General features: G+C 39.4%; 1 protein-coding gene across 4 annotated transcripts; it reads right to left on the bottom strand.

Annotated features, from left to right (window-relative positions):
• Window positions 1–42,329: 42,329 nt before the first annotated feature.
• TAPT1 (transmembrane anterior posterior transformation 1) lies at window positions 42,330–133,165 on the bottom strand. Of its 4 annotated transcripts, none has more exons than XM_067530352.1 (15): window positions 132,890–133,165; window positions 120,675–120,805; window positions 102,049–102,167; window positions 96,641–96,664; window positions 82,284–82,446; window positions 77,471–77,606; window positions 75,409–75,506; window positions 75,038–75,107; window positions 63,133–63,213; window positions 62,051–62,160; window positions 58,745–58,804; window positions 57,302–57,370; window positions 54,733–54,809; window positions 47,388–47,548; window positions 42,330–44,532 (listed from the first exon to the last, which is right to left on the bottom strand). In XM_067530352.1, exons 1-15 carry the CDS (start codon window positions 133,128–133,130, stop codon window positions 44,303–44,305), a joined length of 1,770 nt encoding a protein of 589 aa, XP_067386453.1. In that variant the 5' UTR covers window positions 133,131–133,165; the 3' UTR covers window positions 42,330–44,302. The 4 variants fall into 4 exon arrangements, with proteins under 4 accessions (XP_067386453.1, XP_067386456.1, XP_067386454.1 ...); XM_067530355.1 differs by lacking the exon at window positions 132,890–133,165 and adding an exon at window positions 122,539–122,562; XM_067530353.1 differs by lacking the exon at window positions 96,641–96,664.
• Window positions 133,166–133,827: the final 662 nt, after the last annotated feature.

Here is a 133,827-nt window from a genome sequence, read left to right as displayed (position 1 = left end):
AAAAATCAGGTTTTCACTAGGCTTACCAAATATATGGTTTACTGCAAGTTAATGGTGGGCTACCACTATGTATTATATGAAAAATGACAGTAGTTTGCATAAACCTGTAGGTGGGTTGCTTCTGAACAACTTAAATGGAATTATAGGCAGATGTGTTGGTTTTCACAGAATAGAGCATGTTTTTGCAAAAATAAATTTGTCCATGGGTCTATTTTGCTGATGTTAGGCAAGTCCATGCCTTCTGTTCAAAATGAACAATACATAACACCTTTCCCATCTTTTTGTGTATAGGGTGGTGAATGAAAGAAAGTACAACTTTCCAGTTATGTTTGAGTTTCCTTATGCTAGAGGTGTCCAGCCCTGATGAACTTGAAAGTGACGGTCAAGTTAATTTGTATTAGACGATCAGTTGAAAATGTGGTCGTTGAGTGACACACTGATTTTTAAGTGAAAGTCTTTGAATTAGCCTTATCACCATGAGATGGTGGATGTGGACCTGACCTCCCAACTGTCTCTTACCCGCTTTGCCTGCAACGCCAGGAGCAGCTTGGGTGTGATCTAAGAGCACTCTGAACCGCTGCTGACCTTTCCCTGCTGCAGCCGCTCCGCAGCTCCCCTACTGATTCCTGCTGCAGCTCAGGGGAGGGAGGAGAGAGCAATTCTGATTACTCTGTTCCTGTTGAATAAGGAATAGCAGGGTGGGAGCTCAGCCACTGGTTCTGCTTGAGCCTCCAATGGCTCCCTTACTCTGGGTAGCCCCCCCAAATGCAACCCCAAAGAGTGGGAAAAAGAGAAAAAAGCTGAGAACTGACAGAAGTAATTGTTGCAGACAGGTAAAGGAATCCCCAGATTACCAAGCACCACGCTGAGAAAACAGTTTCTTAACTATTTACAAGTTTATTTGGGGCAAAAGGGATGTGGGGTTTTACGAGGGAAAAAGGAACAATACATATAACAGAACTATCTACTTTCCTTAACAGGGGGACTTAAGCAGATTAGAAGAACAAGACACAGAGTACACTAGGTAACAATTATATGAGTTTCAAAAGTATAATCAAATTAATGTTACTTATACCTGAAAACTATAACAAGAATACTATTTAAAATCTTACCACCATGAGGAACAGGGTCATGACGCCTGACCAATGGGGGACACGAGAAAAGCTCGGATTCAAAACTTGGACCGGTTACACTCGACACGACTCTCGCCCAGCAGAGGACTCGGGGGCGGGAAGAGGTAGCAGCTCCAGGTGATCAGTCTGGCAGGCCGACAGCTCTTCAGCCAGACCCGCCGAAATGCAGCAGATATTATGCACTTGGAGGGGTGTGCAATATTCGTAACAGCTGATGGCTGCCTCTGTTCATGAGAGGGGTGCAGTATTCATAACAGCCGATGGCTGCCCTGGGCTTTTTGCAACATCCCATTGTTTGCCATTTAAGACGTGCTATCTTAGGTGTGTCAGTAAAGGTCCCGATAAGGTCAGGTCTCAGGTCTACTGTAATTGCCGAGCGGGAGGTGGTGAGCGGGGGCGAGTGCCGGTCACTAGATATTATACTGTCGCCACAGTAATGACCCCCTGATTGTCTGATCTGGAAAAGGCTCAGATCCACAAAAGGACTTATGTGCTTAACTCCCATGTTAGGCAGTGAAGTCCAATATTTAGGTGGCACTGTGATCCTCAGAACCCCTGCTCCACAAGTCTGGAGGCACCTAAAATCCCTCAGCGTCTACATTTGCTCTGTGCATGTGCCTTAGGCCACAATGCCTGTGTGTCCCCTTCTGGGAATACACATTGCTGGCACCTGGGCACCTATCTCTCACCTGAGTCCCAACACAATCCTCAAGCCAGGTGAAGTTTCCCTGTTTCCCTGTCCATCTTGCCTCTGAGGCTCAGTCAGCACACCTAACACCATACGGAAGGGGAAAGATGAAGGTACCCCTAATAAACATTAGCCCAATGGCGAGAGTACTCATTCACAATGTGGGAGACCCCCGTTCAATTCCCCTCTCTGCTCAATAAGGAGAAATGATTTGAACAGGGATCTCTCACTAGGGTGCTTTACCCACTGGACTGTAGAGTCATTCTCATGCTTACTGGCCCAATGCATGTTTAATTATTTATACAAACCGGAATGGCTTCAACAGGAGAGACTGAGGAAGACCTACCTCAGCATATCTTATTGTCCAGTGGTTAAGAGCTCTCACCTGAGAGGTGGCAAATCCCTGTTCAGATCACATCTCCTCATCAGCCAGAGGGGAAATTGAACTGGAGTCTTCCACATCTTGGGTGAGGGCCTTAGCCACTGGGCTTAAGGTTATAAGGAAAGCCACATCCTCTGTTCAGATCTGAGTTGAAGCATGTTCAGGGTAGATGGAATCTTTGAAGACTTTTGCTGCCAGACTCTAACAAACCTCTGAGTATGTGCAAATGGTGATTTTCAGAGTCTTATAAAGCAGACAAATTTGAGTGAATCGTCACAAGGACAACAAGAAGGCATGTCTCTGACTCCAGGGTGGACTCCCATGCCAAATTTCAAGTCCTGTTTCAAACGAAGGAGGGGCTAGAGCTCAATTAAATGGATGCAAGATTATTTTAACATTGAAAAAATTATGTATTTTTTCTACCTTTGGTCTCAGACATAGATGAAGCATTTTGGTTGAAATTTAAAAAAAAAAAAAAAAAAAAAGCCAACCTGGCAGAGACCTGGCATGAAAAATTCCAACCCAGACAGTTAAAGTATGGCAAAATTATAAACAACAGGGATTTATGATGGAAAGTGTTAGGCCGCCTTACCTATGGATGTCTCTGCAAGCTCCAACTATAATAGATAGTCATGATTAGCAGAAAAGGGCATGTTACTAGGAGTTAGGAAACATGAAGTCTATTCCTGTCTTTGGCCATAGGCTTTGTCTGTGACCTTAGGCAAATCACTTACCTCTCTGTTTCTGTTTCTCCAATTAAAAATAATGGCACTGTAGTGAGTGGGTGTGGCCTCCCTCCAAAACCGACACGGAGAAACAGGCCGGGCCTGTGGGGCCGGAGCCAGATACTGCCTGTCTGCCTGCCCAGAAGCAAGGGGGCAGGATAGGAAGTATAAAAGAGAGGCCCAGGAGCTCAGTTGGTGGCCAGCTCCTGGAGGGAAATGACATCCCTCCCCGTTCACCAGAGCTGCCTGCGGCCTGGTACCCAGGCAAGCGGATGAGGACTGGGGTCTGGGCTCCGGCGAATGAGCGGCGGGTGGCCTGGGGCCCAGAGGTACCCCCGGAGCGGAACACCTCGCTGGAACCAGTAATCCAGAGGGGCCAGAACCTGGAGGAGTTGCCGGATGCGGACAAGGAAGAGGTGGCCATACCGGGGTCAGACTTGGAGGAGTTGCCCTTGGAGTTGCCAGAGGTCGATGACGAGGTGCGGGCCCTGACAGGGCTGGACCTGGAGGAACTGCCCCTCGCCGACCTCCCTGATGAGCTGCCCGACCTACCACCCCCAACGACATCAAGGGGTTCTGGAACCTGCCCCTGGGCAACAACCCCGACGAGGTCGACTGGACGGTGGCACACCAGGTACCCAAGGGAAAGGGGGGAAAGAAGTAGCCCAGGGGAAGGGTCACCCGGTCTGGGAACTGGGGGGCCGGACAGTGAGTCAGTATGTTGCGGTTGGAACACTGCTGGCTCCGTGGCAAGGGATCTGGGCTGGGACGCAGTGGAGTCAGGTAGGCCTGCGTCCCCCACCCCCTTCCCTGACCATCCCAGGAGCCTCTGGACTGTTTGCTGCCCCGCCTGGGGCCTCTGGACTGTTTGCTGCCCATTGAAGCTCAGGCTATTGCCTTTGGGCTGCCCCACCCGAGCCCGGAGACTGTTTCCCTGCCCCGAGCTGGGCCAACTTCTGCCAGAGCAGGGTAGGGAGTGGGTGTGGCCTCGCTCCTAAACTGACAAGGAGGGACGGTCACCCGCCCTACAGGTACCAATGCATCTTCATAAAGTGTTTTCAGGCCTGTGGTTTAAATAACACTCTTCAGTGCTCAGCAAACTACCACTAGTATATTAAATAGTATTTCCTCACTCTTTTGAAATATTTGTTCAGGTATTAAAGTGCAGATCTCATCAGAAAAGGGACTTTGCCAAAATGGCACTGTGAGGGTCCATGTTTATTTTATTCTCTAGGGTGCTCAGTTTGCAAGTAAAATGTGTTTTTTCTATCAGTTTTGTGAACTCAGCCTGGTCTCTGAGAGCCAAATTGGCTCTTATTTCCATCTTGCACACCATCACCATCACCATCACCAGAAGGTCAATTTTGGCCTTCACTTTACACCAGTGCAACTCCATGTTCTTCAGATTATGCCCACAATGACATCTGTGCAAGCACATGGTCTTCAGGGGCTTACACCAATGTAACTGTTAGCTAAATTCCAGTCACTCCTGTAGCTTAAGCCTGCTCTCCCTCTCCCTCTCTCTCTCAGCAATATTGGCACTGCAGAGCTAACAAGAATGAAAAACAGTAAGTACTTATTTTTGTCACTATAGTCGGCAGATAAGTGACAGAATCAACAGGGAGCAGATGTGGTGAGTAAGAAGGTGTCATTTTTAGATAATCACTTTTCAGAGTAAAACCACACTTTAAATCATTGAATTTTTCCATAGCCCCAGGACTTTTCTTACCTGTTGTTAATGAATGTCATGGGGGAAAGAAAAACAACAGTCCATTGTGAGCCCTCACATGAAAAATGCAGGTAATGTTTGAGTAAGTCAGATGAATAGGGCTATGTATTAATCTTCAAACTAAGCCACAATAGGAAGCACTGAAAAGTGTTCAGTGGTGAAGAAAGTGACAGTAATATTAGCAGAAGGGAAAATGCTCATTCAGAAGTCTCTATTATACAATACTATACACAAAGCATATCTTTACACCCAAGATAAAGACTGATATTAGGGGACAGAAATTGTGTGATTTGTAGTAAAATGCATATTATAAAGGAGAGGTGAACAAACTGATTGCGCTGTAGCTTACATTCTTTGTGATTAACCCACATATCTTTCTTATTATGTCTTAAAAGCAAACCGTGATCTCTTTGTGCAGTGTGATTATGCACACCCAAAAGGAGTGTGCATAGCCACACATTTGCCTGTTCAACATCTGGGCACTGCAAACATAATTATGTGATTTACATGCACAAAAAGAAATGCAACCACATAAGAAAATTTAAGTGCACAAGTCCTTCATTTGTATTGAGGGGAACATCAACAGAAGAGAAATAGAGTGGCACACTCAAAATACTCCACTATTTGGAAAACTACCATTTCCAGCTATATTCCCTATATCTATGATGGGGAATTCTGACAGAAATGACAGGACATTTCAAAATGGAACAGAATTTTAAGTGCAAGGTAATATAATTGAACCAGTTATTTCCTTACTCCTGAGGAGAAAAAAAGGTAAGCTATCAAAGATCTTATCCCCACTCATTCCTTAAACTTAGAAACTAACATGACATTAAGTTGTAAACATTTGATTTGTGCCAGTTTATAGCCTAATTTTAGCAAGGATTATCTTCATTTGGACTGAGGATTTATCCAACTATATATCACTTCACAGTTTCTTCAGGGCGCCAGTTTTTTTGTCATCTACACATCTTGTTGATATATTGTGCTATGCTCCTCTTGCAACTGTGATAAATCTACATGACAACGCACCAAGGAGGTTTAAAATGATATTCATCCCCTTTTATCTGAGAAAGCCACTACAAGTTCCTATAGCAGAGTTCACAGCTAAACAAAGATGCAAAATGACAAGGGATAATATGATACATGTACTCCATGCTAGTAGCTTTTCTAGTGAGCTTTCCTGTCATGATTTTCTATAATCTCTGGGGGAGAGGGGGGTTTCTGCCTCCAAGCTTTGACATTTGACATTCTGACAAGTTAGGACACGAGGAATGGAGAAATTAAAATGGGAAGAGCATTCAGGTGTTGGCACCAAAATGGAAGTAGAGTTTCCTCCATCAGTTGTGATTTTGTTTGATGGGAGACCGAGGAAGAATGGCTATGAGTAAATAGTGCATCAGATCCCTTTGTACCACTCTGTCAGAAGAAAGTGGCTGGAAAGCTAGTTTGGGATTGTCCCTATATGGGAGAATCCCCCAGTGGTGTAAAACCAGATGCTTGAAGTAGGAAGCATGAAGTGGTCAGTATATGGCATAGTCAGAGCATCTGGGGGACCATTACCAGTCATCATAAGTTAGAACCACATTCAATTGCACCAGGGGCTGAAGCTAACTCTGTCAGTCCCAGGTTTGGGGGGGACATAAAAGTGACATACAACCACCTTCATGCCCCCTTCCTCTGGACCTGTGTCTTGTATAGCTTGGCTCGACTTGAGGACTGAACACATTATAAATTATTCATGGTAGATGAGAGGAGGGGCTGCTATCCCTTCAAAAGCACCAGACTAGTAGAGAAAGTAAATATTGCTACTATGAGTCAACAGGGTAATGGTGTTGCAAAAAAAGCTAACATGATTCTGGGATGTATTAGCAGGAGTGTTGTAAGACAGACATGAGTAGTAATTTTTCCACTCTACTCTGTGCTGATTAAGCCTCAACTGGAGCATTGTGTCCAGTTCTGGGTACCACATTTCAGGAAAGATGTGGACAAACAGGAGAAAGTCCAGAGAAGAGCAATAAAAACAATTAAAGGTCTAGAAAACATGACCTCTGAGGCAAGACTGAAGGAATTGGGTTTGTTTAGCCTGGAGAAGAGAAGACTGAGAGGGGACATGATAACAGCTTTCAAGTACATAAAAGGCAGTTACAAGGAGGACGGAGAAAAATGGTTGTTCTTAACCTCTGAGGACAGGACAAGAAACAATGGACTTAAACTGCAGCAAGGGAGGTTAAGGTTGGACATTAGGAAAAACCTCCCTAACTGTCAGGGTGGTTAATCACTGGAATAAATTGCCGAAGGAGGTTGTGGAATCTCCATCATTGGAGATTTTTAAAAACAGGTTAGACAAACACCTGTCAGGGATGGTCTAGATATTACTTAGTCCTGCCATGAGTGCAGAGGACTGGAGCAGATGACCTCTCGAGGTCCTTTCCAGCCCTCTGAGTCTATGATTCTATATATATTACAAGATACCTATTTTATTATTCAGGACATTTGAAATTCAAGTTTGAATAAATGGGCCAGATATTTTATTGCATCCATCATACCTCAAAACATAGGTACGATGGATTATGACAAATCCGCCCTTTGTGATGGAACACACCATTATGGATTTTGAGGTGAAGATATATATTTTTTTTACTATTTGGTTGTTTTGGGGTGGGATTCTCTGAAATTCAACTTTTCTTTTCCTGTTCGTTTGCTCCCTTTAGCTTTACCTTGCATCAACCTTTCCTGTAGTTTCTTTCAAACCTCTTTCAAGTAGTTGTTTTTCACCAGCTTTTTTAATTCCTCAAGGAGTAATTTATGGATCCAGAATATTTAAATTGCAATCAAGCCTTTAAGCCAAAATTTCTTCACAGGAGTGAATTTCACACTGTATGGAAAATGTTTGCACTAAAACCAAACAATTTTGTTTACATTATTTATATAGTGTTAGTACCTGGAGGCCTCAACAAGGTTGGGGCCTGTCATAGGACATGGTTGCTCCATAGTACCCCCTGCTGGCAGAGCATGGCATAGCTGGCACTCCCTTCCTCAGTTTCCCTCCCAGCGGCTGGTCTCCTCAGCTTTCCAGGCACCAGTCTATGTTGGAGATGTGGCTTAGCCCAGCATCCAGTGGATAAACTTAACCCCTTCCAAGGTAGCAGAAGTCCAACTAAAGAGTCCCAAGCAACAAAAAGGACCCTCTGCCTTTTTCTTTAGCTCACTGTCTAGGCCCTGTTTCTAGTCCCTGCTGGGCTGCCTTTGACTGTCTTTCTCCTGCTGTGGCATAGAAAAGTTGGCCCCCAGGTTGGTTTCCCCCACCCTTTCTCAGCTCCCTCCCTACTGTGATATCAAGCCCTAGGTCTCCAGTCTTGGAGTGTGCACACAGACACTAAGACCTTTTTGCTCCCTACAGTTCCACACCAGGCCTGAACTCTGGCCTCTTATAAGGCCCAGGTATCCATTAAGCTATCACCTGATCCTTCTTAGTCCTGCCCCCTAATTAATTATTGCACAGGTGTGGCTGGCCCCCCGTCTCGCCTTAAAGGGGCCAGTCACCATGTGACAGGGCACCATTACATTAGGCGCTATCACAAGATTCACTCCTAGCTGAATGTGTTGCTTTTGTGTGTGGAAGTGTTCACAAACTCACTGGAGTGCAGCAATGGGCCTCAGCCTCCCTTGAGCTCATGCCCTGTGTACCTGTGGATTAGGGTTGATGTAATCATCACCACTAGATATCTCTTGAGGATAATTTTTTTTAATTACCCCAAATTTATTTACCACATCAGAAAGTTAGTTCCAATGCAACCAATGCAACCCACAGAGGAGAGACTGTAACATGGATTTAAATAAATAAATCATTTAACAGGGTACCTAAGCATTGAATAATAAAAAATAAAGAAAATACATTTAAAAAACCCCACAAAACAATGACGAACCATTCAAATCAAATGCATGGCCTGACAGAATCTAGAACCTAGCACAGGAGACTACTCTGTGATTCCCATCACCAACCATCTCTTTGGAAAAGGGGATCAATTCCCATCACTGTTTGTGATTCTGTTCTCTTGATAGGATAAGTGAAATTCACTCTGATGTAGAGTGACCACCCCATGCACTACACACAAGGTACTCCTACTTTATAAGATTAACTGTTGCAAAGGCCTTCAATCGGCTGCGTGCCCTGGAGTGAAGTATGCCTGATGTGAGTAAAGACGACTAAGAGAAAGGTGGGTTTTTTTTTTAATATGGATATGGAATACATTCAGCAAAATAAATAATGAAATTAATTCATTCACTGTGTTTTCAGGGAGTATGATAAACCACGAGCAAATTCCTGTAGGGAGCACACACACAACAGGGGATTAACCTGACAGGGGCCCTCCGCTCCAGTTTCTATGATTAACTTTAAGAGCAGTGTCATTCTCCCCCAAGGAGCTGTACGAGAGATGCCTAAGACTTGATACAGATCAGAACTCAGATAGTCGAAAATTTACAATCTAGGTAAGAAGGGGGGCTGGGTTCTGAAATGCTTCTTACAAAAAATGTTAACTCAGCTTGCTCCTCCCATTGCGGGCCCTGGCTGCTGAAGTTCTAATGGCTCAGGATGGGTAGAGAGGAATTTTTATTTGAAAATGTCTGCATTGTGATTTAGATGGTGAGTTCCCTTCTACCTGTCAGGTTGCCACAAACAATGGATTTCTGCACCCGCCTGGATGCCACTATAAAGGAAACCTACAAAGAAGCTGCAAGCTGCTAATGTATTTTCTATCAGATGTACAGAGCAGAAGCACAGTTTACCCCTCTGCCTCACAGCTTCTTCCCTCCTCTAGTCAGGTTCAGCACAGGAATGCACATGATGAGTATTGAACAAGAGAAAGTTGCAGCAAGGATGGTCAAGTGCTTCAGACTTTAAATGACATTCGCCTTTCAGTACTTTTAGTGACAATTTAACAGCAACACTTTTCCATGAGAAGGGTGAGTGACTTATCAATGTTTTATGTGGAGGATTAGCCATGCATTTTCCAATGATTTTTTTAAAAAATGTACTCGGTCCTTTATTATTTGCTGCATTCTTACTCCAACACAGTTAGAATTTGGAGATTAAGACATGGAAAAACGTGCAGTCATAGTGTGCAAAGCCCACAGAACTCAGTCCATAACTATGCTAATTTGCATATGTACATGCCCAAATTCAGAATCCTTTTCAACTCAGTAGCTGTGTCATAGCAGGGCTACAAGTCATTTAAAGCTTTTGAGCATACCTCAGGTTTGCTGTCTTTTGCTGGATTGTAACCTTACCCTAGGAGCACAATAAGAATCAGACTGTGATGCCAAGTAAGCTGCACCAGCAAAAGGTACAGGTTACTCTCCTAGAGCAGCAGTGAACCACAAGCAGATTATGACTCTATCTGCCCCCAGTTCACCGATGCTCCAGGGAGTAATAACCTGTACCTTTTGCTGGTGCAGTTTACTTACCCCATTGCTCTGGTTCAGCTATGCTGGCTCACACATCAGGTGAGGAAGAGCCAAAACTCCCATCCTGCACACCTACTTCTTAACCACCTGTACAGGAGGTGGAGTAGCAGCCCATTGGGGCTGCTTCTGTCCTTGGCAGGGTCTGGCAATATGGGCACTGGTAAATAAATGGACACTAGCTCTTTCATAGATTTGAAACAATGAAAGGACCATTAGGACCATCTTGTCTGGCCCTCTGCAGACTTTCCCCCCAGTAGTTTCTGCATCAATCCCATAACTCTTGTCTGAGTGGTAGCATATCTTTCAGAAAAGCATTCCAGTCTTGATCTGAAGACTCTGGGTGATGGAGAACCCAAGACGTCCTTATGTAAGTTGTCCAAGCGGTTAAGTACTGTCACTGTTAAAAATTTGCACCTTCCCTTTAATCTGAGAGTGTCCAGCTTCCATTTCCAGCCATAGAAGCTTGATTTGTTTTTTTGTTGATTTGCTAAACCGAAGAGCCATACAATCTCAGAAATCTCTTCCCTACATGGGTACATGTAGACTGTGATCATCGCCTCTTAACCTTCTCTTGGATAAAATAAATAGATTCAACTTCTTACATCTCTCATTATAAGACATGTTTTCCAAATGTCAAGTCATTCTTTTCAATGTCAAGTCATACCTTTCCAATTTGCCAACCTCCTTTTTGTAGTGTGGACACCAGAACTGGACAGTCTCACTAAGGCTGTCTACAACGCCTTCCTGCTCATACTTGATAGTTCCCTGCTTATGCAGCCAAAGAGTGTGTTTGCTCTCCTAGATACAGCATCACACTGGGAGTTCATATTCAACTGGTCATTTACCATGCCTCCTAAGGCTTTTCCTTTAAACCCACTGAAGCTAGATTCTTAGTGTAGCAGTGTTCTTGCAGAGACCGCTCATGAGCAGAATTCAGTGGCACCTTCCCTTCTTTTTTGTGAAATGCATGTTACTGTAACACATTAAAAATAACAATATTAAGGAAGAATGTGTATCAATATCCAATAACATTATTGCCATTGGTTATTTATTGTATTACTGTAGCTCCTAGAGACCCAACTGATATTGGGGCCCCTGTGTTAAGCACTATACAACAAATCCCATAGTCAGAGACAGTCCCTGCTTCAAAGAGCTTACAATCTAAATAGACAAGACAGATAAAGGGTGGTAGAAAGGGAGTATTGGTATTAATAGGCTATAAGAATCCTAATTGAAATATTAGCCACTGGACTCTATTCAGCATGTGAAATCTGCAAGCCCTGTGCCTTTCTCTCTATTGTTGATGTAGAAGAGGTCTTTGACAAAGCTTCTTGAAGATATTGTTTATTTTTTCATTCTGATATTTTGTTCTATAAGTTTGAATCTTGGTAACCCTTCTGCTTCTTAATTACTGGTGGGCTAATTATAGAGATTTGGAGAGGGTATGGGGTTTAAAGGAGAGAGCCAAGACTGCTGGAGTCTATTCTCAGATTCTGCCACTGACTCTCTGTGGGACCTTGGAAAAGTTACTTAATTCCTCTGTGCCTCACTTTACCTATCTGTTTAAAAAAAAAAGCCACAGGAGTCAGAGATGAGAAAGTCCTATCAGGTCATCTAGTCCATTTATCTGCCAGCAGGATTGTTTCTGATAATGTATCTTCTAGTGTTTTGTCCAGTCTACTTTTAAATGCTCAAAGTGATGGGGTTTTCACCCCATTTTTGGGAGGTTGTTCTATAGACCTCAGTGTCTCAGTTTCATCCTGTTACTCCCATTACATGCCTTTCTATGACACTAAATAGTTCCTCTCACACCTTAGTATTTACACTCTGCAATTTTGTTTTGGAAAGTAGTGAAGATGTAAATTCATATGTCATGTCTTAAGTATACAAGCATCCTTCCCATAAAAAGTCATTCATAGTAAACAGTAGTGATACATGTTAGTGTGCTTCTGTGTATTATTTGTTAAGGCAGATAAAATGAAAGCATCTAGTAATAAAGTACTTTAAAAAAAAACCCCAAAAAAACACAACCTTGACATATATTTCATATTACCAAATGTGCATATTGCTGTCTGTTTTATTGTTGGGGGTTAAATAGCTTGCAGAATATCTTAATACACTCAGCAAAACCCACAAAACATTATGAAAAGACATGCAAATCAATTCCATGTAAGGAATGTGTGACTGAATGGCAAGAATATGTGACAAAAACTCCCTGAGCAAACAAAATCTTTGGAAACTCACCAGACACTAGGGAATGTCCTCTGCCCTCCAATGGGTATGCAGTTCACACTGAAACCAACAGGAGATGCACATACATCTGAGAGCCAAATTTGGCTTCTGATGCACAACAAATGATGATAGTTCATAGTTAATAGCATAGTTGGTCACATACATACCTTTTATGACCCTCTAGCCAAGTTTTCAGGACTCAGTTTGTATATGATAGAGCTAGTCATATATATACTTATTTTCAGTTGTTCAAATTTGGGCATCTGAAACACAGCATAAATAGGCAAAATGTGTTGTCTACTAACTCTTGACTGTGAAACCTAATCTCTGTTAATACTGAGGCTCTCTTGATGGATGGTCAGGAGGGTAAGTCAGGTAACATTTTTATAATTGGGTGCTTACAAGTTTTAAATCTGTATTTTCTCACCAATGTGTATCCTCATCAAAGAGCGAAAAATCTCCCGCAACATTTCTGCTGTCAAAGCAGGATTTGAAATACTAGCGGGGCTTGCTGTTATCATTGTGAGCTAAGATTACGCTCATTGAAATGAATCAAATCCCTAAGGCTCTCAAATTTTTTTCAGTCCTTTTGTCAAATATATGTCAGTCTCATGTACAGGTATTCCATGAGCAGAAATAAAACAGGAGGGGGTTGGCGTCTTCTCTACATATGTGCTGGAGAGCACTATATATCACTCACCGCTTAGCCAAAGGTAGGGTCTCTGATAGCTAGTGTGGGACTGGGAGTCAGCATTCAGCAATCTAAACCCTGCTCTGCCTCTGTCTCTCTGTGCAACCCTGGGAAAATCACTTTACTTGCTATGATGCGGTTTACCAATCTATAAAATGAGTATTATAATAATACATGCCTACATAGATGCAGATGCAGACTTTAAGGCCAGAAGGGACCATCATGGTCATCTAGTGTGACCTCCTGCACATTATACAAACTTGTAACATGGGCCCCCTCTCACACACATACCACAATCCCTCATCCCATACATACAATCTCATGAGCCATGAAAAATTTTACATTCTGAAATTACTGTTATATATTCTACATTTCTGAAAAATGCCCCCCTTTGTTATTTTTGTTTAACATAACACCCAACCTGAAAGTCCTACAAGTTTGCTGACTATTTTGTAACTTTTTGGTCATTATAAAGGTGTTATATTCTGTCAATGTCTTGATTTTTTTATTCTAATGGATCAATGTGCCTGCAAACATTTTATAATTTGATCGATTAACATTAAAGCTTTATTTTTCTGGCCTTTTTCATGGCAAAATTATGAATTAGCCCCCCAACGCTATAATCTCAATAGTTCTAAGAAAGTTACCATTGTGTGGGTCACCTATCAGATTATCTCCTTGGAATGCTAAATTTTATGAAGCAAGAAATAAGGTAACATCCAATAATCTTTCCAATATTTCTTTCCATGTTGTAGCTTCTGTTAATATTTGTTTTTGAATCTCACTGTCCACCTGACAGTGACTGCTGTAATTGTTTACACTGGCAGGTGCAAGTTTTATGTTATACGCTCTTTTCATGTTCAGGAAGTTTAGTATAGAGTTTACGTCATTTTTTCACAATTGGTGAATACCCTTCATTTTTTGCCAGCATACTGCATTGTTTAAGTCTCCCTTCAGGAAACAGCCGACATGGAAAACAATACAGTGCTTGGTTGGTAGCCAAACAAGCCAGTCTCTTGGTATCTTTTCTCTCTTGTTGGAAGTCTTACATTTGAGAAAAAATTCAGAAAAATTATGCCCATCAACATCTCTTGGCATTGACCTTGCTAGGTTCCGCATTTCTTCAAAAGTCAGGACACCAGATAGAACAATTTTTTGACGGATAGAATCTATTATGTTTTCAGGCCACAAGCCTGGACTGGATCTTTGAAAAGACAAGAATCAGTGTAGTACTACTCTCTGCTGCTTCTTGTAAACCTTCTGAATGTGGTGGTGCTAATGGTGATACTACCTGACTATCTTCAAGCATTAGATTGGAGTCATATGATGCATGTTCTGGCAGCTTTTCTTTGTCATCAATTGCCAGTGCCACAGACACAGTCTCTATATTGAAATCATTTTCCTCTTGATTTTGTTCATCTGCTTCCCTAGTTAGTATATTGTCTGACTGCAGAAAGGCCTTGTTTGATTTGAAAAACTGGAGGATAGATTGGTGTTCTTTAGCTTCTTTTAGTTCCCTTTCTTTTACCGCCTTACGTTTCTGGCTGCCTGATTTGCATTTATAGCCACCACCAGACGTGGCAGTATGGGATGTGTGTGTGTGTGTGTTTTTGACTGTGAATGAATTAGATACTTACTCACATATGTTTTGCATCTGCAAATCCTACCAGAAGCAGCACTGGCTCTCACTGTCTTATGGGGCTTTGCCCCTCCCACCAGCTGTCCCTCCCTCCTGCACAAGGAACTCTGGGACTGGTAGTTCTTGATATGATAGACCATGTCACAGAGAGGAGCACAAATCTCTCTGTCTCAAATTACAAGTCCTAGTTTAACTGCACAAGCACACACTCTCTATTCTAGAGAAAGGCCTGGGCTATGTCAGTAGGCCCAGCAATTCACTGTTCAGAATGTTGCTTGAGACTGCTCTAACACTGCTTCTGATTGGCTCCAGCAAATCTCACAAGATCTGGACAATGAATACATAGATACAGGGAAATAAGTTTCTATAAATATCCTCAGGCATGATCTATAATTTAGCCTCAATTTTTTCCTCATGGTAATGGGGATTACCGCTTCCGGGCCCCAGTAAAGTGTACCCTTCCTCCCCCCTATGTGGGGGCCCTGCACCCACCCACTTCTGTGGTAGACCCATAACCTCTGGCTGAGTTTTGACAGTGCTTTTGTGAACACTATTTAAAATTTGTGAAGGACGCGTAGGGATCCACATCTGAAAAGTGCTATAAAATACAAAATACTTTCTTAGAAAGCTGGGTGGATACATGCACTGTTTGGGAAATGTTTGTTTTAATGAAGGAAATTATGTAATCAGCTAAATTGGCCGGCAATCAAAGACTTTTTGCTTCTCATAGTAGATAAACAGCCTTTTTCCGTCAAGTATGACTCATCTTCCTACATCAGTTCCTGAAACCCTGTAATGTCAGTCACTATTAGCATTTGGAATAGCATTAAGAGGTTTATGGAAGCTCATATTAATCTGCCTATGTTAACCTTTATATTCAAGCTGCCTCAGTTGTTGTATTTCAGGTTTGCAAACTATCAGTCCTCCTCATTGGGCAGAAGGAGTTTAGTCTGGATTTAACTCCACTTTGATCATGGTGTTATGATAGAATTTTGAGCTAATTTGTGACCAAAAAGGAATTTCTCATGAGCCATTTGTGTCCTTAACAAAGTTGCTTAACCAGTTGAGGAAAACTCTTAGACTTTTCACTCCTAGAAGCTGAACTGGAGAGAAGATGCCAGTCAGAAAAGATTATTATATTGTATCAGGATATTATTATTTGGGAACTGAGAATAATTTAATATATTAGATAATGATGCACATAGAATTTTAAGAATTCTACTTCATTGGGTTAAAAGAAGGGAGGAAGGAGGGTTTTGTGGTTAAGGCATAGCATATGAGATGATGTGGATTTTATTCTTGATTCTGTTGCTAACTTTCTGTGTGATCTGGGCAAATCAACTTCTCTGTGCCTCAGTTTCCTCATCTGTAAAATAGGGACAATGATCCCAACCCAGTGTTTCTCAAGTGTACCCCTGTGAGTATGCAGAGATCTTCTAGGGGGTACATCAACTCATCTAGAGATTTGCCTACTTTTATAACAGGCTACATAAAAAGCACTAGCAAAGTCAGTACAAACTAAAATTTCATAAAGACAATGACTTGTTTATATTGCTCTATATACTATACACTGAGATGTAAGTTACAATATTTATATTCCAGTTGATCTACTTTATAATTATATGGTAAAAATGAGAAACTAAGCAATTTTTCAGTAATAATGGGTGATGACACTTTTGAATTTTTATGTCTGATTTTGTAAGCAAGCAGTTTAAGTGAGGTGAAATTTGGGGGTATGCAAGACAAATCAGACTCCTGAAAGGGGTACAATAGTCTGGAATGGTTGAGAGCCACTGCCCTAACCTACTAAACAGGGCTGTATGGAGATCCCCAGAGGGAAGGTGCTATAGAATTGCAAAGTATTATTATTAATTTGTGTGGGTCTGATCCTGTATCGGTTAAGTAATGGGGTGACGCCATTTGTTCATGTCTGAATACTGGTGACATCATAACAGAATTTTCAGAAGCCGTCATGATCCCTGTACTTAACGCTGAGCACTCAGGAACTGATCCGCTAGTGATCATCCACCCATCTCTTTACTGGTCATCTGCTACTATGGCCTTTCGCCATTCCTTCTGTTAGAGCTTTCTCATGGCTAGGTCCATTGCCATACCTAATGTGACCAAAGTTCATAAGGCTGAGTCTGATTTCTAATATCAGCATCTGCTTCTCTTCAGTAATATTTCTAACATAAGCATTTGTTGTCTTTTCCATTCAGGAGATATACAAGACCCTCACCAGCACCACATCTCAAAATCTTCAGTTTTCTTCTCATGAGCCGCATTGACATCCCATGATTCACATCCATGGAACAAATAAGGCTTTTCATCACATGCACCTTAGTACATTTTGAGATGTCACACTTTTTCCACACTTTCTAAAGGGAGTCCATGGCTGAGCAAACCAACCCTAGTCTTCTTCCAGTTTATTTGAAACAGGCTCTTTGTTGGATATATATGATCCCAATCGAGGAGACTGTTCCAAAGTTATCATTTATTCTAGTTTAAATGCAAAGTAACTCCACCGGATTCAATGGAGTTACAAGATTTATAGCAATTTATCTGAGATCAGAATCTACTCCTGTATTTTATGGTCTCTAGTTTTATAAAAGTCTTTTGGGTTTTTTTGCCTTTTGATAGTTCTTTAGGGCAGGGAATGTGTGTTTTCTGTTTCTACAGCACCAGTAATGTGCTAGGCACTGATGGAAACAAACAGTAATTACGCTTCTCAGTATGTATGTACACTGGCATAATCCGTTCTGCTATCAGTCATGTCCTATAAACAATGGGAATAGATTTTGTGCTTGCTAATGGTTACTGCAATGTTTACTTGAGTCACACCAAAATAGCTGTCTGTCTGCTTGTCATCTTTTAAATTATTGGGAAGGGCATAGTGAATTTTGTTAAAGATATTTTCAGTTAAGGGACACAATATTATAACAGTTTTAAAGTATAGCTAGATTTTGATTTGCAGAGGTTAACTAAAGTCTCTTCAGAATGAAAGTGTGACTGAAATATCTGATTAAGAGGTGTGAAAATAATTTGGGAACAGTTTGAAATGGTTTTAGTAAGGGCTTGCCCAGCAGACTGATGAAAGCACAATCTGCTGCTACCCAAGTGATTTGCATTTTGGCCCAAAGCTTGGTCCCAAGTTCCAGTCCAACTTCCCTTACTGGCAAAGATTGGGACTCGCTGCTGAGATGTTATACTCAGTCCCCACAGTGACCTCTTGGGGGTCAGCCTGGCAGAAGCCACGATACCATCCATCCTCCCCTAGACTTAGCTGGAGTCTTTGTGTCATTGAGCCTGGGAACAAGGAAAAATGAAGAGAATGTGAAGAGCCACCCCATCCATAAGAAATGATGATAAATGTTGGTGTGTGTGTCTGGCTGCCTGACTGCAATTTAAAGATTCAAGGAGACTTCTGATAAATATTTAAGTGGCATCAATTTATTTAATTCTGTACGTGTTTAACAGTATGAATACTAAGGAGGGTAAATAGATGAGAATTTGTAAATGAATAATTTTGCTGTATTGTGTTTTAGGGTCTATCTATTCCAGGAATACTTGTATCAGCATTCTACATGATAGAGCTACATCAGGCCTCCCCCCGCAACGAACAGGTACTACGCTGTATAATATGGGGTGTCCACACTGGGGCAAGTCCTGTTTTACATCAGTGCATCTTACATCTACCCTAGGGGTTTGCATGGCTTTGCTACACTGGTGTACAGATATTCCCAGTTCAGACAGGGCTGTAGATTCAAAGGTTTGTGCATAACTGCTTTGGCTGTCATGCGGATGATCTCAAGCCTCACCTTCAAAAGAATTGCATCTGCATGAACACAGTTTTAAGGCCAAAGGCTGCCCTTGGCTATGTGCACACAATTGTGCACACAGTTACACAGCTGGAGTCAGTAAGAATTGTGCATGTGTATCCAAGGGCAAAATTTGACCCCTGACTATTTTCATATCAGTCACGTGTTATATGGAAGTTTAATTGTCGATTAGCTCACAGTACTTTGTTGTGACATATAAAGACTCTCTAAGTATCACTTGATTAGTTCTCTTGTCCTGACCCTAATACAGAGGTAAAAATACTTAATGGCCTGCACTAAATTAAGCAACACCAGACTGTGACTCAAGTATGCATGACTTCACTTAGATCAGCGATTCTTGTGCTTACAATGTTGACAATGAGCTACCCATAAAGGGAATTGCTTTAGAGAGAGCTGCTTGCAAAGACAGCATAGTTCCTAGATGCTTGTTTCTGATAGTCACTAGGCATCAGTATCATTTAAAGGCACTACAACAGCTGTACGTTTTTGTTTCAGAAATGGGAATATACGTTAGAAATGAATTAAAACATCAGGGTCCTTGAGACCTTTTTCTTCTTGTCATGTATTAGAGAAAGCATGTTTCCAGCAAGACTCTGATTCTAGGACAATTATCATTGTTACTGATGTCAGGACAAAAGAATGCAAATGTACACATTACTGTTGTCTTATTCTTTTAGCTACATTCCCCCCCCCCCCCCGAAGATGGAAAAGCTCAGTAAAGAAACCTGAGTAGCAGTACATTAGCTACAAAGGTAGGCCAATATCCTGCATAAAGATCCAACTTCAGTGCGAGTCCACACAAGCTCAGGGTTAGAGTCTCCACCAGCTTATGAGTCTTCCTCTCTGCAGAATTAGTGCCATAAACTTTAAAATGTTGACAGTTATGACATCATCTCTATATATCACATTTATGCGTTGGTCCTCATTTTGTCCCCTATGCAAAGTTATTTTCTCTATTAAAGCTGTGTTTGACAACTACTGTATCCATCTTGAATGCAGTTAGAGGCATGTTAGATTTCCATTTCCTACACATATGGCTTCTTACAAAGATGCGAGCACTCATTTGGTAGTGATGGCTGGGATTTTTAATTCATCTGCCAATTCCATTATGCGGATTTTCAAAGAGGGACAGAGCTTTGAATGCAGTCCAATGGAAAGACCTCTGCATATATGGCTCCAAGATAGTGTAGTTAGTGGCCAGAAAAAACTGTGAGAGATCCTTGCGTTTCAGTTTGAAATATCTGGAGATGGAGAGGATGAGGATGGAACAGAATTCTGCCACATTCTCGATCCTCAAAACCCTGAGGCCAAAACAGGGTAAGTTCTGGCTGCTTACATATGTCACTGAACCCTCTGGTTTGGAATGCACTCTCCTATTAAAAGAGAGTTTCCAGGGTCAGGCAATAGCTGGGGGAGACTTTGGCAGCAGTCATGCTATCTAGGGGATAGTGGAATCCAGAGGGACACACTAAGGAGCCTCCAGGTAGATTGCTCCTGCCTGGAGACTCTGCAGGCTTGGGGTAGAATCCTCCAGCTTCATCTGTAGAGATCAAGGTAGAGGAACCCTCCCGCTTCTCTGAAATGATTCACTCAGAGGATTTCTGTTCTCCTCATTTTCCTGGTAATTCCCACGTGTTGGGGCTCTGTGCTTTTGTAAAGGCCAGATTTTTCCTCATGGTGGTAGCCCCGGTTAGTAGCTTCCTACACAGGTAGCCCCATTGGGAAACAGTGGAGTACTCAGAGGAGAAAGGCATCAGAACTTGACCCTAAATAATTTCATTTGTGCAGGGAAAAATAATAATTCAGTTGGAGTAGAACTCTCTGTTTTTCCACTTGTATTTGCAATATTTTTCCCCAAATGACAAATATGTTGATCTATTGCAAAGTGACGTTTATAAATACTGAAACAGAGGAACAGATCAGTGTAAATTTGTGTTTTTTTTCTAGGGGAGACTTCGACAGCAAACAAATAGTTGCAATTCCTGCTACCCTTGCCATGAATATCCTTCTTCCTCTCTCTAGTCCTGGGGTTAATTACAATATGAGATATAGCCTTAAGAAAAACATTAATTAGCACTTCCAAGTACAGGATCTTGTTTTAGCCAGCTGTTTTTGATTCATCCACGGGAGATGCCTGTTTTTCTGAGATTTTACATACAAATTAGAATGTGTACGCACTTATCTTCATTTGTACACAAAAAATAGCACTCTCTACTTTATGTATCTACCCTTTGGCAATTGAGGTTCAATATATAAAAAATTCATGCATCAGAAGCTTCCATCCATGCAGTCACCTAAAATTCATGGAGATTGAGTGGGGGAAAATCATTGTCTTTCAAAATAAAAATCCCAGTTTGTTTGTCTTTCTTTTTAATGAATGCCAAGAACTAGCTACATTGGTGCAGCTTAGATACTTATTTTCAAATGGTACCATTAGGCTGTTCTTGCTGTCATGTTCTCTTGTGTTTCAGAAGCAGTGAGTGCGAGCCATTAAATGTTTGTGCATTATTTACACATAAATTCTGTTTAATTTCCATAGTCATCTTGTCAAAAACATCAAAATTCTGTGTACTCTCTAGTAAAGTAGCCTCCTACTTACTACACATATCTTCCTAAAATTCAAATCCACATTTTGAGCAAGTCTCCAACACAGAAATTCTGGTTTCCATTTACATCTAACTCACCCTGCAAATATATATAATTTATTTTGCATATTTTATGTATAATGCAATTTTAATAGGACTCAGTTTTGTATGGCTATAATTCATAATGTGAAACAACTGAAGGGGAGAAGAGGACAATAACATCTACAAAAAGGGAATAGGGCTAGATTGTTCCATTCAGGTACTTCCCTGGGTAGGGGACAATATGCAACCTTCCCTGTCTCAATGAGACTTAATCCCTCTCTAAACTCCCTGCTGTGCAGGCACCCTGCACAGGCTAGATTATGCTTCAGTGTAGTGCTGTCATCTCTAGTTAAAGCACCAGGCCAGGTCAGAAGGAGACAGGGCCTTTGTCATCCCACTCTTCCTCCTCATCCTTCTGGGTCTCCTGTGGCACAAAATGCACCTTGGAAGCATGCAGAAGGAGCACAGAGGCTCTTTCTGGTAAAGTAAATCACCAGTTGAGAACACGATGTCCATCACTTTGCTTTAATTTCAGGGTTTTGGGTCCTTCTCTCATTGACTTCTGTACTTTAGTAACAAGATAGGGATATTGCTGCTTGAGGTTTGTTGACGTCTGATCCAAGTGACATCCAGGAAATGTAAGGTAGAGCCCCTCCCCTAATTGTTAAACAGATTGCTTAAACACCCCAGTTGTCCATTCTCGAGGGCTGGAGGCTGATAAGCCAGCATGGGTTTTATCCATCCCTCCAGTAAGGAGTCTCTAGAAAATTCAAGGTGCAAAGTTTTCACTTCCTAGGCTTTCTGCCGTTACATAAATAGCCTGGGGACTAAGAAGCAGTGTGTGTTTCCATTCCCAATGTGCTCTAATGTAGCCTCTGTCTCTTTGGAAAGATTCTCCCCAGATTTACATATATACATGATGCCCTGATCAAGGATTTGGACCATGCAGCATCTCATTAACTCTCTCTCTTTACTCTGAAGATAAACTGAGTGACTAGAGGAAATACAGTTTATCAAAAAGATGAAAGAAGCTTGCAGATGTCTTTGTGTCTCGGGAAATCTGCCAGCTTCCTATATCACAGCACACAGGATCCTCTGTGCCATCCAGGGAAATGTTTGGCATATCACACTGTGGGGGCCTCTTAACAGTGAATTTGGTTAGCAGACCATCCTATTAAGTTAAAGCTGATCACACTTTGTTCTCAAAGGCATAGACTGTTTGGGGAAGGGCTTCTAGACAAAGTCTTTAAAAAATATAGCAGATTCTAAGGAGTACTTACCATATGCAGGTAAGACACTGATAATCAGGAAACTCTTGTAAGCATTTCTGCAGGGTCCAAGTCATTGTCCTTCCGTCTCTACTGCAGAGGAAGCCAGTTCAGGACTTCACCATTCGATGTTTCATCAGAATATTCTGGAAGGAATTCTGCTATCCATCTGGCCATGGTATCTTAGAGACATAAGCTACAGAACTTGATTAAAACATGTTCTAACAGGGACCTAGGCCTGTCCACATTGTCTAGCCAAACAGCATCAGAATTGCTCCGAACAGTGGATCCGCTAAGACCTTAAATTTGTGAGGGACTTTGAGGAGTAACCTGGGACTTATACACTTTGGTGTACTACCAGTTTGAATGTTTCCTGGACTGTTTGCATTTGTCTGACTATTGTTAGCACAAACCTTGGAGAAAATGAAGTTCCTGCTGGAAACAACTTTCAGAGAATCTCAAAAAGGGCTTGTGGTGACAAGAGCTATTCTTGCTTATTACTGGGGAGGGTGTTGAATAATAGCTGGCTAAATCAGCACATACAGACTGAAGATTTGTCTGAGAAATTCCACAGGTGTAGTCAGCTCCCATCTCTCTCTCAGTTCCTACTGTCAGTGGGGACTATGTGATCCTCTGTCTTGTGTGTGTTCTCAAAACACTGCCATATGTCTCAGATACTTATCAGCTTAAAGGTTGGTCCAGGAAACAAATGCAGGCAAACACACAGGAATGGTTCCAAAGCTGTTTCTCTGGCAGAACTCCAGCAGCCTGCGTCACACACTGCAACAGTTTGCACACAACTGACTGGTCCTCCCAGCAGAGCACAGGTTTCTGACATAGAGTGGCCATAAAAAGACATACACCATTAGTGTTAACTCTGTGGAGGGGAAATTAGCAATAAAACCCAGAAAGACTGAAGAGGGAAGGATTATTTGTATCAACACAACCAGGTGTTCTGGAAAAAGGGAGCTACGTGATGGGAGATTGGGAAAGTTCATTGATCCTGATTCACGTCTGTATCTGGCTCAGCTTCCATGGGCACCTCTTCACCAACATCAATGATATGGAAGTTTTCTTTGGAAACGTAGTCACTGCTTAGAATGCACAGGCCCCAAATTCTTTTCTGTATCAGCACCCCCCCACACACACACTGCTCTGTAGCATTACCCCCATTATACATATGCATGAGCCATGATATTGAGAGTCTCACACGGTGCTCACAGAGTGAGCCATTGCGTAAATGAAACCCATCATTCATCTTTTAGTTAGAAATACCCTGCTACAAGGGGATACAATGTTGAAATTAAAGGCTGGAAGGGGGGCTGTAGTTTAGGGGGAAGTGGCTCAGCTGAAGGCTAGTCTGTGAAACTCCACAGCAAGCTTTATTAAGACTAATTTTAAAAAAAGTTATTTCCATCAGTTACCAGGGTTCATATCATATAATTCTTTCCCAACAGAGGCAGGCGGAAGGAATGTTATTGGAAATTAGTGCGTTTTGGGAAGTGCTATCTGTTATCTTTTGTTTAGCTAGTAAAGGGAGTAAAAATCATTTCTGGACTAAGACTGCACATGAGAAATTTCAGCTCAGATAATTTGAGAACATAATTGTAACAATGAAAATAAGAATTACAGACGTGGTTTTGCCATGCTTATTCACATGAGTGCTACTGCTGGTCTTCCATTGAAATCAATTAGATTCCTCACATACGTGGGCAGATTCAAGGGTACGCTCCGGCAGTGCACAGCAGCCATAAACATGACATAACTGATGATTAAACCAGGTTTATGGGGGCTTTGTGCCATTGAGAGGTGCAAAGCTGCCAAAGTGTACCACTGAATCTGGTACAAGGGATGCAGAAGTGGAACCTTGGAACTTAGAAATGTCATCTCACAACTCAATGTAGCAAAACAAACACTATAAAGATATTGAGTTCAGAAAAGAAGTAGACAATTTTAGTCAACATCAGATAGAATAAGAATTGAGAGTTCTTAGCATGCATTTAAAAAAAGAGAAAGAAAGATGTAGTCTAAGGAAAATGTAAAGCATCATAAGATGTTATTGATATTCAGAAAGCACTAATGTATCAGGAATACCAGTGTCCGAATCTAGTTCTTCACCTTTAGATTTTGATTTTTTAATCCAAACACAAAACTCTTAATTTCAAAAACCAGTTAAAGCTGCTATGTGACAATAGTGCTTACCTATCCTATTGTTGATCCTTTTTGACCCGAGTGGCTAGTCAAATTTCAGAATGATCCAGTTCGAAGCTGAAATGAATGGAAACTGGTATTTTCTTTCACACAATCTTGTATAGTTATGAAGACTGTACACAGTTCTCCTTCGCCAAAGGCAGGAGGAACCAAAAACAAAAGCAGCAGTTTTTTTAGCTTACAGCCCTAACCCTCTCCAGCTAACATATAAAAAAATGCTCTCTCTGGCTTTTTACAGGATCATATTGTGTGCATAGGCTACTGCTTGGCTTTCTGTCTTTTTGCCTCTGCCTCTCTCTCTGTTCTTGTCTGTTTTGTTTCTCTGTGTTCTCTCTCTCTCCCCCGCTTCTCCCCTCTTAAAAACAAACAAACAAAAACAACCCCACAGTCAGCCAAAAGCGCCTGGGCACTGGGTTGACGCACCCCTTTTGTTTCAGGTGGGGGTTTACACATACAGCTATGGTAATTGATGGGTGAGTTCACACCTATCAATCTCAATGGGATTTTAACTCAACCCATAAAAAGGTTTCACCCAGCTCATACCAATGTCATTAAGAAAACCCAAGTAAGTAGGGGCATGGAAATGAATAGTAAAGGACATCAACAATTTACATTGCCTACACAAACCAACATTGTCATCAGTTATAATGAACTGTATCTTTCAACACAACACACCAACCTTAACTCTGACACCTCCCACCCAAGAAATGCTACTTACTTTTCACCAGTTATGACAAAACAAGCCCAACAAAACTCTGGTGAAAAAGAAACATAAAAAGTATATTGATTGTGCTCAAATGCAAGTCTACATACAAAGCTATTTTATCGTTAATCAATGTAATTATTCTTTTTTTAGTAAACTACATGCACATTATTCTTAAGGAACAACAATTTTACAAAACATTATTGATAAACTCATTAACTGATAATATTACTCAATGACAATTAACACTAGTAAAGGAGCCTTTGTTCTTTACGCTGGGCGTGGAAATGCTTCAGGGGCTATAAAAATGTTCACTTGAACAAGGAGATGTTTCTTAAGCCTTTTGGAGAAACCAGCCATCCAGGTTAACTTGCAAACTTGCACGTCCTCAAAATAACCCTGGCCAATCTCTCAAGCATGGACTTGAAAAGGGCTTTCCAGTGCTAATAGCAAGGAAGGTCTCCGAGATTGGTATAAAACTCTGAGTTCATAGGGATGGGTAGAATCGTTAAAAATGTCAGAGGATATTTGCACTGTTTGGTCACCCTCTGCCATTTTGCATTCAAATTGCTGCGTTGCTTATAGCTTTTGCACTGACATCTGGTGTTCATGGATGGAATGACATTTTGTTTTTTCCTGAATTCCTTGCCAGTGCTGTGGCCGGAGGCTTCCTGAGCTTATAAAGGCACCAATTTGGAAAAATAAAAATTGCATTTTTTTAAAATATAAAGGAAAAAAAGATCAAGTCACTTGGGTACCTGTAAAATTATTTCATTATAATATAGCTGGGCAAAAGAGTTGTCAGATTTGTGAAAAAGCCCCCAGCATTGCAGCATTTTGGGAATATTTTTCGCATGTGAAAAGTTGAGACAAATTTTAATTAAAAATATCAATTCCACATTCCACTTTCTGTAGAAAACGGAAAAGCTACTCTCGCTCAAACATTTGCACTGTTAAACTGCTAACCTGAAATGAAAGCACATGCACGGCCTAGAGGCAACATGCACTAGTGCACCGGGCTGGAAACCAGGAGACCTTCAGTTATATTATCATGACTGGTCTTAATAAGCCATTACAATAATGTAGTATTTTATATGGAAAAACTCTTACCTGGGCCCTCAGTACTATGGTGAATTTCACCCCATGAGACAAAGGTTCCAGGTGGCATATTGGATTTGTGTGCACACAGTTTTACCAACACTCACACTGTTGTTTTTTAAAAGACTCAGCTCCTGGAGTCCTGTGATTACATGAGACTCTTTGTTTTCATTTAAAAATAAAGGTAAGTTCCTAGCTTTTAGGGTTAAAGAAGAAAGACTGAAAAATGTGCAACCTAAAGGCTTAAACATCAGACGATAGATAAACAGAACCCAAGTAGCGTAGCGCTGAGCTGACGGAAACGTTGTGAGAAAAGCGCGCAGAAGGGAAGCAGAGCAGTTGATGTCAAACTACTCTGCGTAACGCCGGTCAACTGCCGCTGAATCGTGCGGTAAGTGTGAACCAGCCCTTAGTTAGAGTCTCTATGCTTCAGTAGATCAATCTGTTACATGGAAATAGTAATATATATTCTGCTGTGGGAGAAAGGGGTCTTGTGAAGCTTAACTGAGGTTTCTAAATTGCTTTGAGATTCTGGGCTGACAGGTGCCATATGAATGCATAGTATTGTTTCAGAGCATGGATTGAATTTCATATATCAAAGTGCAGAAATGATTGTGACTTAAGTGAAAGCAATTACAGATTTTGATGCACACATTTTACTGCACACTATGAATATCAGTTATGAACAGAGATACAGGCTTTTAATTAGTGCCAATGGTTTGCTAGGGGAATTGCCTGGAGGGAAATATCATATATTGCCTAATTAATTAGTTCAGATTAAAGGGATCTTAACTCTATTGAAGGGCTACTTTATTGGTGCTTTCAATTTACATCCCAAGCATTGTTGTATGTACTGTTGTTATAGCTGTGTTGGTCCTAGGACATCTGAGAGTCAAGGTGGGTGAGAGTATATTTTATTGGATCAAGTTCTGCCGGTGAAAGAGACAAGATTTCAAGTTTACAGCAGGGCTACACTTAAAATACTGAATCAGCGTGCCGCTGTAGTGCTTAAAAGAAGACGCTCTTATGCCAATGGGAGAGCTTCTTCTGTCAGCGTAGTTAAACACTTGTGTGTGTGTTGGTAGCTATTGTGATGGGAGAAATCCTCCCAGCCACACAGCACTGTCTATACCGGAGGTTAGGTTGGGATAGCTATGTCACTCAGGGGTGTGGATTTTTCACATCCCTGAACGACGTAGTTTATATTGCTATAAGTCTGTAGTGTAGACCTGGCCTTACACAGAGTTCTTGAAAAATACCTGAAGAAGAGCTCTGTGTAGCTCAAAAGCGTATGTCTCTCGCCAACAGAAGTTAGTCCAATAAAAGATACTGTCTCACACACCTTATCTTGGGCATTGGTAATTTAATTTGTTTTATGGAGGAGGAATCGGCTAGAATTGAAGAATTGTCTGAAGCCATTTAAAAGTAAAAGGTTCTTGTGAAATGTTTTACATTGGACAATCTTGTTGTTTTACTTTAAAAGAAGATACAGGGAGAGAAGGGTAAAAAAAAGCAGTTTGGCCTTATGGTTGTCTCACTAGCCCTTATTGACAAGGGTGCGGGCTTGCTTTTCTTAATGAGCCTTAGTAATCAGAGGGACAGGAATCCAAAATAGAACAATTCATAAACACATTCTTTTGCTTCTCATTTTAACTGTGACATTCAGTCAGACTATTGGAACAAAAGGATGATCCTATTTCCATGCCACCTGGTAATCACCCCCTATGATTTCATTGTTGTTACCTGAAGTATCCCATTTCTATTTCCAGTTACGAATACAACATCCATATATTTGACCCCTGGCTGGAAATTGAACTGTATCAAGGGAAGAAGTGAATCAAGCAAAGTTTGTAGCTTTCTTTTCTCCTTCACAGCATCCCCAGCTAGGATTTCCCATCAAGATGGTAAGAGTGGAGTGAGTGGAGCTTGTATTGCATTTTAATTTCATACGCCCGGTCTCATAAAGTGAAAGGTCTGACTGAGTTATTTATAGATAAGGCCTAAGGGTACCATCGCAGATCCATTAAGTTACATTTATGTCTGTTATGATCTTAAAGGGAAACTAAAAATCTGGTTCTCTGTATTACAAAGGCTGTGAATGACTGTCAACCTCCCATTGAAATCATTCAGAATTAGGCACCTAAATACCCTAAAAAATCTGGCCCAGGCTACATACTGTGCCATTCCAATTGAAACATGCACCTAAATGGGAGGTGTCAGACACTGACCATACAGCTAAAAGATAATCTATAAACTGGCACAGCTGCTCAAAACAGTTGGGAACCTTTAGTGTAGCCTACATCTGTTGCTTCCATTTCACATATCCCACATGCCTTTAAAGTTTTGTAGGTGTCAGAGCCCTTATATTCCTATTACAGACAGTGATATATTAATAGACACATTTGTCCATTTCCTAATCTTGATTTCCCAAAATCGGCACTAGGAAATTAGTTTGGTTTAAATATTGTTTTCACTTAATGCCATTTCTCACCCCCAAAACTATATATTTACCAACAGTGCGATGTGACATGATTAACAGATCTCACCCACAGTTTGGCCAGGAAGGAAGAGCAAATTCACGTGTCTTTCCTCACTGATTGGTCTGTAGAAGAATTCAGTCAGGTAGGAATGTGGCTGAATTAAGCTAAAACTAATTACCACATTGTTCAACCAGCTTTTAGTGCATGTAAACCCAGGCTAAGAGGAAAGTGATTCATTTCTATGTCAGCACATTTTAGAAGTGGATTTAATCTGATGTTTAAAAAATATGCACACAAACACAAATACACAAAGCACCAGATTTTCTTCAGTCAGTGTTTCTTTGGCACCAGCTATAGAGTTGGCCCCGCTGTGACAAGGAGTTCTTCAGTCGGCAGCCAGGAAACAAAGATGGTTCCCAGGGATCTGCTCATTCCCTTTGACCTCAGCCGTCATGCTTGTGCACAGTCAGAGAAGCAAACTGAGGCAAGCCTGTTAACTTCTGCACCATTAGCAACCCAAGCCACAGGGAGCTGGAAAGAATTCAACACTGGCAAATAGACAAGGATGATGTAGGTAAAGTCTAGCCTAGAAACAAAGGGCCAAATTCTGCTGTCACACTAGCACCAACCCTATTGATGTAAACAGGACTGCAACAGTGTAACTGCAATCTGAACTTGACCCACTGTGCCATACCAGCACAGATCATCCCTGTAAGCTTCACTGTGGTTATCACAAAATGAGAGGAGCAAACAATGACCCAAGATCTGACACTATCTTTTGAAGATACTTCCATGAATAGAAAAGCTACTGTGGTCTCGCAGACTATGCTAACTAAACTCTTTGGAAACTGAGGCTATCATCAATGTGTTGTATGTCCTCTGTATTCATTAGCCAGGTAGTCTAGAAAGCTCCAGTTGTGCAAGGGTTAAAGGTTTGCTTACATGTAGGAAAAGCTTGAAAAAACCTCTCATATGTTTGGTTTCACAAAGGGATTTGGAGCAGGTCAGTGCTTCATTAGTTCATACTTTTGTATACAAGTCTCCCACGCTCTATGTCACCTGGCTACACCCTCTCTCACAGATAAAGCCAATTCAAGAAGGAAATCAGTGGAATATTTGAAACTGGATGCTTTCTTTCCATGTCTGTCATCAAACAGCATCGCTATCACAGGCAAAAAAGCTGGGATCTCAGTTACTGGCCCTGAGAAATGAGAGATCGTTCTCTAAAATGAATCTCTGGATGTAACTGGACCAGTTATGTATTACAGCACGAGGTCAAGTGACTAGGAAACTTTTGTGCTGGGATACAAAGGTTCATTATTTATAGTTACAAAAAGGATTTTGAGTGAGGCCCTCCATTTTCTGTTTGCCTTTCTCTACCCAATCTATATTTAGAGCTAGTCACAGTTTATTTAGTGCCATCTCTCACCTTGATGTCCATGAGCCCAAGGAAACCAAACCTGGCCAAAATGAGTTAAGAGATGTAACAGGGCATTGCGGTGAGTGGGGATCCATTGCTCAGTATGCACCCAATCACAAGAAGGCCTTCTCACAGGTACACAATATCTCAGGGGTCTGCATGGATACATGGATGGGAGAGGGTGGATTCAGATCAGCTGCTCTGTGGCATTTTGGTTCCCTGAGGATCTCTCATCTGATACCTAATGGGGGGAGTATGATGCTTCTTGGACTACCTAGGGCTGGAGTCACCTTATTGCCACCTGTATCCAGAATGAGGGAGTCTTGCCTATGGTAGCTGGGTGGTAGGCTGCTTGTTGTGTTAGAGACCTATCAGCCACTCAAGCACTATTCTCTGAGCTATACATAAGAACGGCAATACTGGCTCAGACCAACAGTCCATGTAGCCCAGTACCCTGTCATTCGACAGTGGCCAATGCCAGGTGCTTCAGAGGGAATGAACAAAACAGGTAATCATCAAGTGATCCATCCTGTTGCCCATTCCCAGCTTCTGGCAAACAGCCATCCCTGCCCATCTGGCTAATAGCCATTGATGGACCCATCCTCCATGAACTTATCTAGTTCTTTTTTGAACTGTGTTATAGTCTTGACCTTCACAATATCCTCTGGCAAGGAGTTCCACAGGTTGACTGTGCATTGTGTGAAGAAATACTTCCTTTTGTTCTTTTTAAACCTGCTGCCTAATATTTTCATTTGGTGACCCCTAGTTCTTGTGTTATGAGTAAATAACACTTCTTTACTTTCTGCACACCAGTCATGATTTTATAGACCTCTTCATATCCCTTTTCCAATCTGAAAAGTCCCAGTCTTATTAATCTCTCTTCATATGGAAGCTGTTCCATACCCCTAATAATTTTGTTGCCCTTTCCTGTACCTTTTCCAATTCTGATATATCTTTTTTGAGATGGGGCAATCAGATCTGCACTTAGTATTCAATATGTGGGCGTATCATGGATTTATAAAGAGGCAATATGATAGATAATAAGACAGGAACTCTCTCTTTCCTAATGATTCCTAACATTGTTAGCTTTTTTGACTGCTGCAGCACACTGAATGGATATTTTCAGAGACCTATCCACAATGACTCCAAGATCTCTTTCTTGAGTGGCAATTTAGACCCCATGATTTTATATGTATAGCTGGGATTATATTTTCCAATGTGCATGACGAATGTGCAATGCAAACCAGGGCTTACACTTGTTACCTTTCCTATCCAATAAAGTTGATTTTCATCTCAAAGTTAATTATTTTGCTGTCCCCCAAGGAGCTATGATCCGGTCTTTCATGAAGCTCCTCCACACTCATCAAGGTTCCTTAACAGTTAATGGATCTGTAGCGTCTTTCTCCACCCTGCAATATATTGAATGAGTCTTCATTCCCAGCCATGGCAATCCCCTGGCTGTCACAGCATTCCTTTTCCTTCTAAGTGGTTTTGGCATTTATAGTCTGGCTTTCCTTTGACTTTTCTGGGTTGGTGCAAAGGTAGACAATTGAGCATACATTACATAATTCCCTAGCCAGGGAGGAGTGACAGCTGCTTCCCACTTGATGGGCCATCACCGAGACATATTTTTCCCCAGTGACTCGCTGTTTCTCCAAGACTGTAAGGGCATCATTTTCGATATAGTCACTTTGTTCCTTACACCCATACAGTTCTGAGTATCGATAATTTACATCGTTCAGTAGAGATCTCATATGTGACCCTTTAAGGATAATTACCTTGAAAGCAGTGCATTAGGTGTAGTGAGTTGGTCAGGTCTGAGACAGAAGTCGCTTGTAAAGAACAGTGAACCCTTTGCCAGTTGGCACCAATGGGCCTATGTCAGTGGCACAGGATTTAACAGCTGCTGCTACCAGTAGCACTAACTTCCATTCGATCCTGGGAGCGTGCTGCTGTCCAGCTGCGTGGGTGAGGCAGCCCATCGAGTCATGGCTCCTGGAGGGGAAGCGCTGCCAGAGTTGGGTGCAGTGGGTCACCTGTGCAGTGGCAGCTGGCTCTATGCAGTTCTTGGGATGTCCCGTACCTAATGGGGTCTACCCCCTACCCATTCCACCAGGAAAAGGGAGTAAAGCCTGCCTCCTCATTGAACAATGATGAGAAAACGCCTTTACTAGAATAGCATGGAGTTTCCTACACCCTGCATGGGCTTTGACGATGTATTTTATGGCCCTAATTTCAGATCTTGTGGGGCGAGGGGAAAAAGGCAAACGAAAAGATGCTGAGCAGTTTAGAGGGGATGACTATATTAGGACCTGTTTCTCCTTACCAGATTATGTATTGCTCACACTCCTGCCATCCTCTGCTCTTCAAATTAGAATTAGGTGGTATCTTTCCTAAAGCAACGTTGGTAAGGAATCAGTGTCACGCACTGCAATACTGCTGTCTGAGACTCTTATGAAGGCATTCAGTAACAGATATTGGGCAGAGTTTTCTGCTGGCATATCTCCATTGACTTCAGTGGACAGACAATATAGCCCATTGTTTAAAAGGAGACAAGTGACACAATATCCAGTCCATATGTGTGTGCCCAGAATGAAAACAAAACAAGTTTCCTATTACATAGTGCTATCACCAGATTAAACAAAGCAGAATCTCTCTCTCTCTCTCTCTCAAAATGCTTGTCCTTATTCAGGCTACACATATTGCCCTATTCAGTGTATGAAGCTGTACATTTGTACAGACTTATTTTCATACTAGTGATGTTCTTTTCTGGAGCTATCAAAAAGTTTATTTTTGTCTGTAAATCAAACTTTTCTGGGGGGCTAATTATATTAGTTTTACTGTCCTGGGCATAATTAAATCCTCATTGTCTCCTAAGAGCCAGATAAATGACCCAATTTTAGAGAAGCATTCTATTCCCTGAAGTTTACTTGTGGTTTTATACGTGATGAAATGATCCTATACAATCTTTGAGAGATTGGGGAAGACATTAAAATACTGTACTTAGAGCTTAAATACAAGATAACATTTTTATATTCCATTCAGGCCTCTTTTCATCAGCTGACCCAGCAATGAAACCATACTGTTGGCTATTGGACATCCCCCAAAAATATTCATGGCAACAGGTTACTGAAAACAAAGTATACTTCTTTATGGTAAAACCAACCAAGAGCACTTATTTTTTTCTCCACAAAACCTATCACTAAAACACAAAAAATCAGTATTAGTAACTTAACTAGCAATTTCCTGGATTGCCCAAGAACACTTTTGTGCTCATTTCTTTTCCGCAATCAGTTTTGTTCCTGTGTAAAAATCCTCTTTTACAGACTTGTTTGGAAAGGAATGCTCATTTTGGTATCATCAGAAGATGCAGAGAATATGGCCTGGATGAGGAAGATATTAATCATGGAAAAACTTCACATATCTGAAATGAAGCAAGAAGGAGAGACTTGAAACATGGATCCCTTTCTTACAGTAGCTAAATGAGTCAACTCCAGTACCTGCAAGTTAAGAAGATGGCATGCTGCCTACTCTTGCCACTGGCACACAAGCCATCCAAGTACTGTATTGTTCAAAATGAGAACAAAACAGAGCACGCATAATGTTACTTAAGGTGACCAGTTAGTATTGCCCTCAATTGGAAGGGTGGCATTTTTTCGCTTTCATGATGGAGCTTGTGGTTTTGTGGTTCATGATGGAGAGTTGTGGATATTGATTTGGTTTGACTATTAAAGGTTCAGTGTATCTGCGGAGTTTAAAAATATTGACAGGAAAACACTTATTGATTATAGGGGAAGGAACTGCAATACATATCTTCATGCTTCAGCTTCCACCCTGGACACATTACACGATCCATTGTCTACAGCCAAGCTTAAGATACAACCGGATTTGCTCCGATCCCTCAGACAGAGACAAACACTTACAGGATCTCCATAAAACAGTCTTAAAACTACAATACCCACCTGGAGAGGTGAAGAAACAAATTGACAGAGCCAGACAGGTACCCAGAAGTCACCTACTACAGGACAGACCCAACAAAGAAAACAACAGAATGCCACTGGCCACCACCTACAGCCCCCAGCTAAAATCTCTCCAACACATCATTAAGGATCTACAACCTATCCTAGCAGATGATCCCTCACTCGCTCAAGCCGTGGGAGGCAGACCTATCTTTGCTTACAGACAGCTCCCCAACCTGAAGCAAATACTCACCAGCAACCATACACCATACAACAAGAACAGTAACCCAGGAACCTATCCCTGCAACAAACTCCGTTGCCAGCTCTGCCTGCACATCGACTCTAGTGACACCATCACAGGTCCTAACCACATCAGCCATACCATAAGGATCTCATTCACCTGCACATCTACTAATGTAATATATGCCATCATGTGCCAGCAATGCCCCTCTGCCATGTACATTGGCCAAACTGGACTGTCACTATGCAAAAGAATAAATGGACACAAATCAGACATAAAAAACGGTAACATCCATAAACCAGTCGGAGAGCACTTCAATCGCTCAGGACACTCTGTAGCTGACTTGAAAGTTGCCATACTTCTACAAAAAAACTTCAAAAACAAACTTCAGCGAGAAACTGCAGAGCTGGAACTCATATGCAGACTTGACACAATCAAACTGGGTCTGAATAGGGACTTGGAATGGTTATCTCATTACAAGAAGTGATTGTCACTGTTTACACATTCTCACCTTCTAATCAATGGTTGTGAATAGTCCGCATCTACTCTAACTGAATGGACTTTGCTAACACCTACCCTCCCCATTGTTGTTCTTTACCCTTGGATGTATATATAGACCCCCTATCTGATTTCTATTTCTTGCATCTGACAAAGTGGGTTGCAGTCCACGAAAGTTTATGCCTGCAGAAATTAAATTTGTTAGTCTTTAAAGTGCTATAGGACTCTTTTTTTTTTTAGAATTCTGATAGGTGCTTATGACCATTAGATGGTTTGTCAGATCAATGAAGCAAATACAATAAAAAGGCAGAGGGCAAAAGCTCAAACTCATGTTGCACACTAAACCATTTTCAACAGCAGACCCGCAATCTCCTAAAGCGGACAGTGATAGTGGGAATAGATATGGGACCACTCCTGAACTTTATTATGCACATGCTTAAGTGCTTTGCTGGACCAGGACCAAACACAGGCAGGTCAGCTGGACCTAGATACCTACGGTAAGAAATTGCCTACTAGAAATACTCCATAGTTTCATTCTTTGTTTTAGGGAAAAACTGATACAGTGTGAAAATTCAAAGCTTCATCTGTTTAAGAATTTTCTCTGTCTCCCCCCATGTGCAGTCTAGGCAGCAGGGCCAAATTCAATCTTGGTGCACCCAGGCACAACAGTGTTGAGGTATCGGATTCATGCCAGGCAAGCACAGAATATGTTTGTATTGAGATAGCCCATCATGCTAATTCTTCCATTGCTATGCGGCTTAAGATGTGTGGCAAATACAAATTCTCCCTCATGAAGCATTCCATTGAATCTGGAGACTAAGGACAGCTCAGAAGATTTTTGTTGGAGCAGCCTAGTTTTAGCAGTCAAGTCCTTTGCTTTCACGATAGGTTTTCAGCATTAGCTACTGATACAAGATTAAGTCCCAGTGCAAGGCTCATTCTCTCATTACAGCCACTGGTTTGGGGAGTTCCAAAGGGTGGAGGATGTTAACTGATCTGGACGTGAGGTCCCATTGCTTAGAGGTGAGAAATCTGGGACTCACAGTGAGAGAAGTTTTCAGTAGAAACAAGTGTAGCTCAGCTCCTGCTGCTCTGGCCCAAGGGAAGCTCCCTATTGTCTGTATCACTACAGTTGCTGCCTTCTGACCAGAGGGGTCCCAGTTCAAGTCTCAGCTGCAGTGAGATGTGAGACAGCCAGTCCAGCATCAGCTGCAGGACTCCTACGTGTACTAGTCAGCTATAGTGCTTAGCCACCAGCAATAATAAACTGCCCGATCTGATTTGTGCAGATGAATCTACAGATGCAGTATCCGGTTTGGGAGAGACAAGAGCAGTTTAAAGCTCCTGATATTTCTCCCCCCCAGGCATCTGAGCATTGAGCTGAAGGTTCCACCTCTGGGGATGAGCAAGCAGTAGAATCACCAAACATGACCTGTTTTTAACTGCAGCTTTGATATAGTTCTGCCTTGTGCTGAGCCACCTCAACTCCTGAGGAAGGTCAGTGGGAATTGGGGGCACTCAGCGTCCCGCAGGATCCAGTCATTACGCTCACAGAATGTTATCAGAGAGGAGGAACTTCACCATCACTAGGGGTTGATGTAATAAAATTTGAGCACTTACAGCGAGGACTCTTCTCAAACTGGAGCTTCAGCTCCTACCACAGGAGAGCCAATGGCCATAGAAGAGCAGAACTGGGGCAGGATTAGTGCTTGAGTTGCATGAAGTTGCACTCTTCCCTGAGCAACAAAATAGCTCCATGTTAAAAAGTACAACTTTGTTTAGTAACTTCCTTTGATCCAAGATAAACATTCCTGTCACAGGTCCTGCCATGTGATCCCAGTACAGCTGGACTCAGATATTTGGACAATAACTTGTTTGTGGCTTAAAAATGTGCTGCTCATTGCATATGCAGATTTAAGGCTGTTGATTAATACTGAATAAGCTAATACTACAAAGTATGTTTGCCTATACAAACATATGAGCATTAATTATCTATTTCACACTGTTTGCTTTGTGCTTTACATTTCATCCCTAACAGAATTTACCATCTCAGGGGTCAGTCCTGTAGACTAAATCCCTGTGTCTGCTTGGAAGCTTGCCTACACGGGACAGCTTGAAGGACTGAGGCCTAAGATACGTCTTCAACTTCCTTTGATGCTCAGTATCTCATGGGCTCAGGTGAACAAAACAAGCAGAACATTAGCAGAGTCTTGCAAATTATTTACCAGTGCTTTTCCTTGTCTGGAGGATAATAAAATGCATTAGGGGTGGAATCCTGGCCTTATTGAGTATGTCTACACTGCATTTTAAAACCCCACGACAGCAGGTTTCAGAGCCCTAGTCTACAGACTCTGGCTTATGCTACAGCACTTAAAAACAGCTGTATTGACATTTGGGTTTGGGCTGGAGCTTGGGCTCTGAAGCCAGAGATGGGAGCTCTTGCTGCGATAGGTATGTCTACACTGCATTTTAAAAGCTATCAGGATGCAGCGATGCTCCCACTCTGGAAAGCGTTTAGGAATGACAGAGATTATCTAGAGAGCATTAGGTTGATGGATTGTTCTAGAGGTGTGCAGTGTTTGAAATGAAAGACCAAACAACTCAGAAATTGATTTCTTTCACATTGTTACAAAAATGAAAATGAGCCCATGATTGTTAAAAACCCCCATGCTCTTACCATTTCCAGGTTTACCTGTAAATCCATCACTAGATCTGCAATAGGTTTACTGACCTGATTGACAGCTCTTCAGTTTCTTCTTACGTATTCAAGCAGCTCGATTTTAGATTCTCTCTGGTTGCAGGTCATGTTGTTTGTGATGGGGAAAACACAACATGCGACCAAGGAACAAAATTAACAAGTTCAAATTTACAAGGTGGATACATTTTTTGCTGTGTTAGAAATAAGAGACAAATGGAAACTTCATTAGGGAATCTCCACACCATTTCCCTGTGACAAACTGCTTAACTTCACTCTCCTATAGCCCGTGCTTGAATCACATTCATGTGACACTTCGTAATAGGCAGAGGTATCTTTTAGCTTTCATAAATATGAGAGATGGTCTAGCTGCATAACTTAATATAGTCTGTTAAGGCTCTTCTAGTGAAAATAAATTTCAGATTGTGGCAGTTTAGAAGTCATAGAAGGTAATTTGTTTTTTGGAATCAATAGAACGAACACCTTCAAATATGCATATAGTAGCTATTTAAAAGGACAGTATGAAGAGGAAAGCTCTCTGTTTAATATCTACAAAGAGGTCAATTACAACACAAAGTCAGGATTTCATCAAGCTGATTAAAAGTGTACTTGAGACTAGTTTGCTCACTTAAATTAGAGTGTCCTAGTTTGTAAGGCAGAAATATGTCACTCTTTTGTACTCAATTTTTGTAATGTTCATATGGCAAAACAATTTTAGCTGTATAATTTTTAGATAGGATAGGAGCTGATTTGCATTCTAGTTTTGAATGAAATCTATTTTTCACTTGTGTTCCTCACCACTACCAAAAAACAGGTATAAATAGGAAATCTGAATCTAAGACTAAACAGTTGTAATTAGCATTTGACGTTTGCCATAATAAAGTGAGCACTTTACTTCATTAAGACTGGATCTACTGTCATGACAAAAAACAAGTTGCTTTATTAAAACTGTAATTGAAAAAATTTAGATAGATAGATATTTACAGTAATGGAAATGTCTTAAAAACCCAAACGACTAAAGATGAGAAAATTACACAATATATAAACAAACCTTAAATTATGACTGAATTAAATACATTAACAGAATACTCATGATTATAAAACCTATTTAGGCTTGAGGGGAAATTCTGCTTAGCTGATGAACATCTGAAAGGCTGCGTAACCTTTCATAGTTTAATAAAATATTCCTATGGAGAAAGCTTGGTAGTTAAAGCCCAACAAAATGCATCTTGTGTTTGCACACACTGCCAATTTTGTGTGTGCTTTTAAAATTCATTAAAAAAATGTATGAATTTAGCTTAAATACAGCTGGGTGTGCTTTTTGGGATACATGGATTCCACATGTCCATTTATTCATTCTTTAGATTCAGTTCTCAATTATCTGAATATAAAGACAAGGTTGACTGAAATTTGCAAGCAAAGAGAATGAAATCCACAAAAATGTAAATGGGATACACAGCGTATGTCTGGGCCTGGCTAATATTTGCCCTTTTGCGTCTCCTGAACCCAACAAATCACTTCTGGGGTTATACGGAGGCAAGATGATAGAATGTAACCAGACTAAGGTTACAAATGCTGTAGTGCTCTTCCGGTCAAGGTGCAGATGAAATGTTCAAAGAATCCATGTTAAGTGTATAGCCAGGGCACTAAACAATTTAGAGCCTACCGCAACTGGAAAAATGTACTTTACATACCCAATGTTGTGCCTATAATGCCAGATATTAAAACAGCCCAATGAAAAGTGTGTTCTCACAACTGCCTTCTGATCAATAACCCTTTCTCAAACACACCTTTGTATTATTCTGATCCAGCAAAGCTTTTAAGCATGTTTGTAACTGAGTGAGTAGTCCCAGTCATTGACCTCTCACATTCTTAAATCGTGCACGATTTAATGCTTTGCTGAAGCCCAGGTAAGCATCTTCTAATAGCTCCTTTCATTGGCTCCAGGTAACTGACTGTCATTCACACCTTTTGTAACCAAAATAAAGTCTTTGCTGAAGTCAAACTGTTAATTTACCTTTTAATTTCTCTCTCAAAATCCGTAAATTGGAAAGGATCGGCAGACAGAGCAGCAGGCTACTATGTGTGTCTCCCTGAGGCAATAGAGGCACTGTCAATGGTTGTCACTTACCAAAAATGATCAGGAACATGTAACAGTTCTTAAAGCCAACTTGTTTGGGCATAGTTCCCCGGAAGCGGTAGGATGCCCTAGTTGGAGGAAGTTGACTCGGTACAAGCTAACTCATTCCTACAACAGTACCAAGGACTATTAAACTAGTAAAATTATTGGAACTATTAACTTTTTTGTTGTTGTTACGCAGGAAGGAGTGTTCCAACTCTGGCTATGCGGCGGTAAGAAGGAACTGAGGGAGCGTCGACCCGTGCAGTCTCATAACACCTTGGATACACCATGTGGTGAACGCACGACACACACGCAAGTTGATGGAGACTACTTTGAACAATTCCAGTGCCAGCACATGGTGTGCATGCACACCCACGTCTAGAATCCACATAGGGACCAACACTTGAAGAATTGCTAGTTAGCTATAAATTAGTTGTGAACACTTGTCACCTTTCCCTCCCCAGCTGCTGATCTGACCCAGTAAAACAGGTTGGAAAATTACAGCCTACAGAACAAGAGACTTATCTAAGTTCATCTATCAGATACATGCCTTTCCTCACCAAGTCGAGGAAAGCCACCTGGAACAGGCAGACCAGGGAGGGGACAATATGGAAAAAATGGAGAACAAGAAACTGTAAGAAGATCCTGCAAGTATGTTTGAAGAGTCCCAGCCACAATGTCCACAATGCTATTTTTAGTGTTCAACTCAAGCCCCACTAACGTAAGTCTGTCTACCCAGACTGGGAGGCATGCTCCCAGCTGCAATGTAAACATACCCTTAAAGGCTTATCCATATGGAGACACTCAGGAAAATTCATGTGAATTAATGAAAACTGAATTTAAATCAGATTAGTTAAACCGCATTAAACGGAAGTGTGAACACACTCATTCAGAATTAGTGACCTTAATTCAGTTTAGTTTAATTAAAAAGTGTAGTAAGCTAAACCAAATGAGGGTCACACACCACACATTGCAACTTCAACTACCTCCTTTTCACCCTTTTGGTACATACGCCTTAACAGATTATATATTCCTCAACACGAAAAGTTTGGTGAAGTAGTGTATTAAGTTTGGACAGGGTAGTCTGATAAAGGGTTGTGAGTAGAAGGGCAGTTATAGGGGTGATAGAAGGCAGACAATGCTATGGGGCTGTGAAAATTGCAGTACATGGTCTGTAACGTACAATAGTACTGATATGTGCGTGCGACTGGAGGAATAGAGAGTCTGTACAGGTAGACATTAATATTTCTCATTTCCTTGCTTTTGTGGGGAGATATGTCAGGTATATTATGTGTAGCAACCTCAAGTGCTTTGCAATGACGTTTTCTGTTTATTAGTTTACTACATTTTTTAAAGCTTGATTGAAAGTGGAGGATGAAAATCTGTGGGGCGGAGAAACGCAGCTACTCATGTTGTACGATAAAATGTGACAAATGGGTAGTTACTGAGAGAGTTGGCCCCTTACCCCAGTCAGTCAGGTTTGAATTGCCTAGTTCCCATCAATCAGGTTTGCATATGTACCAGATCGAGTTAGCACACATATCTCTAAAAAGTTTAGTGGATAGACCATGTTCAAGGGTTTTTTGTCAGCAATGCAAACTAGAAAAGACAAGGAAAAATGTCAGCTAAAGCCCTATTTAAAAGGGCTATGAAGAGAAAGCAAACAAAAAGTATATAAATAATCCAGAGAGCATAAAAACTAACCTCTGTGTGATATTTTATGCTGGCCACCTTCTTTTAGAGGGAAAAAAAAGGAATGTATACCAATTTTAAACCCGTTAGAACACAGCCCTAACTATGGAGTTGCGACCAGTCACCTCCACAGCATACATGTACGTACGTATGTACGTACGCGCGCACGCTCCCACGCGCGCACGCACACACACACGAGAAGTGGAACTACAATATAGTTAATAAGTTAAAGTTTTGGCAGCCATTTTAAATGGCCACATATTCACAAATCATATTTCTAGAAGAAGTTTTTTTAAAAATCAGGTATTATTGTAACTAAATTTTCTATCACCAAGAGCTGGGATTCTTTTTTCTTTTGCATTTGGCAACACTTTTTATACAGTCAGTTACCCTTGTTTGTGTAGTCTTTCACACAGTAAGAGGAAAAACATTAAAAATAGGACAGTGGATATGTAAAAATCACAAAAATGAACAGGATTGATGTAAGGGCAAGTGAAACAGAAAACTAATTTTTTTTAAAAAATTGACCGGGTTTCAACTTGATTCTCTCTCTAAACAATTAACATTCCGATTAACAGTAGGCTGGCATTAACACCTCCTGTGGATTTTAGACAGTGATAAGTACACAAGAACAAAACCAGTATTAAAATCAGGTCTAAAGTAGGGTGCTTGTCCTGTGCTTGCAAAAAATAAGCTCTTCATAGTGAAAACAGACTTCGCAGAAAGTCACATTGCAGTATTCAAAACTGGCAAATGTAGCAAAGAAATCCAGTCTATTCTTCTCCTTTTTTTAAACAAAGATTACAAAATTGAATTTTATTGAGTTTCACACAAGATGCACTTATAAAATTGGTACAGAATGTCATTTAACAGAAGAAATGAAAATCATTCCAAGCTTCCTTTAGCAACTGCTAAATAATTGAAACATTTAAGTTACACCAAATTCACAGATGATCTGAATTGAATTTTAATGTGTAAATTTCTCAACGAACATAAAATACATAAAAAATAAAAGCATTTTAGACTCTCCTTCCCCCACCCCAACAGCCTCCATTGATTCTACCCATTAGTCCAGCTACTGTTGGCGGAAGAGAAGAGGGTGCATACCAAGAAGCTCCCTTTAGAGCAGATGATGTTGACCTGTATGATAAAGCCATTTTTCATTACAACTTCAAATTCTGCTCAGTTTCATAACATTATTTCTGTACATTTATCTCTGTTCTGTCATATTAACACAACTCTGCAGATTTTAGGAATTAGCATGTATTCTTCCACATTTCATATTCATAAGCCCAACATTAAATTTTGGCTTTTCCACTCTGTAATAGATTATAAATCAATTAATAATAAACAAAATTCTGTGGTTTGTTCATAACTGAAATATCTGTGTCATATCCAAAAACCAAAATAAGATTCCAAGGGAAATAATTTAGTTGACATTAATGTAAATCTTTTAAAAGGTTTTTGAAAATAGAGGTTAATGTTGCAATTTAACAGCGTATCTAGGATTCATCACTGGATGAAAGATTGTCTTTTAATGCAGTTCTTTAGCCTAGATATTGAGTTGAAATGTGTTCATTCTTGATTTGAGGGATCCAAAGTGCCTTTTGCCAATTCCCCCCACCTTGCCACACACACCAGAAATTAAGATGCATTATACTTCATAAAACCAAGTGTTTCATAACAAAGCTATTCAAATCTACTTACATTTGCTTAAAATCCATCAATTAAAATGGACACTTCTGATTTTCTGTACAACTATTATATGGGCATATTTTCCAGCCAAGTTAACAGATAGATGCCATTTTTATCAACTGGTTTAAACCAAAATGCAGTGCGTAATTATTTCTTCTGTTGCATAAATTCCAGATAATTTCAATACAGCACTAGTGTTGCTTGCTTAAGTTCACACTACCTATCCTCAATATAAAGAAGTGCCACTTCAAAACAAAATGTTTCCCATTGCAAAAAACAAGCCTCAGCTTTTTTTTTTTTTTTTTTTTAAAAAGCCTTTCCTATAGCATTTATAAATGTCTAAAGTTTGCCTTGCAGAACACATTGTAATTGAACAGAAAAATGATGAAGCTGTGTTTGCACAGTTATGCAGAACCTTCACTAAATTTCTTTGTATTTGTGATCCATTTTCTTCACTGGCTTACATTTTAGATAAAATACTATGCAGTAGGTCTTTCATTTAAATATAGTATTTTATTCTGATTAGTTCAGATACATCTTCAAAGACTTTTCTGGTGACAAGAATAATTATCTTGACTTACTGTTTAATCTACCAGTGCTTTTTTGTGTGTTGGCTGATAAGTACAAGTTTTGAAATCTGTTTGCAGCTGTTTATGAAAACAACATGAGACTGGAAAGATGAGCTTCCTATTAAAGTTGTCACACATTCCCAGGTATATCCTCATACTGGAGAGACTTTGATAAAAGTGATACCTTCTGGAAGCATGGTTTCACAAAGCAAAATAGGATTTTGATTTTTTTCAGTCTATTTCCAAGACAGCGATACTATAGCTCTGCAAAATAGACAAGGAGACTCTCACAATCCATGATATTTTCCGAAGAGTCAAGTAAAAGATTTCTGTTACTTGACCTGACCAGCTACCAAGCCAAGTTACTTGTAGAAATTAATATTTGTTTGCCATTAATAATTTAAGTTTTAAAATAAATATTTAAGTGCCTTTTTTGGCAACTGTCCATTCTGGTAGCATTTGCTGTCCCAATAAATCAGTATCCTAAGCACATCTATTTAGTCAATTCTGTTTCCACAAATGGTAAACCTGTCTATCTCCAACAAATCTTTCTTTGAAGATCTGTGTTTTAATTCTGAATTGTCTTGGATTATATCTTTATCTTCTCCATCAGGAGTTGTCAGGAATTGATCAGAGTTGCTTGTCACAAGTAAAGATGTGGTATTTTCCTTCTGATGTACAGGCTGATTGGTAACTGATGCAGAGAAACTCTCGTCTGTAGAAATTCCTGTTGGAAGAGCAGAAATCAGAATTAAAAAAAATGTATTAATTGTATAAGCACATCGATGCATTTGAAACTGAAAGATCTGTCCATTATCAAAGCTACACTGAGGGCTTAGAAGGTTAGCCACATGAACAATATAAGTAGCACAAAAGCAAATTAATCAGTTTTGGAAACCAGATACTACTTAATATCCTGTCAAACCACTTCACTTTTTGTTACCACTGCCATTAGGGTCCTATAATGCTTACTAATGCAATAAAATATTGTGTATGAATTTTGATTAACCTTGTGATACAAATCCAGCAAAATAAAGACATTCAGGCAATGCAGGAGCATACCATATGTCATCCAATATTGAGGCACAATCAGATGCAATAAAAAAGCAGCTAAAGGTCATGGTCATTGTGGCATACTATTGAAAACCATATGGTATGTTTCTGGTTTACTTGCTTGTTTTTATCGGTTTGTGTAATAAGTTTGTTTTCTCCACCTATCCCATCTGAAGCCTGTTGAAATTATTCCAATCAACAGTAGTAAAACAGAACTGATTTCTATAAAAGAATCTAGATTGTAGGATTGTATCCCAAAGTATTTGCATAGGAAAGCTGGATGCCCTATGTTTTAACCAATGGAGAAGGTTCATATATGGTAAATGATAACTAATGTGTTTGTTTTTATGGCATCTGATCCTAAAATAACTCCATGAAGTCCCTTGATTTGTTAGGGTTCCTTCCTTTTGTTTCAATAGAATTGATCGTTGGACTCATTAATACAATTTTTAAAAGGTTTATGAACACTTGACACCTAATATTTCTATGCTGTATTAAAATATAACTTTGAAAACAGCTGAAAATGCTGGATTTTCCCCACCCCAAAGGAAATTTGGCAGGGAAGAATGACATTATTTTTTGCTCTTCTTAGAAACAAGGTAAATGACATATTTTAAGGGAATTTGGCTGGCTTGGGTTGGGAAGTTGTTGTAAGATCCAGCCAACAGAACGTTATCCAACAAAAGTAATAAACATCAAAATTAGAGTTTTCAACAGAAATATTACAGCAATGTGTAAAACCACATAATTACTAGTTCCAGACAACTACTTTATAAGGCAGCTTCTCTATTATACCACCAATTCCAGTCATTTGTATATAGTATCTACTATTTTTAGGCAAAAAACCAGTCTTTGGAGTAATTTAATAAAGTCCCGTGTCAGTTAAACATACTGCACACACATGAGGGAAGAACAGTCATGACAACAAGGTTCACTGTAGAGGTTCAATATGAAGGTAGTTATCTTCCCACTGAACCATTTCCAGATGAATTAGTCTAATTTGTGACCCTATTCTTCAAAAGCAGCTGTCAAACTTTACATATGGTAATTGCAACTGTGTACACCCCTATGATTAAGGTGTAAACTCTCTGGAAAATAAAATACTCTTACACTATAGGGTGAAAGAAACTAGGCTAGATGAAATCCTTGATACCTGGTGATTGTATCGCTAGCAACAGATGACGTGCTGTTTAAATCTATAAATAGGGCATAAGGATTAATCAAGAATGAAGAACTCTGAAATAATATTGAAGAGACAGGAGTGGAGTGAAGCTAGAAAAATTCTTACATCTGATCTGGCTTTATAGTGAAACAACTGTTGTTAAAAGTCACTGTATTTATGAAATGAAGTGATGGCATTGAAGAATTAAGCTTTTCTTCCACCTCTGAGGATTTTATAGAAGCTGAGAATATTTTAAGTGACATTCATAGACGTATATAGGTCTCTGCTTCTTATAAAATTGTGTCATTTGAGGCATAAGCTCTCTGCTGACTGACCTGGTAAGCTTACTGCTGCTTCAGCTAAAAATAGTCTTCAGAGTTTATTTACTGGGAGCTGTTGGTAAGTTTTAAGGGTCAACCCTTAAGCATGAATTAAGTCCCATATCCAATGAAGTATTAAAATGTTTTATAATTTAAGAAAAAATTAGCACTGTAATACTGTAACATTTTCTAGGAAAAGCTTGGAAAAAGTATCTAGACCTACTGTATGTAAGTTTTTTCACAATTAATAAAAAAGCAATTTTATGGATTGAAGCCATTTTAAAATAAATGTATGCATTAAGTTTCTGCTCATATGATTTGACACAGTTGAGATACAAGGTTTTATAACTGAAATGCTGACAGATTCTTAACTCTAGGATTGCTATCAAGACACTATGATGTCTAAGCACCTTACATTTCATGCTGTTTAAGTCTTTGGCAAGCCTTAGAGTGAGAACACAATAAAGCCTCACTGTTAAATTCTCAGGGGCTCCCATTGGATTCTTCCCAGAGATGATATATAATCCAACTTTGTTGAGCAGAACTGTGAAGGTTTCTGTTTTTACCCATATTATGTCAAAGAGGGACATAAAAAAAACTAATACACCATTACAATTATTTATTAATAACAGTTTTTTAACACCTGATGTTAAAGGTCCTGTACATAAACTGCAGAAAAATAAGAAAACCACCCTATACATTATGAAACAAAAAATAAGGAGGCAATCTTCAGAACAGAAGAATTGACGTTAATTCCATTTAGAAAATGAAACCTCCTCCCGCATACCATGGTGGAAGTTTATTGTAGTGGAGAATATTTATGTCTGTGAAGGATGAAGCACTGAGTAATGGACAATAAATTCTTCTGTTTACAGAACTGTGATCCAGCTGCTAGGTGTATGCTCATAGTCCTAACATGTGAACCAAAGCATAGTTATTGCGTGGTACACTATGCGGTAAATGTACTGTTGAACAGCTGATTGAGTATTACATTTAATCTGGAAACAGTTTCCCCTCCACTGATCATCTGAAAAAAGTTAAACTTACCTTGAGTAGATTTAAATTTGCTTTGTGGTTTAGTGAATGGTTTCCCTGGAGTGTTAGCAGCGGGAGTACTGAACAACTTCTCTTCCATTTTTGCTTCCTTTACATATTGGCACGACTTTCCCAACAACACAATGCTGTTAAGGACTTTTAGTGAAATTAACCTGAAAAATAAAAGGATACATTTACGTGTTTGTGTTACTGGTGTTTATATCAAAACAGTTTAATAAATTATTTCTGCTGTCATGAAGGGATTTGTTAGCTAATTCTTCCAACTGTAAGGCTTCCTTATGGCCTATAGACTGGACAAAAACAAAAAACAAACAAACAAACAAAAAAAATCCCCACACTAAGTTGGTTTCAGGTTCCATGCTTTTTAATGTAAAAAGAGTTTCAGAGGGTAAAAAGTTCAAATGCTTCTAGAAGTCATTTGGATCCTAATATCAGTATTTTAGCTACTTAATATTAGTGTTTACTTAATGGAGTGACTATGGGAATTTCAGCAATTTTTCAACACATTAAGTACTTAAAAATCTAATTTGAAAAGCATATTTAAAGTAATAGCAAGTCCATGATAGTTGTGAAGCATCTCTAGTAATAATAAGCATTGTGGAACTCTCAAGCTCTGTCCAACCCTGGACCACATTGGTAACTTGCCAGGTATTCAAAGACTGCACCTAAATTTCCATAAAATGGCCAAACTGCAGTAGCTCTCAGCTTTAATATTGAGGTGTACAGTCCTTGGAGTCTACAAGTCCTAGCATGCAGTATTCCATTTCTATCTGAGTAGCCAGGCTGGGAGTAATATGATGCAGTAAACAATGAAGACCTAGATTCTTTTCCTGCCTCTGCCACTGATTTGCTGTGTAAACTTAGGCAAGTCTCTTTAGTTCTCTCTGCCTCAGTTTCCCATTTGTAAAATGGGAAAGAGACTTATTTACCTTTGTAACCACTTTGAGATTTACAGATGAAAAGCACTTTATAAAAGCTAATTACTACTACTCTTAACAGAACATCACATGCTAGGGGCCTGTACTATTTTTAGACCACACCTCCATATTGAAAATGAAAGCAGCTCAAGGCTGCATTGTGGGGGTCCAATGGCATAAAACAGACCCACTCTCTGTAGGATGAAACTTAAGCAATTGCCCATGTACATTTCAACCCTATATGACAAAACAAAAAATGCTGTTGAGGACACATCCTAAAATTCATTTCAACAAACTTCATTAATCATGGAAAGACAGAACAATAAACATTTCAGCCCTGTTTGGGGTTGCTGTTCAGTGAGAACTTTGATTTACAGGCCAGTCTGGTGGTTCTATGCTAGACTCAGAATTTGGGTCTCCTGAACTTGTTTCTTACTCAAGGAGCTGTAAGAGTATCTTTTATTTCTCTCATTAGATAGCCGGGGAGCAGCTGTGATAGGGTTTGGACAGAGCCCTATATCCCTAGGTGACGTTTCCCTCTGCAATCTGGACTGGTGAATTGCTGTTTCACCCCAATCCTTCACTCTTGGAGCCCGTCTTACCCTGCTTTGCTGTGAGAACCCCCATTCCTGGGCAGCTCATGCACAGCCTATAGCATGTAAATTACTCCTAACTCAGTAAGTGAGTGCCTCTAGTCAGCCACTCATGAGATTATGTAATGGTATGACCCCCCCACCACTATTCCCAGTCCCATATGCAACCCTAGGAACTACTGTCTTACAATGTTCGGTGTTGCCCACTGTACACTGAAGGCTCATATGTTCGTCAATTTATCAAAGAAATTGATATGCAGCAGCCTTGTCACTTCAAATGGAGTCTCTAACACACCTTAAACCAAATGCACTGCTTTAGATAACACACACACACACACACACAAAGTACAGAAAGATTTTAAGTGATTATAAGTCAGAGGAAAGCAGGTCGGATTTGATCAAGAGAAAATAAAAGGCAAATCGCATTCTAACCTAAGTGTAACACTTTCAGCAACCTTACAAATTCAGATGTTTCTCACAAGCTGTCTAGTCTGCCTCCAGCCGGGCCCTCCCCCTGTGATCAGCACTTCAGTTGCTTGGTGGTGTTTGTAGATGGAGATGGAAGACAGAACGAGCAGCAAAATGTCTCTCCTTTTTAAAATGCTCCTTCTCCCCGCTGGGGCTTTGTCCCCCTCCGACCACTCTTCAGGGTCAGGTGACAAACAGTGTCCATGTATGGTTCCCTTCATGTCCTGAGTCACTGTGGTCCTTTGTGGATTCATTTGTTGACATCTAGGCCAGTCCTTTGTTCCTGGAATGCTGAGCTGGGTTGTTCTATACAAGTCCTAATGAGGTGCAAATTGCTCCTCAGCTCTGTACAGTTTTGTCTAATCTGTCTCAAGTCATGAGACACATATTTTGGAATATTACATAGCGAAGCCTTATAACCATATATGTGACATTGCAACAAACATATTACTATAACAATAATGTTCAGTATGACATGCACATTCCAAAAACATCTTACATGATATACTTTGAATTAGATAATACACAATTACACAATAAGTGTGATCATGGGGGTGCAGTGTGTCACACTCTGCTCAACAGTATGATAGTAAACAGGTGGAGAAGAATATGGGGCTCATTGATTATGAAAATCTTAATAGACAGTTATAATAGCCTAAATTCAGAAAATTTGCTGGAAAAAGTTAATGTTTTCAGGTTAAAATCCTTGGAGTAGGTCTAACTTGTGCATTATAAAGAGACCTAAGTATACTTCAGTAGCAACTCAAATATCACACAATGAATTAACAAAGATCATGTCAAAAAGAGAAAAATGTGGTTTACAACATTTCTCCCTCAAAGGGATTTTTATGTAATACATTTTCCTCTAAAAGTAAGTCTGTCAGAGGGATGGGAGGATAAGCAGAGCAGATAGTCCTCAGTATTTCAAAAGGAACCTGTCACTTTGGTACCTAAGCAACCACAAACTAGAAGAAATTAGATTTTCCCCAGGTCTGTAACTGTGGTTCTATAAAATCCCTTCTATTAGGGTAAGAGAATACTTTTTCTTACTACAAAGAAATGTCCCTTGCTTTCTTTCCCCACACCACCTTTTGAAAAAGGCCTTCAGGAGGTTTGTTCATAACAAGATACTTTCACAGATATGTACTCTAGTTTGTAAAAATGAGAGGCTAAGGGCTTAACCCAATTCCCATTGATTTCAATGAGAGTTGGATCAGGATGTTGGCGGGTTACAACCCACCCATCTAAGATATCAATACCAAATTTTCATAATGGATTACATAGGAGTGTCCAGGGGTTTTTTTTGCCAGAGGGCTCTGGGTTTCTAACTATAGGGAAGGCAGAAGTGGGTCAGATTAGTTTTTTGTGACCAGCTCAAATTCCTATACAATTAAATCAAAATGTAATTTACAAATATTGAGTAAGACTTACATTATTAAATGTAATAAATATTAACTTAAATAATTGTTGCACCGTCAAAACAATTTCCTTCTTATTTTATTCTAAATCCTTTGTGATAAAATCTTAAAGCTTTATCTAAACAGTGTTTCTCGCATGTCTGTACTATATTTAAATTCTGTCTCTCACATTGCAGATAATTCCACTTATGTAGATTATAATTACAGACACTGAAAGAGTAGTGTGCAGAATTTGGAATTACTCAGAGGATTTAGGAGATGTGCTAATTCTAAACCTGAGATCACAGCAAAGAATAAGGTCCATTCTCACTTTGAAATTCATATAATATGATAAAATCTAATCTAATTTCATAAACTAAATCCAAAGACGAAACAGCTCACAGCTGTCTTTATTCATGCATACTTAACACATTACTACAGAATCGGTCTCCTGCCGTACTTCAAGTCAGTGTCCATCTGGAGCAGAAATTGGTGAGTTGGAGTCAGGTGTTTTACTGGTGTAATTTGTTTATTTACAGAATGTATACAGGTCCTGTTTCCTTGAATTGGAGTGATAATAAACAACACACAATCAACTCCCTTCCTGCAGAAATCTCAGTTCAGGCACTTCTGCCCTGGACCCAGGATTCCTGCACTGTGTCTCCCTCCAGAGCCTCACCCAAGTTGCACAATACAGAGGGACGTCTTAGGGTATGTCTGCACAGCAAAGAGAAACCCATGGCTGGTCTGTGCCAGCTGACAGGGGTTTGGAATGCAGGGGCTGTTTCATTACTGTGTAGACTTCCAGGCTCCCTGAGCTCTGGGACCCCCCACAGGGTCCTAGAGCCCACGATCTCCAGCCTGAGCCCAGATGTCTACACAGCAGTAAAACAGCCCTGAAGCTTGAGCCCCGTTGACCCAAGTCGGCTGACACGCGCCAGTCATGGGTGTCTCTTTGCTATGTAAACATACCCTTTGTGATCCTGGGAGCCCATCAACCCCAGCTGGCAGAGGGGTCTCCCCACTTACTCTAACTCACATGAGGCCTGACACACTTACTGCCTCAACACACTGTTGTCATAATATATATATCTAAAAAGCATCACATAAGTTATCATGTGTAAACTGGTGACATGCCCTTGTCCTAGAAATCATTGCATGATGTACATATGGATTGGGTACAAAGAGTTATAGATGTGTGATGGAAATAGGTTCTTAAAATATGTGTTGGAGGACAGAGCATAAAATCCAGCCTGCCTTAGACAAAGGAATGTATATTTACTAGTCTGGTAAACCAGCTAGTAACCAGTTTGGTTACCAGCAGAAGACAATGGAAGTGTATTTACATAAAGGGTAAACAAAGCCATCAAGCTAAATGAGCAGGGGAGAAGAGTGTTTACCAATCATATTGGGGAACAGAATCTGCACCTGAGGAAGCCTTCCTGGCTCTTGAGGCAGAGACAATGGACTTTGAGTAATGTAATGGAAGCAAAAAGGTTTTTTAGTTATCCATCACTGTGGGGGCAACAGGATACAGCACCCTTTGAGCCTAGGAAAGCTGGATCCTCTTGGCCCGAAAGGCAAGAGCTGCTGGAAATTTGATATAAGTGAGAAACTGCTTAAGTAAAAATTATAACTTGCTAAAATTAAGCTTTGGTCACTAGAAAGCGTGTTTTGTTTGTAACCAAAACTTGTCTCTTTTATTCTCGCTTATTATCACTTAAATCTCTGTACTCTGTTAATAAACTTATTCTTGTTTTATTACAAAACTATCTCAGCGCTGGTGTATTAAAGTGAAGTGGGAGTCTTCAGCTAAACCAACTGGCTTGTGTGTATTCTCTCTCCTGGGAAGCAGCGAACTTGAGCGTTTGTGTGAGTATGTCAGTGAGAGGAACTAAACACTCCAGAGACATCTCTTGGGAATTTGGGAATTAATGTTCACTGATTGTTACCTGCAAGGCAAGGTTTGGACTGGCAGAGTCCTGAAGAGTTTGCTGGCCTGGCAGACAACTTAGCAACAGCAAAACTCTCATTTGCTGAGGCAGAGGGATAACTCAGTGGCTCACAATTCTTGGTGTCCTGAGCAGGATGTCACAGTCTTCTCTGCAGAGTTAACTTGGTTTTGCCTAGCCTTGGTGTGAGCAGACACACTGCAAAGCCAAGTTACAATGTCCTCACTGGTGCTGTGGTTACCAGTGAGAGTCACTAGGACTTTTGTGGGTGGATCCAATAGTTCTTTGTGCTGCAGTAAGCGGAGATGCTAACTATCGGAGACCTGTTGGACAGCACTGAAGGACTATCTTCACTGCCAAGTGGGTTGGTAAGTGGGTGAAAGCAGCGCCCAGGCTTTAGCCTATACCACAGGCCAGGACAGCTAGCTTGGATTGAAAGCACCACTCAACTTGGGGTCAGAGGATTTTATATGTGGACATGAGAAGGGTTAGGGGCAACATCTGAGTAAGAGTCTGGGTTAATGCTACAGTGAGAACATACCCAGATATTCTTCTCAACCTGCCCCAGCTCCTGAGTTTTACATTTGGGAAACTTCTAGCACAGGTCTACTTACTGAGACCATGTGGACTAGAAAGGAGAGTCTGGGCACCTATCCTCCTTTTGTGCAGCAGCTTTGCAACAGGAAGGATCCTCAAAGCTTCACCAAACAATACCCTTACTGACTCCCTGGGTCTGGTTACTGCATGCAATCTTTAGCTCTTTCCAGAGGGGGTTTATCCAAGAGGGCTTATGTATCAATGATCCCCCATGCGCAAGGTGGCACCCTGTGTCATATGATCTTTCAATTTAAAATTTTTTTTCCCCAAGTTCTTCACGTTACCAGTGAGTGGTATAAATATTCAGTCACTGAATACAATTGTGGTTATTAGCTGTTACATATTTCTATTTTGCATATTATAAAAATCTATTTCAATTTTAGTTTTTAAATGCATTAATCTTTTGTATTTACTTGTAGTCTTCTTTTTTTAGTTAAAAATTGTTTCAGGTGGGGAATGACCAAAACATACCCTTAAGCCCAAATGAGACATGCAACTACCTTTATCTTGAATGCAGAGGTGTGGCATATGGAAACTACAGACATCACAGCATGTGATATTGATTTTAGCAACGTCCACTTGGATTTAGATGAAATGTGTGCAAAGACTTATGTTTTCTAAGGGCAGCACCTTTGTGTTCAAGATCAGAGTGACTACCATCTGCTTCATATTATCCAAATTTGATATAGTCCCTGAGCTTCTGGACAATTGCCAAATTACCCCGAGCCAAGAGAAGCTTTCATACCTCTGGTTTAAGCAAATGTAGCATTATTAATTATTGTATAAGATTCTGTGAGGTCTTAAAATAATGACTATATTAAATAGCTATGGTTACATATAATCTCAGAAAATGTAAAATAACTCAAGTTTACTGCAAATAAGATATACATAAAACATTCCTTTTACCCTGTTTGACCCAGACATATATGAAGAATAATACAAGTATTATCCCTTGCATTCTCACCCGCCTTTTTTAAAAAATCACTCTTTACACTTATCTTCTCCTCCCTTTTAAACTCTGGTTTCATTCTGTTGACCATTATCATAACAATTTATCATTAACTGAAAAGGAAGGCTCTGAAACACATGCAAATGTTTATCTGCAAACTGCTCAGTGATGGATGCTCAGAGTGCCTGGTTATTTTTATTCTTTTATGCCTCAGCCAAAGCCTGCACTTCTGGAGAGTATGAGCTCCATATAGATAACCACAGCCTCTGCTGCTAGATCTGACTATGACTGTTCTGCAATGCATTTTATGCAACGTAAATTGCACACCTATTGGGTTCCGTGGAGAGGCGACTGTATAATGTTTTTACCTTAACACATCAACAGAGGAAATTACTTCATACAATCACTTAGTTAAATGACAGTAAATACTGTTCAATAATTGCTTCTTTTATGTTCAGCTTACCCACAATAGAAGAGCACGACACAGGCATAAGCCAAGACTCCTTGTACTTTTATTGAGCTTGTTACGACTCTGATGAGCTGTTTTAAAAATAAAAGTTGAACAGTTCAGGTATATTTCATACAAATTAATAATTAATAGAATATTTAAAGAGAGCTTTTCACATCTGGGCAAGTTTGTGACAAACAATGGGAAAATTTATACTAAGAACAATTCACTTTGTAATGCTCTGTGTTCCCCTTGATATTGCTAATTATTCAAGAATTGTCTGAATAAATATTACACTAGCATCTGCTACTACTTGACTTTGCAGTAGATTTGTGATTCTTCTAATAACTCTAGTCTGTTGCTATATAAATGATTGATATCAAGTTCAGCATTATGACTTCATTGCAGAATCAAGAAAGAAATGACGGACTGGAAGAACATACCAGTTATTAATACAAATATCTCAGGAAACTACCCAACGTGTGTGTGTGCATGCGCGCCCGGTGGGGGAGAGGGGATCACACTGAAGATATTAATGTAGTGAACAAGAATTGTAATGTATCTTTCTGCACTAAAGAAAACTTGAGACTGGACTGTTTTGTGGACTCAGTATGTTATGGAATCTCTCTGCTTGCAAAGTTTGAATGCCAAGAAATCAGAAGTTTGTTTTCAGTGTATTGGTTAAGGCCTCAATTCAGGAAAAAAATTTAAGCCTGTGCTTAAGTCCATCCTTATGCAGGACAGCATTTAAGCACATGCTGAACTTTAGACTTGTACTTAAATCCCATCCTGAATAGGGGAGGCATTCCATAATCAAAATCTAAATAGATAACTGAAGTTATGATCAGAGTAAATTGTGGTCCCTGTTGAACTTAACAATACAAAGCTGTCAGTAACATTTTTGCTTGATCCTTGAGGGACAGTATTACACCAAAAGCCAAATAATTTTAAATCACTCATCATTCTACCAGTAATATTATTGGACTTTGCTAGCAGAGTTGGTGCTTCTGCCAATGCCATCATAACTAAGGGCTTGTCTACACACAGAAATTGACCAGAACAGCTTTTGCGGAATAGCTCCCTTTGTAGACATTATTTCAGAATAAAAGTCACTTTATTTCAGAATAATTCATGTGCTCAGAAATCACAAAATGCACTAATTATTCTAAAATAAATCTACTTGCATTCTGGAATAGCATGCCCACATGGGGACACACAAGGGGTTAATCCAGAACGATTTATACCACAATATTCTGGTCACCATCCCTGTGCAGACAAGCCTTAAGCCACTGAACACTCAAGTGCAGGGAAGACCCTACCAAGAAAACACTGAAGGTGTTTCTTAAAAATTTTCCTACCAAGAGCCTGAAAAACCTACACTACTGTTAGCCTTCTAGCAGCTAGCTGCTTTTGCTATTCTTACTGAACAATCAGGATACTTGCCAAAAGGAATAACTGTTTAATCAGTATGGCAGTAGCCTGTTCCACTGTAACAGTCCAAGTCGTTATAAATTCCATAGTAGTAATCTGCATTTAACCCCTCTGTGCCGGGAGAATAATCACTAACATGTACATCAAGTCATGATTCTGTATCAAGTGGTATAGATTTCCTTACGTTGAGTGCTAATTCAGACTTGTTGAGTTACTCAGATTTATTAAAATATAAGGAAGTACGCATTTCGCACTCACATCATTTTTACATTAAAATGAGCTGCTCAACCCACTAACAACTACACATACTTCAAACCCGTTCACAGATGTCACAATCAAGCCCTCTAACCTGCAGCTCACTTCCTTCCTACATAACAGGGGGAGAGGAAAAAGGGCACTCCAGCATCATGAAAAGATAAACAGTGTTTTTTTGGACCAAGGAATGGAGTGAATTCTGAAGCTGAGTGACCCTCATGTAGAACAATCTTGTGGCTAAGGCACCGGACTGGAACTTTAGAGATCTGGGTTCAACTCCTGGCTCTGTCACACATTTCCTGTGTGCCTTTAGACAAGTCACTTAATCTCTGTGCCTCATTCTCATACATAAAAAGATGATAAAGCTTCCCTACCCCAACAAGGGGTTGCAAGGATCAATTAATTGTGAGGCACTCAGATATTATGAGGCCATATTAGCAAACAGGCGATTCCCTCATTTATATAAAGAAAACCCCAGCACAAATATGTCTGCTGACCTCAACTGTGACAGCAATTAACTGAGAGAGAGAGAAAATTTCTTAGGTAATCAGGTTCCCAAGTCATTTATAGGTTAAAACCTAACACCATGAATTCCACCAAGAAACTTAGCAGCAGCCTGTACAAATCCTGGAGCATTTGTGCTGCTGGTGTGAAGTTACATCTAATAATCATCCACTTTATTCTGCTCCAGCTTCAGTTTCTATGTGGCCTCAAATAGAGTACCAAAAATAATAGTCTCCTGGTGATAAAGGCATGGGTCTTCATCTATTTCCCACTGAGTTTCTTCAGAGAACTAAAGCATTTTTCTATGACCTTGAATTAATATTTTATCCCTAAGCAGAATTCCTACTAACCACTGAAAGATTTTTGGTCTGAAAAAGGAAAATACATGACTTACTAAAACAGCCAATGGGAGAGGAATAAAACCCATTCTCCTGGAAACAGAATCGCTGTAATCTGTATATGCCTGGAAAAAAAGAATTGGAATCTGAGGCATCTCTCCCCTATTTATGAACTACTAATAAATGAACCAGAACAGGTTTATTTTAGCCTGCACACATTCTAGGAAGTTATCAGTCACTACTAACATATACATAACATTGATAAAGAAGCAACTATTTAAATCTGGTAAATAATTGCTTTCATGGAAATCTACATGGATATGCAAATGTAGATATCTATTTATGTGTGAATACAATTAAAACTAATATGACTTAAAATTAGCCACAGAGCTCTAAATCAAGAGCAATTAGGACATTATACCTTAAACCATGCCAAGGCATTTCAAAAGTGCACTACTGCCAGATATTTTTGTTATCAATTTGGTTTTGATCCCCAAATATAGCATGCAAAAATCCACACTGGAAAAAAAAAGATGTGATTATACAAAGAACCAGTAGTAATTTAAATAAGCATTTCAAGTTTCTCTGTAATTAGGCTCAAGATAAAACCTCCCCACATACCTTTTTAAAATAAAAACAATTAAAGGCTTTGTTCTCATTGGCACTATAAAAGTGGTCTACTTTGCATGAGAATTCTCATGTGGAGCTGAAAATTCTCTGATGCCAAAGAAAAGTTATATCATATCAGCACTTATTTTCCTAAAACCATCATCACAAAAAGAAATAGAAAATATATGTCCTTTCAGAATCACCCCAGTTTATTTCTAAAATGAGCAATATGAAGATTTCAGGTAATTTAGCCCCTCTTGTTCATGACAAGTTATGAAAAATCTTTGCTTATGTTTCTTCATTCATAAGCTTAGTAAAGGAAGATTGCTTACCAGTAATCTATGTTCTCTGAATGCACTGCCTCTGCAGATCCATGCTGAAGGAGTAACAAGCATGGCACGAAGGATTTGCAAAGGCAATTCATACGGTAGTAGAGAAATTACCAATGAATATTGTACAGATAGTATAGTTTGGTGACCTATCAGTTAAGATTAAATAGGAAGAGAGAGTACATCTATTTTATGAAAGGTTGCAGGTAGTTCAAAATTACTTCAAGAAAATCCTGCTAAGATCGTTTAGCCTGCTTACTTCCAAAATATCACATAATTAAAATGGCGATTAGGATATCTATAATAAGGCTTTTGTTATGACTTTATCACAACATCATTTCCTCTTAAAAATTTAAGGCAATTTACTGCAAGGAACTGAATCATAATCATGGTGCAATATTCATTTAATTTTGTATGTGCACAACAGCAGGATGTAATTTTAAAAAAAAAGTATTATAGGAGAGAAAACTTTCTGAATATCTGTTGACCTTGACATTTTCTGAAATGAAAACAATGACATCAGTTAATAAAACAACATGCCCTTTTTATTTTCACACTTACATTTTTCTGTCGACTGCTAACAAGGTCAAATGCCAGGCTGGCTCTATACTCACTGTAGACCTGGAAAAAAAATCCAGCACATTGGATGTGTGATTAATAAACATGAGATCACAAATTACAGCAACAGGATTCCATTGATAAAAAGTTTATCAGTAAAAAGAGTTTTATAAGTCTTGTGCAGTAATTGATGCACTCAATCTTGGCCTTTTATGGAGGTACCCACTGCTGTATAATTAAGGACAACTATTGTATATACCTGAGCAAACACAGAAGCCAATTTTCTAATATACACAATAGTGCATGATACAATTAAATTACAGAATTAAAATGCACACTCACAATATATAAATTTAACTTTGGAGTTTAGACTTACCAATATAGTATTAACAACTAATGTGTTAAGCCAACTGGCCACCTATATTTTGCCAGGATGATTAACGTGGCTACTGAAAGCCAAGTGGGATATATGGCAAGAGCATTTAGGAATGCTGACGCAATCTCCTGGCCAAATTCCAAATAGGAAGTTACATTGGCACAAGAGGAATTAGGCATCTATCCTGCTAAAGCTGTTGCACTCTGGATAAATAATTAGTTTCTCTTTTGGGCCAGAGAGAGACAGACAACATGGATGACAATCATCATAGCTTAGTGGTCACAACACTCATGCAGGATGTGGATGACCTAGAATCTAGTCTCCCTACGTCAATGAATTTTTAAAATATATATTCATAGTGGAAAAGCTTCAATAAGTGAGAATGAGGGAGCCCCTATATCAGAATATCCTAGTCCAATGGTTAGAGTACTCACCTGAGAGGTGGCAGATCCCTGTTCAAATCCCTTCTTCCCCTAAGGTGGAGAGGGGACTTAAACCAGGGGGTGTCTCATATCCCAGGTGACCCTAACCACTGGGTCAAAATTTATGAGGGGTTCTCGTCCTCTCCCATTCCCCCGTTTTGTGTGAACTCACCTGAGAGGCTGGTCCAGCAGGTGAACTCAGAAGGTGCGTACCAGATTGGGTCCTGCACGTGACTTAGGTGGCCAAATGACTATTTTTTCCTGGTTTGTGAATAAGTCTGGGGCTTAGGTCGGAGAAAGATGTCTGGACACCTAGACTGGGGCTACGTATACATGTTCAGAGGCAGAAACATAGGTACAAAGAGAACTTTTATTGTAAAAACTTAGGTGCTGGGTAAGTTAAGGCACCTACAAGGTTCAGTGGGATTTTTATGCATCGCAGAGGTCCTAAAGAAACTGGAACTTAGGCATCTAGCTCCTCTTGTGCCTCTAGCCATTCTGTCTATCCAAAACTTCCTCATTAATGTCAATTTGAGATAGCATCCTTCATTTTCTTTCATTAGGTGTTGATACATTACTGTATCCTGTTTAATGATTATGCCTTGCACCCTGAGGTGACTGCATTTCAGTGACAGAGTTATTTTTGTGCGTATATATGCAGAGTTTTGGGAGTTTCTGTATGAAAGACTATGTAAATGTAAGGAATTAGCTACCTAATAAATTCTTGCAAATGATCAGCTGCACCACAAAGTAAGATAAGACAATCTCTATGGTCTTAATACAATTCATTTGAATTGCAGATCTTTTTCAGTCAAGACCAACAGCAAAAAGTGAAAAGGATGTACTGTAGTTTGAAGGTACTATGATTTTTACATTTATTTAGCAGTTTGAATTAGAAGCTGTATGAAAGCATTAGCCTCAAATGAAACAAATAACAGAACTTGTATCATATCCTGACCTAGTGATCCCATAAAACGTTATACTGGGCAGCTTGGAAGAAAAACAGGAAAGCTACTTAGACAATATATTCAGATTCTAAGGAAAAGATGTAGCTATTTTAAGGATAAAGGGGCTGACCACCTGCTGCTTCAGTACACTGCAATTAGCACTGCAAGTGCTCAGTATCTCTGAAAATTAGGCTCCATAGTTATAAATCTTTAGAATCTACAGGCAATATGGTAAAGGAGTGTGTTAAATAACAAAACTTTCGGGACATTCTATAACTGATTCAGCACATTGAAACACATTGCATTTCTAGCTATCATTTCATCATTCCTCTTTTCAGTATTTTTTACATGAAAGTAGGGCATGCATAAATGCCCCTGGCATAAGGGAGCTTATTAAGTGCATCTATTAAACTTGTTTCTACACCACATACTGTAGTTACTTTATGAAGATGCTGAAACTGATTGCACTCCCAAGTTTTGACCTCGTTTCTTGAAAAGGGAATATGGATAGTAAGAAGAAAATGCTAATACATCATCTCTCAAATTTACAAAAAGAGCACTTGAATCCACACATTTTCTAAGAGCTTGTCAACACTTGAAATGATACAGCAGCACAACCGCATTGCTGCAGCAGTGCTGCTGTAGCACTTCAGTGTAGACACTACCTACACCGATGGGAGGGGATCTCCCATCATGGTAGGTAATCCACCTCCCCAAGAGGAGTAGCTAGGTTGATGTGAGAATTCTTCTGTTGACCTAGTGCTGTCTACACTGGGAGTGAGATGGGTTTAAATATACACCACTCGGAGTTGTGGATTTTTCACACTCCTGAGCGACTTACTTAAGCAGACTTAATTTTCTAGTTCAGACCAGGCCTATAGCATGTATAGTGTCTATATGTCATGTTAACATACAACATAAAACAATTTCATCTAGTGCATTAAAGAAGGCCTACATATTATATATGCCCCAGGAAATTAAAGGAACAGGAAACTAACAGCTAACCTACTTTATATTCAGTGCTGCAGGGACAGAAGAGAACAAAAATATTTCTGATCTCATATTCCATCTTTAGAAATACACTGAAACAAAGATTCAACAGTCTCGCAGAGGAATAGATTTTTCTAAAACATGAATTGTATCTCAATCCATTTTGTTTAAAAAAATGTATATACTCTGTATATACTAATGTAAAAAATAAACATTATGTTTTCTTGAACTAGCAACTGCCTCAAAAATGATCTGCAAATTATGTGAATTGTGGCTGTTACACAACAGTCTCAACTTTAATTTATGGATCTGGAACTATTAATTTAGAAGCAGAGGTGTATCAGGCACATTACATTTATCCTCAGAAGTGCACTGTTAATAAGAAAATAATTACCTGAACTTTATGAAATAGCTTTCCTAACTCTTAAATAGAAAAAAAAAACCAAAAAAAAAACAAAACCCCACAACATTTTCTGCACTGCACTCAATCTTATTCTACATCTTATAATGGTCTTAAAAAGAGAGTAAACCACAACTAGAGCTAACATGTTTAGAAGTCCAAGAGTATACCTACATCTGCTGTGATGTCATTGAATTTTGTTATAAATGCATGTTTCACAATATCCACTGCAATTTCTGATGCAATGACCATGCAAACATCTGGAAACAACACCCAAAGGTGATCTAAAGGTTAAGAAAAAATTAAAAGTCAGTTATACTGTACAATTTGATTCCATAAGTAAAAAAACCTTGCAATTATTGCCCAGCACAACAGTCAAACTTCCAAAGGTATGAAGTAGATATAAATATAGCTATATCTATATAATATCTCAGCTGAAAGGCTGCCATGTAGAGATGAATTCCTACCACAGTATCTACTCTGGAGAATTATTTGTGTTAGTGTAGCACCCTAAGTCCCAAGGAGGATCAGGCTTTCTTGCACTAGACCTTGCACTGTAAAGCCTTAACTTCATAAAAAGTGTATTTTTAACATGTGCTAGCTATCATGTGTTAAAATCTTAGTGTAGATAAAGCAATTGCAGTTTAACATGTTATCTGGTTAAGGTAAATCCACTAGCCAACATGTGTTAAAAATACACCTTTTGTCCTAGTGAAGATAAGGCAAAGAATCAGGCTATACATCACTAAATACATGTCCAACCTATTAGATAAGAAAAAAAAGACCAAAGTTTATTTGAATCAAGTGGTTAAAAAATAACAAAGTTTAACCAATATTAAAATCAGGACAGAAACTTATTTTCAGTTTTACTTGGTTCTCTTCTTGCCAGCATCAGAAAATAACTACACTTTTCTAACAGGACTTCTCATAATAGTAGATTCAGAAATAAAAAAAACGTAACTTAAAACTTTGCAAAACACATCAATGTTTATTTACACTGCATATGCTTCCACTGGAATTAATAGAATCACCATCCACAGAAAACTGAAAATGGTTGACAGATATTCAGGTCTTGTGACTTGAAGTCATATGAGTCTTTGATTTGATGAGTATTGCTTGCTTTTTGACTTTCAGATTGCTGTGTTGAGCAAAAAGGGTATGTATGATGGTCTTACATGTATACCAGCAGCACTGTGATTACATACTAACAAGAGTATCATTTAAAAATTACATTTGTTTTTCAATAGCGTAATTACCTGGATTCCATGAGAACTGTTCCATATTTCTTAAACACACGATCAATAATAGCACATAGTTGGTGAATCTCTCCTTTATATCTGAAAAATAATCAACTGTCAACTCCAAATAAAATAGTTATTTATGTGTATTATGGTAATACCATTGCACTAAGCATTGGACACACAGTAAGAGGCAATCCTTGCACGAAATTGCTCAGTCAGATTCAGCAGGACAAAATACAGTTTGTCATTTCAAGTAATGTGCAACTCAAACTCCTGCTTCCCCTAGCAGGCACAGATCAGATATGTCAAAGGGGTGATATGCACTCGGTACTCCAGTGAACTTGAACGGCCTTAAGTGAATTGATTGCACCATATTTAGAAGATCTTTAGTCGTCCATCCTGAAACAGCTTTAAAAACAAGTTGGAGAAAGCTGTCAGTTCTGCTCTCATTATAGTGCCACAAAGGAAGTCAAGCTTGATATAGAATCCTCTGATTTGCCATGCTGGATCAGACCATGTGTCCTTCTCTCTGGTATCCTGCCTATAGCAACTGTTAATAGTCAATACATTATGTGCAGCATCTATAAACATACTATAATAGGCCAAGCTTATGAGGTCTCCTACTCAGCTTGCTAGCACTTCTGTTCGAATGTATCACAATAACTACTGAACATTGCATTCAGTCAATTCCAACACTTAGAAAATTCACCGAAGCATCAGTGGGCAGAACCCTACTACTGATTTTGGCTGGGAAAAAAAAAATCAGAAAAACAGAAGTGGGAAATGGATGATACATGGAGCCCTTGGCACACATCTGGTTAGCAGAGCTACCAGCTTCAACTGCCTCTGTACTGGTTCACAGATCAAAGAACCAGTTGATAGCAGCCATTATCACATTCCAGCTTAATACCCCTCATTTCAGCTCTGCCCTCCTGCCAATAAAGTTTCAAAATACTGACACCATGAAGGAGAAAGTGAGACTAAGAATGGTGGGATAAAAGGGGGGAATGGAGAGGTATGGAGGAAGGGGATACTCACAGAACTCCTGGCATGGGGGACAGGAAGAAAGACACAAAGCCTCTGGTATGGGGGAGATGGGGAAGAATTAGGGACAGAGGGAAGTGGGGGGCACACACAGTCCCTGACATAAGGATACTGGAGGACACAAGAGTCCCTGGCACAGGGGGCAGAGTTGGAAGAGATGGTAGTGAGCCCCTGAAATAGAGGGGGAAGGGAAGGTGACACAGAGAGGGGTGGGAGGGGGGGAAATGGAGGAATGCAAGAAGCCGTTGGTGAGCACAATGATCTTAGTCCGCAGAAGTAATAAAGGTTGCAAACCCCTAGTTTCTTAACTGTTTGACTGCACAGACCATTCCATGTAAGACCAGGTAAAAAGCAAACTTCTGTACAGTTGAATATACCAGGTATTATAGCAGGACCAGCATCTAAACGTTGTAAGTTTTTCCATGGATAATTCTACAAGAATTAGGGATAACCAGACACCACTGGGTTTCCTATGTATTATGAAGTATGTTGGCTTATATTTTATAACTCAATCATCAGCAACACAAAAACAATTATGAGGTTTTCAGGTGACTATTAATAAATACCTTCTCTTTTACTGAACAAAAAATATGAAATCCTTTGCTCTCTGCCTCATATGTTGCATAGGAACACTGGATCAATATGTAATGTTTCATTATAATGCAATGCTGCAAAACACAATACCCAAGAGTCTACTATTGATACTACAAAAATACATGAAAACTGTGAAGGGAAAAAATCCAAGATTTAGGGAAGCATTCTAAAGTATGGATCCTGACTCAAACCTAAAGTGGCCAAAGCAGGTCCCCTGCACCCCACCACTGACTCTGTTCAGTATGTGCTGGCTCCCCAGACACAGTGTTAGGGGACATAGGATAAGAGGTAGGGAGTGATCCTAAAGACCTACTACGACTGCTGTTCTTGTGGGTGGACACTATCCCATTTCCTGCCTCCCCCCCCCAGGTTCTTCCTCTGATCAAGGTACTGTCTCTTCTTATCTTTTCCCTCTTAACTGCCATAGCTGTTGGAGGGAAAAGGTGGGTGAGATAATATCTTTTATTAGACTAAATTCTGTTGGTGAGAGAGACAAGCTTTCGAGTTTACATAGCGCTCTTCTTCAGGTCTGGGAAATGAAGGCCACATCTACACTGCAAAACTAAATTGACCTAACTTATGTCAGCATACAGCTGTCGCAGTAATTACATCACAAGTGTGTGTCTACACTTTGCTATTTATGTCAGTGGTGTGTCCCCTCACCAGGAGTGTTCGCATCAATTGTACTGTTGTGATGGGATGGCTCCTGAATGCCAGTAACAGTCGACATAAGCAACGCAGTGTCTACGCTGACAGTGTGTTGACCTAACTACATCAACCTTGATTCTACGCTGCTCATGTACGGGGAGTTAAGTTGGTGTAGCAGGGCAGTTACGTTGGTGGAGTGAAATTTACATGTAGATGCTTCCATAGTTACATCGCCATAAGCTGCCTTCAATCAACCTAAATCTAGAATGTAGAACAGACCTCACTCAAACAGGTTCATTTGGGGAGTTCTCCAGAGCAAGAAGATGGACTTTGGCCAGTCCAGAAATAGAGACCACTCATGATGATTGGAGAATCAGCTCAGTCGACCTGCCAATGTCTTCTGCTTCCCTGGAAGATAAGCAACTCTGAGATGAACTGAATTGGTTATGCAAAAGTCCCAGAGACAGATTGCCTTCTGTCATAGCTGTGTTGACTGTATTCTTCTCTGTCTGTTTACATTAAACAGGGTTGCAGAGTAGTCTGTTAGAATCAGCAGCTCTTTCTTGCTATATGTGGGAGGAAGGCTGAACAGGCTAGTCACACAGCTCTTAACTCTCTGATGTTTATGAGAGTCGTTAGATCCTGAGGTGTCCAGAGACTGAGTCTTCAGGGATCCCATATGAACTCCCCAACCCAGGTTGGATGTGTCTGTAACCAAAATGAGGACTGGTGGGGCGTGAAGGGTAAAGTGGTGTGATGGGGTGTCTACCCCCACACAAGACTTTAAGGGGTTAAGGCGGTCAGGTTGGCCAATTAACTGCCCCGGCTGCACTTGGAGGAGGAGGAGCAAGGGACATCAATTAATTAAATGAGGTTCAGCTGCATGGGAGCAGGATGGCCTGCAGAAAGCCCATGAGGTGAGAGCAGCTAGGGACTGCAGTGAAGGAGTCTGCAGTCATTTCCCAAGGGAAGGGAGGTATGTTTGGGGCTATAGAAGCAAGTACCCTACAGTTACTCCCTGGGAGAAGGGAGTTGGGCTGGCAAACCCAGAAAGGTAGGAAAGGCTCAGGGGAAAAGCAGTAAGGGATAGGACAGGGAAGACCTTGGCTGCTGATGAGAGGGCCCCTGAGCTGAAACTCAGAGTACAGGATGGGCCCAGGTTTCCCTACCAGCCACTGGGGAAGTGGCAAAGACCAGGTAGTGGTCTGCCTGAGGCAGTTTGGCCCGAAAGACTTTGATACCCCAGACGTGCATAATGACCTGGCCTGAGGACCAAGTTGTGAAGGAGGAGTACCTGGAATTGCAGAGATGGATGGAGAGACCTCCAGAGGGAGGCAGAACCTGGAAGCACTTTGCAGCTTCTAATGAGAAAGAACAGCCTTGCAATCAGTGAGGGATTTTTGCTATCCCCATGAAAATCCATTCAAGATCTGTGTACATTATATATCTATATCTACCTCACCCCTCCCTGTATGTGCTACTCATTAGAAAAAAGATAACTTTTTTGAGAGAAAGGAAGAATGGTCCAGAATTTGGAAGACCAAGGTTCAATTTCCTGCTCCACCATACACTTCCCATGTGACCTTAAGCAAATCACTTACCCCCCTCCATTCCTCATTTCTCCATCTGTAGAACGAGGATAATAGTACTTTCTCTACCTCACAGGGGAATTGTGAGGATAAATAGATTAAGACCGTAAGGTGCTCAGATACTATGATGATGGAGACCATAAGTATCAGAGAAGAGAGCGCGACAAAGTAAGAGAGAATGAAAACCTCAAGACAGTAGTTTCTAACATTCCTGGACCAAAGACTTGGAGAGAGATCTGTGCCTGCCCACTGCCACCATATGCCACATCCCGACAAGGCTGCCCTCTGTCATTTCTTCTGCTCATTAGGTTTCTTAAATGTCTATCATTTAATTTCCTGAAATCTCAGAACTCTGTTTTATTAAGCCATTCCTTCGTACACAGATAACCAGTAACACCAAGCTTTCCTATTTCTGAAGTCTCAAATCAATTATTTCCAATTTATAAGTATATTCAGGATGGCTTCACTTTTGTATGGATTCTCTCATATCTGGATCATGAAGTTTTGCTTTACATAATTTAGCATCTAACTGACTATTTTTAAGCTCCCTCATGAATACAGTATGCTAGTTTTGGTACAGGAATTTATCTTGCTCTCCTACAGTCTGAAGATTATGTAGCAGATGTTCATTATGGATTCAATTTTTCATTTCTTATATCCTTAGCCAAAATATCTCAACTAAAACTCATAATCACACTACATTTCACTAGTTTTATAAATATTTTTGACACAGTCACATGCTAATTTACATGAGCACTCAGAAAAGTTATGTATTGTACATGGTACATTCCTGGAAAGGATTTGTTTCAGTCCATAGCACAAGCATACAGTAAATTTCTGTCCAATTTTGACACTAGAATTAAGTAAGTTGATGGTATGGAGAGCACTGGCACAGCTGCACCACTGTAGCGCTTCAATTAACACACTCTAAGCTGATGGAAGAGAGCTCTCCCATCAGTGTAGTTAGTCTACTGCCCCCACAAGAGGCGGTAGCTTTGTTGGCAGGAGAAGCTCTCCTGCCGGTATAGTGCTTGTCTACATGGGGGGGGGTTAGGTTGGTATAAATATGTTGCTCAGGGATATGGATTTTTCGCAATGCAGTTATACCAAAACGGGTCTGTAGTAGTATAGACTAGACATGAGAGACATAGCTATACTGACCTAAACCCCGATGTAGACAGTGCTAGGTCAACAGAAGATTTCCTATCTACAGCGTCCCAGGAAGATGGATTATCTGTGTGGACAGGAGAATCCCTCCCCTCGGCACAGATAGTATCTACACTAAGGCGCTGCAGATATGCCACTGTAGCATTTTCAGTGTAGACATAACTCTTAGCGTTGATTTTTGAATGTTTTGGTGGTACAAATCAGGATTTCCACAGTAAGCTAACACAAAATGTGTTATAGCTTCAGTTGCATGCAGTGAAACAATTGAATATTTCATATACCAAATATATGAACAATCTTACAAATTGATTTGTCAGACAATAATTGCAAATTGCAGTGCTTACTTTAATTCTGTTTATACTGTTGGAAAAGAATTATTGTACCTCTGAAATTCTAAACACACAGAAATCTTCAAAAACTTGCTGTTTTCTCTTTTTAGGCATTCACTATGTGGTGATTCATGAGTGTTGTATGAATCATTTCAGGAAACGTTACCTATCAATTTGAAGAGAATAAATACTTGTTTTGTGCACTCTCATGTGCACTCATCTGTTTCTATACCCATCTGGCATAATGCATGGCCTCACTTTGCCCCCTGGCTAGGAGCAAAACTTGACATTGCTATTACAGATCATTGCTAACAGTGCCCAACAATAAAATAAAAGAAATATACGTGTTCTGTTTTATCATGCTATTGTTGTAGATTATTTATGGGGAAAAAAGAGAAATGGTTGATGATCACAGCCCCTAATCTAGTTTAAGTAATACTCAACCAACCCAAAAACCATGATTGATCTTACGATTTTCTGGGTCTCAAACAAAAACTGAAAGCTGGGTGAATATTGCAAATATGGCAAATATTTTCTCAACATTCACTCAAGTTTAAGAGAGAATTTGTTTTGGCCTTGCTCAGACCCCTTTTTAGGTTTACTTTTTGTGAACATTCCAGCTACCACAAGTTTTACTTGCACAAATGCTCACATTAAGCAGATTTTAATTATACTTCACATTAAATTCTTCAAAACTGATAGTTAAACCTTGACACCAGAAATTACCATGAGTAGTACTGAATAAGAGTTCCTTCCAACATGGCTGAAGTGTGTCAATGTTTTGGCCTTCAGATTCTATTAAAAATACAAGTTTAATATAATATAATAGAAGAATTATTTAAATTTTTGTTTTATTTTACTATGTTTACTCATATAACACCCTCTTCAAGAATTTCAAGGCACCATAAAAACATTAATTTTCTCAACATTCACTGAAGTAGTCTCTCACCAATTTTGCAAAGGGGTAAATTCACTGAAGCAGACATAAATCATCTTTTTCAGAGTCAAAAAGCAAATAGCTAAGTATCCAGTCACCTGCACTAGACATATTCCCCTCCAGAAGTGAAGATCGTCACTAAGGGTATGTCTACACTGCAGAATGAAGTTGATTTAATTTAAATCGACCTTCACCCACAAAGCTGCAGAATTTGAAAGAGCATGGTCACACCACACCTGTTGCATTGGGGGATTGTATCCCCACCATCCGTGCTTACGTGAGCAATCAAAGCAGTGCACCGTGGGTGGCTATCCCACAGTGCAACTACCCGCAGGGGTGTTTGAGAATGTTTTCGTCCTCCCATGATGCAACGTCCTCCCTCCCTCCCTCCCTTCTTGTCCTAGTCCAAACAAACAGACAATCATCTTCTCGCGCCATTTTTTCAAATCTTTCACTCTCTGTCGTGTGCAGCCATTGCCTGAGAGGAATGGAGCTCACTCAGCTTTGCATAATTATTGTGAGCATCACAAACACCTCACGACTTATTCTGCAGCATTTTCAGGGGTGAGACAGGAGCCACAGCACTGAAAATTGCAATGTTACTGAGGCTGCCTTGCTGTAAGGCATAGAACTAAACAATTCCTGTTTGCTGCAGGCTGTCACGCACCATCTGCAGTCCATGGAGTGCTGCTTCTGGTCCTGGGAAGCAAGCAGTAACTGGTGGGATCACATAGTTGTGAAGGTGTGGGATGATGAGCAGTGGCTGCAGAACTTTCACATGTGAAAGGCCACTTTCTTGGAACTTTGTGGAGAGCTCTCCTCAGCCCTGAAACACATGAATACTCGCTTGTGACCTGCTCTGAGAGTGGAGAAGAGAATGGCCCTCGCTCTATGGAAGCTAGCAACACTAGACTGCTACCAGTCAGTTGGAAATCAATTCAGAGTCAGTAAATCCACAGAGGGAGCAGCTGTGATACAAGCATGCCGGGCCATTAATAGACTTCTGCTAAGAAGTGCACATCCCCATCTAAGCACCAGACCATCTTGCCACAGAGTACATACATCAAAAAAGATACTTCTCAGTGGTGTTGCAGGCCCTTGTGGATCACAGGGGACGCTTCACTGACATCAATGTGGGGTGGTTTGGAAAGGTGCATGACGAGTGCATTTTTAGGAACTGAGGTCTGTTCAAAAAGATGCAGGCGGGCACTTTCTTCTCTGATCAAACAATAAATATTGGCAATGCTGAAATGCCAATAGTGATTCTGGGGGATCCTGTCAACCCCTTGCTCCCCTGGCTAATGAAGCCCTACACCGGGCACCTGGACAGTGAGAAGCAGTTTCAATAATAGGCTCAGCAAGTGCAGAATGGTAGTGGAACGTGCATTTGGATGTTTAAAGGCATGCTGGCAGTTTGCTCACTAAGTTAGACCTCAGTGAAAGAAACACCCCAATAGTCTCTGCCTGCTGTGTGCTCATAATGTATGTGAGACAAAGGGGAAGAAGTTCCTATTGGTTTCGGTTGTGGAGGCAGATAGGTTGGCCGCAAATTTTGAGCAGCCAGATGCCACTGCAATGCTGAGAGCCAATTGTGGAGCACTGCACTTCAGGGAAGCATTGAAAAACTGCTTTTGCAACGAGACACAACAGTAATGTGTGTCGCTTATCTGTGCTGTGAGTTCACTTCGCATCCCCTACCCATCCCCCACTGATACAGTTCCCCCACCACCACCACCCTCCTGCTCTCTTTATTCCCTTCTTATCAATAAACAAACAGTAATGAATTGGAAAGCAGTACTTTTTTATTGATGATCCTTCCCAAAGAGGGGAAAAAGGAAGATAACTGAACATTCCACATACATTGTCTGGAGGCTGTGAGGGGATACAGAGCCCAGTTTGGCTGTGCAAACAGGAAAGAATCAAACATTCCCACTCCTTAAAAGGGCTATCGTCTCTTTTTGGTCCCCTCAACCAGTGACGAGTGGAGCACTTACTGCATGCACCCTGCTCAACCTCTTCCTAGACCACTTTGGTGTGGGGGCTAGGAAAGAGTGCGTTAGCTCAGAGTTTTGCAGGGGCTGCACAGGGAGTCTCTCCTGCTGCTGAGCTTCCAGAAGCTGAACCAGACGCCTCAACATGTCTGACTGATCACACAATATACACAAAAACGAGAGTTCTGTAAAGGGGCATACAGAACCCTCACCTATATCGATGATTGAACATGCACTGAACTCTGGGATTGGTAAAGCAGGGACCACACTGAACTCTGGGATTGCCAAAGCAGGGACACACTGCATATTGGGAGATCTCTGCTCTTGATGTAAATAAACTCACACCTGTGGACATCCAGCTCCGCAATTATCAGACCATTCTAGTTATTGATATACAAAACACGGAATCCTGGTTGCACTGTGGGCTATCTCTCAAGGAAAAATGCCCTTCCAGGAAGGATCAGCTCCTTTTGTCCAGACACTGTTTATCTACAAACAAACCTGGTGTCTACAAAACCCCCTATCAAAGTCAAACCTCTGTTCTGATACTTGGATCCATAATGCTGCATCAGTTCCACTGTAACTTCCCCCTCTTCCTGACTGATCCTGCTGGGGACTCTGCCTGACTCAAAGCGCTCCAGACCCTAAGCTGACCAGCCTGTTTCCTGGGAATCTTTGAACTGCATGGAGTGGTGAGACAGGGTGTGGGGTGAGTAGGGGTTAACAGTTTCTGGAGGAAAAAAATGGGCACCTGTTTGCGGATGCCCGAGACCCACAGCAACAATGTCCTGCTTAGGGACTTGCAGTGTGCTGAACCAAGAAACCACCCCTGGCTGCGGAATAACACACACTTCAAAAAACTGTTTTGGGCAGATAATGTAAACATATGCCATCTTCCCTAGATAACCATGAGTGATATCAGTCTGTTGAGGATCACACAGGTGGACAGGGAAAATTTGCTGCAAGCATCTGACTACAGGCCTGGCCCTTATGCTGCTATGCTGTTTTCCGCAATGATGCCTGCACAATTAATAACAGAGTGGCGGGGGAAAGTGTCCTATTGCGGTGGAAGAAATAAGGCTGCCCTCCCAAGAAACCTTCTGCAAAGGATTGCAGAGTACCTACATGAAAGCTTCCTGGAGATATCCCTGGAGGATTCTCGGAGCATCCTTATGCACATAAATAATCTTTTCTGGAGTGACCCCAATGCTTAAGCACACCAACTATGAGGAAGCAGAGCCCCACCACCACCACCACACACACCACTTTTTTCCGCTGGTACAAGATTCTGGACTGGGGATATAACCAAAGAAATGCAATTTGTAGTACATACTCACCAGATGTGCCTTCCCCAGCACTCATGGTTTCCTGCGTCCAGCTGGGCTACTCCTCTGTAGCAGACTTTCAGGCAGAAGGGATACCCCACTCGCCTGCACCCTGTTCTCATCATCCTCCTCGTCCACAGAATCATCCTGACCTTGGACTCCCCCAAGGTATCTACGCTGTGTGGTGGCACAATGGTTGGGTCTCTGCTGAGAATCGCATGCAGCTCCTCGTAAAGCGGCATGTTTTTGGTGATGAACCAGAACGACCGTTAGCTTCCCTGCCTCAGCTCTTTGATCTTAACATGGCACTGCTGCACGTCCCTGTTGTGCCCCTTCTCCAATATGCCGCGAGATATCTTCTCATAGATATCCAAATTTCTTTTGCTGGCTCGGAGCTGAGCCAGAACAGACTCTTTGCCCCACAGACTGATGGGTCGGCTCCAATCTGGAGTGCGTCTGGGGCTTGCAGTCACCATGATCAGTTGTGATGGCAAGCTCTCTCCATGATGACTTAACAGGAAATGGGAATTCAAAATTTCCCAGGGCTTGAGGGGAGGAGCTGTTTCCTGTTTACATGGCCATGGTGCAGCAGAATATGAATGTCCAGAGCAGTCACGACAGAGCATTATGGGATACCTCCCGGAGGCCAATGATTTACGTTGCACTCTGCCTAAACTGACGCTCATTCCACCCATACAATTCGACTTCAGCGCTACACCACTGGCAGAGATGGTTCTATTAAGTTGAATTTTATCACGATTTAGGTCGGCGGAACTGACGTGCCAGTGGAGGCACATACTTTATGTGGTCCTACATTATCAGTGTAGACCAGGTCTAAGATCTGCTGATCAGTAGACCAGGCCTAAGATCACAGTTGTCACAAACACTGTACCTCACATACCCAAATGCTGAAGTAGTTTGCTAAAATTTAACTCTTGGAACACTTCAAATTATACATGATATGTAAAGTTTTACAGTTAATCATTGGTTTAGTTACTTTACTCAAGCCTGATTTAAAGAAAATTATCTTCTTCATTTAAAAGTTGAGAGACAGTCAAAGAGAAAACTAAGTTTTTTATTTAATGTGTGATTGTGTGCATCTGTACACACATATGCAACTTTTAATTCTTGCCTACATTCATGTAATAAAGAATTTATAAACAAAAGATTTTTAAAGCACTGCACTTGTGTAGGAGATAACAGGAATAAAGAGCTTCTAACACTGCTTCAACATCATACTATATCTCAAGGCACCAAAAAAAAAATTTTTCCTAAGAAGGTACTGATATTAATATAAAAATTTATATGGGCCACCTGAAATATTATGACAAAAGTACTTCAGTCAAAGGATAGTTGAGACTTCTCTTCCTGGGACAACTTTCTAATTGAGAGAATTTCCAAATTTGTATAATTCAGCAACACTGTTAACAAGCAGCAGACGTACAGTTTGTGTTTTCTGAGGGCTTGTCTATACAAAGTGTTAGCCTACACTAGAGGTGTGTAAGATTAGTGCACACTAGCATGTCGTGTACTGAATAGCCTGTGCAATCCCTGCTACACTAAATATTCCTTAGTGAGCATTTGAAACAGGACTGTATTAATATCCAGTAGGGAACTTTTAGTGTGTGTCAGCAGGGTCCAAACAGGCCAGTTAATGAGTAACACACTAGTGTGCACTAGAATTTACATCCCTCTAGCACTGACTAACAAACCATGCAGACAAGACCTAAGCCTCTTGTGGTCTCTATGGTTCTTTCTCACATGCTCTACATTTATTTCACTACATAGTTTGCTCACAAGAATAAAACATAATATTCTGATATGCAATAAGCCCCAGTGATCATTAACATAGCAAAGATCCTAGGACACTTGCTAAAAAGGCACATATTAAGTGATATTTAATAACATGTGGTCTGACAGATTTCAGAATTTGGCTAGAAGTCTTAAAATCTGGTGTTTGAGAAGGGTAAGTGTGTGAATTTTGAGAGAGTATTTAAGTAGACATTAGACAATGCATAGACAGATTCCTGGCATTTTTAGATATTAAAATGCAAAAATAGTTATTTGTGCAAATACAATGTTCCTAAAACTGAATTCCTGGTTTAGTCCTATTAAACAAAGCAGCAATAAGGAGATCTAGAATTCAGGTTGACATTAACAGAAATGCAGATTGCTCACATCCACTCTAAGGTAATACTTGGTATCATTCAATAACAAACATAATGAAAAACAGTCCTTAAAATAATAGCAAATTTTGAATTAGCAGTATTTTTCTGACCCATGTAAATATACATACCACTGTTCGACATTTGAAAAAGATTGTTCTTCTCAAACTTCTTGAAAACACTTCCTTTTATTTCAACGAACTGTAATTTTAAAAACACAAATAGTTAGCTTCTTTACAGATTATCCATGTACTATGGAATGTATAATTTTTTTTTTTTAAATTCAAAGCCAAAGATGATCAAACACTCAATTCATTCAGATGCTATGTTTAGGATAATTTAGGTACTTATAAAATTATGAAGTTATACTACTCGCAATGCATTAAAAGTATGTTCTGTGGAACAATGATGCTAAAATGCACTGTCACTTTTTCATTTCTCTTACATTTATGAACATTCGCTTATTACTCTGAGGTAAAAATGAAATTCACTCCATACTTACATTATTAGACATCATGATGGTAAGCAGTGACTTGTTGTGGGAGTTGAAGGCTACATTAAGTGTTGTTGCTTGAACCATTATAAGAATAGCATGCAAGACTGAAAATAGCAGTGTTAAAGAAAATGACATTTGAAAAATATATTTCTGTACTACATTATATTGGCATTAACCAAAACGCTGAGAAAAATTCAGACAGATCTTATTTTGTCCTCAAAATTAATAGAAAATACAAAAATATTTCATTCATCACTGAAAAATTAATTAGTGGAGTAGCACTGTAACAAGGTTCTAAATTACTTCAATTTCTTACACTCAGCAATTTCAGAATTGCTTAAATTTCCATGGCATGCTTATAATGCACCACAGTGTTTCACAACATTAACCACATGGCATTAAGTTAAGGCACTTAATCCTAGGCAACTCATTCTACTCGGATATAGACACAGCATTCTTTTGCAGCTTGTGTTCCAGGCTACATCAAGGTTTCCTGTGTTGAAAGAGCCTAACATCATTATGTAAGAGAAATATCAATACAGCCTGAAAGTATTTGGGATAATGGAGATTCCATGTGTAATGACTGCACTGCTCACTGTAACTCTAATGTTGGACCTATCATTACTGCTGCTGGTTTCTGTACCTCTTGTTGATCTATGTTAGGGTGACCACATCTTGTCAGTCACAGAGAAATCAATGCCACCAAAAAAGCTGCCACAAAAGCAGGCCAGTGAAATAGAAGCAGCAGTAAGGAATTTAAATCTAATAATAAATGAAGCAATGAGAAAAATACTCTCCCCTTCCTTTCATATGCTGCCTTCCCTCCCCAAAACATTATAGGAAAAATTTTCTAACTATAAGGGTAGTTAAGCATTGGAATAAGCTTCCAAGGGACGTTGGGGAACCCCCCATCACTGGAGGGTTTTAAGAACAGATTAGACAAACACCTATCAGGGTCAGTTTAGGTATACACGGTCTTGCATCAGTGCAGAGGGATGGATTAGAAGACATCTAGAAGTAACTTCCAGCCCTAAATGTTTATGATTCTATCATTCTTTTCTCTCTGGAAGTTGAGCAGGAGATTGAAATGGGCCCACATAATTCAATAAGGAAAAATGCATGGCTAAGTGGCCAACAACACTGCACTTACATTAGCCGCAGTACTTAATCATTTTTGAAGAGACAAACAACTATTGGACTCTTTTCCCAATTCATCATATATCAATAAACGAAAGCCTAGGAACCAATCTGAATACTATAAGAACATCTTCTGCCTTGATTTATTTAAAACGACTAAGAAACATGAACTACTCCCATTGTTTATTGGCATCAGAAGACAGTACCATAAAGAAGATATGAATTTCAGCCTTATGAAATTTCTTGCTTCTATGACTCAATTTGGAAGTCAAATTGACAGACAAGCTTCTCTGAAGGGCACCTCAAGCCAACTTCCCCAGTTAAAGAACAACACTATGTTGCAAGGCAGCACAGAACAGCATCAGGAGAAAACAATATGCAAGTGTATTTAATCTAAGTGACAAACTAGGAAAAAACCCTAGAGCTGGAGGAGGGAAGCAAAAATAATTGTTAAAGAGTTATATTTTTTCAAACAAATATTTTCAAATTTGGAGGCAATTATGCTGTACTGAAGACAGTAAAATTGCTGTTTTAAAAGCCTCTTGTGAGCAAATACTTAAGTGTAAGTACAATCAGTATTCATTCAGAGAATCCACAAAAAAAAAAAAAAAGGGGGGTTTGTTTCCATTTACTTCACTTTTGGTGTTAGCAAGGTCATCAATTGCCGCATGAGAAATACAACCCTTAACTCAAAGCTTGGCAGGTTAAAAGCTTTTCAATTCACTTTTAAAAAATGAAGTGCTGTAAATCTGATTCTGAAAATGAACATGAATATGTAATTTCAGGCAAGCCCAGAAACACCTTCAAATAATTTTACACAATTGTGTTTTAAAATAATTATTTTAATTGATTGAGAAACTTTTTTTTAACCTAATGTACAGTGATCTAAAGAAAATTGTTGCAATTAATTCTGATAAAAAAGAAAGGATACAGACATACAGCACTGCCATGAAGAAGTGAGGAATCACACCTATATGAGCTCTTTTTCTCTCCTTAGGTTCGGTAGCTGTCCAATAAAGGGCATCCAAAATATCTTGCCCAAAAGAGGAAAATAGGCGATCAGCCACCTAAAGAGAGAGACCTTTAAATATTTTAAAGCAATGCTTCTCCTATTAAAAAATGTAATTTAAATACATTGCAATAGTTAAAACCCAACCCCCAAAAACGCCTTAGAGGTTCAATTTTCTTTCCACATGATTTATCTCATTTCCCTTTTTGGCCACATCATTCCACTGCAAAAAACTTTCCTAATGCCATATTACAGTTGCCTTGTTTATATCCCTAAATGGTCTACTCTTCCTTAACCCCACCAGACCTCTCTTTCAACAGGACTTACTCAGACATTGGACACTTTTGATAAGTGCAAAATAATGCACATGGGAAAAAATAATCTCAACTATACATACGAAATGGTAGGGTCTAAATTAGCTATTAACACTAGAGAAAGATCTTGGAGACATCATGGCAATCAAAAAAGCTAACAGAACATTAAGAACCATTAGGAAAGGGACAGATAAAACAGAAAAGATCATAATACCACTATAGAAATCTATGGCACCCCACATCTTTAATACTGCATGCAGTTCTGGTTGCCCCATCTCTAAAAAGATGGATTAGAATTGGAAAAGTTAAAGAGAAGGGCAACAAGAATGATTAGGGGTATGGAACAACTTCCATCCAAGGAGAGATTAAAAAGACTGGGAACATTCAGCTTAGAAAAGAAATGAGTTAGGAGGGATATGATGGGGTCTGTAAAATCATTAATGGTGTGGAAAGAGAATTATGAAATGTTATTTACCCTTTCATATAAACACAAGAACCTGGGGTTACCCAATGAAATTAATAAGCAGCAGGTTTAAGGTTTAACAAAAGGAAGCACTTCTGACAATGCAGTCAACCTGTGGAACGTGTTGTTGTGAAGACCAAAAGTATAACTGAATCAAAAAAAAAATTAGATAAATTCATGGAGGATAGGTCCACCAATGGCTATTAGCCAAGGTGGTCAAGGATGCAATTCCATGCTTTCAGTGTCCCTAAACCTCCAACTGCCAAAAGCAGAGAGTGAACGATGGGATGGATTTCTCGAAACTACCCTGTTCCGTTCATTCCCTCTGAAGTATCTTGCCCTGGCCACTGCCAGAAAACAAGTTACAGGGCTAGATGGACCACTGATCTGACCCAGTATGGCCATATTTACGTACTTATGACATGAAATCCTGGGCCCTGGCAACAACCTGAGCTATGGAAGCCTGTGGAAAGTGTCAAATTGCAATTCAAACTTCTTTCACAAAGCAACACGTTCACTATCATGCCACCAAGCCAGCCTGTATCTTATTTTTTCAAATGTTTAAAAAGAATGAAGGAAAAGTTTATGATAAACAGCAAGGTATCAAGACGGGGGAAGAGGGAGGAGATGCCTAGTGGGGTACTGCAAAGATTGACAATAAGCTTGGTTGAGTATTTTCCATCTCTTATGAGTCTGACCTAATTAAACTGATAAATATGATAACACTAATATATTACCACTACTTCTTAGATTGTATAGTAAGATTACATTATAAAAAAAGACTGTCATTAGATGTATTAAGATTAATGCTTCATTTAGCTGTTCTTTTGTAAACTCAGAATAATAACTTTAAACAAGTAAAAACAATAAGAAGAACAGGGTAGAACAGAAGATATGCAAGCAAATACTGTAATGTATCATATTTACTAAAAGGTTTTTCATAGAACAATGTAAAGTCAGACAGGGCTCAGTGCTTTTTTAAGTAGTTACTAGTCAAATTTTAAAAAGTTATTGAAGATCAACTTCTAACAGATTAGAAAAGTTCAGCAAGTTCTCTCAAGCCAACATTCATTATTTAGTACCACTAAAAATGCAAAGGTGAAGATTTGACAAAAACAGCAAATGGTACGGTTTAATGCTGAATGTCCCAAATAAGACACTTAAGAGTAGCTTTTAACATATAACTGGCTACTCTTACAGTATCATGACAATAGACTCTCCTACTCTGAGTTATATCAAACTCATCAGCTTAAAATTTTAAATTAGGAAAAGAATTAGGTTAATTCAAAAGGATATTTACAATGGCATTGTTTTCGGCTTTTTAGTTTTCTCAGGGAAGGTGGTCAGCATCCTCTAGCTTCTGCTCCATATAATGCCCCATCATGCACTTTGTTTGGTGAAGTGGCACCCACTATAGAATACTTAAGGAGTCAAGTAAGTTTGGCTTTGTCCACAATATTGCGGGGGGTTTAATAGGTGTGTTTTTCTTTTGGCATTTTAATATTGTATATCCCTTACGGCATAAAACAAGGAAACACCACGCAATATTGTTGGTTTTTTTAAAGTGGACTTACCTAAACCCTATATGCCGGCTCCAGGCTCCAGAAGAGTTCCATGGTGAATGTTGTGTCACCAGCATAATGCACGCTGGGGCTTCATAAGGAGCAGGAGCCGGTGGGTCTGAATCTAAAAAAAGAAAAGCGTCATTTTAAGCCAACTGGGCTGAATGCACCCCTTAACCTGGTTATTTGGGGCATTCAGCACATAATTTGGAAGTTTTTTTTTTATTTCCATCAAATCCATTTGCAGGACAATTTTCTCTGACCCAGAGATAGCCGAAAACATGTTAGCATTGTAAACATCTTTGTCAGTCTAATCGTTTCCCCAAAATTAAAAATCTCAAAAATCAGACATTTGAGGTAAGTATATTTTGATACAAATATAAGGCTGGTTATTGCCTTTTAAACAAATGTAAAATGCCTATATACATATGGGCAACTTGCAAGGTGTACTGCTAATGCGAGATCTGTGTTTGGGTAAAATGGAAATATGCTCGCAGCAAGTATGTTGAGTGGGACTTAGGACACTGTTTTGCATGGATGTGATTTAGGCTTGTAAAAAGCCTGCAGAAAACACTTTCTGCTTTGACAGGCATTAAGGTTTTCATGACAGAATAAGGAAATCCAATACACTTTCTAGTTCGATCCTGCTCCACTGAAATTAAAGGGAGTTTGTTTTGCTACTAACTACAGTAGCTACAAGCAGCATCAGAACACAGAATTCAGATCAGCAGGAACTATTCCCTGGCTCTGTGTTCTGAGCAGGGAAATGCACCATTGGTTCTGCTTGGACGCAGGTAAAGCCACTCTCAAACTCCTTCTCTGTTAATTCAGTGAAGGGGATGACACACATGCCATCTGCTTCACAGAACAGAATACTGTCTCCTTTTACAATTTGTAGTAAGTATCCATTACTATTTGATCAGCGTTTTGAAATAGTTAAACTGAAATGAAGACTATTTTGAGCACTAATAAACTGTACCATTCTTAGATTTATTTACTAAATCATAATTGCCCATACTGTCACAGACTAAGAAACTATATGTGGATCAATGTCCCCAAGATGTCCCCTAGAATGTCACAGTATACATGACCTCAGAGTGCTGAATTTTGCATTTTGATTTCTGGATTAGTTGAAAGTTGTCTTAAAAAAAAAAAACAATAAATAAAATAAAATCACATGGCAATGATTAAATATGATTAACATGATTAACATGATTAAAAATGATTAACATGGCAATGATTAAATATCCAAGGTGATTCACACACATCACTTACTTCAGAAAGTGTATTAATATTGTGGTTTAATGAATAAGAAGCATATTTATTTTTTCAAACAGCAGTAGAGAACAACTAATGCCTAGAATCAAAATCTCCAGATTTTGGCCAAACCATGGCCCAATAATCTGCAAACAAAGGCATGTTAGACATCTGTATCATACTGATTATTAACGCACTATTAGGAACACGGTAGTATCCTGGCAGAACAACAGTTTTGTGCAAAGCTGTAGTAGCCCCTTAAACACATATTATGCCACTTACATGTTACAGATATGCAGATCTGAGATCAGACTCAAGCCGTATAAACTTACATTTTCTTTATTTACTGTTGTTTATTACATTTTAGTGATAAGAAAAGCATAGTTTTAAGTACAATGCTTAAATTAATAATGAATAATACAAAAGCAGATGCTTTGAGTTTTTACAAGACTTCCCTTTATCCTATCTGGCTTCCCTCCCCAGTTTCTCTAATACTCCTCTAAAGTAATGGTGGAACCTATATCCATGTACTCAAGCTTTTGTCTGATGGTATAGATTGGGAGTGGTTGAACGTAGTGATTCTATTTTTTGTAGACAAGCCTTAGAATACTGAAAGACCCATTTCTAAAATGAAAAACAAAACACATTAATCTCATCTACCTTTGGCCTTTTCTTTATTCTTCCACAGGATCTTGCCATACTGGGCATAAACCTTCTCAGCACCTCTTTCTATTTCAAATAATATTTTTTTTCTACTATCAAAGTCTCTGACTCTAGCATTTCAAGTTTCAGTTCAAAACTTCTCCTTTTCTAACTCTCATTTTCTCTCTTTCTCATTTTATTTATTTTTTATTTAACTCAATAAACTCTGATGCATTACAGGAAATAGATTTATTAAAGAGGTTATATAAAAAATTATGGTGCACTTTTTTTATGGAAGCATCTCTTGTAGATACTTTTACATCCACATCTATTTTCCTATATGCTAAAGTGCACCTTGAGGTTTAACATCTTTCTACCTACTATATTAGAGAGATGTATCAGACATTACAGAACACAAAAGTCATAACAATATGTTATACTAGATATCCTGAAAACAAGTATACTTTGACATTTCCTTTTGATGCCAATGCCCTTACCTCCAGCATGTTGTAGATGATGTAGAGTTTTATGACAGACTGTCCTCTTATCAGATGGTACATCATAGAGTAGTCAACATAGTGCATCATGAAGTAGCAGATGACCAATATAACTCCTTTGAAAATGTCACATACCTGAGCAGGTTGTAGCAAACGTCTATCACTGAAATATAAAGCACAAAATAATTCTACCATATATTATACAGCCACAAAATACAAATGCCATTAGTTGATATGCACTGACAGAGGCTATTGGCTAAGAATACATAGTATTTGAAACATAGTTTACTGCTGAGCTAAAAAACCCAAGAAGCAGTGCACCCAAAAACCCCAAGAAGCAGTAATAATTATTCAAAATTACAGACCAGTCTTGAATAGGAACTCTTCTCCCCCAGCTGTCAATGCCCAAGGCATTCAGGTAAAATCTCATTTGCCCCACCCTGAAGGAGAGCCTCTTGCACATAGGAATGTTTGCTTTTACTTAACTCTGCATTCTGGGCCATTTTATATATCAATTTAATCTCCCTTACAGAAGTAGCCATGCTTGCTTCACCTTTTGGGAAGGAAATGAAGCAGCCTCCTCCTCTGAAGGACTGCAATACAAAGAATCAGATGCTGAGGAATGGAGAACAACCCCCCTACTATACTATTCCACATCTTCTTTTAGTACTAAGATTCTGCAGCTTTCTCAAAAGCAGACAACCTGAAGTGTGCAAGTCACAAAGTAGCTCCCAAATACATGTAGCCCATGTGAAAGTACACAGCATAACACTTTCCAGGCATTTATTTCTGGCTTCCTAGTATGGGCTATCAACCATTCAGTGTACTTTAACTAAAACCATACAAAGCATCTCAACTTACCCTGATCCCAAGATACCACCCATTTTATATTTAGCACAATCAAATTCCAAAAAAGATATTCACCTATCAGTGCTTATACTCAATTACTTAGCACTAATCGGATGCTGAATGCTTAAAATTCTTACAGACTGGGTCAAAGGGTTAAAGCACCAGAGTGCCAAATATCAAAAGCATATTACAAACATTCGTGAAGTAAGCTTCATAATGCTCTTGTAAGGTACTGCACATAAACATGTCTACATTTGAATTAAAACTTGTGTTTTGTGTTTACTAACAAATGAAAGCTCTAGGGTAGACATGGACACTACACTACAATTAACTACGGCCAGTTAAAATTATTATTATTATTAGTGTTCTTGTCTACCCTAGAGCTCTCTGATGCATTCACAAGTGTTAAAATGTGATCATTAATCCAGGTGTAGATTGGCCCAGGATGATAATGCATCTTGGCTCCAGCTGGAGTAGATGTGAAACTGCCTGGAAGCTGGATACAGCATATGTTCCTTTATCTTCAGGCTTGTCTACATTTGACATTTTTGGGAATAGTTATTTTGGTCTAAGCCACTGTGTTAATACTACAAAAACAATGAGAGTTAATATTCATTCTGGAGTAAGAGTACCTTTTTCCTAAGTGGATTAAGCTAAATCAGAAAAAGGCACTCATATATGAGAATTAGCATGTAAACAGGGTCTTATACCAAAATAACTACTCTGGAATAATTATTCCAGAATAGCTATTTCAATAGATTTCCAAGTGTGAACAAGCCCTTATTTTCCTTAAGACTTTGGCTGGTAGATGTTAAAGTACTGGCGAGAGAGAAACTGCCTGAACAGATACATATACACAATGAAATCACTCTATGTAGAAATTATAAATTATGACAGATATGCTATGAGTGATGCATGTAAAGGAAGAGCTGTAATCAAATTTATCTCGTACCTTAGCAGAACATAAAATGTAGACAAAGCCGTCTACATTTTAGTACATTCCCAAAGCAAAAATTGTGGTATAAAAATACAATGAACGTGCTGGGTTAGGTGTAGATAAATTAAGAAAGGTATACAATTACATTGTGGCAGGTTACTTTACTTATCTACAGTGCTATTGTAGCCACAATGGTCCCAGGATGAGATATACAAGATAGGGGAGGAAACATCTTTCACAGTTGGTCCAATAAAAGATTTTACCTCATCTATCTTGTCTGATTATTTTACTTAACAGAAGTAGGTGAATTCTATATTCTTCTACACAGAATAAGATGACGAGGCTCCACATTGTCCTCCTCACGTCTACATCAAGCTACTAAACTGAATAATTAGCAATGACTACTTGAGCTTTATTAATATTTGTGTATTACATGGTTTATAAGTTTGATTAAAAGGGTTTAACAGAAAAGAGTTTATGGACTGACAATATAAGAAGCCCATCTATTCTTAGCAGTTTTACACATACTCCACAAAATTGTTCCCTGATTCCAATTGATGATTTATTTATTTTAAAACTGAAGTGATTTAAAATCTTAAATTATACACAGTCAGCCTAATAAACCCAATGTTTTCATTACGATTACTCTTGTCTTCCCTCCTTCCCTCTCTCCTGCTATTGCTCATTTGCCACTCATTTATTATGCCTTGTATTAGACTGTAAGCTCTTAGGAGTTTGGACAATGTCGTTTTATGTGCTTGTACAAGTATAGCACAACAGGAGTCCAATCACGATTTGTGGTTTTGGGTGCTACCATAATTTAAATTAGATAGTGTTAATATTTGGCAACATTTCTACGTTAAGGTAAAATGAACTGCATTGTGCAAGTGTAATATAGCATAATGCAGGTTCTATATAAAGGCTCATTTCTTGCAAAACAAACACACATTACTGCTGTTTCAACCAACTCTTCATATGGATTCAAACTCTTGGGGAGTGCACAAATTCAAGAGCTTTTATAAAGTAGTGGCTTATGGAGCCACTCACCCCCGAGGTTCTGAGGATTTATGATGGAAAGAGTGTGTCAGATTTGTACCAAGTATGTATATACCTATGCTGAGGTATTTAATGTCCATTTTGCTTTGGTCTTCACTAAAAAGAGAAATGGTTACCAGATACTCAACACAATTAATGTTAACAACAAATGGGAAGGAACATAAGCCAAAATAGGTAAAGAACAGGTTAAAAAATATTTAGATAATTTAGGTGTATTCAAAATGGCAGGGCTTAATGAAATTCATCCTAAGGTACTTAAGAAAATAGCTGAAGAATCTCGGAAACATTAGCAATTATCTTCAAGAACTCTAGGACAACAGGTAAGGTCCCAGAAGACTGAAGAAGGGCAAACATACTATTATCTTTAAAAAAGATAAAGAAAACCCAGAGAATCTGAGATCAGTCAGCCTAACATTGATACCTGGAAAGATACTGGAACAAATAAACAATTTGTAAGCACTAGAGGGTGATAGGGTTATAAGGAATAGCCAGCGTGGATTTGTCAAGAACAAATCATAATCAAGCCAATCAATCTAATTTTCTTCACTGACAGAATTACTGGCCTATTGGGGGTTCAGGAAGGGAAGGAGGAAGCGGTAAATGTGATATATCTTGATTTTAGTAAGGACTTTGACACAGTCCCACGTGACATTTTCATAAGCAAACTAGGGAAATGTGATCTAGCTGAAATTAATATGAGATGACTGCTTAACTGGTTGAAAGACCGTACTCAAAGAATAGTTATCAATGGTTCACTGTTAGACTGGGAGGGCATATCTGGTGGAGTCCCGCAGAGGTCAGCCTTGAATCTGGTATTATTCAATATTTCATTAATGACTTGGATAATGGAGCTTATAAAATTTGTATATGTCAACAATCTGGGAGAAGTTGCAAGCACTCTAGAAAACAGGAGTAGAATTTAAAATGACCTTGACAAATTGAAGAATTTTTATGAATTCAATAACATGAAATTCAATAAAGACAAGTCCAAAGTACTTCACATAACAAGGGAAATATCAAATGCACCAACTACAAAAGGCAGAGTAACTGGCTAGTTACTGGTAGTGCTCTGGGAGCTATAGTGGATCACAAATTGAATAGATGCAGTTGCAAAAAAGGATGGGGTGTATTAACAGGAGTGTCGTATGTAAGACATGGGAGGTAACTGTCCTGCTCTACTCAGTACTGGTGAGGCCTCAGCTGGAATACCAGCCCCAATTTTGGGTGCCACACTTTTAGAAGGACATAAGCAAATTGAAGACAGCTCAGAGGACAGCAACAAAAATGATAAAAGGTTGAGAAAACCTGACCTGTAAGGAAAAGTTTAAAATACTGGGTATGTTTAGTCTTAAAAAAGATGACTGAAGTGTGACGTAATAAGAGTTTTAAAAAATGTTAAGGGCTGTTATATAAAGAGAATCGTGAACAATTGTTCTCTATGTCCTCTAGAGGCAGGACAAGAAGTAATGGATTTAATCTGAAGCAAGGAAGTTTTAGATTAGACATTATGAAAAACTTTCTAATATAATGGAATAATTCTGGAATCGGCTTCCAAGGAAGATTGTGGAATCCCATTGTTGTCAGTTATCGGCTGCTTGTGTTCTCCCAGTGTGTATACTGTCCCAGCTCTGCGCAGAAAGCCAATACAGCAAATCACGACTGGATTACCCAATAAGACCAGAGATCTATTTCAGTAATGAAGGCACCAGGCCAGGTTTATTGGCATGGTAAAAAGCGCCCTATACGTGTTACAAGTATACTTAATACATGTATACCCAAGACAATGGACCAGCTCAGCAAACAGCAGACTTTCTATTCCTCACTTGGCCAGACAAAGATGCATGTTTGATTATAGATACATTGCGAGGATGTTTCCACAGTAAGCTTTCTGTTTCACAGTGGTTCAGCTAAAAGAAAGCTCTATTTGGTGTGTTCTAACTCCTGTAGCGCAATATCCAAACAGCCTGCTGTCCAAGGTGTAACCTCCTACTGGATTCCAAAAGTGGTTTTATATGAATCATTTACATTTCTATAATATGTTGGCAATATAGCTAAACTTGAGTTTAAGTCATAACTTCTACATCTCACAAGTCAGTAATGCATGAACCCGGTGCTCGTGGCTGTCCTTCAAGTGATCTTTATTCCAGAGGAAAGACTACAAATTCTTGCCTTTTCCTCTACTCGTTCTTTCTATTATTTAGTGTATTATATTACAACACTTCCATAACAAGTCTTGCTCCCTAAAGCTGATCATTTCAAGGCTTCATAACTCATCTAATTATGCTGAACTTGTACAATTTATTCTTAATCTTAATTATAGACAGGACAAATTAGTAACAAAGTTTTAATTCAAGTTGATTAGAAACCATCATTAATTCTCTCCAGTAAACAGAATGCTTTCTGTATTCCCCATAATCCACTATACAGAATTTTACTTTATTATTGCCATTGATAAAAAATTGAGCCCTCTTAACAGGGAAAATAATATTGTAAAGAAATATCTGTTTTAATCTACAATAATTCAAGTAATAAATATGACGATGCTTTTTTAAAGAACTCAGCTCCTGAAATTGTGTAACTGTATAATAATTGTATAATAATTATTAGCAAAATAAAAATCAGGGAAAAATGGATGAATGGCCAAGTGTGCGCTACTGTACATATCTACTTAGCAATTCATTCAAATGCCTCAGTATCTGGGTATGTTTATATAGTTATGTCTGCTTATATGCTGAAGTTCACTGAAACTAAAACCCATGTTTCTCCAAATATGGTATGTATGTTTTTGTATTCATTAAGCTGTCATCTAATGCTTAGCATAGAAGAGTGATGTATAAATCTTCCCAACACTCCTCAGTCCCAAAACCTATAACAGCACAGCTCTGTTTCATGTAATTAATTGTCTGGATTTGGACTTGAAACAGGATACACCAACCTGAAACTAGTCATGTCGCTTTCTGGACATCTGATTGTACTAGACTGGGAAACTGTTTCATTGCCTTGTGGTGCGAATCAATGTACTATAGATCAAGAAGTAAGAATTCAGACCGAACTAATTTTGCCTGTGACACAAGCAATAGAGCAGAAAACAAGTATATTAAAAAGATGTAATATCCACATTCTTAAGAAAGCTTTTCAATTTATATGCTCTTCATCCCCAAAATGTTTTTGAAAAATAATCTAACTAACCCTTCATCTTAAAAACATTCTTGTCTAGCTGAGGAAACTGCACATGCACTCACACTTGCTTCTGAGCCATCAATTTATCTCACTACTAGAAAAAGCAATGAAGCTTTCGCTTTTGTGCTAATTTACGGCAAATGTCCATAGAAGTCACTATCTTAATCCATTATGATACAGAAAGGAAATACTTCCTATAAAAAGACAATGGGAGAAAATTGTAAATTGATCTCTAACATCAAATATTAACTTCTGAACCTGTACACAAAGTAGACAATATCACAGTGGTCAGGATGTTTTCAACTTAGAAGACAACACAAGTAGTAACGTGAAGTTCAGCAGAAGTAGGAATTCACATGAAGAAATATTTTAAAATAAAACAGAAAACAATCACTGGATTATTCAGTGATCTTTAAAAATTAAATCTCTTTCCAGGCATTGAGATACTATTGTTTTTCTTTGTGGAAGAGCACTGTTGGACAACTATGGACAGGAGAAAAACCTGTTGAGTTCAAACCTGAGTGCTCTTTCACAAGGAAGAATTGAGCCTAACCCCCACTTTCACCAACATATAAATTAGTAAGCACTCAGGACCTGGGTCCTAGGACTCTGCTAGGGAACAGATCACAGCCCAAGTCCCATTAGGAGTTGTTGCTGCAACTCAAGCCACAGACCCAAGTCAGAAGGTTTGGATAGAACAGTACTGCTGCATTAGCATGGCTGAGAGACCTGGGTCCAGCAACTATAAACCCAAGTTTATAATGCAGCATGGACACTCAAGGGCAAGCTTAGAAATACTGAGTACACATGCCTGGGTCCCACAAACCCAGGTTTACAATGGAGACATACCATAAAAGTTTAAGATTCAATGGGAGGAGCAGAATAAAAATGTCTTTGTTCAGCCCATCACAAACAAGAAGCTGAACAGCCATTTACTGAAATAGGGAGACAAATTTGTTTATGAGCGATGTTATTAGTGTCCATGAACTGTTACTCTTTTTGCACATGCAAAAGCCTGATGACTTTACACTTCATTAAGCTTGTATCATGCTCCCTAGCACAGCCCCACCTTCCATAGCAGCTATTCAGAGTTTAATGAGAAAGAAGCCATGAGAAATGCCAACTTTTTATCTCTGGACCAGATGTTGCAAGCTGGACAGCCCAAAAGATGCACATCAGAAAGACCTGGAGACCAGCTGATGGCATTTGTCAGCAAAAGAGGATAATCATCCACCAGATCACTCTCCACTGAACATCCATAGATGGTATAGACCACAGAGCTCAATCTCTCTCAGGGCTCTAGCCCAGCAGCAAAATTGTAAGTGAGGCTACCCTCTTAAGAGCACACAAGAGGCAAACCTTAGTTTGTCCTACCAAACTATTTTTTCACCACTTTGTTATAGTACTTCAGAGAATATAGGGGTGCCTGAGATGTATAATGGTATTATATAGAAGTCTAGGAACAGTTATCATGATGTTAATGTCCAGATCAATTAAATATACCTTTCCAGTTGGCAAGAACGTAAAGGTTATTTTAACCTCAATTTTTTTTTGCTTTAAATATGAGCTAATGGAAAACATAATAAATGATCAACTTTTAAAAATTATTATATTTCTGACATAAGAAAAGCCACTTTTTAAGGCCTACATGAGTACCTGCTTGATTGCCCTCAGTTAAACAGCCATGACTACTGCAAGATAATGTGAAACTGTAGAAAAAGAACAATGTTTGCCCAATGAAAAGGAACAAATATGAGGAAATTTGTTTGCTTCAGGAGATTTTTTAAAAAAAAAACTATTGTTTGAAACAATCATAAGTCAATGACTTGACCTTCATTTTCAATGAGTGCAAGTTTTATAAGTCATGCTATTCTAAACATTTCTTATGTACATCTCATAGTAGGAGGAGTAGTGTCTTCATCTACTGTTTGAAGAAACAAAGCCCAAGTGTCTAAACTTGTGCAAAATATCAGAAACACAGATATGGGATTATGAAGAAAACAATTACAAATGCACACACTTCAGCAGTATTTCAACTGCAAAAGATGTCTGTTTTGATAGTATCTGTACTGTACATTATTTTAGAAGAAAAATAGCTTCAGGCTCATGCCACATTGCTATCTGCCGTTGCCAAAACCCCTCTTTGTTATAACAGCTGTACCATTAAAGTTATTGAACACTTGGTAGGGCATGAGTAAAATGAACCACAATAAAACCCCTGATTTACGAGTAGCCAGACAAATTAATTCACAAGTCAATGCAATGTATAAAGCTGATGAGATTCTGGCATCCAAAACCTGTGATCTGACTAGTGCACTATCAGTTATCTTTATTCCACATATAAAGGATCCATAATATAAAATACCTATTCACAATTTTACTCAGTACAGTTAATATTTTGAAGATCAGTTGGGCTATTGGTTTCTACCAAATTTATCCAAAGGAGAATCAGTGACAGCATTTCTTCTATGAGCCCATCACAGGAATCAAACAACAAAAGCCAAACTAAAAACAAAAGGGCAACAAAGACACCTAAGAACAAACATGAGGGTTTTTTGTTGTTATTGTTTTAAGTGTGAGCTCACAAGAGACGACAGGCTTCTTATATATACTATATATACTGTTTTTTGTTTGTAAGTAAAGGGCCATCTGGATTAAATATCCTTGGTCTAGCTACTGTTACACGTTAAAGCTGGCAATTGCAAAACAAAAGGAACAGAAGCACAAAAAGGATCCATCTTCTCTCCCTAATTCTAATATCATTGTACATTTAGTTTGTGTTGCATTAAATTGCAACATTTGGGTACTTTATGTCGTAACGGGTTAAAATCATTGTATTGTGTGGGTGATCCGAGTCCATGTTGAAAAAGGAACAAAACCCATTTATATGCGATAAATGAAGAAATCTACTGAAGGTTGTTAATTGTGTTTCAAGGTTTTGTAACCAATTATTTTCGTAGCTGTTTTTTGTTATTTTTGTAGTAGATAAGGGGAAGTTGTTAATTTTGAGATAAGAAAGTATGAGTTATGAGCCACATGGGGGAGTAAACTCAAAGGCAGCAAAAAACCCTGGCCTGACCGAAAAATGATCGATTAAATTTGAAATAAGGGGGACTTGTGAACCCAGCAGTTCTGGGCCGATATTTGGAAGTTTGCAGATGCTGCAACTTTTAATTGGCAAGTTACACCTGGTCAAGGATAAACTCCTGGCCTAGGGATTCCTCAAGGAGGGACCGACAAAGTGACGTAGAAAATGCCCATAATTGGTTTGGCGGACATATAGGCTGGAGTGGAGATAAAAGGGTTGTCAGACAAAGCAAAAATTAGAGAGCCTTGTCGTGAGGACCATCGAGCCTCCACAAGTGGTACACCAGAATCGTGCCTGCAAGAGGGTCTGATCAGCCGTCCTGCCTCTCTCCAGCCCGTTTGTCTCTATATTAGTCAGGTAATTGGGCTGATAACCCATTGGGACTTGTCCTGCAGATGATAACCTGGGTGTGAATACAATAGAGGTTCCACCTAGATGAAAATAACCTGGGTGTGAATACAATAGAGGTTCCACCTGGATAAAAAATAGAGCTCTAAATAAAAAGAACAGGTCATAAAATAGTTGTTGTTTTACTGCAGCTGAGTTCATCGCTGTATGTGGTGAGTAGTGAATGTGAATGTAAAATTAGCAATAATTCTATTTGTGTTCCAGAAGAAATTGTGATTGTAATTGTTGAAATATCTGTTTTTGTACTTGTTGTGTAATTATATAAAAATGAATACAAGATTTGTGGTAAAATAAATTGCTTAAGTTACTAGTTGTTATATTAGTAAGTTTTGTGTCTAGAATTTAATCACTGTATTCAATTTTTGTTGTTTGTAATTATATAAAAAATGAATCAGTAAAAGAGAGATTCAATTTAAGTAGTTGTAGCAAGTTAATAAATAAAGGCTATTAAATGGTTAAGAATCTGAGTAAGCCTGTCAAATTTTTCTGGGAAGTTTTCTAAGTTAACGTTTCCAAGCCTTACATTCTGTCTTAAAAGGGGATATAGATGAGCCGCCTTAGTGTCTTAAAGCACCCTTCAAACTGCTCCTGCAATTTAGGAGGCCGTTTGTCTCTGGTAATCTTGATAACCTTATCAAAACACAGCATTTAGGTACGTCACTTTTAAGTTTTTTAAGATTACAAATTCAAGTTGTATCATGATGATTAATCAAAAAGATGACAAAAACACGGCCATATTCGATTCAGCCAAATTGTCCATCTAATCTCGCATCTTGCTGTATCCAATATTGATCAATGCTTCAGAGGATAAATCCTCATAATAGAAAAATGTTCAGTAATATGCCCAAAAGAGAAGTTTCTTTCCAACACTAGGCAGTAAATGATTGGCTTTTATTCCAGAAAGTTTATCATCCTTTATAATTTCTTATCTAATTTAACTGTAATAGTCTTGTTCATATAAACGTACTCCTTTTTTGAATCTACTAAGTCTTTTGTTTCAATGTTCTTTGGCAGTGAGTTCCACAGATTAATTATGAATTACATAAAAATTGATGTTATCAATTTTAAAATGCCTTTTAATGTCATTACTGTTTATAATTTTATCATGCTATTGCATATGTGAAAAAGGGTAAACAGTAGCACCCAATTTAGTCTCTGTACAGCCTTGTTCTTGAAAAATAATTGAACCATCCCCAAAACATCATATCCACTAACAATTGTTTTAAGATCTACGAGTTTGTCATTTTGACATTATGCAGGGCTAATTATGTTTTGCATATATTGATTTTGCATAGGGCTATTTTTTTTTAAATCAGAATGTTATGTAGTACCAAATCAAATGCTTTATGAAAGTCTAAGTACACTGTGTCAACACAGTTACCTTTATTATATCCAAGAATCAGACACATTAAACTATGTCAAATGGCACATTTGATTATTTAAGGGAAAGATCGGCACGGGATTCATTCAGTAATTTGCCCAGGATCAATGTCAAATCCATCAGCCCAAAATCACCTAGTTCATCCCATTTGCCTTTTTTAAATATCAGGATAATGTAGAAGTCCCTTCCCTGTTTTTTAAGACTTAACAAAAAAAAACCCACTAACTGTCTGGAGTCCATCTCAGACAACTCTTCTAAAACTATTAAGTGTATGTTATTTAAATATTTTAAAATCAGAAGGTCTAAACTTTAGTAGATTCTGATTAACATACTCCTTAGTTGCCATTGCTATAGAAAGTATATAATCTTTCTACTAGTAGTTGAAAGCCCATGCTGTCACATGAGTGTAATTTGTGAAGTTGTGTTTAAAAAAACCAAAAATGGCTGAGGACTTAAAGAGTGGATGGTAACAGACCACAAATCTAAAGTGGTGACTGAACCTGGTGAGATGCTAAGCAAAAACAGCTCTCAATCATGCTTGTAGTTGTTCCCATCACTTCACACTGACTCAAAAACAATCCAGGCTTCAGACTGATGTTTGAGGTTATTGTATGTACTGGCTGTGCTGATTTATGCATGGGTTGTGTCATGCTGGGAGAGTTGTGTGGATTTGTATGGTTGGTGAATGTGGGATGTGTGCTCCAGTGCGAGGTCTATATATTTTGGGTTATTGTGTATGCTGGTTGCGTTGTGTGGATTGTGTCTGGGGAGTTGGGTTGGGAGATGTGTGTTGATTTGTGCAGGTGGTGTGCTGTAGCAAGGAGCTCTGTGTGTTTGGGGTTATTGTGCAAGCTGATTGTGTTGTACTGGGCTGAGAGAGTTGTGTTGATTTACATGGATGGTGAATGAAGGGTGTGTGCTGCAGGGGCATAGCCAGAGCTTATATTTTGGCAGAGCCTGCAGCTGACTCGGGTAGGCCTGCCTGATGAAAAAACAAGCACTTCTGGCTTCCAGCCACATGACTAGAAGCCGGAAGTTCAGGAAAGGGACCAGCAGAGAAATTAAGCTGCCCTACACTCCAGTTGCCAAGGTAGCTTAGTTGGCAGCAGATCCATCCATCAATCAGCTGAAGAGTAAGGGTGGTGGTTGCTTGCGTTACCTCTAAAATCACAATGGTCTAGGACCTTTAACATAGCACAGACATATGCCTTACTATAGCTGCATACAGCATGGATATAATTTGTAACATCAAAATGGCTGAGAACTAAAAACTGGATGGTGACAGACCATGAAACCCAGTAATGATTCAACCTAATGATATTCTGAACAAAAGGAACTCTGAACTACACTTGTAGCTGCATCCATCGCTTCACACTAACCAGTCATTTTAGGGTTCAGAGCTATATCCCTGGAACCATATTATAGATAATAAAAATTGAGGTTCATCCAAATTCAGACAAATATTACTGAACATTTTCTGCATCAGTAGAAAAGGTGGGGCTAGAATTGAGTCACTTGGATCCCACACTAGTATACTATCCCCTATAAGACAAAGGGGAATTTTGAGCTGTAGCAATACTTGTTTTGCCTATGTTCCCTCCAGAATTTTCATTGAGAGGCTGCTTCAAAATACTAGAGGAGGTTCAGGGACAGTCAGAATGTTCAAACACTTAAGGAGCAAGGTCTGAGTGTGTTTTCAGTCACTGATAATTCAGTCAAATCTGGGTGGCTACTCCAGAGGGAAAGCAAAAGGCACTTCTCCTCTAACCTCATGACTACCAACTGACCCCCTGCCAAATTTTAAATTATTGTTCCAAAGCCCTGAGGCACTAGAGCCATTCCAAAAGACTCAAATTCTTTTAAATAAATATTGGCAAAACTACTTATTTTTCACTAGCTTTGTTGTTGAAAAAAAATGTTGAGAAAAAAAGTTTGCTCAAACTTTAAAAACAAAATCAATCTGAGGCAGACAATAAGCATGGAATATTTCAACCCAACCAGTTAAAAATTGACAAAGTTATAAGCAACTGAAGACAGGATCTTATAATGGGAAGTGCTAGGCAACCTTATTATTGGTATTGCTAGCTCTTCACATGAAATATGACACTTCTCACATCACAGCTGCTGTAGGTTAAGCTGCTAATGTGCAGCAACCACTGTCTTTCATGCTGATCAATAATGTCTCGCTGTTTACTTGTACTCGGTGTCTGTTGAGTTCTCTCTGTTGTCTCGTTTTATACTTAGATTGTAAGCTCCTTGGGCAGGGACTGTCTTTGTTTTGTATTTGTATAGCTCCAACAACAGGGCTCCTATTGCTATTGTAATACAATTACACAGTAATACATATTATAGATTATACAAAAATATAAAATAATTATTATGACTGAACTCATTTTACAAACTATAATGAACACATTATCTTATTAACACTATCTTAGATGAAGGTAGATTTTGTTATAAAATCTAATTTTCTTAATTACAGCATACCTATTGCATTTCACTCATCTTGGACCAAGCAATAGGCTAGTTAGTTTTACTGTTTGGTTCATTCATTAAAAACATTTCAAGTTTGGGTCACAAAACTAAGTGAATTTTTCAGTTCAACCAAAAATCCTTTTTCATCTGAATTTTTAAAACTATTCATTAAGACTTTCCCATTCAACATTAAAGCATTGCAGGTTTAAAAAACAAAACACTCAGTGTATTGACCATGTCTCTCTTTAAAGACACTGAGAAAGCATTCAATTTAGGAATAATTGTGTTTAACAGATTTAAATCTGTTTTTGTTTCTCCTTTTTTATTACTACTAACGATATTTACATTGGATTTAACTGGATTGTTAAATTTTCAGCTCCTTAATATATATATTTTCCTCAACTGAACTCTTAATCCTTCACTTGTAACATAATAATTATATCCAAATTATTGAACTACAATGTCAAAGAGGATTATGACTTTAAATGAGGCATACACAGGAATGAGCAGGATACTGCTTAAGAAACAATGGTCTTATTTTTCATAAAAATATCCTTACCAATTAAATGTCAGGGAAAACAAAACTAAAATGACTTTGCTATAAACATGCCTATATATAGAGTGAAATTTTTCAAAATTCTTCAAAAGTTGTGTGAGCAGCTACGTCAGTTTGTGCCTGAATTCACAAATAAGATTGCCTTAAATATAAAAGCCACTTTCACTTCCTCTAAGTACAACTATTAGATGTGAAGTTTCTTATATGCCCCATTTTATATACATTTATTTTACATACATACAACATTTTGTAGTTCTCCTCAATTGGTTTGTAATATTAGGGTTGCTCAGACATCTATTTGAAATTTAGGAGAAAATGAGGGCTAAGTTTGTCAATCTTAAATGGCACTTCACTTCTCAAACAATACAAAAACTACATGCAAACAATACAGCACGAGACCATGCTAAGAATGTAACACAAAACTAACCTGATTCCTAGGCCCTGGTGAGAGCTGTCTCAGAATAAATGCAAAATAAGATTTAATGTAAGTGAAAACAATAAAAAACATCACTTAATAAATTTACTGTTTTTAAATATGAACAGCAATAATATTAAAAGTCAGCAAATGAAGAACATTGCACAATTCGAAGTGTCTATTTTATTATTCAAATAAAAGTCTAAAAAGGTTTTCACAATATCTATAACTTTCTTTTTGAAAAACAAAACAATTAGCTTAGTCTTTTCCACCTGGTGAAATGCAGACCTATTTTAAAAAATCCAGACACTAAAGTTGGTCTTGTGGTCATCGAGAAATAAAAGTAATTTCACATAGTCAACTGAATTACAGTTCTTCTAAATCTCCTATAGTTTTAATTATAAAATTTGCTTAAAAAATAAAGTACAAACAAAAAATATAACTCTGGTGGTGCAGAGAAGCATTATATGGAATACGTCATACAACACAAAACAAAAACAGACCCGATGCTATGCTAGATAGTTAATGAAAACAGAGCAAAGGTTATGATGTTAAAAAAAATTTTTTAATGTTGGTTGAAGAGGTACATTCTTGTACCTGTACCGTACCTACAAAAATTTTTTAAAACGTAGTGATTTTTAATACCAAACTTTATTTCCATAGCCAAGAAAAGTCACATAAGGAAATAAGTCTATTATTAACAGGAAGGGATACTCTTTATGTTTTCCTGTAAAGGAAAATACATATACCTGTGGGCACTGTATAATATGCGCTGAGTTTTTTTATCTAGAAATGTTAATTAATAATATACCTATGTTGTCCATTTGTATATTGTGATTAGTCAGTTTACTGAATACAAGTAGATGTGAATTTGGCTGATAGTATAAAAGGAAAATCAGGATTTACTCACCACGGAGAAGTCCCTGTGACACCACATTCCATCCTATAAAGGAAGTGAAAGTGCTCTTCCCTTCAGTCTGATTTACAAGAGAGAAAGAAAGAGAGAAGATTGTAATGTTGCTACACTACGTACTTTTATGGAAAGGAAAGATGGACGTCTGCACTGACACCGATAAGCTTTTCTAATGTAGCATACACAGAATGAACATGGACAGGTTTGGGTTTTTTGTTTAAAAGGAATAAATCAGAATACATCCTGATGGAAGAAGACACATATTTGCCTTCTCAGTGATTTCATCAGACAATAAAGAATCTGTGTGTGTATAAGGGCTAGACTAGAGCACCAAAAAAAAAAAAAAAAAAAAAAGGCTTGGAACTAAGTCTGTAATGGAAACTTCAATTTACTATTTTTAAAAGCCTGACAGTATGACAAAGGAACAAGATCCATAAGTAGAAAAGTCAGTAAGTTTGGGTTTCTTGAAGGGTCTCTATGCTATAATTCTTTCTTTGAAGTAAAACAGCAACATTTGTTTATTTTCTATTGAAAGGACTGAAACCCAATAAATGTAATGGGGAATTTCATTGTTACAGCCACTACAACTAGGCCTAGAAGTGAGCTAAATTAATTATAACTGGACCTAATTCTACTTATTCCTTTTAGGAAGAAATAAACAAAGCAGTAATATCAAGTTTACTTAAAAGATAAATCTGTTGATTTGCACATAAATTTTTCACATTTTAGGGAACCACTCCAAGGATTTAGTACTTAGATACTGACTCTTCGTCCCACACGAGAAAAGTTATAATCTAGTTCAATATTTTCTAGAATGCAGCCTTAAAAAAAATACCTCATTTTCAGGAAAGAACAAAGATGTAATTTAATCCAGTCCTTATTCATTCTATGGTTTAATTATAGGATGATTTTTACTGGATGGGATCCTCTTTAGTCCTAATATCTAAGAAATGGTCTTGGATAATGTGCAATTTTAAGGCTTCATCCTATGATTCTTTGTATCAATATTATTATGAATAAAGATCTTGCTGTCATTTCTTCAAGGGCCTTTAGCTATAGTAGGCTGAAATTAAAAGATCAATATCCTTATAAAATTCTACAGGCAGAAGATTCAGATGCTTAGGATATCTTTGTTGTCTGAACTAATCAGACCCGCTTCAACTATCAAGGAAACATCTAGTACTTTTCTCATATGTACAGTTCAAGTAACCTACTCTTGAGAAGTATCTTAAGAGATTAATTCCAACAAACTTTCAGAAATCCTTTACGTTAGAATTGGTATTCCTGCACAGCATGATTGAGTGGTTGAAGAATATCTTTGTTAGTATCCAGAACTTAATTAATAGTAAGAATAGCAAAGAAAGATTTCTTGAATTTAGGAGACTTTTTTCCTTCCTTGCAGAAAGACAGACTGAAGTTAATAGTTTCATAAGATTGCTTTACTAATTCTACTTAACTTCCTAAACTGTTTGTCAAATCTTTGGAGACATCCACTCTATGTACGGAACACAGACCTAAGGAAATTAGGCCTGCCAAACTACCAAAAACACACACTATCACTCCCAAGGAAGATGGCACCGAGTCCTGCCCGTTTTGCTATGCAAGAATGACAGGCAGTCTACTCTTAACGAGAGCCTCTTGGATTACTCCAACTACCAATGTGTTGTAGATAAACAGTAGCCTCAGTAATTTTGAGCAACTGTGAACATATACCTATCTACGTTAACATTAATGTCGCTCTAATAAATATATTGAGCTGGCATTTGCTCAAAAGATTTAAATCTAGACCAAAGGAAGTGACCTGGAATGGCGACTTAGTGGAAAATACTCAAGGAGAATGGAGACAGAATTTATCCCAGATATGGGAGTCTCCTTGTTCAATGTTTTGTTTCATGGGGATGTTAAAATATACATGAAACACCTACATGAAGTTCCCTCTTTGCATTTAAGCCCCATGCATGTTACCATGAATATGGATTGACATAAATGAAAAAGTTTTTAATCTTTCAAAGAAAAAAGGAAGGGAAATATAATCCCTTTCCATTTTAAAAAGAACAGTAACAAGGAAATAGAATAAATGAAGAGCAAAAGGAAAAGGGAGACAGAACACTAATCAAACTCTCTAATGAGATCTTGAGAAAAAAAGTCCAAGTGAAGGGAGGAGCACTTTTATTTACTACATAGAATGGAATACGATGTTACAGGTTACAGCTATAAGGAAAAATTAGTCAAATCTTTTCAACCAAAGGGGGAGAACACCTACTTGAACTGTGTGAGGAAGAGCAAATTAAAGATAACCAGCAATTTGCTTTGTCAATAACTTCAGTATCTACTGATATGATATTTAGTTATACATAAATGTATATTCATAATTTTGGGAATCAAAGCTCAAAACTTATTTTTTGCTATACCAAATCAAATCAATGGTTATTAAATAATAAAAGTAAGTAAAATGGAGAACTTCTAGCATGTCTAGGAACAGTATCATGGTATCATGCTAAACAAAGTTACAGTGTATTGTAAACATGAATTAAGTGTGAACATTATATAAAGTCATCACATTTAAAACATCTATGAATAAGATAACTTTTGAGTAATCAATCCTACTCTAATGAAGAGTCTACCTACCTAAATGTATTTGAAAAAGTGTGTTTTGAATAAAGTTGTTTTGAAAAATGATTTCATTAAGAAAGTTGTTTTATTCAAGTTTCTGCTCCTTAGGTATACTGAAAATCACAGCTGCTGACATTAGCAAAGTTTTTACAACTATTTATTTCTGTTAGCACTATATAGCCAAAATAGTAGAATGAGTTGGATTTTGGCTCAAACAACAACAAAAGTTAAATTACTGGCCCTTGGCTGCACCTGTAAAACCTGACTGAAGACAATGGGGTTGCCAAGGTGCATCTAAAAACCAACATTTAGTCTATAAAATATTTATTACAGATGATTATGCTCCAGCAGGAGAGGCTTGTTTTTCTGATCCCAGGCTGGCTTTGCAAGGCTGGCAGCAAGGGAAAAAACATTTTTCTTGTAAACTATGTAAAAAGAATGGAAGTAATTGAGAGAATAAATCCCCACAGTGCCATTTTCATTTTAATATTTTGGTGATTACATCTCCTCTTGTAAGAATTTGTGCAGATGTTGTTTAATTGGTAAAGAAACTAGTTAAAACTGATTAACTGTATACTGTAATATACTACAGATGTATATGGTAAGGAAATCTTTGTTTTGCATTATGAAAAATTAATCTAATTAAACAGCAAGATAAAATATGTGGAAGGCTGCCATCTAGTGTCCATTTTAATAGTTTTAAACATTTCCCAAATGTGTGCACACAGATTTCACAATTCAAAACAGGAAGAAATTTTAAAAGCTATGGTGGGCTTTGTCATGTAATCACACTAGTTTTTCTCTATGTTAAAAAGATATGTTCTAAAGTAAAACATTTCAAACACATCACCAACAAAACATTATGTATATATATTACAAATGCAAGCTGCCTTTTTATGATAAGGTCAACATAGTGCTTATGAAAGTGCAGATCACACCCTCACAATATTCTATTTATTTCAAGAAATATTAAGGCATAAGCACCAGTACTGCAACCTCTCAAGTATAATAAACTCAAGGGGTTGTATAAAGTCTAACTGGAGATACCCCCCTTTTCAGGATTAAATTAATTTAATCTATGCATACATTCAGGGTTGGCGGTGGCAGGGGAATGGGGGACAATTGTATTAGGGCCCCAAGTTCAGTGGGCACCTGCAAAACATCTAACATCTGTGTAAACAAAGTGAAATGTGAGAGGGAGGGGCCCTAGCAAACAGGGCCAGTGTACCAGGGTTCCAAATCTCTCTTGACAGGCCTGCATCCATTCAATCTGTGTTCTCTCAGCCAGAGTGGCAAAAGAAGAACACTATCAACTGGTAAAAACTTTTATGCATTAACAATCTGAACTTCTCATCTAGGAGTGAAAGTCTCTATACTCATTACCAATCCCTCAAATCAGTCGGGTTCCTTAAATAATTTTAGCAGGTGCCCATGCCACCCAGCATTTACTTCCTTATTCAAGTAAAATAATGCTTTCTACATGGGTAACTTTTGAAAAAGGGTTACCTTTTAGTTCACAACAAAGTAATTTTCTCCTAAGTACTATTTCAACACAAAACCAAAACAGGTCAAGGTGTCCATCAACAAGAACTGAATCAAAAGTGCTATTTAATTCAACCCTTTTAAAAAAAATGTGGCTGCATGATGTTACGGACCACATGTGGTTGAACCAAAGGGGTTACTTAGTTATGAAGACTTAGTTTACTTTTCTTCTGTTTTGGTTGGTTTAAGTGAGACCTTCTGTTCACAATACTGGAATCCATAACCAATGAGTTTAAGCCTGAAGGCCATAAAATTAAATAGGCTAATTACAAAAAATTAACCCAGTAATTAAAATGTTATTCTTTGAAGATAGTATTTTCTTTTTTTAGACAAAAGCAAAACAAAAACTTACCGTAAGCCATAGCAGGGCAAAGTGATGAACCGGAACAATGCCAGACAAACTCGCAAAGGAAGCAGGGTGAACACATAGAGAAAAGCATCCAGGCACAAAAAGATTCCAAAAACCATCAACTAGATTACAAAAACAAAACAAAAAGACAAACATATATCATCCCTTTTAAACAACTGTCTATATTGTAATAATTTCACATGAGACCTCAATCAACAAAAATATAAACTATTAAAACCCAGTTATGCACAATACTTCCACTTATTTAGCCAGCTGAATTGTAAGAAGCAACATGTGGTGCATTTGGAAATCCATTCAGCAAAAATTCTGCTCCAAGAGGTTCAAATAACAGAATCTTTGCAGGCTTCCACAACTCACCAATCTCAACCTTTATTTAATAGATGAACTGCCGTTGGATGAAGCTGCAGATCACCAGCTCTAACTTCCACTCAGGTTACACATTTCAAGTTGAAGTTTTTAGGTTTTAAAATATAAATGTAGCCATCCTTTGCAGATACTCTTTTTAATGTGTTTTTCAAAAATAATTTCCCTTCATTATGAAATATATGGATTAATTAGATAAAAGATCAGTGTTTAAAATATTGTTCTACCATAACAGGTTAGGACTAATTAAAATTTCCTTTGAGGGACATTACCCACTTTTCTTTTACAAGGAGAAGGTGCCAATGTTATGGGAGAGAACTTATTTAGGAAGTTAATCTTTTAAATTAAAAGGTAAGCAAACATTTAAACTGGATGTAAGTTAGCATACAATATACTTAAGGCAAGACATCTTTTGTTACAGCCAAGTTCACAGGTATTCTGGTAACTAAGCAAGATGTAGATTCTGTAAATAAGGCAGCCTGGAAATTCTGTTTTGAACTCAGGTAAATTTTTTTTAAATGGATTTTATTGAATTAAATATAAAAATGAATAATCAATCTGTAAAGAGTCTTGTTATTGGATATTATATCCAAATTTTCAATTACGTGCAGGTTTTTGAACGGTCAATGAATAACTATTGTAGAAATTGTCAGGGAGAAAGCTACATGTTTTGTCAGCTGGGTAAGGAACTGTTAGGGGTTTTGAGGTTGTGAAATAAGCACACCGTAAAATTTTGCAAAAAGATTAAATCCTTTTTGCAGCTGTTATTAGTGCCTGAAAAGTGTCCACTCATATTTTATACCTGTTTAACATTAAATGGTTTTTGCCACTTTTGAGTAGAAAAGGTCACACACCACACACTTTCATTTCAAACTGTAAACACTTATTTGGTTTAAGTACAGAGCAATATGTATGTATGTAATTTAACTGGACAATCCTCATGGGAACCCTAATGCCTTTGTTGGAAGTGGAAAACTGTTTAGTTTTGATTTACCAAATTTACAAACATTTGAAAACTATGTCCTGAGAATCCATAGCAGAAAGTGTCATCGATACCGTATGTATATAAAGACTCGCTGCTCATGACCATCTAGTTTAGTGCACACTTTTCCAGGCTTGCCCTTTCTCAGTATTTCATAATTTCAAGACTACTGAAGCTATATACATTGATTTTTTGTAGCTCTTCATAAGAATTAAATATTAAGCCAAGTTTGAAGAACTGTGCTGGGTGAAACGTCTTCGTTTTGGTGGATGCATCTTAAAAGTAGACATGCTCACCTGTCAGTAATCTACAGGGACCTTTCCAGATGCTTTTATGTATTCCTTTCTAGTTAGAAAATGTTAACTGTTATCCTGAATAAGGTTAAATGGACCTCAGTGGCCTGCAAATGTGAGACAAGTCAGATTCTGTAAAGGAAAAGCCCATTCCTGCCCATTCTTTCTGTAAAGTAATTGTTCAAAGTGTAACGTCAATTTAACGTATATGTTGTGCCTTACTAACTGGAAGCTGAATAAATGAAAATTCAGGCAGGAAGACAACCAAACAGAAATTCATTTTCTTCCTTTTCAGTAAGTTTCACCCCTTCTCAGTTCCCACTTGTAGCTTCCAAAGCTGAAATTCCCACTTCTTTAAACTGAAGCCTCAATCATTAGCTCTGGAATCTGCACTGACACATGAGGTATGTCTACACTTGGAACTGGGGGGTGGAGAAGAGGGGTATTCTCAGTTCAAGGAAACATACTCACACTAAGTCTCATCAAGCCAGAGTGCTAAAAATCATAGTGTAGCCACAGTAGCATGGGTTGGCATAGGCTAGTCACTCAGGGTATGTGGGTATGTCTTTGCTGCAACTAAAAACCTACAGCTGGCCTGTGCCAGCTGACTTGGGCTTGCGGGGCTCGGGCTAAATGGCTGTATAATTGCAGTGCAGATATTAGGGCTTAGGCTGAGGCTCAGGCTCTAGGACACTGAGATGTGGCAGGGTCCCATAGCTCAGGCTGCAACAATTAAACAGCCCCTTAGCCTCAAATACCTACAGCTCACAGGGCTAATTACAGTGTAGTCATATCCTATGAGTACAAATCCAGCCAAACTCCATGTGTATCTACTCAAGGTGGCTAGCTGTACCCCCTCCCCCCAAGCTACTGCCCATGCTACAATCACTACACTACTATTTTTAGTGCACTCGCTCAGTAAGAGCTAGTGCACGTAGGTCTAGTCAAGCTGGGAATCGCCCCCTGCTCCATGCATAGACCATAGGTAACCTGCCAGGTAGTCAGCCTCTGCTATGCATGAGCTGATTCACCTAGCTGGCATAAATCAAGAGGCTGAATAGACCTCTAATGTCCTTCAAGGCGAATAATATAGATTCTGACTATCTAGATGCTCTGGCAAAATACAATTTTATAGCCATATGAATAGATATTGGGGAAAAGCTTTTCTTGCTTTGCTTTGGGCAGGACAATGCCTGATTTAAATGAAAGTATGACAAGAGCCTGGGCAAGAAACTAGTAAGTGAGACAAAAAGACAACAATGCCAAATAATACAGAAAGAAATGCAGGGCAGTATGACCAATTTCCTCCCTCCCTCCTAGCTGATGTTATGGCTCCTGAAACTGAAGTTTAAAGATTGAAGATAGACACTTTTCCCCCCACTTAAATGCTTCACTTTACAAACTTAACATTTTAATGTAGTTTTTGTATGGAAAATATCAATATAATCCCATGTCCAATTCAGAAATATGAATGACCACTGAAAAGTGACTAGTATGATCAGTTTACTCTACTATTATAGAGCCATGTGAGCAGAGACTCAGGGCTGGTCTACACTACACAGTTTTATTGACAAAAGTTAGCTTTTGTTGCCAAAACATTGGCGGTATACACATTCAAATGCTCCTCCCACTAATGTAACTCCCGTGATATGTCGACATAATAAAACCACCTCAAAGAGAGGTGTAGGGCTTATGTCGGCATAGACAGGGCAATGCAGCATCAATGTAGACACCACGTTCCCTTACATCGGTAGTTATCTTTAAGCCGGGATGGGAGAAGCCGCAGGTGGCTGGACTCCGGCTCCCATGGGCAGCCTTGTCAATTTCACAGCACAGCAGTTGGGGGTTAGCAGGAAGAGCATGAGAAGTCGAGTCAGCTGGACCCCACTCCCCAAGGCGAGAAGCCCCAGGCTGCTTCCCTGGAAACAGGGAGGCTGAAGCCCCTAGCAGCTCCCCACGGCTCCCAGCTGGGAATGGGGAGAAGGCTGGGACTGGCTCCCAGTGGGGAACAGGAAGACAGCCCATTGGGAGCACAGGAGCATGTGGAGTTCCTGGCAGGGAGCCCAGTCTCTCAGTTCCCCACACTGACCCTCTTAGGTCGGTGGAAGTGCTCCTAGTGAGGACGCATTTCACTGACCCAAGGAGGGTAGTGTTGCGTCAGCCACTGCAGTAATTACTGTGGTGGCTTTAAGTCGACCTATGTTAGGTGGACTTATTTTTCCAGTGTAGAGAAGGCCTGAGAAGAATCACCCTGCTGCTGAAAGGAGAAACTACAAGCAATAGCAGAGACAAGCACTGGAAGGATTCACTGGGGAAAGAGGAGCCAAAAAGAGGCTAAGGAAGGCAGAGAACTGCAGATTAACCTCTATGATTCAGCAGTCAAGAGGCTCTGGCGTGGTAAGGAGAGAGACAGACAACTTCTATGTCTTTCCAGTAGCCAGTGGGGGGTTAAGTTGTGTCTTTAGAGATTTATTAACCAGAGACCATATGAAATATGCAGTCCCAGAGAAGAGTCAAAGAACATCATCCTGGTAGGACTCCCAAACATCTTTGTCTGTCCCAACACCTGGGATGGCTTCTCAATCAGGCATTGTTCCTGGGCAATGACACACCACCCAGCCCCCAAGCATTTGCATCATTCTTGGAATGAGTCTAATAAATTATATACATCCTCTGAACATTCTTCAAAGCCCTATGTGAGAACAGATGTGGGTGCCTGCATGTATGTAGAGACTTGGTAAATGTGTATGGGACAGACTGGGATAAATTAGAAAAGTACAATACTGCAAGAAGAAAGGAGGAAATAATCACTGAAGACAATTTAGGAAAAAAGATACACCACAAAATATACAACGAACAGTACATTTTTTTCCCTTTACATTTCAGAGTATGTAGCTGCACAGGTATTTTCAAACTGGCTAGTAGGCATCTGGTTATTTTTCTGAGCTCTGCTTAGAAAGAACTGCATCTTCCCAGGCATACACACCAACATAAACATTAAAATTACTCTTGAATGTTGCTAAGCAACAAAACCCCACAGTTGATTTTTTTATACAGTGAAACTAAATACCTCTAAAAAGTTATTTTCAGAGAGAGCAAGAGTATCACAAGCTTTGAGCTTCAAAAATTCAGATATAATCTGTATACAATCAAATTCTGTTGCACAGGTAAAACATGACACAAACTTTCCGAGATGGGTTGGGAGAACAGGGCTGTCATGGTTTCCCCCAAGTTGGAAAATAAAACATATCAAGGTTTTATTAAATGAATAATTGATACTATGCAACTCACTTTCTATGCCCACTTATTCTTCAAATGGACACATAATCCAAAATGAAAAGTTTGCAATTCTACATATTAAAGCAACATAACATAATAACTGAGTCCCCACTCTCCCATCTAGTTAGGCACACAGCTTTTGTATCTGCTCTTAGATATCAATATACTTACCTGCTATATACGTTTATTTTAAGAAGCTGGTCTACTACAAATTTTCAAATCAAAACCGCACCAAGTGTGCTAAGAACATGCTCATTAATTGCTAAACTGATTGGTCTTGGTGAAGGAGTGAGGAAAAAAGAGAACAAACCGTAACATTCTGAATTCAATTGTCTTGATTTGACTTACATCCATTTTCAGCATTTTAATGACGACAACAAAGATCGATTGGGGTAGAAATCTCAATATTCAAATTTTTTTGCTGGAAGAAGTAATTCAGGATTATTACAATCCAGCACCATCTTCATCCTGTTCTTAGTACAATATATAACCTTTGTATTCAGAATCACTTTTATTTATTACGGTTTGGAACGGTTATGCCCAATGGCCTGTGATGGGATGGGCTCTGAGTTACTACAGAGAACGCTTTTAGGTGTCTGACTAGTGAGTCTTGCCCACATGCTCAGGGTTTAGCTGATCACCATATTTGGGATTGGGAGGGAATTTTCCCCCAGGGCGGATTGGCAGAGACCCTGGGTTTTTTTTCCACCTTCTTCAGAAGCATGGGACACGGATCACTTGCTGGTGGATACTCTGGTGATTCTCTGTTCTTGAAGTCTTTAAAACATTATTTGAGGACTTCAGTAACTCAGTCATAGGTTAGGGGCCTATTACAGGAGCAGATGGGTGAAAGTGTGTGGCCTGTGTTGTGCATGAGGTCAGACTAGATGATCATAATAGTCCCTTCTGACTTTAAAGTCTATGTGTCTATGGTTCCATAACTTCTGAGTAGTTTTTCAATTTAGGCATATGTCATTCCAGTTCTTGCTGTTAAATCAGGTCAAGCCAGATTTCCATTTTGGGTGAAAGATTAGTGTTAGCCCATGTGATCTCTTAAACCTTTCTGAAATCTTTTGATTGCTTTTGTATGTTCAGGGAACCTCTGCAGTTTGTTGTATAAAAAGGCATTTTATGGTTTAATAAATATCATGCTAGTGTAAATTCAAAAACAGATGGATGAAAAGTAGAGACAATATGCCTAAGAAGTCCAAGTGTCACTAGGAAATTAGGACATCAACCCTTTTTTCAACCAGCCACAATAAATATAGAGGAATTTCTCAACTTCCAGTGTGCTTTAGTTCTAAAATGGATTACTTTTTTCCTCACAGTATACTTTAAATAAGGTGCTTAACACCCATAAGTTGAAGACGATTGCCCCTGAGCAGTTCTCATCTTTTTCCATTTTATTTTCCTTGCCTGAGCAAATGGCAGACCTTTTTTAATCATGCTGTTCTCTATATTCTTTAAGGCCATCTTCAGCAACCTGAACATAATATTCTGCAGTTTTCTTCTCACAGAATCAATAGCATTATGTCGGAACACATTTTTCCTTACATTGGTGCTGGTAGCCATTATTTCTATTTCCTGTTTTCCCCAATCTAATACTAATATAAGTGATTATTCTTTTAAATTTTCATCCATTACCTCATTTAGAAAATGTAGCAATGGACTTGCAAGTTTAAGTTTGTCTGAAGAAATATATCCAGGGTTAAGTGGATCAATAATTGCTGTAAACTGTTTATTTTGTGGTACATTTCTTAAAGTTGTTTATTTTGTTCAAAGAAGCTTTGTTCAATGTAGCTTTCATATCAAGTTCACACCTTTTTCCTTTCAATTGTTTTTATGGCATAATCACCAATTGATCTTTGCCATTTTTTGGGTGTTGGAGACCAACCAACTAACTACTCCTGAAATGCAACTGATGGAAAGACAACAACAGGAGCTTAAATTACCATCACAGATGCATTCAGCATTGAAAGTTTTACTTGTCAAATTCAGTAGTCTGCTCTAACACTTCAATACACAGCTTACTATTTTGGATAGGGACCATCTTTTTAGTTTTTGTACAGTGCCTACTACAATGGGCCCCTGATGCCTGATTGTATTCTGTAGGCACTATCACAATACAAATAAATTAAATGGCATTTGATATTTAAGAATAAAAAAATTCTGCACTTTTTAAAATCAGCACTTTCTTTTTCTTACATAATGGGACAATGCTTACATTATACTTTGGATTTGGAAGAATCTGTTTTGATTACTTCAGCCTATTTGATTGCTTGTTTTCGACAACTTCCTTCAACATTCGGCATGTTGAAACAGAAAACATTCATGCCCCAATGTTCAGAAATTACTGAAATCTAACCATCTATTTGCAGTATTGATCACAAGTTTTCACATGCACTACAGTTAGAATGAGAAACCACCACCTAATAAATTCAGTACTGTAAAAAATGGAAAAATATGTGCTGATCACATCAGATGCCCTACCCATCTTCCATAAAATCCTAGATATTAGCAAGTCAATCCCTCTTACAGTTCACAATTCCATCTATTTCCCTCAATTGTCACTGGATGTTGATTTCACCATTAGCCACACCTCTCTCCAGTCATTCATGATTCCACCCTTTTCTTTCCCCATCTCAGCTTCTAGACAGTTCTATAACTTACTATTTCAGAACAGGCTAACAAGAACCTTGATATACTATCACTTCCCTTCTTATTGCTACAAATAAATTTTTCACACAGACAGATTAAATCTGAACATTTTTAGTGTCAGAAAATGTTTAAATGTATTTTGTGTTAATTTAACTACTTCAGAGTAACAACTTCAAAGCCTGGAAAAATCCAACAACACCCAACGATTTCTTTGCAATCTTGTGGGAGAGCCAGCCTGGTATCAGCTGATTAGACAAAGGACTTAATATACACATTTTTCATTATGTGTGTGTATTTTATTATATATATATATATATATATATATAAATAAAACTGAGACTATAACTGTATTCTCTATATAACTATGTTTAAAGCCCAGCTAGCTTTTTTTCTGTAGTGAAAAATCTGTTTACATTGTACTTCTTTAGACCAACTGTGATTCTCTCTCCAATAACAAAAGAACTTAGCTTTTATTTAAGGTAACTAGAACTGGACATGATGACTTTAACTGGAGTTACTGCTATTCAGAGAAAGAAACTGAACCCAAATCCCAAAGTAAGCAGAATCTGTCCAAGCACCCAGTCTAGGCAAAAGAGATTGTAGTCACTTTCTCATAAGCATGGTGAGGCACCTGGCTGAGGTCAACATGGGTATGAGAAGAGCTAAAGGAACTAATGGGTGCTAAGGCTTCAACAGGTTTAATTTAAAAGAAATATAAAGCAATAGCATTACTTATTGCAAAACGACTAGTTTACACTGTTAATGCTTCTACCAAAAGGGAGTTACTACAGAAGTAGACTGATGTTTAACAGTTAGAAAAAGAAATTTTAAAAAATACAGTAAGATTTAGGTCTCATTCATAATACTCAAACTTACACACTGAATCTCAAAGTGATTATGTAGAACACTTAAGCTAATGGTATTTTTGCTGACTCATGCCCTGGAGGAAGCATTTCAAAGGAAAGAAGAGTGATTACTGTTAACTGGGCTGGAAGATTCCAAATCAGATCCTCTCTTCCTAAACTGTAGAATCCCTCTTCCACACACACCACCTCCTACCCATTTAAAAGTGGTTTTAGTCTCAAAAAAGGCAACTTCTGATTCAACAGACAGCTCCCTTTGAATATCAAGAATCACAGCTGCTGTTTCTAGTGACAAAAAGTTTCAATACTTTTTACTCATACTAGCGCTGCAGAGTCAATACAGCTATGCGCAAGTGAGCCAAACTATTATAAAATCTGTAACTGCTTGAATAAGAATTAAATTCTAACTGCAGGAAAAATCCTGTCCTCAGTTATATCCTTGTAACCTTATATCCTAAGACAAAGAATTATAAAATATTTATGATTTTCTAATTCCAGTATGGTTGCAACTAGTCTGAAGCCATTTTGCCATGGTTAAGGTTAAGATTCTATCAAAGGTATTTTTTGGAAAAGTAAAATAAAGTAAAATAAAAATTCATGGAAACCCATGACCTGTCTCTGACTTTCACTAAAAATACCCTGTGGGGTCAGGGAGGACAAACAGAGCACTGATGGGGTTTGCAGCTGCACCAGCTCCGAGGGGCTAACCCAACCTGGCTGGATCTGCTGCTTCGGTGGCCCAGGGGTGGGGCTGGCTACTGATATCGGCAGCAGGGCTGGCCGCCTATCAGCTGTTCAGCAGCCTTGGGCAGCCGCTGCTCTGGCAGCCCCAGGGCTGACAGTTGCTCCAACCATGCCCCAGAGAAAGTCATGGAGGTCTTAGAATTCTGTGACTGAATCTTATCCTTAGCCATGGTATATTAAGGAGGTAATTGTAGGTTTAATATCAGATGATACATCAACAAAAGACATGGAAGGGGAATCCTTACCAAACCTGAGAGCAGCACTTTCTGCTAGTGGTTTTTGTAACAATCCCTCAACCCTGTAAGTTTATTTCTCTGGAGATATCAGTTCACTCACCTCCTCTCAGAGTAAGAAAGTAGGGTGCAAGGCACATTAAGTGGTTCGTTTTTCCCCTGATCATCTTGTCTCATCATCTAAATAATCTTTCCAGTGTATTCTGCTTATAATTCAGAAAGTACTCCACATCATACTCATCAAGCGAGGGAAATGGAATATTATAGAGAGGGGTTTCGAGGCACTAGCACAGTGATCCATAATCTTTTTATGTCACGCCCCTCCTTACCCCTAATGTGATCTGTCCGCACACCCCCGGAAGCCACAGTCGGGAGCTGGGGATGAAAGTGGGGCTGTGGTTGGGGACAGGAACAGAGCTGCGATTTGGATCGGGTGCGGGGCTGGGCGGCGTTCTCTCCCCACGCCCCAGGGGGCTTGGCCTGGACTCTGCCATACTCTTCCCTGAAGGTTCCTTTTTGCCCCCCAGGGGCACCCCACAGTTTGGGGATCACTGCACTAGCAGATGGCCTCAAAAAACTGAAGATGAACCTCTGCTGCTTCAAGCAAATTAAAGTTTGAGAGCTAGAGGAGCTCCATCATGTTTCACACTAGGAAACTGAGACCAAATATGGTTATCTTCAGAAAAGGGAGTCTCCTCATTACAACAAAACCCAGCATGAAGCAGAGGGAAACAGCAGGGGTTGGAAGCTCCATCATTTGGTCACTTCAGGTATGTCTTCAGAACTAGTTTGTGTGTTACCCTAACCCCTCCTCCCATCTACACAGAAAACCCTATAACTTGGGCTTTAGGATGCTTTAAACTTGGGCCAACAGGCACAGCAGAAGGTACAAGCTTAAGCTCAAGGTTTTGCTTCAGCCTGGGCTGGCAACCCACCTATTCTGCAATGAAAATGCAGACTAATCAAGCCTCGATACTTTTAGTCCTACAATTCTATCCTACAATTCCACCTGGGCTGTACTTTTTTCTCCAACTCCTCCCTTCTTCTGCACTGTCTCTTAACCCCAACAATTTCCTGCATCATTTCTGCTACTCTTCCATAATATTTGAACAGAGATGCCATCCAAAAAATCCTTCTCCTATGTCACAAGGTGGCCAGAAGCTCACATGATATAAGTAAGACCCATCAGAGCATTTTTTCACAGGATCCCAGGAAGGACATGTAAATTCTCTCACAATGCACTGCAACTGAACTGCAGAAAGACCCATTTTAATGCACGCACTGAGAACTGCTAAAAAATCCAGCCCAGCACATTGGCTAGTATGGCACCATTGTGGATCCAGCAAAAGTAGGGCTCTGCAATGGGGACAATCCACTCAGGCAAAGCCTGCAGTGAAGACATACCCGTCATCATAAAACTCAAAAAAGCAATGAAAGCTGCACACCTTATCTTATTCGTTAGCCCAAGAAAACACCGAAGGAATAGGCTCTGGGAACGTTTTGAGCTACTCCTTAGGTGAAGAAGCAAGGCCTCACCATAGAAAGGTATCATTGGAAAGATATCAGCTCAGATACAGAAATAGGCATTGGGAAAAGGAAGAATTCACTCTACTATCAAAGTCTACTGGGTGAGTAAGCACACAGAAGCTGGTGGGAAACCTCAAGATACACTGCTCCCCACCCCACATCCCCAGGAACCTGTGTAGTGGAGTGCACAGAATAGATGACTGGGAGGGGAGCAAAGCCTCCCTTACCCATCCCCCCAAGCCTCTCTGCTGGATCCAAAAGGGACGAACTAGACTGCCGACAACAACAGTTTACCATTCTTGCTGCTGATCCCCAGTCAGGCACTGATGTTTGTGTACATGCAAGGGGGTTCATAACTCCTGGCATTACACACTGACAGAACATATCGGGCCACTGCACAGCAACTCCTTTGCTGTTTGTGTGGATCTTAGCAGGGGAGAATAGAAGCAGGAAAGAATGATTGGAAAGGAAAATTAGCTTGAGGGATGAGGCCTCCTGGACAGAGATATAAGACTGCTTTTGTTAGATTTAGCAAGACTGACCAGAATTCAAGTTCACAGCATTTCTTTAAAGATGCATCAATGAGAAATACAAGTTCTCCTTAGGAGCAGTTAGCATTTATGTTTCCCTCTTCTCTAAACAACAGCTTACAAGTTATTCTGGAGATTCTTTTAAAAGCAATTAGGAAATATTATATGGTTGATTAAAGAATACAAAATATTTTGAGATTTAGAATTCTCACTCAGAATTTCACAAACTTTTATAAATAGCTTTCTTAAATTCCATTTAAGTTAATCAACGCAACAAAATAGAAGAGTGGTTCCTCTGAGGTATATTACTAATTTTAAAATGTATGCAAGATAGTAAGTTCCTCAGGACAAGGACTGTTTTACTCTGCTTTGTAAAGCACACTGTATATTTACAGCATTTTTTAAAATACTATAATGCTCTCAATTATTCAATTCAAACCATGTCCACATTTAATAAAACAGTATTTGCCCAGAAAAAAAATCTATTTCATCTAAACAGAAATGAAGCACTCTGCCCTACCTTACTGATCTACCACTCTTGGAAAAGCCTAAGAAAAGAGCCCTTACAGAAGCTCATTCTGAAGGTTTACAAATGTGGGCTCTAACAAGCCAAGGAGCAATTTCAGAGCCAAAGCATAGAACTGGGCAGTAAACAGTTTCCCCATCACACAAGAATTTGAGATATAAAAAAAATTTCCCATCCCAAAACATAACTTGTCAAAATCTTGAAAGTTCTCATAAACCAATAAGCTTCCTCCCCTCAACATAAGACTCTTACCTGCACCCCTAAGCCATGCTCAACCACTCATGCCCCACAAAACATTGCCAGCCCCCCATAACCTCATTTTCAATCTCCCTGTCTTCTACATTTTCACTCCTTCCTTCTCCCCCAAAAGTCCTGTCCCATACCTTTTAAGACCCAGACTACCTCCCTGGCTACCCATGGTCTCCATTGACCTAGCTACCACCTCTCAGGGAGGTGGATTATCTACACCATATAGTGTTTTAAGTGTAGACATATCTTTAGTGTGTTACTTCGAGAGCACAGAAGCCCCTTAGTCTGAGGAACAAAGGAAAAAGTTTGGTCCCAGCTGAGGTAACACTAATTTTAACCAATCCACCCAGTCACTCACCGCCCTCCCCCACTTTCTTCAGCCCCCAACAATTTGGGTTGTCTTCAAATACTCTCTGGAATAACCCATGTTCATTCCTGTGCTCATGAACAAGGTGTTCACTTAAAGATGCCAGCAGGAGCAGAACAAAGTCAGTCATGATTGTGAGGTCCTTTGAAGATTCATTGCTGACTAGCTCAGCACCACTGTGAAGGACAGAAACAGCTGCTATGAGCATACGGAGAAAGGGGATTGCTCACCCCTCCTTTATTCATGGAACCAGGACTTAGGAGGCACATGATTGCGGTCCACTCAAGTCTTAACCCATTAACGATAGAAAGGCTTATCCCAACAGCTTATAACTTCTGGTCCTGCCTCCCTCTCATTCCCTCTCTCTTACCAACAGGAACAAGTTAGAATTGTAGTCCCTGTTAAACAAGGGAAGTTCAGGAGACAAAGTTCTCGGTAATGAGGTGTCATAAAGGAGTTCAAGAGAACGGGCAGTTTCACAAGGAGAATATTAAAGGCACAACTGCAAACTATTCTGATGCGAAATAAAGATAAGAATAATAAGAAGCCAATATGGCTCCATAAGTAGTTCTTTCATGACCTGAAAATCAAAAAGGACTCCTACAAATAGCAGAAACATGGATAAATTGCTCAGGAGTACAAAAAAAGTACAAGAATATAGAGACAATTACAGAAAGGCTAAGGCACAAAATGAGTTACACCCAGCAAGGGACATAAAAGGCAATAAGAAAAGGTTCTTTTAATACATTAAAAGCAAGAGAAAGATGAAGGAAAGTGTAGGTCCTTTACTTGGAAGAGAAGGAAGGCTAACAACTGATTACATCAAGAAGGCTGAGGTATTAATGCCTGTTTTGCTTCAGTCTCCATTAAAAAATTATGGTGATTAGATACTTAATACAGTTAATATAAACAGTAATGGAGAAGGAACAAAAGCCAAAACAGGGAAAGAACAGGTTAAAGAATATTCAGGCTAGTCAGATGTATTCATGTTGGCCTGATGAAATTCATGCTAGAGTACTTAAGGAACTAGTTGAAGCAATCTGAGAACTGTTCACTCATCCTCTAGGAATGCTTGATGATAATTGCGAAGTCCCAGAGGACTGGAGAAGGGCAAACTTAGTACCTATCTTTAAAAAGACGACCCAGGGAATTATAGGCTAGTCAGCCTAACATCGATACATAGAGACACGGGAATAAATTATTAAACAATAAATTTGTAAGCACCTACAGGATAATAGGTTTAAAAGGAACAGCCAGCATGGATCTGCCAAGAACAAGTCATGCCACCACCAACCAAATTTCCTTCTTTGACAGAGTTAATGGCCTAATAGATGGGGGGGGGAGAAGGGAGAGGAAGAAGTGGCAGACTTGATGTATCTTGCTTTTAGTAAGGCTTTTGACACAGTCCCACATGACATTCTCATAAGAAAACTAGGGAAATGTGACCTAGCTGAAATTACTATAAGGTAGGCGCATAACTGGTTGAAAGACCAAAATCAAAGAGTAGTTATTGATGGTTTGCTGCCATACTGAGAGGGCATATCAAGTGGCATTCTACAAAAGTCAGTCCTGGTTCTGACACTAGTTAAAATTTTCATTAATGACTCAGATAATGGAGTGGAGAGTATGCTTATAAAATTTGCGGATAACATCAAGTGGGGAGGGATTGTAAGGACTTTGGAGGATAGGGTTAAGAGAACTGGTCTGAATTCAGCAAGATAAAATTTAAGAGACGTACAAAATTCCACACTTAGGAAGCAAATAGCAAATATATAACTACAACATAGGGAATAACTGGCTAGCTAGTAGTACTGCTGAATGGGATCACAAATTGAATAGGTGTCAACAACATGATGTAATTGTTAAAAAGTTTAATATTCTGTGGTGCTGTGACCCAGGAACCTTTTGGTGCCAACTAGTAGAGGGCATAGGGGGTGCATGGAGTTTTACAGGGATGCTCTGGGTTTTATATATGCATGATAATTCACTAAAGGGTGGCATGTGAGGTTTTTACCATAAGCCAGTAGCCCAACATAGCTATGAATAATATTTAAGGAGTTATACATCTATACTGAAAATTATGTTCTTAGAACAGGTAATTAGGAAATGACATGTCTCAGATAGGTTCCTTTCTGGCAGGAGGCTTATCTCCCTGTCTGGTCATTGTGCATTATGTATCCCAATGTATGACTATTTGCATACTGACTCAGATGTTGATTAAGGTGTTTCTTTCAGCTGTGTGTAGAGCACATATACTGGTAGCCCTCCCAGCACAGGTATAAACAGCAGTGTATATGACAAGGCACTGCTTATATGAGAAAAGACACTGGACTGAAGGATGTGGATATGTTCCTGAGTACATACCCCACATGGCTCTCTACTTGTCCAAGCCGTGCCTCTCTGTCTACACTGCTATTTTGGAGGCAGCAGGACATTGCGCTGCTATTTCCTGGCAGAAGCAAAAGGCTCTGTAGGAAGGAGGCAGCAGTGTGGACACAGCTTGCAGCTACATGTACCCTATAGGCCAGTGGTACGTAGTGTAGACAGAGCCAAAGAGATTGCAAAAGCTACACAAAAGGAATATACATGAAAAAACCCACCAGCGGAGGCGGGGGGTGTCCTACTTATCAGTGACAATGGATTGTTTGGTTATATCTAGGGGGGCAAACAGGCATCAGTGGTTTTTCACTGAGGAAGCAAGATAACAGCATGACTTGTCTCATTAATGGAAGATTCATGAGATTCAAGCCTGGCTGTAAAATGCCAGATGGACTTCGGGTGTGCATTTGTTCTGTAAGACATGAAAGTATCTATAAGTAAGTCTAGGTTCTAGAACGTATGTTATGATTTGATTTTATTCGTAACCATTTGTTTCCAATACTTCTACTTGCTATCACTTGAATCTCTGTATTTTGTTAAATAAACTTTTACTTGTTTTCACTACAAATGTCTCTAAGGAAAGTGTGTTAAGTGGAATGGTGATCTGAGGTGTAACTGGTAAACTGAGGTGTACTGCTTTTTTGGAAGCAGTGAATCTGTGAATACAGGTATCCAGTGGAACAGGGGCTGGACACTCCAGGGAGATGCTCAGAGGGCTTGGGGGTTGGAGTGTGCCTACTGCTAACAAACAGAAAGGCCCATGTAGGCCTAATATTGAGTGCTTGTTTTGCCTGCGGAGTTGGAGCTGACCACTGGCAGGCAGCTCCCTCTATAGGCTTCAAAGCCCAAGCTGCAACTTCAAAGCACATCTACACAGCTATTTTTAGAAGGCTAGCACAAGCTCTGGCAGACTGAGTCCCTTGTCACAGACTATGTAGATAAACACAGTGCTTTTTCTTTTTTCCCTTTCATATTTTAATTCCTCCTCAATCCTCCGTTTTCTCTAGCTGCTGGAAAGGAGCAACAGCATTCTCTCCCCCAATCACTTTCCTGCTGGGAGTTGTTTATGTTTTCACTGTTCACTCATGGCTGCCACAAATGGAGAACCATTGCTTCCCCCCACCCGACCCCAAGTCTTTTGTGTCCAGATCCCAATGAAAAGGTCCAGTGCTTTCCTCAGCGAAGTCTCTGAAATTTTTTACATTAAAATATGTGAGCTTCCCTTGTAGTCCTGCTGGTGCATAAAGAAAGCAAACAAGAATGAGCTGTTTTGACCACTACTACATCAGAAACACTAGCAAAAGAGGACACATTTATCCAAGGGAAGACCTAGTCTACACTGGAAAAGCTTTGCTGACGTAGCTATACTAGCAAAGCTTCCTCCTGTAGATGTAATGAGTACTTTTGTAGCATAGTTTATATATCAGTTCCCCTAAACAAAACAAATTATACCAACAAAAGCACTTTTTTCTAGAATCTACATTCGGACATTTGTTGGTATACAATGTTATAAAACACACACATTCCTAACTGACACTGCTTCTCTGACAAAAGTTTCTAGTGTAGACCTGACTGAAGAGGAGCAAAAAACAGTAAGGAGAAAATTTCAAACTCCCAAATTACAAATAATGGAGGGTTATTTTTTTTTTAAAAAAAAAAGAATATGAATAATAACTGTCTTTAAATGTAATTATGCATATGTGCAATTCAAGCCTATGACCTAAGTCAAAAGTGAAATGAAACTACACACTGTTCCAGCATCACAGAATCCCAGAAGAGAAAAGCCAGCTGCTAAGAGACATCACAGTTTAACCTAGGGCTGGAGAGAAATAAATAGCTTTCCTCTCCATATATGATATAGCTTTACTTAAGGCAAATGAGTGATCACAGAAAGATAGTGAGTAATGGGGAGGAGTTCAGTATTAAAAGGTGCTGAAGTCATTAGTCCAAAAACACCACTTTACTAAGTAGCTAAGAAAGAAAACAGTAAGGGAATAAGGGAGACTGTCATAGTTAAACAGGCAGTTTTATGTTTATATTTTTGCATGTTTGGGTTTCTTTTAAGTTTAACCTTAGCACTATATTTCTTGACTTTTTAAGGTTGTTGTTGCTAACCAAAATTCTAAGGACTTTTACCATTAAGTTATTGATATATAATCTGAATCTTAGTTTCATCTTCGAGTTGATCTGCAAAGAACTTGAAAGATTTTTATGTCAAGGGTGGTCTGCCCTGGTTTTTCTAGAGGACATCTAGATGATCTCAGGAATACATACTGTGAACACCAAAAATGTATATGAAGAGATTTGGAGTACTGTATCTTTAGCCAAAGTTCATTTATTTAAATATTTGTCAGTCGCCGATAGTAAACAGGGGTCAATAGAACTGTGAAAACACAATTCTGAACAGTTGGACAAAAAAAGATTTCCTCTCAACTGCTCAACTTTCATTCTTGTGATGTCATTATTTCACCCTAGCAGATCTTGGGAGAAGCACAAGAAAAGGAATGGCCCTCAATCTCTTCTGCTTCTCCTCTCCTCCTATAAGAGGTGCTCAAGAGCAAATTATCATAAGGAAATGGAGAAAGCAGGAGCCCAGCAAAGCAGAGAGACGTTCGCTCCTTTTTCCTACACTCTGGGCAAAAGATTTGGGAAGTGAACAACCTCTTCCCGTAACTGCCACCTGCTTCCCAACTTTTTGTTCAGGGCTACCTATAAGCCATGAGTTACTTCAGCAGTTGACTCATTCTGACTTTACCATTTAAAAAACTATTTTTTTAAATATTTGGGTCTTATCAACTAAACTTTGATCCCATGCAGTAGATGCTAACTAGTTGACTTCAGTGAATTAAATTTTTTCACCTTACTTTTTTTTATTTTTTGGCTACAGAACAACAAAAGAGTTTGAAGACTTTCTGAACACACCATAAAGTCAGATCAGGAATCCTTTCCCTTAATTTATTTTAAATTTGGCAAAAAAAATTTACCTAGGCCCCAGACTACCAATTGTGAGGATCATATTCTTTTCTATTAAGATTCTGGGTTGGGATGGTGGGGCTCATGAAAATTCAACTGCGACCTTATTAATCGAGTAGCAGCCACAGTGTCACACTTTTAAAGAGCTGGTGTCATTTTCACCCCAATACACTTTTAGATTAGGAAGAGCATTTAAAAAAAAAAAAAAAAAAAAAAAAAAAAAGAGACCCTGGTGTTTTACTGTAAAAGCAGAAGAGAATTTTGGGATCACGTGTGTTTTCTCCAGCCCATTTTCATTTTCTGATTCCAAGTAGCAGATGAATTTTGTTTCATTTGTTGATGTTCTGGCCTTGCAACTAGGTTAGTTCCAGTGCCTTCTATATTCTGCTAATGATGTCATCAACGTGTGACCATACCCTCAGACCGCAACTTGGAATCAGGAGGAGGAGCAGCAGCAGCAAGTCTGATCCCAAAATAATAAATTAAGGAAAACTGAACTACCACCACTACAACAATTAGTGTTTATAAACAAAGCTCTTAACTTAAAAATATGTTTTGAAGAATTAAATGACTCTAAATACCTTAATATGACAGAAATGGTTTGAATGTGTAACCAAAATAAACATCTCAAAAATACTTCACCTTTTCCAATTCTCTCGGTATTCGCATACATGTGTATACTCTCTCTCGCCGTTCTGTATATTTTGCTTCATTATGTTCAAGGAAGTAACCTCTTGTTAGTTCAGCACTGATGAACCTCAGCAATGAAAGGTCTGCACAGAGGAAAACAGATAAAAACAGGTAAAACCTACACAGAAGACATATAAAACATTAACTTAACCCTAAAAATGACAAGCCTGACTAAGTTTTCTTTTTCAAGCCCCAAATATTTCTTGACCTGTAAAGCCTCCTACAAGCTTTAACTCAGGCCCAGGTGTACACTGGGGCTCTCTGTCAGCATACTCCAGCAAAGCACTCCTAGTGTGGATACAATTTATTCAGGCAACTCTGTTTTTACCAGTATAGCTTATTCCAACTCCTAAGCAAAATAAGCCATACTGCAAAAGTGCAGTTTTGCTGGCATAACTGCATCTATATTAGGGACTTTGATGGCACAGCTAAATCGATGAGAGATCACACTCCTGATTGGCACAGCTATTCTAGCAAAAGTTTATAGTGTAGACTTCGCCTTAGTTCTTAAGAAATTTCTAAAACAAGTTTAGTGTTATTGAAAGCTTTCAAATATATAATATTTTCCTTCTCAGGGACACTGACCATTTGCTCTTCATGCTTTATTAAACTCTTGAGTGAAACCCATATTAAAATGTTCATAAATATATGACCAAAAATTATGATCACAAATCAGATGCATCTCTGACCATTTGAAAAAACCTAGACCTCTCACACTGAAAGGCACATAGACCTGATATGGCAGTGAAAAGAGCAATTTTTATTTTTGTATTGTATTACAAACATTCACAGTAACTTCTGTTTTGATGGCACAGAGTAATGCTCAACATTTTTTGGAAGCATCTCCTCTTCGATTATGTGAATTCATAGATTACAAGGGCAGATGGGACCATTGTGATCATTTACCCAAGGCATAGAACTTCTCTAAAGACTTAGGCCTTGTCTACACTACAAAGTTAAGCTGATGTAAGTTGCCTTGCATAAACTGATTTGTGCACGAGTCAATGCTGCAATTTTTCTTTGGCCAATATAAATGCTTCATTGCAGTGACACAGTGAAATAACTTCCCTGAACAGAGCAGAGCCTACTGGAATTGATGCAGTGTGAGTGTAGACACTGCATGACTTGTGTTGACCCTAACAGTCCTCCAGCAGCTGTCCCACAATGTCCCATTCCCTGCAGAGTGACTGCTCTAGTCACAAATTCGAACTCCACTGGCCAGTGGTCACACAGACCAAAAGCCACCATCCCCTTTAAAATTCCCTGCATGTTTTTGAAGTGCCTTTTCTTAATTGCCCATCTTGGCAAGCACACCTAGCTTCCCAAATGACCATGCCAGCTCTATACACTAGAAGTGCTCCTGCCTGGACTAGACAGGAAGTATTGGATCTCTTGGGCCTGTGGGGACAAGAGAATGTGCAACAACAGCTGTGGACCAGCCTTAGAAACATAAACATCGAAGATCAGATGGCACGGGGGATACAGGCAAAGGGGTACAACAGGGATCAGCAGCAGCGTGGCATGAAAGCAAAGGAACTTTGCCAGGAAGCTCCATAATAGATCTGATGCCGCACCACAGACCCGCTGCTTGTACATACTGAATGGCATATTTGGCAGAGACCCTACCAGCACCCTGAAGACCACTGTGGATACCTCGGAAAAACTTGAGACTAATACCCCGGCCATGAACAGCAAAAAGGAGGAAGAGATGCAGCGGGGACTCCAGCCATGCCAAAAGCCAGATCCTGTTTGAGACACTGTCACAGTACAGCCAGTCCCATCAGGCAAGCATGGATGAGCATGCATTTGGACTTACAAAGTTGAAATGTAAAAATGTTGCCAGGCCAATCTCCAAGTTAACAAGGGAAAGACACAGACTTTTCATTGTTTGATTTATACAAGAAGAGGCAGAGGTACAAGAAGCAGAGGTAGAGCTGGCATCAGTTTTTCATTTCCCTGTTGGGTTGGGGAGGATGAGGAGGGGGGGCCTGCGCAGCACTCTCTTTGTATGTCTAGGTATGTTCATTTTATCCTCCTGAGCGATCTTGATGAAAGTTTCGTGGAGGTACTCTGCAATCCTCTCCCAAAGGTTTCTAGGGATGGCTGCTTTATTTCTTTCACCATAGCAGGACACTTTTCCATGCCACTCTGTGACAAGTTCGGTTGTCACCACTTCAGTAAATGGGCTAGTGAGTGGCATATGGGCCTGAGCGGCTTTAGGATGCCAGTAGCAGCTGTGTTCTCTGTTCCTTTGTAACCCTCAGGAGTGAGATATCAGCTAAAATCACCACCACCTGTGAGAAATAGTGTCAACATTCAGTGCTCATACCCATGGAATAGGGACTTAAACGTTATAGCTTCATGCAACAGAAAATTCTCCCATGGCAGGCCACACCCACCCTAGCTGGGGCTGGAGAGCAGTGCTGTGCTGAGGTGGTCCAAAGCTGAGGTGTCACTAAGCATTTCCTATTTGAAGTATTTATGGGAATAAGGGAAGGGAGTTTTGAAACTAATCTTCCCCTCTGTGACTATAAATCTGGAACAATTATCTGTTTTTATCAGCAGCTTCTGGTATAGCAGCCTTGAAGATGTCCCCTCCATGCCTGCAGAATGCCTAACCCTGATGAGAAGAGGAGAGAAGAGGACTAGAGAGGATATGTTTGTGAGATCCTGCAAGCCAAGGCTGCCTTGGACCATGAACAAAGGGCTTGGAGGGCCAACATGACCGACAGCATGCAGAAAGATAAGCTCCAGAATCCCAAAGGAAAGGAGAAGAAATGCACCATGGCATAATGCGGCTTCTCAAGCAACAAACCCAATGCTATAGACTCTGGTTGACCTACAGGTCCAAAAATCCCTGACTCACCACCCTTTGCAGTCCTTGGAGAACTCTTTGGTTACTGCTCCCTACACTCTGCAACATACTACATAGTATCACAATCCCTAGTGTCACATCCTTACCCTACCACTCCACACCGGGGGCCAGCAAGGAAAATCACAGCTCTACATACCCTGACGTGAAAACCACAGTTGGTGTACTTATAGCCACAACAGACTAAATTTGTGAACTCAAATGGCAGAAATGTTTACTCTTTCCAATTTTAAAGTTCCACTCTGTTAATTTGTTAAAAATTTGTTACATTGACTAGTACATTTTTTGCACATTGTTTATCTGCACTGCTCTGCAAACTCAACAAAGTTATCTTCATTAGTTCACAACGAATATTGCAGAATGCATAACAATACTCAAAGCAAACAGTACTTGCAAATGCACAGCAAGCACCACATAATTCTTGGTTCAGGAAAATACTGTGTCATATTTATAAATGTACAGAAAAAGCACTACATAATTTTTAACAGCACCCAAAGCTCCAGGCCCAGAGAACACTCCAGCCAAAAACACTATTGCGGCTGACAGTGTTTTTTCAAAGTTTTCCTCAACTGGACAGCTACATACTGAGCTCTTGTAATGGCCCTTGTGTCTGCCTGTTCAAACTCAGCAGACAATCACTCGATCTCTGCCTTCTATCTTGGCAACAGTTTTTCTCCCTTTGCCTCACAAATATTATGCAGGAACAGCAGGCAGTTATCCTTGGGATATTTTTCTCACTGAGATCCAACCCAGTGAGTAACCACTGCAAGCATCCCTTCAATCTACAAAAAGCACATTCAACAGCATTCTGCACCTTCTTCTTGCCATTAATCTGTTAGTCAGAAAACACCAACCCTGCCTGTAGCTTTTTGAAGTCCTCTGTTCTCAAAGATGCGAATGTACCTTCCCGGCTACTTTTCAGTGGTTATGCTAATATTGGTGGCTCACCGGGAACACTTCACGGAAGCACTTCATTGATATCCACCACTGCTAAAAATCCACCCACCAGAGTTAGTCCTACGTAGCAGAAGATGATTAGTGGTGCTATACACTTGCATAATAACCACTCCCAATGTGGATTTCCAATTTCAAAATGATCTGGTACTGCAAGCTTCCAGATTGTGATCACCAGTCACTTCTCCACTAACAGTGCAGCTCTCAATTCTGGTATCCCTGAACTGGAGGGCTGAGTTAAGTTTGGCACACAGATCCAGGAATGTGGCCTTTTGCGTCCAAAAATTCTGCACCACTGCTCATCATCCCAAACTGGCATTATGATGCCATCCCACCAGTCAATGCTCATTTCTCAGGCTCCATCATCTGAAGCTGCTCCATAACCACCACCAATAACCTTGAATTCTTTTTTGTATGTCCTTTAGAAAACTGTGTTCTAAGAAATCATCGTGTCTCCCACTGCTGCAGTATTTCCTGAGAATCTGCAAATACAGGAGAATTGTGTCCTGTATTTGCAATGTTTATGAAAATAGTGCATAGCCCTACAGGCTCCATGCATCTGTCAGAGATGGCAGGCAACAAAAAGTGCCATGCAGGTTTGTGAGACTTTTTAAAAAAAGTGAGAAAATTAGGGGATATGGATGGAGATGGTTGCATGCTGGGAACTTGACTCATGGCTCCCAGAAATCCCTGGGTGAATCATTTCTTTTCCGTAACACATTGTGAAAATTTCCCAAAAGGCAGTGAGCCAGATAGTGGCATGATATGCATGGGAAAACCTTACTGTGCTGTATTACACTTTGCAACAACACAAGCACTCCTGATGAGTACGCACAGCACCAACGCATGCAGCCAAACATGCACACCATTGTGCAATACACACACTTCAGAAGCTGTGCACCAACATAACTTGTGTTGACCAAAGCTTGTAGCATAGATATGGGCTCAGAATTAAATGTAGCACTTCCTTTACAAACAAACATTAATCCAGTACTTCCAAAAAATTTTATGCTGAGCGTCAGGAAAAATGAAAACAATTGTAGCCTAATACCTGCCTCTGTGACCCTGCCACGCATACACAGCCTACGCATCTTAATTTATACATCTTCCACCTCCTTGCTCTACCTTATGAAAAGGTGCAGATCTTGATAATATGATACTACTTTTCCTTTCTTATATGCTTTGAAGAGAAGAGAAAGAGTTAACAATGTTGACATTTAAGGTGTCACCACTGGCATCGGGAGCTAGTATCCACCACAACACTGCTATTGTTTCAGGCTCCCAATAAACTGAGGGCATGTCTACACTTAAAAGGCTGCAGTGCTTCAGTGAAGATACAATTGGTGTGGTTAATCAACCTTTGCGAGAGGCAGTAGCCATATGGACGGAAGAAGCCCTCCTGAAGACACAGCACTGTCTACACCAGGGGTTAGGTTAGTATAACTGCGTCACTCAGGGATTTTTCACACCCCTGAGCAATGTAATTATACCTTAGTCTAATCAGATCATTTTCTGTATAAATGAAACCAATTCCATATATTTCAATTGTGATAGAACAAAATGTGTGAGATAATGGTTAACAGGATGAGGAAGCTGTGCCTACAAATCGTGACCATGGTAACATCAATGTGACAAGTACTCTTAGGATGGAATGTTTGTTTTAGTTTACAACTGTAATGGAAGGAAACACTGACTAAAAACAATGCAGAGTTTCTTTTAATTTAAGAACTGCAAAAGCCACTGTTTAAATTGAAAACTTTTTCAGGGCTTGAATTTCATCTTTATTGCAGGTTGGAGAGAGAAAAAATCTGCCTTATTCTTTCAATGGAAGGAGTAAAATATTTTGAAAAGGAGATTATTTTAAGGTTTTCTGTTGTTTTGAGTTGTTTGGTGAGTTAACTGATCAGTGGAACATTAGATTAAAAAAAAATCATATATCTCTAGAAATATTGTACCTACTATTACTACAAGTAACTCCTAAAATTTCAGTAGTTAAAAGGTTAGAGAAAAATATTTATCAGGGAGATTAAGGGTCAAGTGTAGTACATTATAGTAATCACATTTTTTTCTCAACTTGCCTAGCTTTCAAGTTGACATTCTCCATTTAAGCAATTTGTTTTTAATTTCCTCTCTCTACAACTCTGACCATCCCTAAAATCTACTTTTGGGTACCCAAACTGATTCTTTTGAGAAATGAGAGGAGGATCCACATCTGGTGCTCTCATCCCCACCTCAGATACAAAGTTTCTGAGCAGAACTCTATAGGAAAATGGACTTTTATCAGACCCCACCTTCCTTTAGTGCTCCACTGTGACGCCTAATAGGAATACAGAACTGGAAGTGACCTCCTGAGTCATCAAGTCTAGTTCCCTGCTGTTGCAGGCAACTTCTTCATACAATCCCATTCATAAATTTATTAAGTTCCATCTTAAAACTAGTTAGATTATTTGTTTCCAGTAGGTCTGTTGGAAAGCTGTTCCAGAGCCTCACTCTTGTGATGGTTAGAAACTTTGTAAACTTCCAGCCTAAAAATGTTCCACTTTGGAGCCATCACAGTTCTGCCCACCCATTTGCATCAATTGTAGTCTGGACTGGACAGCAATGCCTTCAGAGTTTGGCCTAGTGAACTGGGGACTCAGCTCCATCCTTGATGAATTCTTCAGTCAATAAGGCCAGTAACTGATGATTTGAGAGAAGGGAGTAGCTTTATATGGCCACTGACTGGTCAAAGTACTGAGGACAGTTAGAGATGAAGTTCCAGCTCAATAAATCCAGCTGCACAGTGAGAATCTCATAACTGGAAATATTTATGGAGGCATTATTAAAAATGTGCAACCTATGTATATAAGCAAATTTAAAGACCCAGTTTTAGATATGACAACCTAAGTTTTTCTAATGTAAAAAAAAAAAAAGAAAGTTACTTGCCCTTTCAGTTTGCTTCTCTTAACATACCATCACATAAGATCTCACTCCTGGATCTTAGTCCTTTTAAGATTAAAATGCTATAACTCTGAGTTTTTGTATTTTTAATCCACAAGGGGGTGCAGTAAATGGTGAGCTAGGTGCCCTACTGGTTATCATGCATCACCCCTGCCAAAGAAGAGCCTCCACATAACATTCCAGTCTGTTCCTCCCAGCAGGAGGCAAAGCTCCCAAAAGAATAAACCTCATTCAGGATATCAATCTTCTAAGATAGAAATGTGCCTCAAAATAAGTGCAAAGCAATATGCAAGACAAAAAAAAAAAAAAAAAACCCACCTCAAGTACCCTCCAAACTGAGGGAAGGTGGCACGTGAGTGGGAATCCAGCAAGATGTTAGTTTGAGAAAACCAAAAATACAAGCAAGCAATTTTCCTTCTCCAAATGTATCTATGCAGAATTCTCCCTCCCAGAAAGCAAGACGACTCTAGGATAGTTGAAGAGAAAATGAGAATAAATAAGCAATGAGGGCAAGGCTCACAGTTAACCGGTAGGTTTTTATATATAAATATTTTAAAATATACAGCACAAGGAGGACAAAGGCTATATCTACACTACCACTTATGTCGGCAAAACGTATGTCACTCACCCGATTGACATAAGTTTCACCAGCATAAGAGATGTGTGCACAGCGCTGCTCATTGAGGTGGTTTTATTATGTCAACAGGAGAGCTCTCTCCTGTTGGCATAGAGCAGCTACACAAATGACCTTACAGCAGCACAGCTGCACCGGTGTAGCTGTGCTGCTTTAAACTCACTAATGGAGACATGGCCTAAGAGTCTTCTTAAAACTCAATATCAAGATCAACATACAAGACTGCAGAATGAGCAAGTGGGGGCAGGGGAGAGAACATAAAAATGTAGTCAGCTGAAAATAATGGACATCCTAAAATAAAAGAACCTCTTCTGGTAAATGGGGAGAAGAACTTTTAGCTGCTTTGCAGATATCTACGATTATGGAAACATCACTAAGTCAGGCTGGTGCAATAGCCTTGGTTCAAACAGTGACATGGCTGTCCAGTTCAGAACAAATAGGTCACAGCAATGTGAAACACAATCAGATGGCTATGTAGACATGGTCCTCTTGGTAACAGTATTTCCCAGTGAACTAGTGTGAACTGAAAAATAGTATTTGAGTGGACTTTGAGAGGGCTCTAGTCTGCTCCAAATAGGACCACAAGGATCTTTAACACTGAGCATATAGAAAAAGGCTTCATCAAGATGGACAGGCATATGGATGCAGGGAAAAAAATGTTGGCAGGATAAGAGGCTTATTAAGGTAGAACTCTGACATCACCTTGGAAAGTAATCAAACAAGTCTACAGCACCACTTTATCTTTGTAAAAGCTGTATACCATGGATAAAAAGACTGGGAGCCAAAGCTAATGTTTTTTGAGAGCAAGAGGCACTACCATCAGGAAAATGACCTTCTGTATAAAAAAACCTCAAGATCACAGGAATTGAGAGGTTCAAAAAGGAACTTTCTCAGTGTTGTCAGGACCACATCAATAATCTATTATAGAGGACTTCTTATTGGGGATTTTCAAGCATCAAGTTTACACAGAGCTTGACAAAGGCACTGGTCTACTTTTAACTATTTCAAGATAGGCCAAAATATCTCCAACAGGAGTTTGGTACACACCACCATACCCTTCTAACAAAAAACATTCTAATCCCAAGCCTTCCCTGGGGTCAAATCCTCATCATACACTGGAAAAGCACCTCTTTCCTTCACAGATGCAGCTCTCTCATGTTCCTTTCTAATGTTAGTATCCTATGACAGAATGGTAACTACCAGCAGTATGCCAGTTCTACATCCTGACTGCCCAAAATACATAGTACCTCCTTACTGACATTACCTGACCTGAAACAAGGATTGGGAACTGGCAGCAGTGGAAGGGAACACAATAACTCATTGGACAAACCAAGACTGATCAACTTTATACTCAACAGATAAAGCACGAGCTCTCCCAAAATGTAAGACGTTAAAACAGACTTTTTTTAAAAGAACAAAAATACTGATTTACCTAAGGTATACTGGAATATGTTGATACTAACATGGTAAATATAGTATAAACTACTGAGTAGAAAAGAAGGAGAAACCCATTTATAAAAATGTAAACACAATCTTATTTATGTTGCCCTTACATATAAATTGCTCTGCCTTTCCAAAATGCCAAGCTGTACCTTCTCTTTACTTGAATCCATCTTAAACACATACTTCTTTCATAATGCCACAGAGGTGAATCAATATGACAACACAAGCTTCAGAAAAATCAGTTATTTCCTCTTCTGGCCTTCCCAGAACACCCTGTCTACACTGTCTTGCTTGTATTATAATGCAAGGAACTATTTTTAATTTTGGGAACTTGTACAAAATTGAGCATATTGTTAGAACCAGATATAAGTGAAGTTGTTTTAGCTATTATTTCAAGATAAGTAAACATTAAGCAAAGATAGTTTATTTTATTTTTTCTAAATAAAGGTGTTTTTATTCTTAAAATTCATTATGAACTATTGGCTCTTACCATCTTGAATTTAAATGTTAGCCGACCAAAACTAATGATAAAATGTATGTTTTGGGGTTTTTTTCTGCATAGGAAAAGGTTTTATAAAGGTATCTAAACATACTATTTATTCAACAACCTTTTGGGTACATCAGTATAAATCCTAAACACAATATTCCATTTCACTATAAAAAATTCATAATATTGTAATCAAGCTAAATCAGTACAGTTATAGTTATTTAACATTGGTACAGTTTCATCAATACCACAAAAGCACAATGATGCTATAAATTTTATGACATAATACATTTGTCAGGAATGCAATGGAATTTGAGGCTGACATAGCACTAATCAGGCTTGAATGGAAATAATTCAGCTTTTTAGTAAACAGTTTAATTAAAATCATACCTACTCTGTTTTCTATTCTAATGATTATTACATAAAGTTATGCTCAAATCCAAAAAGCGATAGATGAACAGTCTGAAAGTTTGATATCTTCCTCAAACCTATTTTCAAAAGCCATTTTTAGCAAGGTATTGTGTTAACATTACTAATATTGCTATAAATCCCTATATTTGGAGCCTTAAGAATTAAATCAGAACCACCAACACAATAAACTATACTAAATTACAATTTTTATTTTTATGATAAAAGATTTATCTATTTCTTCTCAAGATGACAGAATACAGTACTTGGAAACATTAGCAATTCAAGTGTAAATCTGCTTGATACCAAAAATCATTACATTTTCCTTATACTATTTTCCTCTCAAACTAAATTTAGCTCAACGAAAGACCACAGATATCAACAATGTATAATTACTGTGTATTTTTGCAGGCGTACACAATAAACAGTTCTTATATTTTGTTCTAGAGAATAAATGCTATAGCTACTCTATTTACAATAATCTGTATTAAGCAAATTCATTGATCAAAAACTGTTTATTCAGTAAGTGCTTTCTGTGCCTCACTGACAGAGAAGACTGAACAAGCACACCCAAACAGTTCAAAACAGCAGAATAGATAAAACATAGTACCTATCTAGATCTGAATCGCTGTATGATTAGTTTTGGAATACAGTGCACTGTTTTGTGGAAGCATTTTTTTTAGCTGAAGTCATAGCATTAAATTATCCAGTGACTTCTCCTAACACCGCCTTATAATACTTGTTATCAAGTTCAGTTGGTCTTTTATCATTGTACACATTACATTAAAGGACACGGAGATGCCACTATTCTGCTCTCCTTCCTTGAACACTACTGTAAATGCGAATTAAAGATTTAAACCACTTAGGCCTTTTTTTTTTTTTTTTTTTTAAAGGTGCATCACTTATCAAACATAAGCATAAGGAGAAAATAAGCAGATGCAATGACTAATAAGACATCATTCACTAGTCCACAAACAAAGTCTTCTTACATCACTTAAGCCATAGTTTCTCAACCTGTGGTACATGTACCCTTGGGAGTACTCAAGACACAGGCAGGGGTACCCGGGGAAAACAGAGTAAAGGGGAGGTGGGCGGCTGCCACTGGCTCTGGGGGAGGCAGGCGGCAGCCCTCCACTTCCCACCGGGTCCCAGCTCCCAGGTGGGAACCCAGTAGCAGCCTCCTGCACCTCACGAGCTGGTCTCACAGATGGGTGGCAACCACCCGCACCCCAGCTCCGAGACAAGGGACAGCCTCCAGCACCCTGGCTTGAAGACGGGCAGCAGCCACCTGCCCACATCCCTGGGTCCCAGCCAGCGCGGAAGCCTCCTCTGCCCCAGCTCGGATTGGGTGGCAGTCGCCTACAACTTGCAGCCAGGCAGCCCCCCTTGCTGGCTCAAAGCCCAGTGCCCAGAAAACTTGCCAATTTCACTGCTCTAGGGGAGCAGTGAAATTGACAACTACGACAGCCCCAGATTTTACCAGTTACTCTCTTTTTCTGTCTCTCTTGCTCTCCTTCCCTGCTTCTCTTTCATCCCTTCCTCCTCTCAAATCTATGGCAAGAAATCTCTTGCGGTGCTTTATATTCCCCAGTTTTGGCATGCCGCTCAAATTCTCCTAGCTTTGGCCAACATCACCTCTAGCTCAGGTACATACTTGAGTTGTGCACCCCTGGTGTAAAGGTGGTAACCCTACCCATGCTAGAGCTGACATCTGTCATATCACGGCCTCATATAGCCCTTCTTCCAACATATGGCTCGCATTAATCTATAAATATATAATCCCGTGGAAAATTGAGTGTTGTGGTGCTTATTAAAATGTTCAGAAGTTAGGGGGTACTTGCTACTTAAAAGGTTGCCACTCAAGGTACTACAAAGGCAACATCCCACCCATATTTGAACCATACTGCAGAGCTTTTAAAGTCTCTGGCCAAAATTTTCAACAGTGAGTGCCTAAAATGCTCTTAAACAGATATGTCGACTTTAGGGGCTCTGGATGGACCAGACCACAGTCATTTAGGAGCCTAAAAACAGCCAAAAGAATAAGAGACTGACACCCAGGTTTGAACACTTTTAGTCACAGATTTTGAAGACTGTATGCTAACTGCATCCGTGAGACACTATCCAGCACTCATGACCATGAGCACCGCTCTGACAACCCGGAGCCGAGCTCCTCTCTGAACGCCAAGGAAAACCCAGCTCAGCTTTAGCGCCTGCTGCTCTCGGGGCCCAGGGCTGTTTGGAGGGCTCCCCCAGCCCAGCCAGGTGGAAGTGGAAGCAGGCAGCTCCGCTCCCTGCCTCCCCCGGGACCTCCCCAGCCTCTCCCCTCGCTAACTTCAACCCCACAGGCCTCTCTCCGCCCTTCAGCCCCAGTCCCCTTCTCTCCCCTTTCCGGAGCCCCACCGAGCCCCAGCCAGGCTCCTACCCCTCACCTGAGACGCTTCTCTTCTTTTTCCGCTCCCGGTCGCTCTCGTAGAAGCCCAGGGTTTCGGCTCGCTGCAGTGGCGGCTGGCCGGTGCCCGGCCGGGACTCGCCGCTCGAACAGCTGCCCTTCCGCTCCCCGCGTCCCCCGTCTTGCAGCTGCTGCTGCTGCTGCTCTGGGACGCCGCCTCGCCTTCCGTCCCCGCCGCTGCCGGGAGCGGCGGCCGCGGCGGCGTCAGCGACGCCCGCCATGTTCGCCTCCAGCCGCGTAACAAACTCCACCACTTCTCCTGCCCTCCGCTCCGTCCTCCTCACCCGCCAGTAGGAACCGCGCGCGCCCCGCGCCCTCAATGCGCGTCATCGCCAAGCGACGCTGACGCACGGTCCCGCCCTCCTCTTACATCAGAACCGCGCTCCCCATCTTACCATAGGCAGAAGCGCTGTGTTAACCATTTACTTTCCGCCGGTCTGCCACGGAAGTCTCAGCTCTCTCGGGCCGCCTCACACAAACCTGCCCAGGGGCACGGCCAGGCCTGGGGGGATCTGGGGCTTTAGTCTGCTCTAGATCCAGCTCTTTAGATGCTGTTAAGTTTGGGGAGAGGATTTAATACAAGGATCTAGGACTTTGCCCTACAGAACTGACCTAATGGGCCATTCTAGCATAGTATCCTCTGCCCCCACATCATCATCATCCCACTATAATTATAATAAAAGCAGCAATGTCATTAAGTACCACCCCCTTCTCACCACAAAGGCATCCAGGGTGCTCTACAATAATATAAAATCAATATAAAATAATAAAACCAATGTAAAATAATTGTAGTGATTAATCAACACAAGATTTAAACAAATACAATGAAACAAATGGTTCAAATATAGGACAGAAAGGGGCAGGGTAAACTAATAACTATAAAGACAACAGTGCTTCTAACTAAAAATGCAGTACCTT

This window comes from Emydura macquarii, unplaced genomic scaffold (genome assembly GCF_026122565.2).
Source record: "Emydura macquarii macquarii isolate MOO-44397 ecotype Brisbane River unplaced genomic scaffold, CSIRO-AGI_Emac_v2 contig_3062, whole genome shotgun sequence".
In the NCBI taxonomy this organism is placed as follows: domain Eukaryota; kingdom Metazoa; phylum Chordata; order Testudines; family Chelidae; genus Emydura; species Emydura macquarii.
Note: the sequence above shows the minus strand (reverse complement) of the source record. Positions and strands in the feature narration are given on the sequence as shown.

Excerpts from the sequence above, each read along its gene's own strand:
- TAPT1 (XM_067530352.1), bottom strand. The coding sequence starts at position 133,130 with ATGGCGGGCGTCGCTGACGCCGCCGCGGCCGCCGCTCCCGGCAGCGGC. Across the intron at positions 82,447-96,640 it reads CACCAGGGCCTAGGAATCAG|TGATAGACGTTTGCTACAAC; the intron begins GTTAGTTTTGTG and ends TTTATATTTCAG. Across the intron at positions 44,533-47,387 it reads CAAATTTAAATCTACTCAAG|GAATTTCTACAGACGAGAGT; the intron begins GTAAGTTTAACT and ends CTCTTCCAACAG.